Genomic DNA, 132,032 nt, shown 5'->3' with positions numbered 1-132,032 from the left:
CGGCATGGTGGCGTAGTGTTTAACAATGTGACCTTGCCCCTTTAGGGTCGAGGGTTTCGGTTCTCATTTCTCCCTGTGCTTGGTGGTTTCTTCCAGGTACTCTGGTTTCCTCCCACAGTGCAAAGACATGCAGATTTGCTTAACTGCCTGCCCATTTTGTGGGTGGCCTTGGCACCCTGTATAGGGTGTACCCCTACTCGTGCCCTAAGTCTGCTGGAATAGGCTCCACCCCTACAACCTTGTACCCATGATAAAGCCCTATAGATAATGAATGAATGAATAAAATTACTTCCAAAACAAGATAAGGAGCCCTGGAATAATCATAAGACATCACATGTGTGCGATTTAGAAAAACAAGTGAATGAATTTGGAAATAATAGATAATGCAGCCACTCCGGGGCTCCGTATTAAGTAGAGTAAAAGTGCCAGTCCTTAAAAACTACTTAAGCAAATATGAAAGAACAGCTTGTTTAAAAGTACCCAGTGTAGTGTAAGCACTTTTCCTGCTAGCAACATCATTTACAAATGTAAATTACATTCTTGTTTTTCTAATCCATGTTTCTCTAAAAGGATAAACATAGGGATTATTCCGGCCTCTCCATTTTGACTGGCGACTCACCTAGTTTGCATTAAACCAAATCTTACTTCTGTGTGATTCCTCAAGTCGGAATGGTGATATCTAAATAGGCTTTAGAAGTCAAAGCTGACATAACATGATTTACACTGTTTCCCTTCTTGGTTTGACTTTAAAACAGTTGTGCCGGCACAGACGCGGGTGTTCTCCTGCTGTGATGAAAATACTGCATCATCTACATCTCTCTCATCGACCTCTAGGATTATAACCAGTTGTAATGTTTTTAGTGTAATTTAAAGTGATTGACTGGAGAGATTAAACAATCTGAATGATTGAATCTGTTGCAGTCAATGAGTCAGTGTTTTAATCTATATAATAAGGGTTATGATGACTATCGATTCTCTAGAGAACCATTGGAAGATTCTCCATTAAGAGTGTTGTAACATTTTATCTTAAAGGCATATTTTCTATTTAAAGTTGCTATGAAGTCTTTTCTTTTAAACGCCTTAGACAATTGTGTATGCAAAAATGTGTATTAAACAGTTAATACTAAGCAAAAAAAATTTTTTTCCAGCCATTAAACAATACTCCCTCAGACTGGAAGCCTAATCGCAGATAAATGTTTTGCATAGCATGGGGTGTTATGTTCTCTCAGGGGGATAGATATGCAAGAGATCAAAACAGTCTCTTACACTCTGGTGCTATATAACCCTATTTATATCTTTTATTTCCATCATAACTAGATATTTTGAGAATTTTTCATCTTGTCTTCAAATGAATCTCTTGTTCCTTAACCCAGACCTCTGCTGTGTAGGATTGGATCAGAGGGGTGACGTCTGGCCTGTTGGAGCTACCTAAGGAGCATGAACAAGCTGTTGCTGTGGTGTTGAAGGGTGCTGTAGTCCTTGAGTGCCTGGGTGACTATGCCGGAGGTTTAAGAGTGATGGTTGATCATGTCTGTGTTCTGAACATTGAATTCCGAAACGTACATACCGGACGTACACGTACTGTCAATCCATCCAAACCATTTTTATTGGACCTGAAGAGACACGCCACGCTCCCCTCAGATTTATATGGTGAGAAATAAACTCTTGTTGCCTTTTTTGTGTCTGATACATTGGGGGAAAGATGGTGTAGTGTCAAAATGGTTATGATACTATAACATAAAAGAGTCAGTAAGATACTGACAAGCATCTGGTGATTTCCTGATATTTTACTTTAAACAAAATAAAGCCCAAATCTGTTTCATGCAGATCATTGTTTTAACTTTGACTAGCTTTGGAAGAATAATTTTTTTTAAGTAATATTTGTGTGTTTTAATTGTTTAATTGAAAACAATAACTTGAACCAACAACATCAATGGGCTACAATGGGAGACAATTTACATTTTTGAGTAGATAAAAAGTTGGGCTAAGTCAACCCTGGAGAAAAATAATTAATTAAGCCCATAACCAATAGTATTTGAACTGACTTCAATAGTTGAGTTGAGTCAACTTAAGTTTTTATACAGGGTACACGTTGTGTCACATTGAACAGCAATGTAAAATATTTTGTTTGGTCACCAAATTAAGCTAAAAGTTAAATAAAGCTGTGCAACTTGCAACTGAATGTATTTTTTACATTGAGGCAGCTTATTATTATTTTTTGCCATTGATATATATTTTCGACATTGTACAGAGAATGCCATAGCTACAGCTGTCCACACGATTTAGACCGAAAAGGGGAGGTATGCCAAGCTCCTTTTCATGGATTCCAGCTCTGCTTTAAAAACTATCATCCTGCAGAGATTGGTATCTAAATTGAATGAGCCGTAACTGTCGCATTCCATCTGCCTCTGGATAAAAAATATCCTGTTAGATCGCTCACAGGGAGTCAGAGTAGGTCGACGTTTTTCCTCAGCCCTTAGCCTCAGTACTGGCCCCCCACAAGTGTATAATAAACCCCCTGCTCTATTCGATTAGATTGGATTTTATTTATATAGAGCTCTTGACAGTGGTCATTACCACAAAGCAGCTTTACAGAATCAACAACTTTCTACTTTTATGATTGCACCTCCACCCTCCCAAGAAACCCTATCATGAAATTCATCAACTGTATCATCTTCGGGTAAGATGAGACCGCATGCAGAGATGATGTGGAAAGGTTATCAGTGTGGTGTATCAACAAGAACCTGATCCTCAACACCACAAGAACCAAAGAGCTCATTATTAGTTACAGAAGGAACTAATCTGACCTTCAGCTTATATATCAACAGGGAGTGTATATACTGTGGAGGGTGTTAGAATAGTTTGGCTGAAAAACTGCTGGTGTTCTCCTACCCCCTGCTCCATGCAGAACTTGCTGACCTATTGCAACTCAAGCAGAAAAGAAAGCACTCTAGAGGGTTGCTAACCTCAAAAAAAAAAAAAAGAAAGAAAAACTTTGGCTGCCCTCTCCCCTCCATGGAGGATCCCTATTGCTTCTGCTGCCTTAGGAAAGCTAGCAGCATCCTTAAAGACTCACACCACACAGGACATCACCTGTTCAAACTGCTGACCTCGAGCAAACGCTACGGGACTTTTAAATCAAGGACACACAGGGAAAAAAAACAGTTTCTATACTAGAGCTCTTGTTGAAGTTATTACTGTTATATCTGAGCACTGTTAAAATAGTATCTTTAGGGGGTGCAGTAGTTATGTGCAAACTAATAAATGCAATATTCCCAGTGTAATGATCATCACAATGGATTAATGTATTTTTATCCCTTTTTCTGTTTTTTTTTTTTTTAATAGTTGACTTTTTGCCTTTTGCTTTTGTGTGAGCTTTTATTTAGTTGTTTACACCATATAAAGTGCTTCCAATTTTGTTGTACTTGTACTTTCTACAATGAATCTTTATAAATTCAATTCAATTTAATTCAAGTCAAGAAAAAAATTAAATGGCAGATACTGAGTTACTGACAGGTTCTATAACAGTGACAGGACTGATAACCCTTAGCAAATATTCATTTATTGTCTTACAGCAGTTTGCATGTTCTCCCCGTGCTTGGTGGGTTTCCTCTGGGTACTCTGGTTTCCTCCCACCGTCCAAAGACATGCAGGTTAGGCTCATTGGTGTTCCCTAACTGCCCGTCCTGTGTGAATGAGTGTGTGAATGTGTGTGTGTGCCCTGTGATGGATTGGCACATGGTTCAGGGTGTACCCTGCCTCGTGCCCTGGGTCTTCTGGGATAGGCTCCAGGCCCCCCGCGACCCTAAATACAGGATAAAATAGTATAGACGATGAGTGAGTGTGTAAGTGGGTGAGTGAGTGAGACAGAGGCTTAAAGTACAAGGTACCCCTAGGACCGGTGCCAATCCATTACATACACAAATGCTCATTTACTGTACACACCACCGGCAATTTGGAAACGGCAATTAGCCTTATTTGTTAATTAGTTTATAAGTTTTTGGACTAAGGAAACCGGAGTACCCGGAGGAAACCCACCAAGCACGTGGAGAACATGTGAACTCCATGCACACAGACCCTGTGACTAGTTTTTCTTTCTTGGCTTAAAAAATTTAATTACTAAAGTAACGTCAGAGATTTTGCTCTTTGCTGTAGGCTAATTCAATTCAAATCAATTGCTTCACTTAAAAGTCACTTCCCACTAGCTAGGCATTAGGCATGCATGCATGGTAATAATGGGCTTAAATATCATTTTAATAAAGTTCAATCAGAAATTGTGCTGTAATTTTATTTATCAGACATTTTGTCCAATGGAGAACAATAAACATTTAATGTCATTATCTCTTAGCAATAAGACCAGATTCTTAAAGTGCTCTGATATAATCAAGTCATCTATTTAGCCTGACTTTCCAATATTCAAGCTATCTAATTTCAGACAGTGCTTGTGTGGCACGTCAGAATGGTGTTTACAGTTCAGGTCTTAGATATTTACCTTGTAAAAGTAATACCTTGTCTATTTAAAATAACTGACACACACGTACCAAGCATGGAACATTTTTACTCATGCTCACTCATGCAGTTATCCAATCATGTAAAGGCAGTTGGATGCATAAAGTTATGGAACTACATCATGTATGGGATTACATCAATGGACAGAATAGGGAAATTATGACCACAGTGCATTTTTAAAATCTAAAGGCGTACCTAAAATGGTGTATGAAATGTGAGACAATGTGTATCAATCAAAATGATCAAAATGATCTAAAATTATCTACATTTCCTGGGATAAGCTATAGGCCCCCGTGACCTTTGTACAATGCACAATATGCAATACAAAATGTATGAGTTGTGAAAACAATAATGTGTTTCACATATGGGGATGAAGTGACGTGTGGATGTTCTTTCAATACAGTATTTGTTGATGTGAAGTAGGGTGTAACAGGTTTGTAACGATCATGTTAGTGCTTTTTTAAAGCAAATTACACATGATGAAGTTCAGCTCTTTATAAGGCAGGAGGTGTTTCCATGGTGTGAAGAATCTAAAATGATTGTTCCATTCCATTTTCTGGTTCTTGTAGGATGATCATGGGAGCACCAATGATTATTTTTTGCTTTTTTTTATAGTCTGTTCCTGTCCTGTATTGTGCCTGCTCCAAACCACGCAGTGATGAAGGTGCAAATCCACTAATTCGATGGCTTCAGTGTAGTACTGCATCAACAGTTTCTGTGGCAGACCATACGTCCTTATGTTACTTGACAAAAGATTAATACTAGGAACTGTTTAAGAACTGTGGCCCCAATCAAAAACAAAAATCTGTTAGTGATCTGTTAAAGATATGAGTGAAGATTGGACCTATGTGGTCAGCAGCTCAAAGGAGGAGACACCATCAGGGCTGTGTGCTTTCCTGATCTTTTAAGTTTGGGGAACTAGACGAGCAGTTTTACATCTTTTCACGAATTGCAAGTGCAGCTTGAGTGTGGGGAGATTTTTGTCAGAGGTGTGATGAATGCAGTCAGTGAGCTGGGTTGGACGAGAGGTGTGAAGATGTTCTTTTCAAACCTGAAGTAGAAGGTATTGAGCTCATCAGCAAAGTCTTTCTTTGCCTCAGTGGGGAGTGATGGTCTCCCGTAGTTTGTGATGTCTAGCAGGCCTCTCCACAGTGATGCAGGATCGTTAGCTGAAAGCTGTTTTTGAGCTTGAATGAATAGCATAGAATGACGTTTCTGTGACCTTTTAGGAGGAAACAAATGGTGGAATAGAATATTTTTGGATTAGCAAGTTTGGTTTAGCATTCACATTTGCAATAGCAAGCTCAAGCCAGAGCATGAATGCTCGTTAGAGTGTCCTGTAAAGAGGTTGAGACTGATCAGTGTATGTGACACTAACAGCCGGCCAAATTGTCGGTTGACAAAGCAGCGGATGCCATAAAGACAGAGAAAGTCAAAGGCATTGGGTGGCATGTGAGCATGAATTTGTAAGACCTGATTATTTTGCATGCTCTGAGGGTACAACATACTGGTGTCAAAGATGGGGTCTAATTAGTTATGACCTCCCAACATGAGGATGCACCACATACAGTACTGCACAGCTGAGAAAGTACAACTGTAGTCTTTTATTTATGTGCTATCTTGATTACAGAGTTGAGTGGCTAAAGGTACATAAAGGAAGACGTTTACCTGTTTTTATGTTATTACAATTTTAGATTCTAGGTACAATTCCTTCTAGTTTTTGTTCTTTCTTGATTTTTTAAAATCCTATTTAGCATCATATAAAATTTTAATAACTACTTAATAAAACATATTTTAACTTTCTGGAGGGAACTGTTGAAGTTCTCTTGAAAGCTGTTAAAGCTGGAACACAGGAGAGGGCAATGGGGCTTAGTGGTTAGCACGGTCGAATTTGCAACACCAGGGTTGGGTTCTATTCTTTCGGGTCTGAATGTGTAGGTTCACCCCACGCATGGTGGGTTTCCTTCAGGTACTTAGTTTCCTCCCGTAGTCTAAAGACATGCAGTCTAGATTGACTGAAGTTTCCAAATTGCCCATAGTGTGTATGAGGTTGTGCAGAGCAATGGCACCACATGTTGGGCGAAGCCCACCTTGAGCTTTAGCTCTCATGAATAGGCCAAATGTGACCTGCACGGGATAAGTGGTGTAATCCTACACAATGAAATGATGAATGAATGAAAACTGAAGGAAATCAGTGTAGTAAGGTGAAAGTGTCTAATACATGCAATGACAATAATTACTGTACATGTCTCTAATACTGCAGAAATTTGTCAATGATTACAATTTCCAATATATTATTAAAATAAACCTCCGAAACGCACATTTCATATCAAGCTGTGTCGGTAGAAACTTTTTCCATAAATGTAAAATAATTGCTTTCTTAGAGAGCACTTAAACCGATCAATGATTATACATTTCCGTTCTTTAATAGCATATTTTGAATACTTTTATTATAGACCTTTAATCATGTGCCGCGTTCAAGTGCCTGTGAAGCTGTTACTATAGAAACCCTAAAGTATTAAAATTATGTCTTAATAATGTGATTTGAATTACAGCTGGAACTCTTGTCCTAGCTGCTGCTACAGAAATTAATTCAGTACCTTCTTACCGAGGAGAATTCGACCATGTTGTGCTCTGACAAGCACGTCTCTACTTTTGTGACTGTCATGTATCTGGGTCAGCCATAAGGGAGAACTTGTAAAAATCCTGGAACAAAGGCGCAGACACACGCTCACTTTGAGTCTTACGCAGAAGCCTGCTTGGTCATGGAGATAAATCGATAAAGGCATTTTGTAGAGGCAGGAGACTGAGTGTCGGCGAGTGTGTTGGGGTGGCTGATGAGGTGATGAAGAGATATGGCAAATCTTTTTTTTTTTCTCCATCTAGCTGTTGAAACGAAGCTTTTTATGTAGTAATCCAGCCAGCATGAGTGCTAGAAACACACACAAGCATTTTGATCCCAGAGCAGAAATGAAAACACTAAACACAATATTGTCTACATGGGTATAAGATTTGTTGTGTCTATCAAATACCAACTCTTGACATTTTCTTATATAGTGTTGCTTGTACATAGTGTTATAGCGTAAGCGTAATACATACATGTATGTCTCTAGGGCTTAAAAAGAAACAACATCAGTTCTAGCCCGACCGATGGCATCAGCTTAGCCCACACACTGCTGCGCTTCATTTTCAAAATCACTTTTTGGAACGGCTTGATGCTTTCGGAAATTCAAAATGGGCAAGAAGAGCAAATTCTAAAGGTTTTCATCTTTGCCAAAGCTGATTTTAATATAAAACCTTGTTGTAAGTAACAAGGTTATCGCTCACTTTTTGTTTTTTTGTTTTGTGTTTGAGCAAATTTTAACCTGTGATTGTTCATTTAAGCTGAAAGCACTGTAATTAAAAATACTCTCTTCAACTCTCCTAATACATGGTTTGTTTTAGAGAATTTGTCTTCCTGACTGGCCATGTGTGTCATCGCATCGTTTATGCACAAAAGAGCATCCACATCTTAAAACATGGGCCAACACCATGAAAGTAAAATTGTTTTAGTTTTATAATTGTTTAGTAGGCCATTTTATGAAGTGTGAACATTCTGGTGGGCTAAATATTATCATTCATGTGAAGGGCTGAATCGTGATTTTCATCTCCATTTCAACAATGTCAACCCTGTAACACAATAGTGTTATGTGTATCTTTATAGAGTTTAAAATATGCATAACTATATAGTTTATGGATTCAGAATTCTAGGCTTTCTGCAAAGTAAATTAATTGTGGCCCTCAAATTTGTATATGTATGTATGTCAAATTATCTGTTAAATCTAAATAAAGTCTTATACTGTAGTTATATCCACATATCCATATACTGTAGTTATATCCACATGGATATCCATGAATTCCTTTTTATTATCATTTGTTCATTTTGATAAATTACCTCTATATCTAATAGCAGGATGTTAGTTCCTCAACATTCTCAAACTTTATATGAACTATAAAATAAAAATGAATATAATACAAGTGATTTGTTACTCACTGTTAGGTTTATTGTTCTTTCCTTCACTTAGGGCAATATGATAACATTCTTGTATAATGGCTATTGACAGAAAACATAACTAGAATTCTTTATATTGACTATAGCTGTCATTAGAGTGGCAGATTTATGGTAATAACACAACAAAAATGGGAAGCAAACGCACACTTTATTATAAATAAATTTCATATTCAGAATCAGCTTTTCCACAGTGCCACAATAACAGCACAGTCTTTTCAATATTTCATTACTATGCTTCAAAAATGCATTGACTTTTAAGATAAGAATTTTAGTTACCATTAATATAGTATAAAAATAAATCTAATCCTACAGACTGTGTACCTGCATATGCATGTATGCATATTTGTATTTGTGTACTGTATCTACTCTATGCGTGTGTTTGAGCATGTAGAGTAGATATGTAAGAATATAATAAATTAATTTGTTGTAGAGGGTCCAGCAACTGTCCAGGATATACTGTGTGCAAGGACATAGTACCAGTCATAAATCTGGACACAAGTTTAAATTATTTTCTACATTCTAGAACAATACTGGATTTTGTCTACACATATGGAATTAATTAATTAAAGTACAACAACAAGAACAACAATCAGTTGTTATTGTAAGACATGAAGGTCAGCTGTTCTACTTGCAAGAACAGTATTGTCAAGTGCAAAACCCACCAAGCACCATGACGAAACTGGCACATGTATGTATATTATCGACGCCGTTAGAGTTATTTTACAATGTAGAAAGAAATAAAAATCAGGAAAGACCATGGAATTAAAAGGTCCGTACAAACTTTTGGCTGGTAGTGTAAACTATAGGGTCACTCGACCAATTTTTCTCTTTAGCTTGTTGAACATTCCATTCGATTCTCCCTTCTCTACTGTTATAAAAAGCTCCACACCTCTGGGAAGTAGTGATGGGAAGGTGTTTGAATTATTTTACTGACTCGGTTCTTTCAATCTCAAAATCAAGGAATCTTTTTTGGAGTCATTTAGTTTATTTAGTTTTTTTAGAAATAAAATAAAATGTTACATTCACAATAAACAGACCCCTAACACGTCTACATATACAAATTTTGCAATAGTTTCATTAATGAAAATATTACAATGCAGCTAAGGACATATTATTATAAACAGAATGAGCAGCTCTCCTCTCATATCTTCTAGTCTGAGTCGTTCGTTATTTTGAATCTATTGCACTGAATGACGTCTATAGGAGTCACCTGACAAAAAAACGAACGACTTGGACTAGAAGAGTCATTGAGAAACGTTCAATTCTGGTTCCTGTGTACTACTCTCTTGTATGTGTGCTAGCACATAACATAAAGCTGTTTTGTTCGTTGCTAATGCTAACGTTTTCTTTTGTTTGCTTTTTCTCTGGCTTAAGCACACAGGTTTTGCATCTTAAAGTCTAACTTTTATGTGTAGTGTGATTGTTTTAAAGCTGTGGTGCTTATATACAAACTCCACCTCAACTCCAATGTAAGGAAAGTAGGAAACATTTTTTTCCATGGGTAAGAAAAATCTTTTTTAACAGAAAACTTTCACTAAGGCTATGTAATGTGTTAACAACTGTCTTGCCGAATCTGTCTATGACTGTTAAAACTGTATATATAGTGAATTAACCACCCAAAAGGATGAAACAATTTAAGCTCCTTTTTTTTCTACTTCGTACATTAGTTTATATAATCAAAAGCACATTTGTAGTCTTTCCCTTATTAATGTGGAATATGTCTTATGTGTGGACGGCTATGTACTGTATGAAAAGGGCTGACATTTTGTATTACATTTTCATCATTTCCTCTCAAATTCAATGTATTGGACCACTGAGCCAACAAAATGTGTCACTCTCCATTTACTTTGACATTATGCTGTAATGGATCATAATATTTTGGCAGCAGCAGCAGCAGCAGCAAATAGGACAAAATGCATCAAAATGTATTTTCAGTCCCTGCAAAAAAATAGATCACATACAGTATGAGAGATATGGAGCTTATCCATTAGCCGCCCCATATGCATGTCATCTCCATTTGATAGGAACCTCCAAGGACACGTCTCAGAATTTCCCTTGTACATATAAAAAACGATTTAAATGTAATGAGCACGTATGTATCAAAATACAGTTTGTAATTCAATAATGTTCAAATTATTTCGTTTTTTCAAAAGAGCCTTTAATTGAATAATTACTGCGATGATAATACGTTTCAGCTCTCACAAATTATTTTAACCCTAATTGTGTCTTCTCAATTCTTAAACAAACATGTCAGAAAACATATTGCACGGTTGTAGAAAAGATGTTTCTGTGTATCAGAAAGAGCACATTATTACCTTGAATAAATCAAAGACAACAACCAAGCCAAAATTGCTGGATTGGGACTAAACAGCTGTGTGTGGCCATAAAAAAAAACATTTGTTAGTAAGACTTCAGTTCAGTTCAAAAGATGCTTCAGTTTGCTAGGGAGCCTGTGGTTATGTGATCTGATGAGACCCGATTGATGAGTCTGTTCCAGAGCATTGATAAGATGGAAAGTGTATGAAACGATGCACCCATGGTGCTCTGTGCCCACTGTTTAAGCCTCTGGAGGCCATGTTATGATCTGGGGCTGCTTTAGTTGGTCAGGTCCTGGCTTAACAACGTACTGTATGTGGCATAAAATTCATGACCTAAATGTACTGAATGATCAGGTTATCACATGGATGGATCACATTTTCTCCCTGATGGCACAGGGATTTTCCAGTTGTGAAAGAGTGGTTTTAGGAGCGTAATGAATCATTATCACACATGAACTGGCCAGTCTGGATCTTAGCTCCATTTATTGTCTTTTGGATGTGTTGAAATTAAAAATCAAAATCTACATATAATAAAATATTTATTCTTGAAACACTGATATATAAAACTGAATAGTTTTCTACAGTTTCTGACACTAGTGAGTTAAAAGGCACTAGTATATCTCTTCAAATACAAATAAATAGAATTGTATATAAAACAGTGGCACGGTGCATAAGAAAAATGTAGATATAATAGGCTATATGATATGATATGATATTTTATTATATTTCAATGGGATTCCACACTCTTACAAATACTGTCTGACTTCAGTATCGGGTGTAACGACAGTGACGTCGGGGCAAAAAGGACAAAAAAAAAAAAAGAAGAGGAGAGGAAAAGAGAAGAGAAGAGCTTATTGTATACCCAGGACATCAAGTTTATCTGCAGCAGTTATAGACAGGCCACTCCAATATCATCAAATAAGAGGCTGGATATTTCTGACATGTATTCAGTGTTGTTGAGAAGCCCACAAAATCGAAGCTGCTCTTGCTACCACATCTGTCGTGGAGTGCTTGTTATAAAGTTAGAAGGAGACAGATAATAACTGTTGACATTTTCAAGGTCACGTACACACTCATCCACACCTACACACAAAAATATCTCAAAAGTTTGAAGCTTGTTTCAAGATAATCTTGAATCAAGGACATTTTAGTCATTACAGCTTTTTGCACCATAAAAATTAATAAATAAAAATCCTACACAGCATAGGAGCATGTGCGTGTTGGGCAAATTACTCATTCGTTTGTTGCCATATGATAGGTACAGTATGGTTTGAGGCATGCAAATAAGTATTATTCTCTTTGATTTGTAGGTCTCAAAGGTCTCAAATGTCCCAGCAGTTACAATGAGATCCTTGAGAGAAAAGTGACCCTATGACAGCATTTTTATGGAAATTCAGACAGTTAAATAGTCGACACTGGATTCATCATATGTCATCAGGTTCACTTATCGTTCTGCTAAATGACTAATCACGGGGCAAAGAACATTATTATAACTATATAAAATGTCTATCAAAATGAGAATTTCTGTGATCAAGCTGAAGCTGTGCTGGTCTCTGCAAGGCTGTAAATCTAAATCTATACTGCCAGCCAGAAAGCCACTGTTCATCAGTGTCCCCAGAGCAAGGCCATTAACTACGAGCTACTCAGCCACTCCATATGCTTGATTGCATGCTGCCTAGAGCAATCTGGTGGTGCAGCAGGTTTTGTAGGTGATATACATATTTAAAGTTATCCTAACATGTGTACAGTTATTCTTTTTCTGCAAAAGCATACTGCATTACAGAAAACAGGTTTATTAGGGTTTTTAGGTTATTCAAGTCAAACCATGCTTCCTTGCACAGTAATCTTCATGGAATCCACGTGACACTACCCATAGCGACCTCAAAGCAGCCTTCAGGCTATCCACATGCTGCTGTCTTTAGCAGCAGCAGCAATGAGTAAAATTAATATTCAAAGGGAAGTGGAGCATTACAATGGAACAAGCATGTCTAGAGGCAAGAGGGAGTCAGGATTGTGCACCATCATCCCATCAGGCAGTGTTGAGAGAAAGAGAAAAGTTTAGGAGCTGTGTTCTAATCCTGTAGTGGTTGAAAATTCATTCATTTAGGCATTTGGCAGATTCCCCTTATCCAGAACGACTTACATTTTTATCTCATTATACATCTGAGGGTTAGGGGTCTTGCTCAAGAGCCCAACAGAGGTAACTTGGTGGTTGTGGGGTTTGAACCTGGGGACCTTTCAAGATGTAGTCCAATGCCTTAACCACTGAGCTACCCCTGACCCCTGGAAATGTTGTACATTGTGTTCAAAGTAAAATCTGGGACTCTGGGAGGGCTAGTCCATACATTTTGGAACATAGATAAGTTTTCCAGCATTTGGCCTCTTAACCAATATGTTGAATTTGAAATGAAACACTCAAAATGAGGCAATTCAAGACTTTTACCTTTAATTTAAAGGTTTTGACAAAAGTGTGGCATTAACCATTCAGGAATTACAACCATTCACCCAAACATAAACACCCAATTTTGGGGGCTAAAATAATAATATAAAACAACAATAAATAATAGAACAAACTAACAAATTACAAAGATAGGGATTGCCTTTAATACTTGAATTAAAACTATTTACAGTCAATGATCACCTGAACCTACAGTATACTGTGGACATGACAAAATGACGAGTTTCCTTCACTGAGGTGCTTTGCCAGGCCTTTACTCCAGCTTGCTTTAACTTCTGCTTGCTTTTGGATCTTCCTGCCTTCAGTCTTGTCTTGTCTTGAGAGCAGGTAACTGACTTGCCCAGTGAAAAACATCCCATTTATTTGCCTTTGGTAGCTTTTACTGTATGGTTTCGGTTATTATCCATCTGCAGCTTTTGGCTAAATCTGAGCAGAGAGTATACTGTAGCCTTATACATTTCAGATTTCATCCTGTTACTTGTATCAGCAGTCATGTCATCAATAAACACCACACCAGTGACCCGTTTCCATTAGCAGTCATATGTGCTTCCATCTAAGAGTCCAAAGTTTTTTATCCAAAGTCTAATCTGATCTTTTTGTTCTTAAGCGTTACCAGTGGCTTACCTTGTTGTGAAGCATCTGACAAGGTGAGCAATAGACTTTGACAATGATACGCCTAGCTCCTCAAGAATGTTCTTCACTTGGCCAGATGTTATGAAAGGGTTCTTTTTCACCATGTGTTATTCTATGGGTGTCCAGGTCCTTGCTTTCTCTCTGTAGATTTTTTTGGTGTTTTTTTTTGTTTTAGTCTAATGACAGCCTCCTTAGACATGAACAGCTACAAATGCAAATGAAACACTCAACACCTGGAAATGCAACTGCTTCTCAGCCATTTGTTCCATTATTTATGAGCCCTCCAAAATGGGAAGTGTGTGTATAAAATGGCTATAATTTCTGAATGGTTAATGCCATACATTTGTCAAAACCGCTGAATTAAAGCTGAAGGGCTTGATTTCACTCACATTTTAAGTGTTTCATTTCATCTTCAGTGTGGTGGTGTACAGAGACCAAAAGCCAATCTTTTGTTTCATAATTTATAGAACTGACTACAGGTATGAGGGCACCTTGGGGCATAAAGTGTCTTGCCCGAGAACAAACCACTAAAAGATCTACCTTTTACATAAGCGCAAAAAATAAAAAAATAAATAAAATAAAATAAAAATTTTAGGAAGAAAAAGCCTTTATAAATATGTTTTAATTATCCCAACTTGATTTTTAATCGGCTTATCCATTGCTAATCTACATTTGTTCTCTAAGTGAGATTGGATTTGATGAGAGATTGTTATATTGTATACAATATATACAGTATTAATTATGCCATATTTCATCCTTGCAGAACCATTTCCCGAACCCTGCACACTGTTTGTGTCCTATTTTAATGGCCTCCTTGTACACAACATAAGTGGCTTGAGATCAGCATCATTGGAGCCAGACTTTCTGCTGGGTCGGAACCAATTTTGCTGGCGGGAAACCAGAGGAAATCAAGCAGAGTGGTTCCAGATTCATTTACTAAACAAACACCTGCATCTTGTTGGAAGTAAAGTGCTGTCTAAGGAAGGACCTGCTCATCTCCATCTGCTCCCTTCTTCGTCTCATTCAGCCTAAGGAGCCATTCATATGGTGATCCTTCTGTTCCAGACATATTAATCATTTAGTTGACAATCTGTTCAAGCTTAATAATGTTTAGTTTTGTATATAGTTACTTATACACCATAGTGTATGTACATGGAGCCCTGTGATGGACTGGTTTCTCATCTAGGCTGTTAAGTTGTTTAGAAGTCTGTTTAGATCCAGGTGTGACCAAGACCAAGAACACGGGAAGAACATGCAAACTCCATGCACACAGAACCGAGGTGGGAACCAAAATCCTCCATCATGAAGGTGCAAGACTACAGTGCTAACCACAATGCTAATGTCCTGCCACATTTTGTGCTTTAACAGGAGAATACAATGAAAAATTTGTCCTATTTTTTAATGTGTTTTGCTTAAGTGGAATGATTACATTCAGTTTACTCTCTCTTAAAGATTTATCATGTCTCATTAAGCAAGGTCCTAACATGTGCATCGACCCAACAAAATTGTGCTTCAGCATCTTTTAACATGGTGAAATTGCCTGTGATTACCCTAGGACAACAAAGCTCTTTAGAGCAGAGAAAGAACGTGATCCCAAGGCAATTTAGTCCCATAATGAAAGCTTTTGACTCAGTGCTGCATACAACCATATCATCTATCTGTGACAGGTTTTAAATTTGTGGATATAAATATATATGGCCTCGTGAACCGAGTACGCTGGGATAGGCTCAACGCCTCCTTGTGGCCTTGAACGGGATAAGTGGTAGAGAACATGTGTGAGAGAGTAGGTAATATAATTATATGACCACTAGTGTGAATCTTTTAAATTATCCGCATGCCTATGTGGTTAATGCCACACCTTAACTATGCAAAGGACAGAAACTAATCATCCAAAGATGGAAATTATTAAATATTTAATTTTATTCGTACATACTTAGTTAGTCTTACTGCTTCCATCGAGGGGTGGCTTTAACGGATTATCTGATCCACACACAACTTGGCACAGGATTTATGTCGGATTCCTTTCCTGACACAACCCTCCTAATTCATCCTGGCTTGGGACCGGCACTGAATCCAGTGGATGGAGTTTGGGAATTGGGTGGAAATCGAACCCAGGCCTTCCGTAAAAACCTGATGATCCATTTTTAATCAGCAACATCAGTGTGAACACATGGAAGTCAAAAAAGAGTCATGGAAAATCTGAACTTTAATAAAAAAGGAGGTAACAAGGCCAGCAGAAAAACATAGCTACCTCTAAAGAAATGTTGCATTATTTATAATCTTTCTGTTTACGTGTTTAGTAAATCTCTCTCTCTCTATCTCCCTCCTCACAGCACAAATCAGCTAAATATGCTGAACACAGGAATGATGAAAATTGATATTGCTACATGCAGAGACAATTTCCTCTTCAGTGGAATGATTGATCCAGGGTCATTCCAGTAGACTACTGATTTTGATTCTATTGTTAGTTTTGAGGTGACACAATGGCGAAGTGGTTAGCACTTGGTCCTGTGTGAGTGGAGTTTGCATGTTCTCCCCATGCTTCCTTCCCATAGTCCAAAGACATGTGGATACGGTTAATCTGTGTTTCCAAATTGTCCAATGTGTGTGTCCTAAAATGGATTGGTACCCTGTCCAGGGTGTCCCATGCCTTGTGCTCAACTTTTCCTGGGATTGGCTACAGGCCTCCCAAGACCCTGTACAGGATAAGCAGAATATCCTGACTAAATGTTTTAAGAATGCAAAAAAACATTTATTGTTATATTTTCCTAATTGTGCCTAATTGTTTTAGATATTTTTCTTAGATATGACTATGGTATACTAAAGTATAATTACAAACATTTTATAAGTGGCAAAGCTTTTAATGACAATTACATTAAGTTTATGCAAAGAGTCAAAATTTGCTATGTCGACCCTTCTCTTTCAAGACCTCTGCAATTCACCCTGACAAGGTGTCAACTTCTGGGCCAAATCCTGCCTGATGCCAGCCCATTCTTGCATTATCAATGCTTGGAGTTTGTCAGAATTTGTGGGTTTTTGTTTGTCCACCATCCTCTTAAGGATTGACGTCTTGAGGATTGGTAAAGTCATTTTATCTAATGTATCCCCTTTCCTATTGTTTGGGGCATCCGGGGAAAAAGCTCATTTGGGGAAGAAAAGGTGAGCGTTACCATTAGTCCTGTGTCATGCCAACAGTAAAGCATTCTGAGACATTTATGTGTGGGGATATTTCTCACATTTCAACATAAACCGTGCTCCATAATTCTGGAAAAGGCATTGTTCATCACCAATCTGTTTTTGAATGGTTGGGAGAAGTTGCTCCCAGAATGTTTTTGTGCCATTCTTCATTCTGTGTTCTTAGGCAAATCAAATTGTGATTGAGCCCATTCCCTTGACTAAGAAGCAACCCCAACTATTTTCTGGAAAGAGAACTCATCAAAGAAAATGACTTCGCTGCAGTCCTCTGAAGTCCAATCCCTGTTCCTTTTGCAAAATATCGGTCTGTCCTTGATGTTTTTCCTGGAGAGAAGTGACTTCTTTTGCAGGCCTTCTTAAAATGTAAAGCTGAGTGGTGGGTTTCCTTCCCATAGTCCATCAGTCCTGCATCTCCTGGGAAAACTTGGGTCCTGTCATTCATGTGGAGATTACTTTGTCACATACCAGCTACTATGGCAACAGTATTCCCTAATGGCAGTGGCCCCTTTCAGCGAGATAATGTGCCCTTCATAAATAGTTCAGGAATTGTTTGATCATGATGATAAAGGTTTCAAGGTGTTGGCTTGACCTTCAAATCCCCTAGATCTCAATTTGATTGAGCATCTCTTTAATGTCATGGATAAACAAGCCGACCCATGAAGGACCTACCTGACAATTTGCAGAACTTGAAGCATTTGCTACTAATGTCTTGGGGCCAAATACCACTGCACACCTGTAGAGGTATTGTGGAGTCGAATCAGAGATGTGGAATCAGGGATGTTTTAGAAGCAATGCGGAAGTGGAAGTGGAACCTATGCAATATTAAGCAAGTGGCTTTAATGTTATAGCTGATTTATAATACTCTCTTACTCATTCTCTAACCCACTTATGCTGGACAGGGTCACCAGAGGCCTGCAGTTTATCCCTACGGACTTGGGATGGGATACTCCACAGACGGGGTGACAGTCCATCAAAGGTCACAAAAGCATGCACAAATTCACAAATTACAGCCCATTAGGAAACTTAAATTAGACTGCCCTGCAGGACTGTGGGAGGAAACTGAAATACCTGTAAGAAACCCACTAAGGACAGGGAGAACAGGCAAACTCCACCCAAACAGAACCGAGATCCAAATCAAACCCTCGACCCTAGAGGTGCAAGGCCACAGTGCTAACCACTATGCTCCCTGATAATAATTAGCATTTTAATTATAACCTCCAATTATAATCCAGTTAATTTTGTTTCTGGTCACTGCACACAATATGTTTGCAGATTTATTGAAAATTTACAATGAAACATTAGCCAAATTACACAGACACCACACATAATCATCACTGCAGAAGGACTGGCTATTATTAATGAAGAGTTTGCACAAATTAAATTGAATGTAGGTGGAGTGGTTTGCATCACAAATTGTCAAATTGTCAAAATATTTTGACTTTAAGTAGAAAAGTCTTTAAAAAATGCGATAAATAAAATAATCTATGGCTTTAGAAAATTTCATCCAGTGTACAGTGTTTATATCAGAATATACTGGAGGATATTGTCAAGCTACACTGAACATTGCACCTATACTATAGGTCTGTACTCAAATGTTTTTTTATGCGAAGTATTCATAAGCAGTGTCACATAGTGAGACACTTAAATCCCAATCCAAAGACCATTTCCCAATTCCCATCCGTTATTAGCATATAGAGGCATTTTCGTATCTAACAACATAAAAGACATTAATCTTCAGATTAAAAAGAACCAGGCACTACCTTGGGGAGTACCATCAATAAAAGCATACAGTAGTCTGCTGAAATTGAACTAACAGGCCCTGGAGTCCTGATTTAGAGCTGAATACTGCAAAATGTAACACATCTATTCTCAAATAAATTCAATTTGATTCAGTATGACTTTATTCCTTTATTATATATTCTATGGCCCAACGTATTTGGACACTCACAACACAGTCCAAAGACATGTCCAAAGTCCAAAGACATGTGGATAAGGTTAATTTGTGCTCCCAAATTGTCCAGTATGTGTGTCCTGAAATGGATCAGTACCTTGTCCCGGGTGAACCCAGCCTTGTGCCCAACTTCTCCTGGGATTGTCTACAGACCCCCAAAGACCCTGTATACAGGATTAAGCGGTAGAGACAATGAGTGAGTGAGAGTGAGTATTCATTCTTTGAAACCGACTGGATCTGTCTGAGTCAAGAAGATGTTTGCATTAGCAACTCTGGTGTCACTTGCTTAATGCATGCTTGATTGCTTTACTTACAACTTATTAGCCAGATAGACTAGAAGTAATTAATGACATCACCTCTTTTGTGCACAGGCAGAACTATAATACAATGCTGTATGTTGTTGTAATACTTTTAGCCACCACTAAAAATTAAGACTAATAATGAATGAATTAAAAAGTTAATCTAAGTTTAATATAATGACATTTTGTTGTATGTTGGAACAACTATAGTTTAATCTATCCTGTTTCTTCTTCCATGACATGTAGCCATGTATTTTTATTTTCTTGGCAAATTACAGAATTATGCAAGACGTGATATGAAAACAATTAGAAGTTTGGAGGTAAGACACAGATAACAAGCTTGAAAAAAAAAATGGTGAATAACTGGAAATAGTTCCAAAACTGTTCATCAGACAGGCTACTTTTTTGAGAGGTGAATTAGTACTAACTTTAAGGCTTTTCTATACCTCCAATGGTTAAAACACACTTTTGCATAACTTCCTTTATAAGGACCGTAAGATGGTCCTCTGTAATGACATTATTGAGTTAATTCCCAGCCATTATTCAGACATAATATACTCATGTTTTTTTTTATGTTGAACACAACTCATTAACACTTTGTTCCAGCTTTGATACAAATTCCACAGCCCTAATGTCTTTCTTTATTGCTTCGCTTAGATTGACAGGGTACATGCTGAACAATCTTCATTATGTTTCTGTAAACTCTCAGCAGCAGCGTTTAAAGGGAGAATGAATCAGACTAAGAGTTATCACAAAGACAATTCCCTTTCCCCTGCTTATTTAGTCTGAGCAATCTGACGTTTTACTATTCCTACATCCAAACCATTAAATCTATCCAAGCTCTTAGAGACGATGAATCACAGTGGCAGAAATGATTTAGTGCACTCAAGATTGAAACTCTTTAGAAAAAGACGCCTCATTGAAACCCTTTTCTTTATACCGCAGAACTTCGTTGTGAATATGATTTTTTCTTTTGGCAATTTTACTTCACATAGGACACGCTTTACTATGTAATATACTTTTTTAGAAGTTATGGAAAAGTTGTTAAATAATTAATCAGTGCTCGGGAACAGTACTTGCATTTTCATATTTTAATTGGGTTGTATATGGAGTAAGATGGAAACATGTTGTAGATCGCTTGTGACTTTTGAACTCGTGATTATGGAGATATGTGAGGATGTGAATAACCTGCAAATGAAAATTTCACCATTCAGTCGGATCATTCAGATGAGAAGGTCATAGAATTCCTTTGTAAGGGCCATGTTATCAGCTATTATACCCCAGCAATGATGAATTGTGTAATCAGAAGATGTAAATGACTTTTTAAATAGCAGCAGCAGCTCTGACCGTATAGTGCCAGCTGTAATTTAAATTAAATCATAAAGATTTATTCTAATACATTAGCATTAACTCATTTATTCCTAATTTCCACATATTGCACACACACCTGAATAAATATTAAAGGGATTCAAATATTTTTTTTACAACAAAAAAGAAAATGTATCCTATATTTATATATATGTGATTGTAAGTGTAACAGGTATAGAAATTAACCTGTTAAATTGTTAGAATTTACACAAAATTGTTCATTTCATATACCTGATGTAGATGCCTGTTCGAGGTAGGCCCTTTCCCCTTTAAATCCTGTGATGTCATCCAAAGCCAATACAATTTCCTGTTTTGTCCCCTCCTCTTCCCTTTTCCTGATGGAACTGTATGGAAGAGGTATGTTGTTTCTGACTCCCTGTAATCCAATTAAATCTTTATTTTTATTATTCTTTTTATTTTTATATCTTTACTCCAATTTGTGTGTATAATGTTATAAAATGTATTTGCATGATTATTTTATGGCATTTTTCATTTTTTTGGGTTATATTACCAATTTTGGTTTAAACATTTGGAAATCAAGCACATGATGTACATCATATTTATTTTATAGAGAATAAGGGCTATTCTCACTCGAAGGCTGTTTGTTCCTTTATGTGTCAGGTATGTTTCTTAATATTTAATTTTTAAGTTTATTTACATATGTTCAATTATTTATGCTGTAATTCTTCCCCTTTTCCTGATGGAACTGTATGGAAGAGAGAACAAGGGCTATTCTCACTCGAAGGCTGTTTGTTCCTTTATGTGTCAGATTAAATGCTTCCAGTGAACCGCCATCTGTGTCCCGTGTCTGATTCACACAACGCAGAATAAAGTCTAACTGGAGTGACCGGTTACATAAGGTCTTGTGTAAGGAGACATATTTAACATTTGAGATAGATATAATATAATATTGTACACTACCAGTCAAAAGTTTGTTCTTACTTTCTCCTTCTCTTTCATTGCTTTAATAATTTTTAACATTGTACATGAATACTCAAGACATCTCTACTATGAAAGAACACATGGAATTATGTAGTGAACAAAAATGTGTCCCAGAACATGTTCTTAGTTAGATTCTGTAAATAACTACATTTGAGTAACATTTCATTGAGTAAAGAGAAAAGACAGTCCATCATTACTTTAAGAAGAACTTGAATTTGTCCTCAAGTGCTATTGGCAAAACCATCAAACTCTATGATGAAACTGGCTCTCATGAGGACCGTCTCAGGAAAGGAGGATCAAGAGCTACCTCTGCTGCAGAGGATAAGTTTATTAGAATGACCAGACTTGGAAATCATGATTTACAGCACCTCAGATTAGAAATCATGGAATGTGCATCACACTACAGTAGCGCTAATTAACGGAGCAACAATAATATGATGAGTTGCAATTGGTTCTGTAAGCCAGTGCAAAAACTTGCAAAAACCTAACATTTTATATCCAAAAAGCTTATTCTTGGAATAGACTCTAGTGGACAATAATGTTCCAGCACAGCAAAGAACTTTTGAAGCTAACCATTGTTTGTAAGAAAGTTTAGAAAGTGTTTGTTTTTTCAAAAAGATTTGCAAACTCATAAAACTGGAGAAAGAATGTGTAAAGGCCACTGACTCACACGCACAAACACAGAATATGAAAAAAATGTGCATATCACCCTTTAATAATAATTCACAAATATTTTATTTGACAGTGGATATTAGATTTTCCTCTAGAACTCCCTTTGCACATGACATTTTCCCTTTTTTTGTACCATGCCTTGTATAGTTCTTTTCAAATCTAGCAAAGGATGCTGTTAAAAAGGGCACTTTTTAAAAAGTTGGTAGTTTTATTTCCCATACTCATAAAAAATAAGTAAATTAAGATTTGTTTACCTAAAAAACAACAACTTTTCATTGTCTTAGAACAAACTTTCATCATTTCTAAGAAACAGGGATCTGTTTTCTTTCATTACCATGAGAGGCCCTGAGCCGATCCTTATATTCGTGCTGGGATTTTTATTTGAATCAGTCTGACATTTTCAGTCCAATTTTTTCTGTGGCACCTGGAGTAGCACTTAATTACTCGAGCTTAATTACTTAAAACTTAGTCTGTGTAGTGCAGCATTACAAGCTACAAAGTAACGCGTTATAGTACTTGGATTACTATTATGATGTAACGAGTAATTTAACGCGTTAGGTCCGCCATTTAGTTATTTAGTTATATTTCCAAAAATGTAATCCGTTATTTAGACAATTTACGCAATCCATAAACCAGACAGCAGTCATTTTGTTATTGTGTGTGTGGGTGAAAGTTGTCCTACAACCCCCGTCCCCGATAACCTGCCCCCTTCTGTAATTCCTGCTGTGATACTCCTATCTCACCTACGCGGTTTTGCGCGGTGGCCGTAAGTACGATTCATTATCATGATTCACCGTGAGTTTTGGCGCTATGAGTACGTTTCCATCTTTCTGCGTGAAAAATTTAACATGTTTTACCTTTCCAACCAACGTTCTTTGAAGTTCTGCAAGGTCTATGAGGACCGACACATGGAAAGATGGACACGTAACTATACTGAACCGTACTTGCGGCCACCGGGCAAAACGGCGTTGGTGAAAAGCATGAAAAAGTACTAGTTATTTTTTATCAGAACGTAACGTTGTAATGTAACTGATTACTTTTTAATGACAGTAATTTTGTAATGTAATTAATTACTTAGTAACACCCCCAACACTGGTGTAGTGTAATAAAAAAACATGTGGTTCACTTGTTCTGTCTCGTTGCATGCAAACACAAGTTATGCAATGTATTCTAGATATTCTGAGGCACCAATAGGTAATTAACATAAAAACTTTAGTATTATGGTTCTCTGCAAAAAAATACAAACGAGTCTCTAGGGTAAATATTACAATTACTGAAACTGCAAAGACCTAAATTGCATCATTTGTCGGTGCTAACTTATTGCCAGGTAACAAAGACGTGCAGCAGACAATAAATAGAATGAGCGACAGAGTCATGCAGAGCACAGCACTGGAGTCCTCGGTTCAATCTTAAGCCTGGTTTTGTATTTGTGAAGAGATCTCTACTGGGTTTTCCAGTTTCCTCCCACTGTGCATTACAAATGCATGACTGCCTATACTAAACTGAGGAATTAGCAACATATAATGAAAATGACCTGTTCTTATATACTGTGTGATTCACCTGCTGAAGTTCTGCCACTAAGGGTAAATTAACATTATCTAAGGTTATACACAGTTTTTTTCCTGTGCAAAAAAATCCTAATATACATACTCCCTTAGTGATTCTCAAATCAACTAGTTTGAGGCTGAGCCTGAGAACCTCCAATCTTCACCTGTTGATTTTTGTTTTTTTTTATTAGGATTCATTTTATGCCGTGAAAGAGAAGAGCCAAAAAGAGATGGCATACTGTACGATCTGTCCCCCTGGCAATCTCAGTACCCCACCCCAGATTGTTAGGTGTCATATGCTTCAAATCAATTCAATTCAATTCAATTTTATTTATATAGCGCTTTTAACAATAGTCATTGTCTCAAAGCAGCTTTTCAAAAATGAAAAAAAAAAACATTCTACGTTTTTGGAAGTGTGTATGTGTGAGAAAAATGTGTCTAGATAATAATGAGATGAATGAATGATTAATGAATGAAATGTCTTTGATGAGCAAGCCAAGGGTGACGGCGACAGTGACAAGGAAAAACTCCCTGAGATGGCAATAGGAAGAAACCTTGAGAGGAACCAGACTCAACAGGGAACCCATCCTCATTGAAAGTTCAATATAACAAAAATGCTTTAAATCAACATAAAGTCCAGTTCAGCATAGGGACGAGTCAGTAGGTGCAGAAGGCAGATGGGATCTGGATCTCTTGGAGCACAGGAGCAGGATGTGTAGTTTCAACCATCATAAAGCAGAATCCAGCTGGAGCTGGTCCTTCTCTGGATGCCTCAGGAACCTTGCAGGGTTGGCCTTTGTCTACTGAAGCTTTGTCTCCAGATGCCTCAGCATGGGTAGAAAAATACAGAAGAGATGGAGAGAATAAGCGTAGTTGCCAGTCAGGATAGATGTACTGGAGTATGAGGTTATGGGATGAGTTACGTGTATGCCAGATTAAAGAGATGCGTCTTGAGTCTACTTTTTACCCCGAATACTGTCTGGAAGGCTATTCCAAAGCTTTGGAGCTAAATATGAAAAAGCCGTACCCCCTTTTGTAGATTTAAAAATTCTGGGAACTACTAGAAGTCCGGAGTTTTGTGATCTTAAGGAACGTGGTGGATTATAGCGTATCAGAAGACTGGTTAGGTATGTTGCAGCTAAACCATTTAAAGCCTTTTATGTAAGTAATACTATTTTTTTTATTAATTCCAGACTGAACAGGTAGCCAGTGCAGGGATGATAATATTGGCGTTATATGATTATATTTTCTCGATCTAGTGAGAACCCTGGTGGCTTCATAAATAATAATAAAAAAAAAATCTGGTGCGACAAAAAAATCCAATTATGTTTTTATTTTTATTTTTTAACTCTAGTGTAATGAATTCAGTAAATCCATTATATGTATTTGTAGAATTAGAACGTTTGAATGTCAGACTATGAATCAGCATTATTATCGGACAGAAATCTATCAGTCTGTTAAACAAACAAAAGCCAGTGAGTGTAAACACGATGGCTTTATTTCTCCAAACTCTCTGAAATCTGAGAATAGTCTATTTTTAAACCTGTCACCTATAACTATAATGTATAAATAATATAATGATTTTAGACAATCATACCAAGAATAAAATGCCCACCAAGGTATCAATTAATAATGATTCATTATTAACAACCATTATTTAACAAATCTATAGGCAGGTGATGTATTTATATTCTGTTTATGCTTTTTTTCATTCCTGTCTTGTCTGATAAAAGCTTTTTTCAAATAAATAAATAAATAAATAAATAAATAATAAGAATAATTTAAAAAGTTTAGTTTTTAGTGGTATTACTGCCAAGCCGTTTTTTATTATTAAAGTCAGTCCTTTTATTCAACAAAAACGTTTCATGAAAATTAATACTTTTACAGACTATAAATGAAAATATTTATCTCAGTACAAAACTTTTAAATACACATGGTCCATCTGTGATCAGTGTTATTTGTCCAATATGGGTTCTGCTTTTATCTTACATCTTTAACTCTCAGTGGAGCTTATTATCACCAAGACCACATATACTGTACACTTATGTAACTATCATTCTTTAAAATTCAGACAAATCATTAGTGTTGCAATTCAAGTCCCTATTTTGTACTTTTATAAATTTATTTATATGTATATAAAGTATATATAAAAAAAGTTATACACATTTATCATTTCTTCTTTATCTACTTCATAACCATGCATTATATTTAAACGGCAACAACAATGATAACAATAACACTGTTTAAAATTGTATAATAATGTAAATGTGTTTCTGGAATTTATCTCTGTTCTTGAGTCTGATATTAGTAACATGATATATGGCACAAAGATATTATTTCAGGCCTAAAGTGGGGACATTATAACATTGTGCCATTATTAAAAAGGCTTTGAATAGAGAGAGATATTAAAAGAAGAATCCAGAAATTAAGTTAAGGATGAGAAGGTGACTGCGGCTATACCCACAGGAAGATGCTATACTGGGTGACCAGTTGTTGACGACACTGTCTATTGCAACATGCTGATACTATGATGTAGATGATGAGGCTGTCTACTGCCTTCTGTACAAACATCAACTGTTTCCACATAATCGATAAATAATTACATCATTGCCTTATTTGGTGGCACAATTACATTATACAGTAATTTAGCAACTAATAAATAGTTTATATATATATTTTATTTGTTATGTATTAATGTTGCATTTTTTTGTATACAAGCCTCCTGTATATCATAGATTTTGTCTGTACATGAGTGAGAAATCTTTCTATGATATCTTTACCTCTTATACACTGGAGAACCCAAAACCAGTCCCAGAACCATTTTCTGTCTGTCTGTCTGTCTGTCTAGCCAGATTATGTCACAGCATCACACAAAACTGTCTGGCTTGCAGTATTTACATATTTGCATGTGAAGTTTAATCTGCACCATCAGTAAAAACAAAAGATTGAATAAAAGCAATGTTATGAACAATTATGTCCTGGATTTAATAATCTACTATAAAATACGCTATTAATAAGTTACTTGCTCAATGTAAACAAAAACCTGCCCCAATAGATATTAGTTATAAAAGCTAAACTGAAATTTTTTTTCTGGGATCAGTTAATATTTTTACCAAAGAAATAACAGCGCTGAAGTGGTATAAGTGAATTTTAATGTGCTGGAGTCGTTTTAAGACAAAACTTAATTTTTATTCGTTCTACTGTTACGATTTCAACTGTGATTTGGCTGACTACGAAAAAAGTACAACTTAGCATTATAAAGATGCAAACATAAACTTTTTTACATCCTTCCTTTCCCGTTAATAGTAAAAAGACAAAATGCCAGATTAGTCATTCGAATAATCAGGAAGATTCAAAATCTTAACATAAACTAGGTACATTGTGTACAATATCCTAATATTAATATAAATGTTGTCACACCAAAGCAAATTAGTTTTTTGAAATAATAGTTTAAAAAAATTAAGGAGTTCATCTTTGTGCAGACAGACATGTATGTAGACTTCAACCTGAAACAATAACATTAATGATTACATTAAAGCTGGTCAGCCTAATTTTAGCTTTAACTTTTTAAACTATTGTATTTCTACAAACTCTTTAACCGACAATGACGCGTCCTAACGCTGGTGGTGTAGACAGTTGAGGCTTTTATTATTGCCTTGGCTAGACTTCCTGTATGAACGTTTTACGTCATAAAACAGCGACACGGAGATGGGTTAAATCCTAAATGTATCATTATTCCCTGTGTAGGCGCACTACATGTGTTATGATCCAACGGCTTCTTAGTGAAAATGTAGGGCACTTGGTTGCAATTTGGAATTCGATCAGCGATACATGTGACAAGTTATTGGTCTTTGCGTGAAAACGGAATTTAGTTGTTTATGAAACAGCGCTCGTTGCACAAAATTTTATTTTTAGTTGTGAAATGCTAGGTTCATTGTTTTTAGCTAGCCGAGTTGAATTTAAACGACTTGCATGGTGAAAATGCACACGGTGAAAGTCGGGTGGTTTGGCTTGCTCGCTCCGCGGCAGCTGTTAAGCCGATCTGATTCGGTTTACAGTAAAGTCCGCGCTGCAGTTTGTGTGCCGGACTTATTAGATAGTGTTGTTGGACGCACAGCAGCGACGTCGACGCGTGAGCCGGTGATAATCCGCGTGCCGAGGCGCATGCAGGAGCGCGTGGACAGTGTGAAGCAGGTGAAGCGAACAAACGTGGGAAAAGTCGCCACAGTGAAAGCTGGGAGACTGCTGATCAAGAGCAAGAACCCAGTACTGAACCAGTCTGTCGCTTACACACTGGGGAAGTTTGAAGAACCGGTCCTAACCTCCAAGGGATGGAAGAGTAACAAGTCATTCGGGGACTATTTCACCATCAACAGCACTCAGAACGCGCCTCCGTTCCTCCCTGATCCCAATCAGGACAGTAAACAAGGTGGACAAGATGGTCCCAGAAGGACATTCGATCATTTCCGTCTTTCGTCAGAGCTGGTCGAGACCCTACAGAGTCACGACGTTACTCATCCCACCATCGTGCAGTTACAGACCATTCCCAAGCTGCTCCGCGGGCACAACGTCCTGTGTGCCGCCGAGACAGGCAGCGGCAAAACGCTCGCCTACCTCCTGCCCATGATCCACAAACTCCATAAAGAGACGACGGAGATGGAGATGGGATCAGAGCAGAAGACGCAAGCGGTGGTCCTCGTGCCGTCCAGAGAGCTGGCCGAGCAAGTCACCTCAGTTGCAAGATCTCTGAGCAAGCCGTTTGGATTCAGGGTTAAAGTCATAGGTGGAGGAAGCGGAGTCGGGAGCATCAAAGCGGCTTTCAGTTACGGTCAGCCTCACGTTCTGGTTGCGACTCCCGGTGCGTTGCTCAAGGCCCTGCAGAGACGCTTTGTGGATCTCAACGAACTGCGTTTTATGATAATAGATGAAGCCGATACGATGTTCGATCCCAGCTTTGTAGACATGCTCGAGAAGATCCTCCGGCAAACCCAGATCGCTGAAAACCTCTCAGAGATAACCGGGCCGGCCAGAAAAGCACAGCTTGTCATAGTGGGCGCTACTTTCCCCGGAGGAGTCGGCGAACTCTTGGGTAAAGTGACCGACCTGTGCAGCTTGGTGACGGTTAAGAGTCGGATGTTGCACTACCTGATGCCGCATGTCAAGCAGACCTTTGTTAAAGTGAGAGGCTCTGAGAAAGTTCTGGAGCTTCACCAAGCCTTGAAGGAGGTAGAGCCAGACCGGAAGGGCGTTCTGGTTTTCTGCAATTCGGCCGCCACCGTCAACTGGCTCGGCTACACTCTGGAAGAGATGGGCCTGCGTCATGCACGTCTTCAGGGAGAAATGCCTGCTGCGATGAGGGAAGGAATCTTTCAGAGCTTCCAAAAAGGCCATGTCGACGTTTTGCTTTGTACTGATATCGCTTCCCGGGGACTGGACACTCAAAGAGTGGGCTTGGTGGTTAACTACGACTTCCCAGAATCCCATACGGACTACATCCATCGAGCAGGTCGTGTAGGCAGGGCGGGATCCTCAGGTGGAGGACACGTCCTCAGTTTTGTCACTCATCTGTGGGATGTGGAACTGGTGCAGAGCATCGAGACGGCAGCCAGGAGGAGAATGTGTTTACCAGGAATGGAGACTGAGATCCAGAAACCCGTTAAGACCGCGTCATTATCACAGGAGAGCAAATGATCTCTTGCCACCTTTTTTTTTTTCTTATGCGGTGTAGAATAACTTTTAAAATACTGTATGTTAGACAATATCTAATATATATAGTTGAGTGCAAAGTTTGCACACCCCATAATTGTTGGGTTAAATAAGAAATGTGCCTCTGTTTTATACTGGAAAAATAACTAAATATTCTAAGATGTTGAAAAAAAATGAAATGTCAGTCTATTTAAAATAGTCAACAATTTAAGGCTGCAGAACTTATTTGCCAAATTGTGTAAAAATGCTCACCTACAGTTTTTGATTCATAGAGTTTCCAATACATATTTACATCCTGTTCGTAACATTCAACTATCTCATGTTTATATTTGTTACATGTAATATTAAATATCGATGAAACCTCACATACTGAATTTAGGTAGGCAGGTGGATCAGTAGTTAAGGTGTTAGACTACTGCTCGGAAGGTCCCAGGTTCAAACCCCATTATTGCCACCAAGTTGCCTGTATTGGGCCCTTGAACAAGGCCCTTAACCCCTTACCTGATCAAATGTACAGTATTATGAGATAAATGTAAGTCGCTCTGGATAAGGCCATCTGCCAAATACTGTAATTGCAAAGATTCCATCATCTTTCATTTGTTATAAGGGTGTGCAAACTTTTGCACACAACTCTATTAACAGTAAAAATATAGTTGTAATTTTTGATTTATGACAAATCTACTGATTCTTCCACATGTGAACTTACTGAGTTGAATAAAGGAGTGAAACGGTACAGAAATCCTTCACAGTAGTGTTTAATTGAGAATGCTGACTCGGACTTGAACTCGTATCCATGTGCGTTAGTACGCTGAACTTATCAGATAAAGGTTTATGAATGCATGGTTAGCGCTGATGCTTGTCTGGGTGCTATAGGGCATCTCAGGAATAACAGCACTCGTAAAGAAAATATTTGAGCATCATGTACAAAAATATGGTTTTATAGATGCAGAAACATGATGACTTGCTTTGTTTTCCTTGTTATCTGTACTGTATTTCTGCATTACTTCAGAAATTCTGTTGATATAAGACTCTAAATTGTGTGTGTGAACATGTGTGTGCATGGTGCTCTGAAAAGGACACCCTTATTTCCAGGGTGTGTTCCTGCTTAAGACCCAGTGTTCCCAGACTCTGAATATACCATGATAAAGAGAATTCTAAAAATTAAGTTTTAAAATCTGAAATATAAGGGGAAAATATTAATGATAACAACTTTACATTATTACATTATTGCTGGTTTATTATCATTATTTTTTTTATAAACAATTATAGTGGTTTTCAACCGCAAGCGATTAGTGTATATACAAGAGGTGTTCAAGTCAAACCGGGATATATATATATATTTTTTATTACAGAACACTGATATAACCTACTGTACACTAATGCACTCATCCCAGTGTTTCAATAGTGCTTGAATAATCCAGAGAGTTTTGTGTCACAACGTTCCTTTGAGCCACTCAGATTAGCCAACTTCTGTGCTGCTTAAACGCAGACCGCTCTCTCCGTACCCAGTGCGCACACATCTTCCGGAAATGCAGGTGTTGGTGAATGATTGTGTGCACGGTTCCCACAGATGCGTCTCTTCATCAGGGTGGATCATGTTCAAAGATCAGGAGTTCCACTCATATGCAGTGCATCTCAAAAAAGTTAAATATCATGGGAAAAGATGATTTTGTTTTTCAAATTTCATTTAAAAAGTGAAACTCATGCATTTTCAATTTATTACACATAAAGTGAATTTTTTTTTAATGAAAATAAAAAAACATCAATATATCTGTAATATATCAAAATACTAGAATATTTCCTAAGGTCAATCAAAAAAAGATTAACAATACAGAAATGTCCCACTTTTGAAAAGTTATTATGCACTCAATAATATATGCATTGTAACCTGTATATACAGAGGGACTCAAAAAATGTATACACACTTCAACATGGAAAATATTTGCCGCTCTTCTGGCGGTCACACGATAGCATCAACGATGATGCGACTACTTACGTCTGTAGAGGAAACATACCACACATTGCTCATCCAATTCGAGTTTTACTGATAACTGTTGAAGTGTATACATTTTTTGGGCCCCCTCACAATATATACAGCGATCAGCCTAATATTCAGTACATCAAGTACCGGTTTGACTTAAACACCCCTCATTTATTAATATTTTTCTTTCTTCTTTTATTAGTTAGCTTAAAAAAACATTAAAAAAAATGATGTATGAAATAACCCTTTAAAGTGTCCCATTTCAGGCTGGTGTCTGACCAGCAACTCTTCATGTACATCGTTTATTCCTAAACAAGAGTCATAACCAGATGTTCCGATAGTCGACTGTAAAGTCCGTTGGGACTGTACACCATCTAAACAGTCCTGGTTTAAATGCTGCCTGGAGTGAAAGAGGAGGGATGACGGATGAGTGCGCAGTCTGCCAGCCACTGTTTATTATCCCAGAACAACAGCAGGGTTACCATGGTTCGAGTCTATATTTAAAGTGATGACGAGCGAGTTTTTTGTAAACATGCACCTGAAGCACGATGAACGGACGAACTCTGGTGGACCTCCATCCAAACATGCACCATGCTCAGACAAATCCGATCTGGACGTTTTCCTTTGAGGAAGCGGTGTTGTAGTTTCATTTTGTTAAATATTAAAATACTGTTTTTATAGTGTAGCTCTGCTCGCTGTCAGCCTTCTGTTTCTTTGCTACCAGATCTGTTTTGTATCTGTTCCACATCAAAGCAGGAAATACAGAGGACCGGGGCGAGAAAAAAAAAAAGCGTTAGGTGATGGGATCTGCTTTATATGAGCACTCTAGTGTTCCTGTCTCACTGAAAAGCCTCCCAGCTCAACTTTGACATCCTTCAAATGCTTAAATATTATACAAAAGATGATGTGACGCTTTGCCGTACAAGTTTATGGTTATTGTTGTTGTAGGTAAACGGCCTGTTTTTTTAAAGGTCAGGTCCACACTAAGACAGATACATTTTTATAACATCATTATAAAAATAAACACCTATCCATCCATCCATCCATCCATTTACCCATATCACTTATCCTGTCTAGGGGCCTGGAGCTTATCCCAGGAATCTCAGGCCACCAGGCACGATGCATCCTGGCCATGGTACCAAACACATCGCAGACACAAGCACCCACACACACACACACACACACCTTATTATACACCACGGGCAATTTGGAAACACCAATTAGCCTAAAAGACAAGTCCTTGGACTGTAGGAGGAAAGGAACCAAGAAACATGAAACCTCTACGCAGACCGGACATGTGATTCAAACCCCCAGCCCGGGAGGTGCTAACTACTAAACCACTGTGCTGCCACAAATATCTTGAAATGATAAATTATTTCAAAATAACAAATCTTTTAAATCAAGTACATTAAACCGATAACATTACATCATTACACATCAAGACATATCTTAAAAGAGTGATTCATGTTAAAAATAAGGACATTTTATATTAAAAGTCAAAAGAATGACACACATCATGATATAATGATATTAAATAAAAAAAAACCCACACCTTGAAATAACGAGTTATAAAAGAAGATATTAATTTATAATAAGGACATAGTGTTTGTCTGTCAGTACTTCTATACTTCTACGTATTATAAGAATGTATACAAATTTTCAGTCTAGGTCTTTCTTTTCTAGGATGGTGCTCATGAAAACCAGTTTCATCATAAAGTTTGTTTATCGTTCATCGTGCTTCAGGTGATGGTTTGTATGACTGCATTGGAAGACACCATACGCTCAGGTTTTTTTTTTCGGATAGACTGACCTTCATGTCTTAAAGTAAAGTAAAGATGGTGTTTAAGTGTCGTTAATAAATTCCATAATTGGATATGTACTGTATTATTTTGTACTGAGTTGTGGACAATATACAAAATAATACTGGATCTGCAACATTCCATGATTTGATGTGATTTACCCCAGGATAAATCAAGATCTCATAAAAATACTCTTTATACATTAGACAGTAGTATTTTTATGTTATATAAATAAATATATGTTAATTAATATATGTTATATAAATAAATATAATACGTTAATTATATAGGCATCACAGTGATATAGTGGTTAGCACTGTCGCCTGGCACCTTTAGGTTCCCGGGTCTCTGTGTGCAGGGAGTTAACATGCTCTTCCCGTGCTTGGTAGGTTACCTCTGGGTACTCCAGTTTCCTCCCAAAAACAGAGACATGTACATTAGGCTAATTGGAGTTCCCAAATTGCCTGTAGTGTGTGAATGAGTGTGTGTTCCCTGCTATAGGCTAATTGGTGTTGCCCCGTGCCCTAAAGTCTCCTGGGATAGGCTCCCGGTCCCCTACGACTCTAAATACAGGATGAGGCGGTAGAGACGATGAAAAAGAGTGAGTGTCCATACATAAACAATATATTTTTGTGTACACACACACACACACACATACTTACACACCCCTGCCCCTATATCCTTTCCCTGTTGTTCCAGGTGCGAGACATGTATGGAACCATCCACCCATATGTATATACAGTTTTGTGTGTGTATATATATATATATATATATATTTATTTTTCATTTTTTTAAGAACTCAAATTTATGTCAGAAGTCTCAATGAAGTGTGCATAACTCTGTATATATAAGTTTAAGTTCTATAGACTAGCTAGGGACCGTAGAGGCAAGTGGTGACCATTGTATTTATTCCCATTTTTTACAACCATGATTGGACCTCCGGTCAACATTCACTTGTGCATTCACACACACACTACAGGAAATTTGGGAATGGAAGTTAGCCTAATTTCCATGTTTTTGGACTGTTGGAGGAAACTGGAGTACCTGAAGGAAAACCCTCCAGGCACGGGGAGAACATGCAAACTCCATGCACACAGACCCCCAGAACGGAAATCGAACCCAGACCCTGGAGGTGCGAGGCGACAGCACTAACCCCTACCAAACCACACTGTGCCGCCATATACAAGAAAACTCTTATACAACTTTAAATGCATCTATATTAGTGTGTGGATCTGTAGAAAACATTTCTAAAGGTCTTGTGTTAACGTCGTTGTCAATTTCTTTATTGTGATGATGGATGCAGGCTGCACATTACACATTACATTTAACCATGTAAACAAGTCAATTAGCAAATTATGCCATACAAATATCACAGATTAGCATACGCAAATTAAGTTTCACTAAAAAAAAAACAAAAAAAAAACGTTAACACTGCACTATTCACTGAGCAACACCAACATGGATGTTTTTTAATTCTATAATCAGAGCGTCGACTTCTGTGGACCACTCTGGACAAAGTAAAGTGTTTTCGTCTCTCAAGGCTACCTGTGAATAGGTAACTATTCAGAAAATGTTTCTTTTCCAAAAGCTATCTGCTCTGGTGGTTTACAGCCTGGGTTCAAGCAATCTGTAGATGCACTGCTGTGTTTAAAGTCTAAATAGCAGCGAGGGCTTTAGCTTCAATCGAATAAGAGCTGTAGACTTCTTTCCGGTGAAATTGTTGCTCAGTTTCATCTTGACGCGTTTCAGAGCTCGTCAGTCGTTCCTCTTACACGGTGGTGGTGGAGTGTGTGGTGGAGAAATTTTCCATCCGGATCCGTGCTATTTTCTTCACAGGTGGCGGCGAGTAGAAGAGATGGCAGGTGAAGACCTGCCGGCAAGCCTTCCGAAAGTTCTCAGAGAGGAAGGCGTAGAGAATGGGGTTGACGCAGGAGTTTCCATAGGACAAGCAGTGCGCCATGATACGGAATGCAAAGGAGGCTTCGGTCAGGGGGAAGTCTCCAAATTCCACCCACATGGCTATGATATGGTGCGGCATCCAGCAGAAGAGGAACGCTGCGATGACCAACAGAACCGTCTGCGCTGTCTAAAAAAGGAGAGAGATACACACAGAGTTAACACAAAGTCACGTACAGTATACACATAGAGGCATGTCTGGGTTTTACATATTGTGTGGCATTATGTATAAGGGGAGTACAAGTCAAACTGAGACTTTTCATGGTGCGTAATAACAGAACATAGTTGCATGAGTGTAAAAATCCCTTATATAATCTGATACACTAATGCACTTTTTCCAGCGTTTTACTATTGCTTGGATACCATCAAGGTAGAAAGTTTTTTTCGGTACGCCAGAGCCATGATCAAACTTCCTGCTTCATATCTGAAATGCTGGCCTCCTAGGAACACATTTAATGACTCAAAAATTTGGAAATGGCTTCGAGCGAGGTCAGGACTATCTGTCAATTTTCAAGGATCACATAATCCTTAATGGCGCTAGATGAATGCATTCACATAATTACATAACACTGTTGGGCAGTATTATACATTATAATAGTCACTTGAGTGTGCATGATGATTAATGGTTCTAGTAGAAAATTAACTCTACCACACCTCTAGGGTTTTAAATATGACCTCTAAGGTTTCCCAGAGAACCTTTAATTAATAAACACAATTACATTCCCTGCTGTATTCTATGCACTCATACAAAAAGTTCCCTCATGGTTATTTGGTTTCCTATCATCTCAAGAAGTTTTTTTTTTTCCTAGGCTGGAACATCATTTCTTACATCTATTGTACGATTCTACAAGTAACCTTTGAACCTTTGAAGTAAGGTTTAAAGAAAACCTACAGTAAGGTTGCTAAATGAAAGCACACAAATGCACTACTGAACTGAATTTGTAGTTATAGTATACGCTTGTAGCTGTGGTCTCAAGAGTTCTTTGGATGACTCAGGATTCTAACTTTCTAATGGGATCACTGAACTTTTCCTCTCTTATTAGTTTTTATGTATGGCCCCTACGAGTTCCCTTAGAGACATAAACTACAAGAACCTTAACCGCACTACAGTAGATGCATACACTCACTCACTCATAATCTATACCGCTTATTCCTGTATACAGCCTTGTGGAGGGCCTATCCCAGGAGACTTAGGGCACGGGGTGGGGTACACCCTGGACAGGGTGCCAATCCATCACAGAGCTCAGTGTAGCTCAGTGGTTAAGGCATTGGACTACGGTTCGGAAGATCCTAGGTTCAAACCCCACAACCACCAAGTTGCCACTGTTGGGCCCTTGAGCAAGGCCCTTAACCCTCAACTGCTTCGATGTGTAATGAGATAAAAAAAAAAGTCGCTCTGGATAATTGAAATGAGGGAGGAAACCCACCGAGCAGTGCTAATCACTAAGGCACTGTTATACTGACCACAATATAAGGCGGGTGGTCTTATGGCTAATCGGTATAATTATGTTACTGTTATTTCTCTAAAAGGTGCCTCAGAGGGTATTTGGATGATCAAAGGTGGTTCAAGCTTTTTAACCATGTGTGAAGGTCGATAGGGAAAACTGGACATTGATGTTTATCTCTTTTGCACGACTATACATATAATTGTTTCTTCCATAATTCCATCACATTGCTGGATTTGTATCGTCTCTAGACACTCCTAGCAAAAAGGGGTCTTTGGATGATGAAGGGTTTTTAGCTTCCTAACAGGATCATTGACCTTTATCTCTGTCATCAGCTTTTTACATATGACTTTTAAAGGGTCTCTCAGAGAACTATCAGGGGCACCAGATGAATGGACGTACGGTATTTATTTACATTTTAGGTCTGGACAGTATATTTTCCTGTGAACGGTTCCTCTGTGGTTCTTTGGATAAGCATTTAAACTTAGAAGGAGTTATTTATCTTAAGACAACTATTGTCAATATTTGGAAATGGAAATTACTAATACACAGGATTTTCCCACAATGCTACATGTGATGTATTTGGTCACTATGGAAACAACGTAAATTCCCCCATATAGCCACGCCCCTTTATGGACATAATTTACCACGAACAAAATGCAAATTCCTTCTCATGTCAAGTCATTCTTCATTCTCAAGCCAAGTGCATACCATGGTGAGAACCGAAATTGCGACAAACTTATTCACAGAAAGATTTATGCTTAACAATGACAAATGACTCACTGGAAACAAACATTGTATTAGCCTAATTAGTGAAATAAATCAGCACTGGAGATGAAAGCTGTAATAGATTGCTGGCTTGTTTGTGAGCACACTGTCACTTCAACATGTACTCCAAGCTCATTCTCATGCAAAAGTAAATGTGTAGGGATTAATAAGTGTGAGCATATAACAAACAGGATTGGAGAGAGAGAGAGAGAGAGAGAGAGATTGCATAAATGGCAAACACAGTTAAAGCTTGGGATTGTCATAGAAAAAGTTGATTTGCCACTGAATAATGGTTAGAATTCAATTGACCGGTTGAAAAGTGAGAACGTCTTAAACAATAACAAGTCTTAAACATCTAGAACTTAAGTGACTTATTTTATGACATTTTGCCCATAAGAAAATTAAATTCACAATTTATTAATGTTTGAGTTTCTGAGTCATATTGACTTAAAAAAAAGCTATGTAAATCTCACCAATCCAAATATAAATAGCACTTAAAAACAAATGATCAGCAAAGGAAAAAAGACCCTCAGAGATGATTAATGCACAACGCGAAGCAATATGTCCAGGAATACATTGTAGGATCCAACCACCGACACCACACAATCAATCTAATCCTACCGTTTTACTAAAGAATTCAAACTGTATTTAAAAAATTTGTAAAGAAAAACAATATTTTGCTTTTATTACTTGCACAACATTTATTTCTATGATAAGCAATAATGTTTTTTATTTTAATAATAGTGACATTGATGGATTAAAGACTTCGCTGCTTGTTTGGTATCTGATTTGTGCTTGTTGAAAGGTAACAACATATTTGGGTGTCAGGCTGGGATAGGAGTGGATTTATGAATATTCTGGAGATTTACATTACTGAAGTCAGTCTTGGATTATTTCTGATATGAACAACAATTTTGAAAATGAATTACATTTTGGAAGAAATCTGAAGATAATATACCTGACAGCAACCATAAATCAGGTTTGTAGCTGTTGGTTTAAATATGCAATCATTGAGTAGAGAACCTCAAGAAATGTCTAATAATAATGAGGTGGGACCACATTAACTGACTACGGATATTTTATATACTGTATACTCATGAAGAAAAGAAACATGGCACCATAAATTATTGGTATATATATATATATATAAAATTACCGTAATGCTCAGTAAAGCGTTACTACTAACCCACCTCATAACTTTTTAAGTGGTGCCGTACACGTACATGGAATTTGCCATGTGATTATGTCCACCTGGCATGTCCTGATATGAAAAGTAACAACCAAACTGATTATGCATTTTGTCTTCACACTATCCCGCCCCGTTTAGACCCTGCGGGCGATTGGAATGGTTAACTTTTGTGCAACGCAAGCAGATGTCTCCAGACGATTTGGACTTGCGTCTGGAGCCAGAAATTCATTTCCAGGCTATGGAACACATTTGGAACAACTGTTCAACCACTGCTGATTGCCTTAGCTCTGGAAGTCCAAGAGAGCCGGCACCAAGACAAGACAGAGTAATTAAGACAAGACAGGCTAATCCGTTGGCATTATTTGAGAATTCGGAGAGAAAATCCGCCTGCGTTGTCAAGCTGTGATTAAAAAAATATTGTGAATTTCTGTTTCTGAAGGACACTCGGATTTTTTTTATAAAATCAAACTTTGACAGAATAACGTTATACTGTATGCGCAATGTTTCTTTTGTCCATAAGCATACGAGTCCTCTTTTGTTTAAAGATTCTAAAAAAAATTTTTTTCCTCTTTTTATCTCAGTCTACAAAGGATTCACTGTACAAACATCAGAAAAATCTGTTTTAATAAAGAAGCATATTGAAGCATTCTTCTTAAAGAGATATAATTTTGAATAGCTTGTTCAAGGAGAGCCAGACCTCTTTTACATTATGTACAAGGACTACAAGGTCTCTCAGAATGCTGTGGGTTAAAAGAGAATCCTGTCTCTCACATTCACCACCCATGATTCCCTGTGCAATCAACAATCGAAATGAGGGGGAAAAAACATACTTCCTAAAAAAAAAAGAAAAAAATTGCAGACACTGACTTACACCACAAGGCCATGGATATGGGGTTAGTGTATCCTGTAGTGCATACCTGTTCACCTGCTAGCGGTACCAAATTATACTGCGTGGTAGGAAAGGTAACTGTGTGTAAATATCTTGACCAAGGTGGTTACCCGGTACCCAGGCTAAGGCTCAAACTTGCAACCTTACAGCCACAAGCCAAGCACTCTAACCACTAAACTTCTCATAACAATACTTTGTAGAAGCTGATTGACAGTCTATCTACAATTCACAACATGCACAAAGAGAACAGATGCAAGACATTGATGCACCTGAAAGCTGGAACTTAAATAGACAAACAGTCAGTGATAAACACATCAGGTGCACACGATAACAGACGCGTGTTAGTGACTTGCACTGGCTGATGGGAGCTGTAGTCCAGTTCCTCTATGGTGCATTCTGGATATTAACAGCTGCCGTGATGTATGCAACTGTAATTTCTTGAATGTGCTACTTTGTTGTTAATTAAAAGGCTTTAGCAATTTAGCACACTTTAACAATGACTACATTATATGTAATGGTCGAAACATTACTTTACAATACTTTACTGATGGTTGTGCTGATGGTTTTTTAACAAAGCATCAACAAAGTGGAACCAAGAACCATTTCTATCTATCTATCTATCTATCTATCTATCTATCTATATATATATATATATATATATATATATATATATATATATATATATATATATATATATAAAAACACTGCTTAATAGCTGTAAAAGAACTACCATTGCCAGCACATACTATTTTTCATACTGTATAGTATCATATTCCAGACTTCTGACAAAAACTTCTGAAGACATTTATGGGTATTTGCGAAATTTTAGGATTTTTCATGTTGGTTTTCCTTGATGGCTGCCCCCTAGTGTGAGTGCCTTTCATATATTAAAGTGTGTCTGAGATGACGATGATGATGATGGGTGCTTCCTTTGTTCTCAGACCACAGGATGAAAACCACTCACTCCATTCTCCCTTCTGTAGGAAAAGCATTCGATACTGTATGAAATAATAATAATAATAATAATAATAATAATAATAATAATAAAATACAGGCTTTAAGAATTTTATTCTACCATAAATCACATAAGAGTTATAATATAATCATATATTATGGTGGTGTCTCTTATAGTATTTCTAGTGTATAAAGAGTTGCTTAGTCATTTATTGTTAAATCTGTGTAATGCAAAAAAAAAATAATAATAATAAAACATCCTAGTGCATCCTAGTCATTTAGGAAAAACATTTCATAGAAAGAATGACAGCCAAAAACATTGTTCTATTTCTACCGATAATTCTATTTTAATGTGTCTTGGCAAGAGATGTGAAAATACTTTTGGTGCAGCCATCTATGTTTGTGCAGCCGTTACAACAACATGGCAAGTCCCAAAGTCAATAATTACTGTCAGCCTTTTCTAAATAGGAATGCAAGGTTTATTACAATAATCCTCACTTAATCAGGGCTGTCAGCACCAATTTTGGACCCCCCTGACTGCTGTAAGTGCACTGGATCCCCATCCGCAGACAATTTCCTGTCCCCTGGAGAGTTCCAACTCTGTGTCTATTTTTAAGGCCAGTTGAAGCATTTATATCTTTTTCTTATTTACAGTACACTATTCATGCTCCTAGTATGCTAAGCTTAAAGAGGAGAACTTTTGCATTTACAAACAGGTAACTGCTCAAAACACTTTTATTTCCATCTTACTATACACTGATCAGTCATCACATAACACTGCAAAACATTATGCCCAATATTATGTAGGATTGAATATTCTATGCCACTTGGGCAGCTCTAGCTCCTTGAGGCATCATTCCACAAGACATCTTGGGATGTACTATACTGTGGTGTCTGGCACAAGGAGGTTGGAAGCAGATCCTTTGGGTGCTGTGGGTTTTCTTAGTGGGGCCTCTATGGATCATATACATCCCATTGGCGCTGAATCAGATTGGGCTCTCTGGAGTTTGGAGAGCAGTTTGATGGCCTTGGACACTTTGCCTGCTGGACCCTATCCAAGGTGGGTTGTGATGTGCTGGGTGTTTTGGTGCCTTTCTATCCTGGCCAGCACTGACGCTTTTACAGTGATTTGTGCTACAGTGGATTTTTTTTTTCGTGAGATTGTCCTAAATGGGTTGGCCTTTAGTCCCCACGGGCATAACTGAGCGTTAGGTGAAAATGATCCTATCTCCAGTATACTAATATATACTGTATTGATAATCATGTTAATGTGTTAATGTAATATGGTGTTAATGTTTGGCTGATCGGTGTATTTAATTTCCACAAAGTTGAACACTACAAAAAGTAAACTCATTTTTGAGAAATGAACACCATTTCCTATTAGTAACCCGTCTGACATTGCCAGATGTCTGTGAGTACAAGAAAATCAATATTTTATGATTATGGGACCCGTGGGACAAGAACAGGATTAATGTGACCCGGGGTCGGATTTACTAAGCGTCTTAGAATCACTCCTAGCAATCGTGCTCAAAGTTAATTTAGGACTAAAATATTCCTAGGTCAGAGTAGGGCAAAACAATTTATTAAGTTTCTGACTTTTTCCCTTCGGAGAGGGGTAGGACTGCATCAAGAAAAGCGTATGACATCATTTTTTTCAACACTAAGAACCACAAAGTACTGTAAGTTACATTATACTGTATAGTGGGTGTTGAAGTTCAAACAGGTGTTTTTTTGTAGCTTTAAAATGTGAAAAAGTGTAATAAATCAGCACCAGTAGTGTGAAAGCTTTATGCGCATAATCAAAACCTTTAGATGTATGAAGTAGCTCTAAACTGGCCGTACCAGCGATGCGGGTAACCAGAAAAATGGAGGCGTCTGCTTTTTTCTTAATTACTGCTGGTGTTCAGATGTTCAGCAGCTTTCATGGTTCTGCTCTCCAGTACTTGAGACAAAATTTCACTTATGCCCGCATCCTCCAGCATAGGTTTAAGCAATTTCCCTCTGGGATTAATAAAGTTCTTTGAATCTTGAATCTTGAGATATTATGCTTAAGCTGTAGACCGTATGTAGGAGTGTACACTCCATCTCAAGCACTGGCCTCTGCTTCCTTACAACTTCTTGGCAAACTAATTTAAATAACTAAGAATTTGTATTCGGATTGTATTTCTAGGAGATTTAGACCATGTTGTCTTAAACCATGTGCTTCCTACATGCATTCCACAAAAAGACAAAAAAAACAAAAGAGGGAAAGATTCTGGGTCAGTGCTACTGTAACATTCACAGGGCTTATCATGCAGTCTCACATGCAACACTCGGTCACGCAGATTATAATGTGATTTACAGAATCTAGTGCCAAAGTCTATAGAGAGAGAGACTTAAGTTAGTTAAACTGCGCAATGAAATATTAGATTATGGACTCCTGCAGCAGTTGACAGTTTAAAGGAATGTCTGGATTGCACATTGTGGGATGATGTTTTTATATACACTTGTTCTTTTTTGAACGAATTGCAAGAAACATTCTTTATTAGTTATTGTGAAGATGTCTGTATCCCATCCAAATTGGTGACTTTGAAAAGCCTCGATGTTCAATAAGGAGCTTAAAGCACTCTGTGTAAGAAGAATACTAAAGTAATGAATGAGTCTGCCAAGCTTGAGCTGAGAAGAGCAGTGCAACAAGCACTCACTTATTATCTCTACCACTTTATAGGGTCATGGGGGGCCTGGAGACACGAGGCGGGGTACACTCTGGACGGGGTGCCAGTCCATCACAGTGCAGATGATTACAGATTGTAAAAAGAAAAGTGTTGCGTTGGAAGATGATCTAGATTTAGCTAATAAATTGATTAAGTTTTTACTTTCATTTTTAAAGAATGAGTAAAAAGTTTTTTGCTGTACAAGTATTACATAAAGTTTCCAAACGACGATAGAGCAGTGACCCTTATGTTAATTATGATAAAGATTTGTGAAAAATTGGTGCAGTGATTTTTGTCTTGTATTCTAGTTGAGTAAAATCAATTTGCGTATAGGGAGAATAGATCGGTGGAGGATGCAGTGTCCCTGGGTCTGTTTAGTTTATTGATTATAGTTCTGCTTTTAATTTCATAAATCCAGAGAAACTTTTTCAAAAACCGAGTGCAATAAGAGTCCGTGAATCCATGTGCTTCTGGATTTCAATTTTATTTATTTATTTATTTATTTATTTATGCTGGATATGAAGCAGGTGGTTAAAATGAAAATTAAAAATTAAAAAGACATTTTCTAAGGCCCTTCAGGTTGATGCACAAACACCTCAGGACAGCTATTTTTTTTTCTACTGCTACATTCCCTGTATGCAAATGACTGTCCCACTTTTTTTTTTCAGTAAAAAAAAAAAATTGCTGACAACACTACAGTGTTTGGGCTCATAACAAATTTAGATGAATCAGCATATACAGTAGGAGTGTGGGAGATTTTTTATCTTCCACTTGTTACCTTAATTAAAAATATTAAACGTATGCTGTATCTCTAGTCAAAAGAAGTAAAGAAGGCCATCAAAAAGAAAGCAGAAAGTTTGGGAGTGGTCAAATCAACTGAGAATGGTTTGTCACAGTCAAACTGGATTTCTCTTTGCTCTCTGCTCAATGTGCAAATGTCAGGTATACAGTATATGTGGAATGATAAGTATAATTCTAAGCTTACTGTCCAAATTACCCTTTAAATAAATCAAAGTTTAATTAATTCATAGGCAGTATCAACTTTTGATACTTATAATTTATATGAATGGAAAAAAGGCAAAATTTTGGCACTTTAATATGATGAAAAAGTCAGTTCTAATCTAATCGTTTACAAAGATAAATCAGACACTCCTTGGAAAGCTACACCTCTGTCTCTTCCCATCTCACCCCTCATCTAATATCCCTTGATCATTCACGTCTTTGACGTCTTTTTTTATTGTGGTGTTGCATATTTTTAAGCTATGGTTCCTTTTTTTCTGCGGAAGAGTGTGATGTAACCCATTTGCAATACTTTCTGTTGCTTGCTGGCAGGCTGCTGCAAATTTAAATTTAAAAAAGCACCCATACAACCTATCTATGAGGAGCATTCAAGTCAAACTGCGGCTTGGGATTAAATTTCTTGTGAATGATGGCATGAATCTGAGTGACATTTACAGAAGACCTCAAGCGCAGTATGGTGAGGAGCAAACATTTTAGCATGGTGCAAACTTTTTAAAGAAGACCGTAGGTCTGTAAATGATGATTTCCACCGAGGTGGCTCGGAGCACATCTTCTTGCAATCATTCAGCGAGGGCAACACATGATTCATGAAAATCGATGGATAACTTATCACCGACTTGCACAAGAGACGCATCTGTCAGTGGGAACTGTACACACAATCATTCACCAACACCACTTACACATTACAGGAAATCAGCTGGGAGTTATAGTCACATCCCCCACATGGTTCTGACCTCACTCCAAGCCATTTCCACATGTTTAGGCCATTATAGGAGTTCCTGGGAGGCCAGTGCTTTGAATGTGAAGCAGGCAGTCTGATCATGAGTCCAGCATACTGAGAAAACATTCTACCTTGATGGTATCCAAGCACTAATGAAACGCTGGGATTATACAGAGTAATAAAAGTAGATTTTACTTTTATAACTGTGTTCTACTATTCTGCACATAAAAAAAAATCCCGGTTTGAACCTTTATAGTAATCTGAACGGTTATATACTGTAACAGTGTAGATTAGATTTTCTAATGAGACCCTTGCAAGTAAATGCAAGCTGTAAATGGCCAGAAACTATTTTCAAAAGAGGTACGAAAAACTAGTGTTCTTGTTAAAATCTGTACTGTATCATAGATCTCTGTAAGAAAATCTAATATAGGAAACTAAAGTTGTTGGTAGGTAAAATACTGTAAAATAGAGATATTAAAAAGTTCTATTAAGGAATGCATAAAAAACATATAGAGTGACTTGGGAGAACGGCTGACACCTAGCTCTTCCAGCTTCTGAATTCCTTTAATGAAGGAATCCAATTAATAAAGAATCAACATAGCAGCTTCAGCTGTACAATTTATATTCGTTCCCTGCTAACAAAAAAACAAAATTCCTTTCTGAAGGAAAAAAAAAATCATATTTCATATCAACTTAGAATGTTGAGGGAACATTTAAAAACATTATATAAAATGTTCTCAGAATACCCAATATACCTTTTGATGTCCCTAAAGTTTTGGTGAAATGGATAACGTTGCAATTAAAAAAGAAAAAAGAAAAAAAAAAAAAAAAATATATATATATATATATATATATATATATATATATATGTTATATTATAATTATATCATATATATTTTATATTATAATATATATTATATTATATTATATTATATTATATTATATTTTATTATATTATATATATTTTATATTATAATATATATTATTATATATTTGAATCTCTTGAAAATGGATGCAAATAGAGTAGTGATGACTCAATCAGTTAAGGCTTTGGGTTTCTAATCGGAAGGTTGGAGGTTCAAACCCCAGCACTGTTAAGCCCCTAATCAAGACCTTTGACCCCAGCTCCCTAACTGGGATATGCAAGAAAATCATGTGATAAATAATTGGTATTTAATTTAGATACAGCTCTATGAACAACAGATCATTGACAGCTAGCCTACAAAACTTGATCATAATCATTTATACCTTCTGTATTTTTCACTATTTAGCAAACAAACACAAAACTTAACTTTATAATCTGAAGTGTCTTCTGGACACAATACAGACCAAACAACAATGACAACATGTCTGGGTGGCGACAACAGTTACTATATCACGGCCCGGAGTTTATAATGGAAAATATGCAACGCATTTTTTCACACAACAATGTGAAAAGATATAACAATGGACTTTGGACATACTCCAGTGACTTTATGTACAGTCTCAGGGACACAGAGTCTTGTACCCTGGTTTTTGTCATCTGTCCCAAACAATGCGCCTAGCTCAGCAGAGACAAAGCACTTTCTCTCTGCAAGAGAGCCTTTAAGTTAAAGAAGCTTAAATTTTTCACTGCAATCAGGATGCAGAGAGCGGAAAAGAGAGAGAGAGAGAGACAGAGAGAGAGTTGCCACTTTTAGAGTAGCTGAAATACAGATTGGGATCCAATGCACTTCCATAAGCGTAATACTTACTGTGTCGTATTGTCTTTATATCACTCATGCTCCCTTTTTCTGTCAATCTGCACACCCACACTTTCATACAAAATTCCACACAATCGTTCTGGTTGTCTAGCAAGATGTCAACTACAATCTTTTGATTTTTTTTAGTTTAAAGAAGAGCAGAATACAAAACTTGTACTTTCTCACCATCTAAACAGTATTTCTATATTTCAGGACGCTGGTTATCTGTGAATGTCTAAGGAAATAAAAAGCACAGTTTGAAAGAACTCCCTATTTTAATTTGAAAATGAAGCAGCTGTGGAGCTGCTGATAAACTTATCTGCTGAAGCAAATCATTTGAGCTGGAGCTCTCTATCTGTTCGGACTTTCATTCTTATTTCATCAAATTAATGCCCTTTGCACCACACTGCACCATACCCACTGTGCCAATACCCTCATAACACACATTTGTCTGGCTGATGGTTTCCCTACATACGAACATTCGAGTTACGAACTTTTCAGAACGAACATGCATTTGCACATGTTCCATTGCAGAGCATGTCCTGGGATGTCAAGCATAAAAGCAACAATGATAAAGCTGGTACTGCTAAGAAGCGCCGAGCAGTAACGATCAAGACAAAGTGAAAATAATTGAGGGAATAGAGTGAGGTGAAAAGATGGCAGACGTTGCTCGTTCGTTTAACATGAATCGTTCAACCATCGGCAAGATTCTAAAGGAACATTTCATTGTAATATACAGTACTGTGTATAGCCAATTGTGGTATTGGTATCCTAGTACCAAGACAATGTTAGTTGGATTACGAACAAATTTGACTTACGAACGAGCTCTCGGAACAGAACTCGTTTGTATGTAGGGGACTTACTTTATCAAGTTATATTAAAAAGGTGTATCATGGAGAGCTTTGTTATTTGGGAATACGTCATTGAAAATGCTTTCCAGACAATGTTTGGATAATAAATTGAAGCTAATACTATTAAATAAAAAAAGGTTGTTTCCTTTTGTTTCCTTTTACAAGCCATTCTGCGTCATCCTCTCAGATCATTCTTTGTATCAGTCCCACTTCCTTCTTCAGTTTCAGAAATTCAACTGCAATTCTCCAAAACAGCAACCCAGAGCCTTAACTGCCGGGGCCACCACTACCTTGCTTCCTAAGCTTGTGTGTGAGTAATGAAGAGACCTGATCGTTACGAAACTTTAATGTCTGGCTTAATATCATCAACTTCTCAACAACATGAAATACAAACAGTAAGAGTAAATAGAAGAACAAAAAACAGTAACTTAAACATCGTTCACTTCCTGACAGCCTGCATGAGGAAGAAAATCAATGAGCACTTTACAAAATAAATCCTTTAAGAAGCCCTTTAACATTACTTTAAGAAACAAATTCTAAGTAAGTTTACCCCGGTAACTTTTTATCGTTTTAACGCTAACGTTTAGCCGGATTAAGGGCGGGATGTCTAGTTTAGAGAAAATAGAAATGTTTAAAAAAAAAAAAGATTTCTCATAAAAATAACTGCTGGCAGGTAGATCGACCTAGATAAGATTCAAACATCTGAACTAAAGCTTTTACCATGGCCCGAAACAGTATTCACACAAGTACGTAAAGCCAGATATTGTAATCCTCAGTACATAAAATTGACCTGAATTTAATTAAAAATTTATATTTCAACATAAAATAGCTGATAATATCAAAGTGGAGTGAAAAAAAAACCATACAAATTTTAAAATGTGCCAATTGTAATTGTATAACCCTGTTTTAAAACCCGTTGCTTTGAATCATCTACAGTAAATAAGTTCTGGTGCAACCTGTTTCCATGAGAAGTCATACACAATTAGTTGAAATGAGTTCACTATAAAGAACATATTTTAACAAAAGAGCATCATAAAGACAAGGGAATCTCAGAAAATCCCAAACTTTGAACTGCCCCACATATTATGTGCATTATTACCAAATGTAATAACCCTTTCTTTTTATGTTAAACCACTAAATAGACTCAAATTGTCAGAAGTCATCTAAGGAAAGGTAATTCAACAAATACAAGCCTACAGAAAAGGTCAAACGATTCTGCATGATGTAATAGATATCTAGAGGAGTAGCAGAATAGAAACACTTGTTTCCTGCGATATTATGAACTCTTAATATGAGCCAACTTAAGTCAAACTAAAGAGTCCAATCAGACGGCTGGCATAAAGAGCTGCTTTATTTTGCCAACTCAATAAGTTGTTTCAAAAAGCTTATTTAAAGTGTTTACAAAAAATGCTGACTCACACAGTTGATTCAATGAGCTGATTCAAACGGTAATCTGCAAAAATCTGCTTTTTGTTCTATTTAAAGTTATACACACGATGTTACCATTATATAGTTATGTATATCATGTAGTGATGATAGTAGTCAGAATCTATTGGAAATAGAAAATATTAAAGCTGTCAATTTATTACTTTTTAATATAGTTAATCACAGTTATAGTCTGCGATTAATCACGATTAATCACAATTTCTAAATACTTGAATTTGCTTATATAAGGAACGTGCCATGTTGGACCAACGAAAGACATGACATTTCTGGTAAGAGAAAACAAATGATGAAGTTTTATAATATCACAAACATTAACATTTAACAAATGTTAAATTAAAATCTCTCGAATGTATGGGGTGTGACTCACAGATAGTGGGGCTTGAACCTGGATCCTCAGAACCAAAAATTAACAACCTATAACCTTAGTCACCTGAACCACCAATAAAACATCCTGTTGTTAATGCATTCTTGTAAAAATAGTTTCCCTTGAAGGTAGCTTCAGCACACAACTTTGGTATTATCCAATGTTCTATCCAAAAGCTTTTTATTATGAAACTCAGCACACCTGAGCCCGTATTCACAAAGCTTCTTAAAATTCTCTCAGAGAGATCCTATCTTAACCTAAAAAGTCTTAGCTGGGAGTCCTAGACTAAAAGTGATTTAGGAAACTTCTCAGAGCAACTCTGAGTAAGGAAAGTTCAAAAACCTTTATCTTAGTGAGGAGGTGTGGTTGACCCCGGTGCTAGGGATGATGCAGCAATTCAAGGACTTTGATTGGTTGAATCTGTAAAGGTCTTAAAATGGGCTCTTTGTGAAAATAAAATCGATGATAATAGAATAGACATATCTTAAAGTTAATTCAAACAGCCAGATGTTGAAAATGTGTCTACTTTTGAAGCAACCAATTTCCACTTGAATACATTTAAGTTTTTACATTCTTTTACCATAATGATTTTATTACTTGTAAACCACTTTAGATTAATGGGAGCAGTGGAAAGAAGAGCAGTGTTTACTTTTAGCTTAATGTTTAGTGTTTGGAGAATATTTCTTCATTTCGAAATTTTTTCCTCTGCTATAGAAACTCTTAAGCCTCTTAAAAGTCCTTCTCTCTACTCTTGAGCTGTTTTTAGGGCTAAGATGTTTCTTAGTGATCTAAGATTTAGTCCTAAATTTAAGCGGAAATTCTAAGAAAATGTCATAATTCAAATTTCGTCACGAGAAAGAAAGAAGCTTTGTAAATATGGGCCCTGGTGTTTTTCCTTCAGTCATTTTATTAAATGTGCCATTATTACACACAGCCAAGTAACTGCGCTGCGGTTATTGGAAGCCATCAGGGTCAAATTTGGCTATGTATTTTAATTGGCAAAAAAAAATCGTAACGTGTTTAAACTTACTAGATTAATCGCATGTGTTAACGCATTATAATTCACAGCCTTAGAAAATAACCAAGGCTATGCCAGAGTCTATAATCTTTGCTTTGCCAGGAAACACCTCTTAACGTTGGGTATTTCCTGACACGTCTTTCAGCAAGCCAAGAGTTGATAAAAGCTTTGAAGCACTGTAAACAGAAGTGTGGTGAAGCTGTACTTATTGTAAACTACTGCTTAAATTAGCAACGGTGGTGAATCATAGCTACTAAAACAGGATAAAAAAACAAGAACATATCCACCTACAGTGATCATGGCAAGCTGTTAGGACTGCAATTTAAAATGTCAAATACATAAAACACATTAATGCAGGCTTTAGATGTAAAAATAAGCGAAACGCATACTCATAGTGATTCACACTGACTGGACGAGGGTTGTTTCAGTCAAAATACTACAGTGTAAATGTGATTAGTAATTCCCAGAGGACCAACATGAATCAGATGATTTTATTGTTCTTTCGCAGTAAGAAAAAATTTAGAATTCATGGCAACTAAAACTGGTTGAAGTTTGGGGGCTCAAGTATAAAAGAGCCCAAAATCTCTAGTGGCATCCATGCACTGCAACTTTCTCTGAGTTGAATTAAAACCCAGAATGTTTAATTAACATCCAACGGACCAGCTGAAATCATACACTATACAGACAAAAGTATTTGTCCAAATCTGTGTTAATTATTGATTTTAGGTGTTTCAATCAATCAGGCCACTTATCCCCAGAGAAGGATGCTGAAGCATCTTAATGCTTCAGCATACTGTACCAAGACATCTCGGACAATGCTATGCCTCCAACCTTGTCTCAACAGTTTGGGGAAGACCGTTTTCCATTCCAACAAAATCGTGCCCCAGTGCACAAAGCAAGGACTATAAAGACACGGTTTAGTTTGATGAGTTTGGTGTGTAAGTATTTGACTGGCCCGCAGCGCACAGAGCTCTGACCTCAACCCCATCAAGCACCTTTGGGATGAACTGGAACGGAGATTTCGAGCCAGGCCTTCCCATCCAATATCAGTGCCTGAACTCAAAAAGAGTGGAATCTGTTATATCTGCAAAAGGGGGACCGACTCCATATTAAAGTATATGTATTTGGATACAATGTCATTCCAGGTTTGACCAAATACTATTTTTCATATAGTGTAGCGTATGAACGTAATTTGTAAAATCAACAATAGGGATTTTAAAATGGGGGCAACAGTCATTAAGACATTAGTAAAAAATACTGTAATGGTTTCAATATTCGAAATTTTGTGTCTTTATTTATACACAACATTGTACTAATACTTTTTTATTATTCGGATAACGTTGTGTGCATGCATTCACATTAAATACAACTGAGCAAACACCTTCTGCCAGGGAGATTTATTTCACACACGCTTGTATTTAACTTTTCATTAATTAAATAAGCATTAAACAAGGAGTACAGAATAATTTTTTTTTTAGGTGTGCGATTACAAGAAAATAATCAACATTGAGACACATTATCACAGTTAAGTTGAGTCTCTTTCCATAACGGCATGCAAATTATTCCTCTTATGCTAAAACATTTTGCCGACGATTAATAAACAACAAATGAATTCACACACACATATAATGTTGTGGAACATTTAGAAGACAATTTATTTCCTCTTATCACTTACATCATAACAGCTATGAATCATTACCTCAATAACCTATTTTATCTCTTGTAGTTAATATTATAAACAATTTGAGCTTATCATGTTCCCGAGAAACATGTGAGTCAATTGAAAATCTAAAAAAAAAAAAGTGACAACCAGCCTTGAAGGAATGTTTGGATGTCAAGACAGTGTGTTGATGTTAACTTGGACTTGGGGCAATGTTTTTATTAGGTTGTTTTTTAAAATTACTTTGATGAAATGATGTCTGAACAATGTAGAGAACATAATGACAGGATAATGAATGCCCCTAATTCAGTGTTGGCAAAATGACTTCACAAAAATATTAATACCAAACTGAGGGCTTGAGCAGAATTTGAAGAACCCATTTAAAGTCCGAGATCTGTTCTGTGAAACCAGACATGAAGCAGTTGGTATATTAAAGCATATTAAAGTACAGTAATTTGGGAAATAAAATGCAACTAATGGTTATACAGAATTTCCAAAAGAACATTAAACTGAGTGGAGTATGTGGTGCAAAATTTGAGTCAACCCAGTGACCTCTAAAAGCTTATGTATGTTAATTTCTTCATTTTAATATCAGGAAAGGAGGGGAAAGTGTTTTGCTAATTAATTCAGGAACATTTCGAGTCACAATATTTAAGAGAGTGAAGTAGGAGCAGCAAAATTGCTTTCTGAAGTACTGAACATAAGGACAGGTCACTGAATACTTAACTTTTTATTTTTCTCCCAAGAAACTTACTGTGACCAAAATATTTCAAAGTTTTAAACTTTTTTTTAAAACTAATTTCTTGTTTACTAAGCCTGAATTTTTTTTGAACATTAAAACACCTAGAGCTGAAAAAGTTCTTATACACTTTTGTCACCAAATTTAACATCATTTGGTTGTTTATATTGATTATAAAGCATTGGATCAACACTGTTAAGTGTTAAGTCTGTATTACAGTCAGACTCTCCCCCAACATATGAACGAGTTCCTCGTTTGTAAGTCCATTTTGTTCGTAAGTCCAACAAGCATTTTGCAGATTCAAGGATTCTAACACAATTGGTTATACACCAAAGATTATTACCAATTATAATTACCAGTTATTAGTATATGTGTCGATGGTTGAACGATTCATGTTAAAAGAACGAGCAATGTCTGATACCTTTTTCCTTGTTTCGTTCTCTCAATTATTTTTTTACTTTTATAAATTTTTTTTTACCAGGTTCATCGCCACTGCTTTTAGGCCAATTGCCTCGTCAGTGCCTCTATTTTGGCCAATCCAAAACAACTGAAATTTGAAGTCGGATCTAATTGCTAATGTGCATTTGATTTGGATGGTCATTATCCTATACATGCAGATACAGTATGTATGCATATGTTGATCCTTTGGTGGGGATCTGGACCCAATACAAAAAATATTACTTTTATTATCATTTATTACTATCATTTTACTTTAGAGGCCATACAGAGCTGAAGGCACATCATTACATCTTCCTAAATAATTAGTACAGAGGAAAAGTGCACTGCCAAGAATGTGACAACAAGGGCATGAGGTTTCCTGTGAGTTTAATCAATACAGTTTCACTTCGCCAATTAATTTCCCAGACTGTTATTAAACAAAGGAATCAGCGAAGTATAACAGTATTGACTGAACTCGCTTGACAACCAGAACGAATACAAGCACATCAGCTCATCTCGTTATCCATAAATAAACACAGATTTACTTTGTCTTTCTTTTACAAACTTATACTTATCTCTACTATCTCTAGTTTTATGGCAAAAAAAAAATTCCTTAACATTCATTAAATGCAACTATGCTAACAAATTTGTTAAATTGGTTAATATTGTTGGTTTGTAGTATAATTTCCTGAACCGTTCTTCGTGACATGAACTACATGAACTACCTCTGAATGGGATCATGTAGTGGGTGGGATGGATTTACCACGATTGACAAGAGTATGTTCAGTCATTTGTTGTCCCTCATTGTCTCCGACCTGTCCAGTTTGTTTTCCGATTACGCCTTCAGCCTTTGTTCATGTTTTTATTTATCTTGCCTGCATCCTTGGCACTGATGCTGTTCCCCAGCAGACTCCCTCAGCACTATTAAGGCTGCTTGCCAGACTGATAAAAGATTTCCAGCATCCTGCTGCGTACATTAAAGCATCTAAGCTTCCCTTAGGAAATAAAGTCAGCTCGAGTCCTTCTGATACACAGCGTCAGTGTTGGTTCTTCAGTCCAACCTGTTGTTCAAGTGAACATCCAAGTGCTTGTAGTTGTCCATAACCCCAACCTCCTCAACCATGAGGGTAACTAGTATCATAAGTTCACAATGTTTTTCCATAAGTTTTCTTTAAGAACTGATTGTTTATCAGAGATTAGCCAACTCAACGTGATTAGCTTAGCCTTTTAGCTTACTTTATAATTATAGGTTAATAAGCCCACAACAATTTTTACAGGTATAGTGAAACAGCATATTCTGTTTTCTTTTCTTTTTTTTCTTTCTTCTTGGCTATACTGTAACTGAGACTTGGAGCATTTTAAATATTCACACAGGTCTTTTACTCCTGGCTAGTTTGCTGATTTATTGGACACCATAAAGTGCATTGTTTACTTACGGCATTTCATTAACACACTTTACTGTTGGCCGCCAACTCTTTATAGTTCTTAATATCCTGAGGTGAACTCATTTATACACATTTATTAAATGCTATTAAGGACATAAGGCCAGAGTTCAACTCCTTTGTACACATTGGCCTCATTAAAGAGCCTCATTATTTGGTTGGTGGGCAAAGTACACAAATGCTATACTTAAAAGAAAAAGAAAGAGATTTCATAGATTTCGTAGGGCAAATGTTACTCAAGTAAATAAGAACTTCTCCATTTACATGTCTACACGAGTAAAAGTACATGGACGCAGGGGCCCAGAGCCTATTCCAGGAGACTTAGGGAAACAATGGAAAAACTATGGTCAGGGTGCCAGCACGCTGCAAGGCACACACACCAATTAACCTAATCTGCATGTCTTTGGAGGAAACCCATCAAGCACGCGGAGAACATGTGAACTCCACGCACACAAACCAAAGGGCGGGATTCGAATTCTTGACCCTGGTGGTGCAAGGCCACAGTGCCTACCACTACTCCACCGTGCCACCAGTAAAAGAACAATAGTTAAAATGTACTTAATTATCAAAACTACAGGGCTTGTTTTAGCACAAATAGCTGTTTTCATAGTAAAAAAAATCTCTCTCTTTCTCCCTCTTCTTCTGAAATGTGACCTTGCTGTCTGCAAACCAGCTCCGCTTCTGATTTCAAACACCTGTTGCCTTATTAGGCATGCCTCGAAGGAACGGAAAGTCACGCTGTTACGCCTAACAGTCAGCAGGTGATGAAGTTTCTGCTTCAAATACTACATACAGTATCAGTATGGTTAAGTAATGCAACACCATGCAGAAATGTACATAGAGAAGTAAAAGTACTGATAATTGCCGGCCTTTTTTAGTGGAGTAAAAGTTAAAAGGTATGCTTTAATAAACTCAAATAAATTACTCAAGTGTGTTTAATATCTAGTTAAGTACAGTAATTAAGTAAATGTATTTTGTTACCTCCCTCCTCCGAATTAATTACTGTAATGATTAAATTTTGTTTCCTAGTAGAGCACAAAGTCTGCAGGAAAAAATTAACTATTTTCCTCTAGCACAAACATGCAATGAATAAGTACAGTATAGCATATAATTTGGATATTTTATCATCAAACTAAATATCCTAGGACAAACATTTTATTTGTGTTACACCTATGACTGGAATAGCTACATTTTTTTAAATAGTGAGAATAAGAATAAATAACTGTTAAGAAAGATCTCGGACAAACCCTTTATCACTAAATTACCACATTTGTCAGTGAGTATTTTTAAATCTGTACTGTAGGTGTAGCTGAATAATGCACTTTCCTTCCAGCATGCTGTAACCTAACAGTCCAAAAACAGATCGATTTGTAACTGGCCCGGCTAACTCTCTAAATGATGGTTTACAAGGGTTTTGTTTATACCATAGCTTAGATCCTTATGGAAAAAAAGAACATATTGTAAACACAATGTAAGAGCTAAATAAAAAAAATACCAAAAACTAAATATGACCACTCTTTAACAGAGACAGACAAAAAATATACACACTTCAGCAAAATAAAAATAGTATGATGCATATTATATTAATATTTTATGAATAATATTATCATGTAAAATATTTTTCCTTTTTTGTGCGTATAAACTTTTTTGGACGACTCTGTATATGGATAATATTTAATATACATATTTATTAATTCATCCATCTGGGAACCTCATGTTGTGCAACTAGGGACCATGGAGGCCAATGGTGACCATTGTATTTATTCCCATTTTTACAGGACCTCTGGTCAACATTCACACGCGCCTTCACACACAATGTAAGGATGGCAGTTAGTCTCATCTGCATGTCCTTTTACTGTGGAAGGAAACCGGAAAATCTGAGTTCCAATGAACTATAACGGTTTGCCCCACTTAGTTTACACATCTTTTCCTTACATGAAATATTAATTACAATACATTTCCTGGCTTTTTCAATTTTAACATGCTAAAAATCCCAACATTCATAACATCTATTCAATTTAAAACACAAATATATAAAACATTTGCAAACTTGTGACCTTGCTCACTTTGTTGTGAGCTTGTTGGCCTCTTACTATGCTACTTAGCTTTGTGCTTTACATGTGTAAATGTATGCAAAAAAAAGGTATTATACTATACTAATATTAATAGTTACCTACAGCAGCAAAATAAATAGATACTGTACGTATTACCTTAACAAGCCTAATAACAACAAATAACACGAACACCATGGAACATATTAGAGGTAATTTACACTCCCACCAGTCATGAATGATTTTCAGGGCAGTATGAGATGTAAAGCATGAATAATTTATAACTTAATAATGACCTCTATTCCAAGCTAAAGCTTACCAGATACCATGTACGACTATTAATTTTTCATACGGTTAAAATATTGCCTCGGAGTGAAAAGAAAAAAAGAAAAAATGTTACAGTCTCTTGGAGCAGAGACTCTCTATTCTTATCTTCTGTAGTGGAAAACTCATTTTTACAACTTTGGCCAATCTCGACTTGTTTTAAAAACCAGTTGTTTGGACCTTCATTCAGCTCATTTTTTGTCTGTAGCATAATTTGCTACCCTGGTCACACTTTATCCGCAGTAATGCTCCTCTTATGGCAATCAAACAACCAATAATGAAAGCATCTGTTGATATTTCATCTAACATTTCAATGTGTACAGTATAGCTTAACGGCAACTACAGTACATGCAAAAAGGGGTCCATATCACTTGTGAATTTCGCAACCTTCCTTAATAAGGAATGGACAAAACCAATCCATTCTACAATAAGTGAATAATTGTTCTGGATCTACAAGAAACCACTGTCCAGTTTTCAGCATTTAACCCACTGATGTAAATAAGCTGCAATAGCTCTATTGATTCTAGGGATCCAATATCTGTTTGTCCTGGTTTTATTAACAGTGAGCCCCCTTCCAGAATGTCAGATGTACCCATGATAATCCATTATCAGCTTAGTAAGGTGATGATCCTTTGGCATGATCACTGCTATAGGGAGAGTTGCATTATTCAGTCTACTCTCCCACCCTGAGGATGCCATCTTGATCAAGAAAGGCATCTATGTAACATAGCTCTCTCTATCATAAAAGATGAGTACCCTTAAGAACAATTGAATCACCTCAAAGTACACTTGCTACTGCAGGATGATGTGCTGTGAGTTTTCTCGCTCTTATACAGTGCTGTGAACTGTTGACTTGTCACCCTGAGCACTTTGGAGAAGGTGTGTGACTTTGTGCCATGAGGAAAACTTTGATAAGCAGTCTGAGAAATTTTATTGCTCTGCAGTTTGAGCATCTAGTGTCTGAACCCTTTTGACTTCAGGGTCACCATTCTGTATTTCAGTGATGGGCCTTGCTGCTGCAGGTATCACCTTCTCCCACAGAAACTGAGGTGTGTAAACTAGTCTGATGTGAGACACTTACACTTACACAATCCTGATGGGGTTTTATCAGTGGGAATATTACGCCACTGCTGACATGTTCTACTAAAGTGGATTTTCTGCATCCTAGAAGATGTGCCTTCTTATTAATATAACCCAAGATGACCTTGGAGTGTGTGCAGAAATTATTTGCTTGGCCTTCAAAATGGAATTCTTCATTTAGGGGGTTGTTTGCTGTGACAGAGACAAAGCAGCGGTTTATTCTAGCCCGGGAATAGTTATAACCTTTATTGGAGCTACTCTGGACTCATAACTAGATCACAATGAACATTGACCGTAACCAAATGTGCTTGCATCAAAGAAGTGGTGTGACTCTCTTCTCAAGATGTGTCCAAAGTTAGGACTACGCAACGCCATACTGTTGATCCTTTAGGCAGATACGAGATCTGAAGTTGTCACATTCAATGTGCTAGTTAATCCCATCCTAGAGTCATTAAAAGCTAGATCAAGAACTTTTACTTCATGTTTAGATGGTGATACACTTTCTAGCACTAGACTATTATTAAGCACAAACTGCATACACAAATTACACACTAATTGCATGGATGAAGCAAGTTGAACAGCATGGTGGCAACAGTGTGTCATTAGAAGGTGATGAACAATCTACTGTATAACAGACCACCCTAGGTCTGTGCAAACTCCATAGGCTTTATTACATTATCTTCTCCCAATATTACCTGTCATGATGCTGGTGCTATTGCGCAATTAAAATATTGCCCTATAAGAAAAAGCCTTCATACTTCATGTGGTGCAATGTAGCCCTTAAAGCCCAGAGCATTTTAGCCAGTATTTGTTTTGCTTTTTTTTTTTTTTTTTTTAATAAACATATATAGAGCTCAGGATTGTGCAGTATGAAGTGACATATCATTTTTTTCAGCACAAAATAGGCAATATAATAACCTTGCCCAAACACAACGGAGCAAAAAGTTAGAAAACCGGTCACAAAGGCAAAGAAATACTACAAATACACATGATCAGATGTTTTCGGTTAAAAATAATAATATTAACAATAACAATATGCTTATTTTATGAGGTCTAAATTTTTGCAACGTCATTCACATATTCTGATAGTGGAGAATATAAAAGTAATGATAACCTTAGTTCTACCTGACATACCTGAAAACCCAAGTACACAATTTGAAGTCTGAAGCCTTATCGTTAAGACACTCCACAAAGGCTCCTATAAGAGCACATATGCAGTATATCTGTGAGTTACAGTACTTATCTGAGCCGCCCGTTTTAAGGGTTTTAATTTGCAATGATGCTAATTTGACTCCGTTGATTTGTTGATTCACAGGTAGGAATGCTGACATGCAGTATTTGGTGTGGTCAGAAGGGGGATCAGTGAAAATATTAGAGGTGTAACCCCTCACACTTCAGTTACGTATTGACGCTTTAATCTTTACCAATCATGGTAGTTAGCTTCATTCTTTCAGACCATGATTTGATTTGCCAGATACCAATAACTACTTGATCGAGAAGGTTCACCTGGATTGCTGATGGAGTATACACATACTGGCACAATCATGCAAGTGCAGGCAGATGGCACTTCAGACTTGTGGTAGCTGTATTGCTCTGATTTGAATCCAGTACTAAGTTCTTGTTACTAGAGCTGTCATCCTGGAGGCAGGTGGGATTTCTTTCTTTGCAGGTGTGTCATGAGTGTCTGTGATGCCAGTCCCTAACACTATGACCATAACAAAGTTTCTCATTTTTCGTTCAAGGACTTCCTTTTAAAATCAATGTGTATAGGTGATGTCTGCTGTCTCCAAAAAGTGCACATCATAGTCCTATAGCCGTCCTTGATTGCGCTCGGCAACTATCTGTGTATAAAAGACGCTGAATTTAGCCTCGCTTTCTCTGTGACTGCTTTTTCTCAGAGTGTGACTCTAATGACTGAAAGGCGGTTATAAGATTGCAGGCATTCTCTGCTTCCATTAACACGAATGTGGCAAAATCTTTAAAGGTAGGAAATTCTTGTGTGTTTTTCATAACTTGAGTGACAGGTCAATTCCACCGGGATGCTGCCCAGTCAGGTAACCTTTAAACCAGTTCTGATTATCGTCGCAATCATATAAGATGTCAAAACTCTTATTATGAGGCATTGCTTTCAGACGTGCTTGTAGACAATCTTAAGTTATTAATCCTTCAGCATGCTTAGACTGTATATATAGTTTTTTTATTTTTTGAAAGGATGTCCATGCATGTTGTTCCCACACATCTATACAGGCCTTATCGTAATAACTATAAAAAAATACCACCGAGTGCTGGGTCGTTCAAGTCTTTAACGTGACTCAGGTGAACAAATAGTGACTCGGAGAGTGATTCGTTCATTTCCTATTTTGCAGGCGCAAAGCAGCACAAGACCTCCGTAGGCTGTATACAGTAAAACAGAAATGAGTAGTTACCGCTCAAGTCTTTTTGTCTGAATCATTCATTGTTTTGTCACGTGACTTCCATAGACGCTATGCAGTGCGGTACATTCATTTCATTTAATGAGTCTCCTAGTCCAAGTTGTTCGTTCTTTTGTCATGTGGCTTCCATAGACGCTATGCAATAGATTCAAAAGAACGAACGACTCGGACTAGAAGGCTCATGAGAAGAACCGCTCAATTCGGTTGTGTAATTTTGTTCTCATAGTGTCTATGAGAGTCACATTGTAATATTTTCGTTACTAGAACTATAGCCAAAAAGTGTATATGTAGACATGTTGGGGGTCTGTTAATCGAAAGTTTTACATTTTATTTAAATTTTGAATAAAATTTAAAGTTACTAAAATGATTCAAACTTCTCATCACTAGGCATCAGCCCCTACATAGTGTCTTCTCAAGTGATTGAGTTTATCTGCTGATGGAATATTCTTTCTTTAACACCTTTTTAAATTTAGTGGACTGATTACTGATACTGTCTATGATTAAACATCCACATCTTTGAACCATCACCTCAACTGATAAGTATCGTCATGTGGCATTTACTAAACACACTCTCCATAAGGTCGACCAAGAGCTTGAATAGATCACATACAGAGTTCTTTTCATTAAACAGCATAAACAACGGTTCATGAAAAATATATAACAATTTGCCTGAATAGTGTGGTTAACTTCTGCTGTTATATCACAAAGACTGAAGCTAAAGAGTTCCTATACCCATATACTATATTCTTTAGTACTGTATATGAATACACTATACTGTATATGCACTGTATTTAAAATGGAAGACTATGCTGTATTACCTGTGATAAATAATAGTGCTGATGAGCTTTGCTCATAATCAATGTCAGAAGAGGCATTGTTCTGGTATAAAGAGCTCTTCTAAACACACTTTTCAGGACAGGATAAGTACTGTATATAAGTGAACGAGGTACTTAGAGATGAAAATAATTATGACCTTTTACACAATTTGCTACAGTTTCTTTTATTTATTTATTGCTAAAACCATGCAGTGCACCTGAAAGATATTGTCTATTGTCCATATGTTCTGGCTGATAAACTTTAAATAGTGTACAGTACCTTATCTGCTGGGAACAGGTCTGAAGACATTCCCCCTCATTTTATTTTGTTGCAGGTAAACTGACCCCCAAATTCTCTGTGCATTCTAGTCATGTAGAAGTATGCCGAAATAGCTCAGAAGCTCTAACCTTGGTGCATTTGGAATATATTTGTCTTTTTGCTTATTGTTTTTTTTAAGTGTCCTTGGGGATTTTGGGATTTACAATATACGAATCAGTACACTTTCTGGACATTTCACCAAACCATTTTCTTTTTCACAGCATGCTTACATTAGAACTCAGACCCTTACTGTACTTATAGATAATTTCATTTAAAACGCTTGAAGCATGACGGAAAATTCTATGTGGAAGAGCACAGGCTTTGCTTTGAAGTGCAAGAACTGGAAAAATATTTTTTGTAACAGAATCATCAAAAACAACCACGTTTTAAAGGCCTACCTGTAAGCTGTTGACCAAGAAGGAATTCAAGCATATACTTTTTCTACTCTTCCACTCTATTAGGAACATGTCTACATTCATGCAAATAAACAAACAGCTAATCAAGTAATCAAGTAATAGCAAGTAATCAGCTAATCAAGATGGACTGGTTTAAGTTTTTCAAAACTGATTTCCTGGGACTCAACAAAATGGCTGAACCACTGAATACTTGCCAATGTTTTTATGATCTTTAACTGATGTTTGATGTCAATATCTTTAGGCGTGTCAGGAATCTTTAAGTAATGATCAAAGACCTATCAGTTTCTAAAATATTTGGGTTAAAAGACTCTGATAAATAAGTTCTCCTACCAGCATGTGTGAATTTGAACAACCTGTGTCAGTTAGATAAAACGTTATGCCCACTTTTGCACTCGTTTCCGCACAGCACCAATAATTGCATGATTTATTTATTGTGTAATAACATATAGTATAAGTAACTTATTGTATATATGTATTACAATTACTCAGATACTGTAAGCCCAGCCCGTGCTGATTAGTGCCAGAGCTCTAAGTGTGAAAATTTATTTCACTCATTAATAAGACATCACATACTATGAAAGAACAAGCATGGAGCCATGTACAGAAGTAAACTAAAAAGGCTCGAGGGCTCAGCAAGAAATCCCATGAACTTTGTATGTATCCCCAAGTGCAGTTGCCAAAACCATTAAACGCTATAACATAACTGGCTTTCATAAGAACCATACTAGAAAAGTAAGACCATGTACTACCTCTGCAGAAAACAAGTTAAATTAGAATGATCAGCCTGAGAGACCAACATTTTACAGTGCCTCAGATTAGAGCCCACATAAATGCTTCTCAAAGTTCAAACAGCAGACATATTTCAACATCCACTGTACAGAGGAGACTGCGTGAGTCAGGACTTCATGATTGAATGGTTGCAAAGAAACCATCATTTCAGAAGAAGAACAAGCAGAAGAGACTTGATTGGGTCGAGAAACACAAGGAAGGAACAACAGATCAGTGGAAAAACTGTCCTTTGGTCTGGTGACTTTGGTCTGGTGATCTTTGTTAGACATAGAGAGGGGAAACAGATGGTTTCTGAATGTGTGGCTCCTACTGTGAAAAACTGAGGGCACACTTACCCAGCATGACTAGCACAGCATTTCGCAGCGTCATGCCATCCCATCTGGTTTGCACTTAGAGGGACTATCATTTATTTTCGACCAGGATAATGAGCCCAAACACACCTCTAGGTTATGTAAGAGCTATTTATCTATTAACGGGCTGCATCAGATGACCTAGCCTTCATAATCATCTCGATCTAAATCTTTTTGATGAGGTTTTTGATGAGTAGAACCAAAGAAAGAAGAAACAGCACCAAGTATTTAAAAACCCTGGGAATTCTTTCAAAATTGATGGAAAACCTTTCCACTTGACTACTTCATAAGGCTGAGCGAGGGAATGCCAGGAGAGTACAAAAGATGTCATCAAAGCAAAAGGTGGCTACTTTGAATAATTTAAACATATTTGGGTTATTCAAGACATCTCTTTTAGTTGTGCTGACATGACTAGTCCTGCCAGAGTCCCTGCTTGCACTCTGCACTAAATATACATTCACATTATATATTGTACAATTGAATTGAACATATTTGTTGACTTCATAATTCCATATTTGTTCTGTCTAATAAAATGTACTAATAAAAATTTTAGGCAATAAAATATCAACCAAAAATATGTAATAGGTTTTATCCCAATTTAGTCCAATATATAGAACTAGTACATGGTTACATAGGTAAATGAGTACATTAACTAGTACATGGAGTGTATAAAAAGTAGTTGGCATCATGTATACTTTCAGTATAGTATGCCCTTTTTTAAAAATTGAATTATATATTTAATACTGTATATATTTCCTATATCATTTCTCTTTTTATAAGTGTCCCTGCTATCCTACAGTCTAAGCTCCATGTTTGGATCAGCTGTGGCCTTGAACACTGACCCACCATCCCCCTTTCACTTTGTAGTGAATAACACAGCATTGCAATGCGGCTATAATTGGCACCTGTTGAACTTCAGACCCTGTTTTCCACTCAGGACAATATAATAAGTTCACTTTTTGGACGTTCAAACATTCGGCACGTAACGTTAGAGGTTTTCCTTTGCACAAACCCATCGACTCAAAAGAACAAAAAATTTTTTTGGCTTTGGCGCACAAATGCAATGAGAATATGTTGAGCCTATAACACTCAGTGATTACTGTCAGAGAATGCAACCTTTACTGAAATGATCCAAGGCTGGTTATGTGTTGCTATAGATACGGACCTCTGTACTAACATTACTGCTCTAAAAGCTAGCTTTTCTCTGAGACATTAAATGTCAATTTTACCTGATTATAATAATTACGGTCCACTCCGAATCAGTTGTTTCTGAGCGACAAGTAATATATTGCATAAAGGTACGAGATATCCCACTCGCACCAACTGTTAAAAGCATTTTTAACCCCACCCCCTTTCCTACGGTAAACAAGGTGATCTCACTGCGAATGGTAACAGATGCCACTCTTAAACATTCTCTATTAAGGCTCATTAGCTACAGTAGGGGCCTGAGGCCACAGATGGAAGTGTGTTCTATGGCCTCAAAGATGCATAGTTTAATTAGAAATATAGCTGGTGTGCATTTTAAGCATCTGGTTTGAATGTGTTTAGATGGAGTGGGAAAAATGGAGTGATCGGGTAAAACTGAAGTACACAGTGCTCTTGTGTGAGAAGAATGCTGATAGGCTGATTTCTGCTTCTCTGCGTAGTGACCATTTTTTTGATTTATGAACTTTATCCACTCTGACACTACATACATCATTTTAGGCCAATTAAACTAACAGCATAAATAAGGAAACTTGATGGATTTTTAAGCAGCGAATGTGAATTGAATTTCTTATAGGCAAAGTGTTGAATAATGTGATATGCTAAAATAATCTTAACCAACTCTATGACATGACTTAGATATTGCAAAGAATATATCACTGTTTGCCTCTGGTTTATGAAAAAGCCAAACTACACTTTCTCTTGATGCGTATGAACTGAAAGAAAAAAAATTATATAGTAAATATGTATATTTAAATAAATAGATTAATATTCTACAAATTAAATGAATTTCTTACCTTTCTCTTTGAGCGTTCGGATTTCTTGGACATGTTCTTTATTTTTTTATGAAGGTGATATAATACCTACATGAGAAAAAAAAAAATCAGCATTAAGTCTTTTTTACATTTTAGTACATTTAACAATGGACATTATCGTCAATGAATACAAATTCTGTATTAATAAAACAACATCTATTTATATAAAAATATATATGTGAAACAAGATTTATAAAGTTTGAAATTATAGTGAAATTGTTCATTGAAAAAAAACTTTATGAGCTGGTGTTAAGTTAAGATTAATTAATTTTGTTCATTCATTGAAAAAGGATTGCAACAGCTCTGTTTTTACAATTGAACAGTTACTACTAAGGAAATTGCATTTAAGCTGACAAATTATAGTACTTTTTAAAACAAGTTAATCTACTGTAAGTCTTAGAGGTTTCCAACATGCATCAGTTAATTTTCCAGCTGAAAATTTTAACCCACTCATTTTCCAAACCTTTTCAGACACTTCCCAAAGATTTTCAGGCTTTTTCCACTCATCTGAGAAACAAAAATGTGACCCAGGCTGTAAACACCCAGCTAAAATATATATTTTTTATGGGTTACAACATATGGTTCATCTTACATATGATATTATACATAAAGTGGACCGTAAAAGAATTACTTTTTCACAGATGATTTATTGTGTGTACATGGGAAAGTGTTCATTCACAGGGACATTCTTAATATATCTAAAAGTTAAAATGCAACTAAGAGTTGAAGAAGGCAAGGTTAACTTTACCTAGTATTATTTACTGAAGGTTAAGAATGCTGCCCAAAGAACTGCATGGCTGGGTAGACCTGGGTGGAGCTGAGCACCAAGTTGGTATATGAGTTTATGAAAATGATATCACAAAAAAACAGTAGGTAGTTTCTTTCTTTATTTTTTTTACATAATGTACTGTATAGTGTGCTCATTTGCAAAACACAATGAGCATCTGTCTTCAACTCCAGCATTTGTCTCCTGTCATATTTTCCATATTACTCAAATTACACTTTATTAGGGACATCTGCACTCCTGTTCATTTGTGTAATTATCCAATTATCCAATCACGTGCTAGCAGCATAATGCATAAATTCATGCAGATACAGGTCAAGAGCTCCTGTTAATGTTCGCATCAATCATCGGAATAGGGAAAAGCGTGATCCCAATGGTTCGACTATGGCATTTTTCCCAGAAGCCGCTGCTCTCCTGGGATTTTTAAGCATAACAGACTCTAGGGTTTACGCAGAATGGTGCAAACAACACCAACAACAAAATTTAGTGAGCTGTAGATGAAAAATCACCTCATGGAAAAAAATCATGAAAAAAGTCAGAGGCGAATAGCCAAACAAACATAAATTATGTACTGTATTAACTCAAATAATGACTCTTTAAGGAACAACAGAAAAATGCAAAAAGAATCAATCCTCAATGTAGACATGCTATAAAATTAGGAATCCACATCAGACTGCACTGCTGTAACCAAAGAACAGGAGTCTATAATGTGCACAGACTCACCATATCGGGAAGGAGAAAACTGGAAACAGACAAGACTGACTAGACAGTTGGCATCATTAGGTGGAGTACGGATGTCCTTTGTTCTAAACCTTTTGAATAAGACTGTATATCTTTATAATAGATCATGGATGGAGGTTGTAGTGTATCCCAGGAGACTTAGAGCACAAGGTGGGGTACAACCTGGATGGGTTGCCAATCAATCGCAGGGCACTCACATGTACACACACACTCACACACACTCATTTACACACTATGGACAATTTGGGAATGCCAGTTAGCTCAAACTGCAGGTCTTTGGACTGTGGGAGGAAACTGAAGAACCCGGAGGAAACCTACCAAGCTCGGGTAGAACAAGCTAACTCTATGCACACATACTCGAGGCGTTAATCGAACCCGGACCCTGGATAATTTATAATAAATTCTTAATAATAATAGTATTTATTTATTTCATTAATTAATTTATTTATTATTAAAATACACGTTTTCAAACCTGGTAGACATGTTGGAGAAGCATTAAGTAAATCAGAGCAAAATCCTTTATGTATGTAATTTTCCATGAATTTATTAAACACAATAAAAAGGGTCACCAGTTATTTCCGAAACACATATGGTAGGTTTATAAAAGACAGATGTCTTGTCTCAAATATTGGCATACTGTCTAAAAATGTGTGGGATTGTTGTGCTAATAAACACACCTCCAAGGTCCAACATAAGTATGCACTTACAGTAAGTGCTAAACTGTCGTTCGATAGTGTGGAGGAGGAGGACTTTGTCGCTTCAGCTCCATCGCAGGTTAATAACTGCTTAATCACGTTTTTACCTCCATGTGGGTGGACGAGGGGGCTGGTTGTCTGTACACACTCAGTCATCAGGACCTCCATTAGGCTAAGAGTCACGATGTTGGACACATAACGAGGACTGAAGATCTGGTCACACTGTGCTTTCCGTGCGTAACGTGCGCTGTTTGGTTAAACAGGATTTTCCCGACTTGTACTCTCTTTCAATCACTAACAATTTTGTTGTAGCTTATGAGGTGCCATCTCCAGTACCTTTATAATATAATAACTGTAACAGTTACAGTAACTAACAAATGCCTTTAAAATAAAAATAACTAACAGTTATAACAGTAACAATACATTTATAATAAAATAATTGAACGTATGTTAACTGGAACCTTAAGGAGCGCATTTAAATATTTCCTCTAAAGCCTAATTATAGACAGAGCGTTAAATAATTTGCATGATGCGTAATAAAGGCTTTAAGATGTACTCTTACTGCTCCACAGTTATGTCTGAGAATGTCTTCTGCTTGTGCAGAGCCTGATAACTCAAAGCTAAGCTCTTAGGCCAAGATCAATTTGTGTCAATTCATTTTAGTAAATTAAAAAAAATATATAATAATAATAATAATCAAGAAAATTAAATACAGATGAGGGTGTTTGGCAAGATATAGTCTCTTCACTTGCATGAAAGCATGGCTGGAATTACCCCACTGCTTAGATAATGTCAAACCCAAACATATCCAGCTAATCATATAGTAGAACTTAAATATAAGCAATAAGGTTATGCAGCCTAATAAAAAGTTAACATAAACTCCCGACATTGTGCTTCGAATAAGGTAACTCACCTTGGTGTAGCAGCACGTGATCAAAAGCAGCGGTAACAGATACCCAGTGATAAGAATGGTCACTTTGTACGTGCGCCTGGGCACCTGCTCGGGCCAGATCTCCCAGCAGAAGGAGCTGTTCGGGGCGTCCTGGTAATTAGTCACGATCTGATGCTGCGCCACGGGCACGGCGAAGACGATCGACAGCGCCCAGGTCACACACACGCCGGCGAGCGCGTTCCTGCGGTTGCGTATGCACGGCGACTTCTTGGAGAGCACCACGGCCACGTACCGGTCCACGGACATGGCGACGAGCGTGAAGATGCTCACGAGCATGCTCAGCGTGAAGACGTAGTGCACGAACTTGCACAGGAAGGCGCCGAAAACCCACTCGGGGAGCGAGTAAATGGTGGCCTGGAAGGGCACGCAGAAGAGCAGGAAGGAGAGGTCCGCTATGCTGAGGTTGAGGATGAAAATGTTGGTGGTGCTTCTCGAGCGCTTCGACTTGATCCTCCCGATGACCACCATCACCAAAGTGTTCCCGACAATCCCTAAGAAAAAGATGCACCCGAATATCACCGGGACGATCACCACCTCCGGACCGGGCGGCTCATTTTCCATCTCATCCTCAGACCTCAGCGTTTCGTTTCTGGATAAACCCATGGTGTAGTTTATTCCACTTTTTTTTCTTTTCTTTTTTTAAACGTACGTCCTTAATAGAAAGTCAAGAAAATACTTGCGGTTTCCTTTTTTCTTGTGAACAACTCCAGAACTGGCACACACACACACACACACACACACTAAAGGATCGAGTAGATGCCGAAATGATCCAGGTCTAATGCGCGTCCTAAAGACGGACCAAGGTGTGCTAGATGTTGTGCATTATGTATCGATAAGCATGACATATCCGTGCGCGTGTGAGTGTGCGCGTGTGAGTGTGCGCTGCCGCGTAAAATGCAGCCGTACCTGTCTCCAAGACACGCAGAGCAGAGCGCGCGCACGGTCTTGCCTGGGCTTCTTCCTTCACATTACACATGGAGTGAACTTGTGGTGTGCCATCCCTCAGAATGACGAAAGTTGTTGTGCAGCCTGTTTTTTTTTTTTTTTTTTTTACAATCTTATGTTGAACTTTGACAAACGCCTTCAACAGCGTCTCACGCCTTCTGGTCCATAAAACAAGGAGGAGCTTTAAGATTTAAGGGACAAGGTACAGGCTACAGTAGACAAGGTGCAAACAATTCATAAAGGCAGAAATGCTGTAGTTAATAACAAAAGCTGGCACACTGGCCAGGACAGTATGGATGTCATGTGAGAGCAATGAGACACACACACACAAACACACTCTCACACACATAAACACCTCATACACATATTTCTCACAAAGTTGCCAACAATGCCAAGGACTTTCCTTACTTATCCAACCTATAATTATGTTTTGCTCAGGTTTTCTTTGAGCTTCCTGAGTCTGTATGATTAAAGACAATTTAAAAGGGTATTTTCTCATTAACAAACTCACTCACTCACAGTCTATACCACTTTATCCTCTAACCCTTGGACACTTTGTGAATGGGACAGGATACACCAATCCATTGCATGGCGCACACAAACACGCTACGGGCAATTTGGGAACACTAGCCTTATCTGCATGTCTTTGGACTGTGCGAGAAAAAGCACTGGGAGAACATACAAGCTCCATGCATACAGACCCAATTCGGGGATCGATCCCGGAACCTGGACGTGTAAGGTGACATTGCTAACCACTAAGCCACTATGTCACCTCCAGTAACTAACAAACGACTTTAACGTTAACAATACCTTAATAATAAGATAAATACTTTTATCATTAAATAACTATAACAGTAACTGTAACAATACCTCTATAATAAAATAACTATAACAGTAACAGTACCTGTACCAATACAGTACATAATGTATATAATAACCCAGTAATGCAGTGATAAATAAATTTTGCATACATTTCACAGTGTACAAACAGAATTCACTAGCACAGACTTCTACATACTACATAACCAAACTTTGTAGTTGATGTAGAATTGTTTGCTGCCATGATTTGGTTTGTAATATTGCATGCATGTACATGGCCACTCTAAATCTGGATATATTATTTCACAAAGACCCTGCTCCAGGGCACGTGTTGCTCACTATCACATAGACTAGACCACAAGCAATTAAAGGACTGAAAAAGACAGTGAATGAAGTTCCTGTTCTTCCCCCAGTGCATCAAAATGTCATACCTGAGTGAATTCATTAAATGATAAAAATAATTGCATATTTTCAGTCATACACTTGGGTACAATTTACATAAGCAGCTCATTGTTTTTTGTTTGTTTTTTTGTTTATTTTTTCAGAACAGAATGACCCTTAAAATGCTTTCATTTATCAAAGGATAATGTTTTATCAGATGTTGAAATTTCTGTTATGATGAAATAGAAAACGTAAAACAAATTTTGACATCCAGAGTTGATCTCAATTCCAGGATGTGGATAACTTAGTCACTCCCCAGCACTGTGGGGTAACAAATCACTCAAAGAGACATTCTCCTTAGTTATTTTAATTAAAAGAATGTCTATGAGAGCCAACAACAACATAGATACTGAAGCAAAAAGAATGTGAGGTGGCCCAGAAAAACCCTACATGAGGGGAGCATTTGAACATTTTGGAACCGTTTTAAAAACTACTTAAATATGTTCTTGTTTTGCATGCATCTCAACAATCTTTAAGACTGATAAGCTCAGAAATCGAAAAGCCACACGATTGCATTTAATAATTTAATTCCAAATGTGGCAGGGGAGCATCTCAGACATTTAGACAGCTTGAGTCTGAGTGCAAAATGAATTGTTTTGATTTATATCTGTTTTCATATGATGTAGAGCTCATTAATCACAATCAGCCAGTGAGGTTTTAAGGAACTTCTTTAAGCAGAATGAATGTTTTTCACCACCACATTTTTTTTTTTACAAATGTAAATGGCTACTTAGCAACAGAATGTTTGCAGGATGAGAGCTTAGGCATGATTATTGGTGAAATATACATGGCTGAAAGAATTAGCCATTTTAGATGGTTCAAATTATTGAGCTGCATCAAGCAGAGAAAACAACTAAGGATGTTTGAAATGAATGGAACAAGGCTGAGAATCCTTTAACATAATATTAAAACCTTGAAGGACAGTGCTGAACTATCAACCTTGTGAAAGAATTGTGGTTGGCGATACAATATCCATGTTTAATAGTAAAAGTAAAAGTATTTCCATATGCATAACCACTTGTTAGTGATATAATTGGAAGAAACTTGAATTTGGTACAGAGCACAAAAATTGGACTTGGAATGGAAAAAGATGATGTGGTCTGATGAGATCAGATTAAAGAGCGATCTAAGAAAGTAAGAAGGGAAGCACCTGAAGCAATGCACCCATCATCCATCAGATTTTGATTGAGTAAAATCTTAAAGTGGCAAATATTTATTTATATGGCCAGTCAGTGTATAATTGTAGTTTTAGCTGAAAACCTAAATACGTTAAACCTTTTTTTAAAAGCCATATCATTACACAATAGGCTTTCCCCACACTGCTACACATTAATCCATAGAAACAGTAATAGATCTTTTCTTTCAAGCAGGACTGTCATCTAGAATCATTCTCCCAAGCATTTAACTGTATTTTGAACTGCATAGAGATTCACTAACCATGCAACCAGCACCTGTTTATCCACTTCAAATGTACCCCAGATGCTGTTTGTCACTAGCGCTCACGTCAATTCATGCCTGTGGGTCCTGTAACGCGTCTATGGCCAACAATGCATCCAGAATACGTAAGATTTTCAGCCTCGCTTATAAACAGCAGCTAAAATTCCTCATCTTGGCTATGTGCATTGCGGATGGTTAAAACTCATTTTCAGAACGACTACCATGATAATTATCTTGCATGTGTAGCCTAATAAAGCATTTGAAAATATTGAATGGGCAGCCAATTTTAACAGTGCTGAGGAAGAAGGTACGAAGCTTTCCTAGAAGCAAAATAAGCTTCACTTCCGATACCCTACTGGGACATTTGTATGATGAGTGGTGGCAATTTGACCTTGTCAGAGGATCCTTATTGAGTGCTTTTTCCTGCTCCAAGTAGATAAGTGTTTGAATAAGATTGGTCTATACAGGTGAGGATGGATTTTTAAAAAAAAAATTTACGGAACACTAGCTCCATTTTTTTCTTAAATAAGACATTAAAAATGGTTACAAGGTTTCATCAACAGATCATATTTAACAAAGGAACAAAAGAAAATGCCCTGAGACTAAATCCTGTTGACAGCAGAAAGATTTCTTTTATTATAATTTGCTAAATCCTTTAAGACACTGTCAGGTGTTCTCTCATGCTGCCCGTGAAACCTTGTGCATTTTCTCAGAAGATTATTTGGTTTACAATGCAGTCTATACTAGGGATTTCACTGAAACACACTGACATTTAATCTAATCTTAAGGCAGTTGTGGCTAATGTTTTTTTTTTTTTTTTTGTATATAATGATGCATTGATGTAATGTCAGGATCAGTATCTGGATCTGTGATGAATTGCTGGATCTATTTCAAGTTGAATCTGACAATATATATACAATAATAAATATTGGTTTAATTAAATAACTGCGACCCTGAATACAGGATAAAGCGGTATAGACGATAAGTGAGTAAGTGAGAGTACATACATTTATAAAAAAATAGTTTTTAAATATCCAGGTACTGCATATACTGTAAGCATTAAATGCTTTTGTATATGTTCTTTTAACATAACTACAGCACCTACGTAAGCTACCTGATAGTCACATTAGTGATTAAAAGGATGACACTTTAGGGGAAACATATCAATTAATTTTCAAATTTTAGATATCCAGTGGCTTTAGGGTTAGCACCTCCAGAATTAGGGTTCGATTCCCACCTTGGGGTCTGTGTGCATGGATTTTGCATGTTCTTCCTGTGCTTGGTGGGTTTCCTCCGGGTTTCTTTCCACAGTCCAAAGACATGCAGGTTAAACTAACTGGAGTTCGCAAACTGCCCATAGTATGTGAATGACAATCAGGCATCGAGATGGCAATCCGACCCCTTAGATAACTGTCATAGAAATGACGTCTATCTTCATGGTGGGGAGTATCTGTCGCCCAATGTGCTGGATGGCAGACGTCTATTAACAATTAGACATTTTGCAAATAAGGTGTCTAATTGTCGATAGAGGTGAGCATTCAAACTTGTTCCCTTAAGGCACTACAAAAAAGTTGTCCGAGTGGGAGGCTTTTACTTTCATGGGAAATCAAGTGAGCTGGAATAAACAGTTCCCGTCACTGTTTATTAAGATGAATGGATGACACTGTGCAATGCATCTTCATCCTTGCTTGTCTGGTCAAGGTGACGGAATTTTGGGAAAAAAACACCACTTCGGGTTATAATTTGGGATACAGATAAAGATGTTTGGAAGACAACACAAATATACAGTCATATTGAAAAAGTTTGTATCCCCCATTTAATTTTATTAAAACATAAAAATCATCTTACCATAGTGGATCTTAATATTAGCCAAATACAACCCTAAATGAAGAACAACTTTGTTTCACATTGACATTATTTATGATTATTAAAGAGAAATAAAGACGATACTAAGTACCCCCCTGATTTAATAGCCTGTTGATCCACCTTTGGCAGCTACTGTATAACATGAAGTAATCATTCCCTGTCTGACTTCCTGTATGTCTCTCATATTATTTTAGTCTATTTTTCTTTACAGCATTGCTTCATTTCAATGAGGTTTTTGGGCATTTGCATATGAACAGTTCTGCCACAACTAGTTAAAACTATTTCTAGACCATTCCAAAACCTTGATTCTTTGCTTCTAGATTCACTGCTGTGCTTTAGATCATTGTCCTGTTTCATTACCGGATTTCAACCAAGCTTTAGCTGTTGGACAGATGGCCTCATATTTGCTTCTCGAAACCTCTATATGCTATGCACGACGTGCCCAGATCCTGTGCCTGCAAATCACAAAGGCCAAATTATCCACCGCCGTGCTTGACAGTGGGTATGAGGTGTTATTGCTGAAATGCGGTTTTGGTTTTTGCCAAAAAAGGCGTTGGGCATTAAGACCAAACAACTTCACTTTGGTCTCATTTGTCCCTAGGACATTGTTCCAGGAGCCTTGTGGTTTGCTCAGATACGGTTTTACAAACCAAACTCGCCTTCGTATTCTATTTTAGACCTTCTTTTTTGGAAGACCTCCTACAATTAAAACCTTAGAACTAACCTTTCCACATGACTGTAGATACATATGATGGTGTTCGGTTACTTATATAACTCCAAGGATAAGGACTATACTGTACTGTATGTATAAAAGGCATTCTAGTCAAATTCGGGAAGTTTCTCATGAATGAAGACATAAAACTGATTGACAGTTACAGAAGACCTCAAGCGCAGTATGGTGATTAGACGCGTAGCTGCAGTATTGCATCCCAATATTATTTTTGATATAAATGTGTTAGCTCCTCTCTTTCTCTCTCTCCCTTTTTCTCACTTTCTCTCTCTCCCCCTCCCTTAAACTCTTCCTTATTCCTGTTTTGTGTTTTCGGAACATTCAAACACCGTTGATGTAGGAGATTGAGGAAATAGATTAGTGCTTGTATACACCACTTTTTCTGTGATTGATCTAGAGAACCTTCTGTGTGTGCGTAACTGTGTCTCTCTTAATATCAGGAAGCATGAACAAGCACAGCGGGGAGATCTAGTGGTTGATCCAATATCAGACTTGAAGCTTGACATGCATAAAAACATTTAAATAGTTTAATCGTTTTAAAGAAAGCCTCAAGTCTGTGAATGACGTCCTAGCCGAGGTGGCTCGGAGCCCACTATACTGTAGATGTTCTTGTGACCAGTAATTGAATGAAACGCCTGAACCTTGAAAATGGATAATGGATAACTTGTGGTTAACTTGCAGGAAGAGATGCATCTGTCTGTGGGAGCTGGACACACATTCATTCATCAACACCACTTTTACATTATAGGATCTTGACTGGGAGTTATTGCAACATGTCATGCACAGTCCTTACTTCACTCAAAGCAGTTTGGGCTGTTAAAGGAGTTCCTGGGAGGCTAGGTTAAACCAGGTTCCTGTTTAAACTTTCTACCTTTCAGGCACTAGTGAAACACTGTGATAAGCGCATTAGTGTAGCAGGGAATTATGTAGAAAAACACAGACAGTTTTTACTCTTAGAACTACATTCTGCCATTCTGCACGATCAAAAGTCCCGATTTGACTCGAACGCCCCTGTAGATTCACAACAAGGCCCTAAAAGTTTGATTAAATGAAAAGGCTAGAAGGTTAATGAGCTGAGTCAAACAGTAGGAGAGAAATCTTGATGGGATCAGAAGGAAATAGAACGAAAACACAGAGGCTTTGAACTTAGCATTCAGACGTCCAAGAGTAGCCCTTAAAGGCAATAACTCACCAATCTCCAAAGTGTCTACTTTAACTCCACACCATATGGATGTGTGTGTGTGTGTGTGTGTGTGTGTGCACAGAATCTCAAAAGTCTCTGATTTTTAACCTGTTCGAAATATTACGGCAGAATTGAAGCCACCGGGGCATACCCAATATCAACCATACTATGGAGTGCATATTGACTCATCATATGTGGAAGCTGATACGAACCATCTGCCTTCCTCCATGATGCATTTATGCATGCATCACTAGCATCTTGCCATGCTAGAGGTATTCTGTCATTGCCAACAAGCTTCCTCTAGGAGCCCTTATTAGTGCATGTGCAGTAGTTAATTAATAGCTATATTTTGGCTCTGAAAAATTGAGATTTTTTTGCCTGTGTTATTATAAATATTTTAAGGTTTCTCTTCCCTGGCTCTGACTTTAAATATATAGACTCATTCAGACTCTTTGATCTCAAACTATAATTGGGTTATAGTTGGTATTAGCTTGTACCAAAAGGATGCTGGGAAATCGATCTGAATCTTACAGTGTTGGGGGACGTTACTTTTTAAAGTAACTAATTACATTACAAACTTACTGTCATTAAAAAGTAATCAGTTACATTACAGCGTTACTTTCTGATAGAAGTAACTAGTTCGAGTACTTTTCCATTGCAGAAAGTAAAAACTCCTTTGTGATTCCTCATGCATGTTGTTTTAGTCAAGACCTTTATAATTATTCTACCATCATCACATCATCACATAATCTGTTACCTATTTCACCTACGCGGTTTTACATGGTGGACGTAAGTACAGTTCAATATGATTTACCGCGGGTTTTGGCGCTGGGACGCAGAACATCGGGCGGTCACTCGTGGCGGCTCACAGTGCCGGAAAAACAGAGGGGGGCGGGTTATTGGGTGCAGGGCTTGTAGGACGACTTTCACACACACACACACACACACACACACACACACTAATGGAAGCACTGCTGTCTGGCTCACGGATTACGTAAATTGTTTGAATAACGGATTACATTTTTGAAAATAAAACTAAATAACTGAGTACTTAAATGGCGGACCTAATGCATTAGATTACTTGTTACATCAAAAAAGGTATCCAAGTACTCTAACGTGTTACTTTGTACACCCAACACTTGAATCTTACCTCTTGTAAAAGATGTTTCTTCCTTCTCAGTGAGCACAGAGGCTGCCGCTAGAGCTCGACCGGCCTCACATTGTCTCACACATACTGTAGCAGGCAGATGTGCTGATCTCTGGGGGGTTTTGTAGGCAGGTGGTTGGTATTGGTAATTTTACTTTAGAGATGAGTCTGGCCAAATGAGGAAAAAAAACTGTTCGGAAAACTGCGACGACCTCTTGCTTAGGCATCTGGGGACAAGCATCACAACACACCTTCAGTGATGCGAGAACAATTACACTATTCTCTCTCTCTCTCTCTCGCTTACACACACACACACACACACATGCACACAAACACAATTACTCACGCTATTTTTCTCCTTTCTGTCACTCTGTGTACACATTGTCTCTGTCCACAAATGCCTGGATTATCTAGAACTGGGGACTCAAAGGTCATTGTTCCAAACAGTACTTCATTTTCCTTGACAAAATATTTGAAAAAATTTCCATGCCAAACTTAGTGAGAGACCTCCCAAGAGGAAGATGGATGATGATGAACATAAACACATTTAGGTTTTAGTCCAAATAGTATCCACTTTGGGACCGAGTATATCTTTTAAAGGCAACAGGAGAGCAATTAGGGAATAATAAGGCTGTGCCTGTTTGATGTACAAGATATTTACCAATGCAATCGGATAATCTTTGGGACCGACCATAATATTTGGTGCTTAAGTGTAATAAGAGGTGGAACGGAACAAAACGTAAAAGAATTGGGGGCAAAACAACCAAGAACTTAGCAACTAAACACAAGGAAACGTGGGCTTATCCCTCCGTTGGTAGTTAATAAAAAAAAATCCTGAATGACTGAATATAAATTTATTTTTTAAAACAATTATTCAGTTAGGCATTTATTCACATGGAAATGACCCACAATAAGGCACTGTCACCCCACAGGGTTGAGGGTTCGAATCTCACTCCTTGTCTGTATGTGTTGAAGTTGTACTGTACTGTATGTGCTCCATCCTGCTTGATGAGTTTCCCCCGAGTATGCGGTTTCCTCCCACAGTTCTAAGGCTAATCGGCGTTTCCAAATTGCTTGTTGTGTGTGAGTGTGTGTGAGCCTTCAAGGCTTACCCTTCCTTATGCCTTGTACATTTTATCTCTACCTAACAAGACAGATGCCGTAGCACTTTAATTCTTTTCAGTGCTTTTCCTCAAGTTCTACATCCATGCCATCACCATTACCACTCATACCATTAATCTTCTAAATCACTAACTGGCCAAGCCGAGCGTCTTCTGTCTACTGCACAACTACATTGCATTCTGGAGCAGTAAGTGGAATATGCTGAATAAAAAAAAAACTAGTGAAACCTGACTGTTAACAGAAATCTTTAAGTTAAACTAGCAGTAAATCCCCTGGTGATGATGATGTCAGCATTGCAGACAACCTCTAATATTAAACTAACCAACATCACTAAACATATCTTAAATATTTTACTATAAACATTGATTTATTTTATATACCACTAGTACGGGTCACACAAGGCCTTGAGCATCCCGAGGGCTCAGGGCGCTGGGCAGGGCACATCCTGGGTGCGGTGCCAGTATGTCTAAGGCAATAAGCACACATACACACTATGAAATCACCAAATACTCTAATGTAATCAGCTTGCCTTTAGGCTATAGGAGGAAAGCATAGTACCCAGAGGAAACCCACCAAACATGGAAACAACAGGCAAACTCCATGAGAACAGACCTAAAGGTGGGACTCGAACCATCAACTGCATGAGAACAGAACTAAAGGTGGGACTCGAACCATCAACTGCATGAGAACATACCTAAAGATGGGACTCGAACCATCAACTGCATGAGAACAGACCTAAAGGTGGGACGCGAACCATCAACTGCATGAGAACATACCTAAAGATGGGACTCGAACCATCAACTGCATGAGAACAGACCTAAAGGTGGGACTCGAACCATCAACTGCATGAGAACATACCTAAAGATGGGACTCGAACCATCAACTGCATGAGAACAGAACTAAAGGTGGGACTCGAACCATCAACTGCATGAGAACAGACCTAAAGGTGGGACTCAAACCATCAACTGAATGAGAACAGACCTAAAGGTGGGACTCGAACCATCAACTGCATGAGAACATACCTAAAGATGGAACTCGAACCATCAACTGCATAAGAACAGACCTAAAGGTGGGACGCGAACCATCAACTGCATGAGAACAGACCTAAAGGTGGGACTCGAATCATCAACTGCATGAGAACAGACCTAAAGGTGGGACGCGAACCATCAACTGCATGAGAACGGACCTAAAGATGGGACTCGAACCATCAACTGCATGAGAACAGACCTAAAGGTGGGACACGAACCATCAACTGCATGAGAACATACCTAAAGATGGGACTCAAACCATCAACTGCATGAGAACGGACCTAAAGGTGGGACGCGAACCATCAACTGCATAAGAACATACCTAAAGATGGGACTCGAACCATCAACTGCATGAGAACAGACCTAAAGGCCATAGTGCTAACCATTACACCCCCGTACCATACACTGTCTGGAGCAAAAAAGGTCAACATTTCATAAAGCCCAATAAAATAAGGAAATTTAAAATTACCAGAATTGGGTTAAAACTGTCCAAAACATTATTAAAACGTTCAAGAATAGTGATGAACCTTCAACTTTGTGGAAGAAACGTGTTCAGAAAAAAACATGAATGGAGATCACTTAAATGCTAAGTTACGGTGCATGGTTATAAAAAATGACAGTAAAAGAAATCACAGAAATGTTTGACAGTGAAAGTAAAAGCATTTCCATATGCATGACGTGGTGAGAATTAACAGGATTGGAACTAAACAGCTGTGTGGCCATAAGAAAACCACTTGTTAGTGAGACTAATCAGGAAAAAAAAAAACATGTACATTTTAAGGCAGCAAAGTGATTGGACTTTGGAGGAATTTCTTTTTAAAAGGTCATGTGGTCTGATGAGTCCAGACTGACCCTATTCCAGAGTGTGGGGCGTATCAGGGTAGGAAGGGAAGCACATGAAGCAATGCACCCATCATGCATTGTGCCTACTTTGCAACCCTCTGGAGACAGTCTTATGATCTGGGTTTGCTTCAGTTGCTCAGGTCCAGCAACATTATGTGGCAATAAAATGAAGTCAGCTGACAACCTGAATGTATTGAATGGTTCTGGGAGGAGTGGGAATTATTTTTACTCATGAATACACCATTTCAAGTGTATTTCAGAACAAGCTTCTCCTTTAAGATCATCAAGGTAACTGCCTTCTTAGATACACATACTATCTGTCTACAGCTATTGATTGTTGCCCCCCCATTACACACTTAGGCCGACCTCGTTAACCCTATCCATCTAACAATATTATTTGGGTGATGGCTTATTCCCAGTACAGCAGTGACACTGATGTAGCAAGGCTGGAAGTTTTAATCACACCCCAGTGCTTCAACCAAAATACTCTAAAACCGACGTTGATGATGGAGGGCTACGGATCTAATGATCCAACTGAATCAGTCGATCCTCATGCTTTACTGTGAATTTTTGAAATGCACAGCAATGTCATTTTGAGTTTCTGTGCATCAAAAACAAAATCACAAGGATGATGGCTGGTAACATAGACGCAATGTTAATAATAAATGAATGATGAAAGAATAATAAATTATTTATTCAGCAATAAGGAATAAAAAGAACCCTACAATAAGTCTCATCCTCGAGCAGCAGACTTTTATTCATTTATTTATTTATTTTGAATTGAATGGGTTATTTAAATTGAAGTGGCATGCATGTGTCAGAAAGAGACATTGTGTACGTTTTAAAGATGTGCTACTGTACTGTTTGTGTGTGAAGAAGCCGTAGCACACTTGCTCTCATGATCTGTATAATTAAAAGGATGCGAACGAGTTTGATGAACAGCGATGGTAATGCATGCTGCGCCGTAATTTAATTAGGTCCCTTAAAAATATATTCACACTGATAAAAATGTGCATGATTCGCTAGATAAGTTAGATCCAAAGAAAAAAGACCTTTTTTTTAATTATTATTCTTTAAAACCAGACGGCAGAGGGATTGCAGAAATGGTTCTGTCTAGTAGTTGCGTGAGTTCACTGGTAAGATCATCAGTAGCACTTGATCAACAGGTAAGTATGACCTAATTCTCAGCAAGCAGAAAACCTAAACCGGTAGACAGATAAGCCAGGTGCTTTAGAGGTAGCATCAAAATAGACTCAGGTTGTGAGTTGAATTTGATTATACTCATTCCATCTGGAACATTCAATTTGGAGCTGGAGCCTGAGCACGAGCTTTTACACAATGACCTATATAATGAAAATGATTGAAAAAGGGTGTATGTGTGTGTTTTATTTTCATCTGTTGATCCAGACTGAACAGATTGGTTAAGCTGCTGCCAATTTTTATTTATTAGTTTGAAATGCTATAGTGGAAGAAAACACTTTCAACTACTAGCAAGATTTAAATCTCAAAATGTTCCTGTCTGTTTATGTCAGTCTTTTGGCTGCTCCTGTTGAGGGGAGATCCGCACAAAAACTTGGCACAGGTTTGGAACAGGACGCCCTTCCTGACGCAACCCTCGCATTTTATCCGGGCTTGGCACCAGGCACTGCATCCAGTGGCTGGAGTTTTGGGCATTGGCTGGGAATCGAACCCTACTATTGAGCCTCCAGTGTCCATGAATTGTCCGGTCTATACTGTATATGAAAATTTTAACTCCTCACAGCTCTTAAAGATCTCTTTGGAAAATAATTCATTGTGTCTCCTGACTAGACATATATTTGGTGTATTTATGTTTCTTTGCTAAAAATAGTCTTGTTTTACTCATCGTCTATACCTCTCCATTCTGTATTTAGAGTCGCAGGGCAAACCCTGGACAGGGTGCAAATCCATAGCAGGGCACACACACATACACACCCTCATTCACACACTACGGGCAATTTAGGAACACCAGTTAGCCTGATTTGCATGTCTTTGGACTATGGGAGGAAACCAGATTACCCGAAGGAAACCCACCAAGCACAGGGAGAACACGCAAACTTTATGCACACAGAGACGGGAATCAAGCCTGGCCGGGAATCGAACCCAGACCCTGGAGGTGCAAGGCGACAGTGCTAACCACTACATCAGCAAATATAATTATGTGTTTATGTGCTCATCTTAAGTAGGTGCTTTATCCTGATCAGTGACAGGACAGCTCAGATCTGGAGCTTTACCCAAGAACACTGAGAGCAAACATGGGACAGCCGTCCATCTTCGTAAATATAAAACATGTTGGGCAAAAAGAATAGCACATTCCAGGATTTTATTTGACCACCCTTTCCTTAAATTATGGCAAACTATATGTTGGCCCGTTCATTTGTGCAAATGATTCCCCATGCTCACACAACCAAATTCTCATTGTTAAACTGTCTACTGTCATTTTTTACAATGAAACTTCACCATGTGTATACAGTAAGTATACAAAAATCTCATGATTCCTTCTTATCACATTCCTTTTTAAAGTTGACGACTAAGCATTATCCAGTTCTAAACCCAAGTCCATGTCTCAAATTTATTTTTATGATCTGTTTACTACATGCGGCCAAAAATAATAATTTCAAAAGACAGCCATATTACTGGCAACTTGTAACCATTTAAATACCATCATCCTACAACCTATTCAACAACCTACCATAAAGTAATTCTGTAACTACTCATCATTGATTTCATATTCAGTAAATTCAGTAAATTCAGTAGAACTACACAAAAGGGTCCTAAAGTCTGAGACATCAAAGCAAGTCTGTTTTAATGATGTAAAATCTGAAATAACAGTTATAACAATATTTAAAATGAAAATGTGAATGACCTAATCCCGACTGTTTATTATTCAAGATTATGTACTACTTCTAAATCCATGTTTAAACGTAAGCGAATGTGTGATACTGACAATATTAACATCTTTGAACCAAAGGCTTAGATTTTCTCTTCTGTTGGAGCATGTGATCAAATGTCACGCCAATAGATCTGATCTAAAATAAATCACAAGCTTTTGCATAAATGTGTGGAGTCCATGCCAGAATTAGTGCACACCATCCCTAAAGCAAAGATTATTAAATACTGAAAAAAGATTCTGAAATCCATGTAAAGAGTGTAAAGATTTTACATTTCACTCAAGTTGGTCTCAATAGTATAATATGTAATAAAAATTATATATATTAAACTAGCCATTGTTAAAGGTTAAAGCTAGAAATGAACTGATCAGCTTTAATCTAATCAGTGATATCATTTTAAATAAAATAAAATAAAATAATAATAAAAATATTGAAACTTAAGTTTAATTAAATACTGTCCAGCAGTCGATTTAAGACACGCCCGCAGTACGCTGTTAAAACTTGTGGTTTATCATCTGGCACATTTGCTCTACTTATCATTAATTTCTTTTATGGTGCAGGTTTAACTTTAGGCAGATACCAAGGGACTGGCAAAGCTTCATTAAATAAAGGTGTCTTTGGACAGAGAGCGAGTTCTGACCTGAGAAAACCTTTATTTTATTTATGCAGATTAGAAAATAAAATAGCATTTTCACTGGTGCTCTCTGAACCAAACGTGCATTTTTTTTTTCTTTTGCATGAATGAAAGTTCTAACAGTTCTACTCTTTGATACATGTCTGGCACAGAGTTTAAATAGAATATCTTGATACATTTTATTTTGCTATTACTGTAAAAGAGGTTTTACACTAAAACGATTCCTAAAAGTTTGTGAGCTCCAGATTTCCACAATGTTTTGCACTTTAACTAAACAACTCCAGGGCTTTCTCCAGCACTGATGGCACACTGCCATGCACAGTTTGAAGTTTACTCCAACACACCTGATGCAACTTATGAAGGGTTTGACTAATAGCTGTTCAACTGGATCAGGTTTTGCCAGCTGCAAAGAAAATACCAAGCTCTGTTGTGTGTGCAGACAAGTGAAGAGAAAAATCCTTGTAAAAAAAAAAAACATAACAGATGTAGTTACGGCACACTTGCATCGGTCAATGGCCCTCATCCAAGCGGCACACAAACAAAAAACTGACTTTTTTTCCCCCCGTTGAGTGTTGAGAGGGTTGAACAGCAACACACGGGGAATGTAAGTGCTTCTTGTTTTGTGTGATATGTGTCAGTTCACCTCTTTTGGCCCTCAGCCTGCTTCAGACTTCATTGGGTGCAACAAGTGACCACTCAGAGCCTTACACTTTTAAATCAGAATGAGGCTGTTGTCATGGAAACGCCTGATTCAGTTTTCTATCTTATTTAGAGCTGGTGAGGACCCCAGGGTTTAGAATTACTCAAGTGAAACTGGCTGATTTAGTGCTAGTGACGCTTATGGACGCCAACGGCAGCACATTTCACACACAACCTGATAGCCTCATAACGCCAACTAAGCAGAGAGGGTCATTGTTCTCTTCTGTGTTGACAGAGTCTCGCTGGGAATGGTTTATCGGTGTCATTCACTGTTGGCCTGTAGGCAGCGATGTTTTGATTTGTTTCATGATGTGTGGGTATTAAATGCATGAGAGACCTGAGGCTGAATGTTGCATCTTGTCTGTAATAAAGTCTTACATCTTGTGTATAATGCATTGATTTAATTTAACTTCTTGCCTGAATTGATATGACCGAACAGAAATGGCAATTTACAGTTAACTACGGTTAACCAAAAAAAACATTCACATGTGCAAGATGAGAAATATTAATACTTTACCCCACCTTTAACTCATGCACCAGGGACAAGCTTATAGCGGCGTTCAATTTATCAGAAGTGATATGAACAACTAGTGCCTCCATCTGGGATAAGTGTGACATTGCAGGCTTGTTTGAGGAAATTGGAATGGAACCCATGTCCTAGGAATGCTTTGATATGGAAGATGATCTAATCCAGGATGACTCAACGATTTGATAAATGGTCATCTTGGTCGCACATTTTTCTTTCCCCGTCTGACAGAGCAGAAGACTGATGGAGCCTGGGCTGTTTCATTGAACTCAAATTCATTAGAAAAATGTTCAGGTTGTGTGTATGTATGTGTATGTAAATATACATAATAAAAATAAAAAGTGGGACTTTAGCAAAGAAATTATCCCAAAATAGGTTTAATATACTAATACTAAAGATATGGGTCAAAAATCTCAAGATTATAATGAACAAGTCAATAAAAAAATGAAAATGAAATGCAGTTATTCTGCAAAATTTAAAAAAATACAAGGAAAGATTAAGTCAAACTGGGACTTTTGAGTGTTTGAGCGCATATGCTAGCCGTGCTGGTAAGATACATGTTTCTGATATTACTACATGCAGGCGCATACAGGCCACGTGAAAGCCTGTTAGTACCACCTGTGAGTATTATGTACTATGATTCCTTCTGATCACATTCCTTTTACAAAGTTGACGACTAAGCATTATCCAGTTCTTAACCCAAGTCCATGTCTTAAATTTCTTTTTATGATCCGTTTCTAGATGCGGCCAAAAAAAAAAAAAAAAAAAAAAACATTCTCAAAAGACAGCCTTATTGTCCAGACTGTGTATTGTTATAAATATTCATTGAATTGCAACTTGTAACCATTTAAATACCATCATCCTTAATGCAACAACCTACCATAAAGTAATTCTGTAACTACTCATGATTGATTTTATATACAGTAAATTTAGTAGAACTACACAAAAAAAGGTCCTAAAGTCTGAAACATTAAAGCAAGTCTGTGTTAATGATGTAAAATCTGAAATAACAGGAAGATTTAATAATACAATATTTAAAACGAAAATGTAAATGATCTAAATCTCGACTGTTTATTATTCAAGATTATGTACTACTTCTAAATCCATGTTAAAACGTAAGCGGATGTGTGATGCTGACAATATTACAGTAACATTTTTGAACCAAAGGCTTGGATTTTCTCTTCTGTTGGAGCATGTGATCAAATGTTACGCCAATAGATCACAAGCTTTTGCATAAATGTGTCGAATCCATTCCAGAATTAGTCCATGATGAGACTCTTAGCCTTTTAAACTTTTAAAGAAGGCCATATGTCTGTTAATTACAATCTGGAGTCATTGCAGTCATTCCCGTGAACTTGCAGTCATTCCCATGAAATGATCATAGCAAAAACAAACAAACAAACAAACAAACAAACAAACAAACAAACAAACAAACAAACAAACAAACAAAAAGGCCTGGATTAATCACCAAAGGTGTTTTGTTTTTACAACCTCATTTTGCCCACTTGCACATTACAGGAACTTGACTGGAAGTTATTGCCACATCCCCGTACAGTCCTGGCCTCACTCCAAGCCATTTCCACATGTTTGGGTTATTTAAGGGAGTTCCTGGGAGGCCGGTGTTTAAGATTTTAGTTTTTATGGCTCTGGTGTACTAAGAAAAATTTCTACCTTAATGGTGTATTAGTAAGTTTTTACTCTCATAATTGTGCTCTATTATTCCGCACAATCAAAAGTCCCCTTATACTTATAAATCACAGGGTGGTCTGGAAAAACCTTAATTACTCTCCAAATACAGTAAAATCAAAAAGAAAACGTTGATCATTTTGGTTGATGTTTCTAAATGCCAGAAACAAGTGACCATTCAAATAAAATTAAAGTAAAAAAAGTCAATAATAGATAGACATTACTTTTTAAAATGTACAGCATTGGAGTAACATTTGATATTTCATTAAAAAGTAAATCTAAAACTATTAGACATAAATAACAGTGATGGTTTTGGTCTTATTTACATGAGGCGCTAATTAACATCATATGCAAAAAAGTCAGAAAGTGTATTGAAACATGCAGTTGGTTGTGGGAAGGTGAGTAAGGTGGTGTTATGTACAGTACAGTAAATATAAATGTCTGTATAAAGAGTGAAGATTAAAAGTCTACACACCTGTTTGCTAAATGGTGTGTTTTCATGATGAAATCCAAAAACCTGAAAATGACACTAAGATTTGTTATCACAGATATTTTTTTTACCTTTAATGTAATATAGCAATTAAAAATATTTAAGAGACAAAAAAGGAAAATGTAAAAAGCAGACAATAACATGTGCGCACATCCCAAGATTAATATTTTGTTAAGACACATATTGCTTCTTATACAGCATTTTTTTTAATGTAAGAGTCTACCATTTTGATTTGGTGATTTTAATTTTAATTCCAGTGGGCTCTGACTGGGCCGAGATCTAAACCCTTCCATATATCCACTGTATTTCCTATAATTCCTTTAATTACCAAAACAAATCTAGATGTAATACAAAGCAAACATACATAAATAACTAAATGTATGAGATTTGTTTAAAAAAATCCCAGTAGCAGATTATTATTATTTTACATAAAAAATTGTATCATATCTAAAACTATATCCATAATGAAATTATTTTATTTATTTATAATTTCTTTAATGCTTTGATTTTGTGTCTGTGAGTCACATTTAATATGTCAGACTCACACTTTGCCACAGGCTGATGTTGGCTCTTTTTGCTAATTAATCTCTTTTGTTTGCCATCAAAAGAAGGAATTGATACTGGTCATACTGCACATTGCTGATCAGCACAAACTCATTCGTGATCTTTTACCGCTGTGTTTATCTTGAATTCCAAGGTACATTAAACTGAGAGATTGTAAATATTTGACATATTTTGAAAGCCGTTCTCATAGACAGACAGATCTGTCTTTAGCACTCCAGCCTCTTCAAAAGTGTCTACAGTAAAACAACTCTTTGCTTTTTTTTTATTAGTAAAAAAGAGATTTAAAAAATGTTAGTAAGCTTATAACTTCTGAAGTGTGTTCATATGAGATGGCACCCATGATATCAGGGCTAATAACAGGAACAAAAAATTGTGGATTGGATTTAAAACTGTGATTGAATGCGCTTTAAGATGCGTAGATCCATCGTAAAGCTCACAAGACAAGAGTAAATCATAACAGAAAATTATATAGATGGGACAGTATTTTATCAAGAAAAGAAACTTCTGGTAATTGTTGGGAGGAAAGAAACCGTGTTACAAAGTTACAGATTTACCTAAAGAGATTCAACTGAGTCAACAGAAATGTATGATAATATAATATATATATTTTTTTTATAAAATCATCAAAAGAAGCAAAGGACCCATCAGGGAAAAAAAAATCTGAAAAATTTATATTTTATTTCTACAGGATGTACAGTACTGTATGTTGAAACACACACTGCAAAAAAAACATCTGGCTGATGGTTTAAAATATATATATATTTTTATTTATAATGTAACTAAATTGTTTGCAGATTTTAAAAGAGGCCAAGACTATACTGTAGGATTGGAAGAATATCTGGTTGGGCAAGAGTAATCACATGACCTGCAACCATTACTCGATTATGTTCCCTAACAAATTGAAGTCTTGTCTCACTAGTGGTTTTCTTATAGCCCATGCACGGCCATTGAGTCTCAATCTTGTGAGTTCTTATTAAACTCATTGAGCATTATACTTTCAGATTTTTATAGTTGGTCAGATCTTAATTCATTTGCAGTAATTATAATGTTCTCTTCGCTTGATCTAAGGCAAAAGTTTGACCCTTCTGAAATGGCAACTTTTTCTGTTTGACAATGCAGTTTATTTTATTCATTGCAGCTATGCAACTTCAGTCATATAACAGAAAAACAATACACACAATCATGCAGATTCAGGTCAGGAGCTTTAACCGTTCTAGATGGGCTGGAGTGAGTATTTCAGAAACATGATGATCTCCAGGGATTTTAAACCATGTCAGTCATAATGGATTTTATTTATGGACATCGCTTGGTAAAAGAGGTCAAAGGAAAGGTTTGTAGGATCACGCTTTTTGACTGTGATGAGAAGAAAAGCATCTCAACATGCACAAAACGCACAGCCTATTTGGATATTGCCATTGACCATGTGCTTTTTGTGACCCATTGTCATATGGCTATCTACCTACTCTGTATTATATATAAATATTAAATACATCATAGTTGAAGCTTTTCAATTCCAAATAGAAGCATTATTCTAGTGCTAAGAATAGTGAAACAGCATTTGTGATGTTTGCGGCTGATTGATCATGAAGCACTGATTTATTAATATCATGATATGATTTTAATATTTATATATCTGTCTGTGAAAATACCAATTTCTTCCTTTCAATACTTTTGAAATGGTGAAAGGTACTACATATGTGATGTGTATATCTCCATAGAGTTCCTGCTATCGCCGCATTCACCACTGGCTATTCCAGGATTGTGAATGGTGGGAATGCATTGCAACTGTCATGGCCATTGTACAGATGAGATCATTGGTGCTAATTAAAGATCAAACGTTGATAACTATGATTTAAAACCTTAATCTGCCTTTTGCACATTAAATGTTCTACTGAGGTTTTAGAGATAAAGTGGATATCATTTGTGCTGAAGGCACATCAATACAGTACAACTAATTTGAAGCCCTAAATTGATTCATGTCAGCGCCTATACATCACTGAGCTGATCAGCTTGTTGGCTGTCGTATATTTTGTCTTAAAGAAGTATAACACAATCTGGCTTGATGGCCTCAGCTAATGGAGAAAGAACATAAATCCATATTAGAAGGGGGTTATTAGAAAATGCTCAAAGTCAAACAAGTGTCAAACAAACCACTACCAGAAAACACTATAAGTATTTGATCAAACGTGCAATGACATTAGATCTAAATATGTACTGTACACTTCAATATGCAGTCAGTCCCCTTTTGCAGTTATAACAGCTTCCACTCTTCTTGGAAAGCTCTCCACAACATTTGTTAGTGTTTCTGTGGAAATTTGAGCCCAATTATTCTGTAGAGCATTTATGAGGTCAGGCACTGGTGTTGGACACCTGGCTCGCAATTTCCGTTCCAGTTCGTCCCAAAGGTGCTCGATGGGGTTGAGGTCAGGGCTCTGTGCGTTTAAGCCAGTCAAGTTCTAGCTTCTACACCATCAAATCAAACCATGTCTTTATAGTCCTTGCTTTGTGCACTGGAGCACAGTCATGTTGGAATAGAAAAGGGTCTTTACCAAACTATTGCCAGAAAGTTGGAAGCATATTGTAGGGTTGTCCAAGATGTATTGGTTTTCCGAAGCATTAAGATTGTCCTTTACTGGGAGTAAGGGGCCTAGTTTGTCCACATAGTGTAGGTGAATTGCTTTGGATTAGTTTGTTAAAAATGTGGCCACGAGACAAAAGCGAAATCAACAAACTACACAACTCAGAACTTACAGGCTTAGTAGACAAACTGTAAGGCTTTGCAAAGGTTCACATACTTTATATAGCAGTTCAAGAAAAACACGTTTTATATTTCGAGTGAGGGTGTCCTCTGGTGGTCTGAAGGAGGTAAGTCAGGACAGGATGTGACTTATTCTAAAATGTTTTAAATGTTGAGAGGGACGCTTTAGACCAAGGCACCAAAAATGGACAATCATACTCACTTCATCACTTGGATTTTAAGCTGCATAAGAAATAGTTTGTTTGGTTCTTTAGTAAAGTAATATTTTAGATAAAGATAATATTTTATAAAGAGGTGCTCTAATCCAGAGCGCCTTACAAAAGTGCTTGAAGCTTTCATCATTGGATAGGTTTTTTCACTGAGTTATTATATTCCATAGGTCTATACCTATAACGCCTATAGCCTTTACCTAGAGTTATGTAACTCTTGACATGGCACATTTAAAAAAAATAATAAATTTAAAGGTCTTTAAAGGTAATTTGAATAATTAATGTTTCTATTTGGATAATTAATTTTTCTTTGTCTCTTTGTTACCTTTCTGTTGTTTGCAAAGAAACAAAGAAACATTAATTATCCAAATTACCCTTAAAGGCAGAGACAGACATTGTTAGTGCAGAAAAGGAAGTGCAATTAAATGCTGAAAATAGTAAACAACTAATTCGGTCGACCAGCTTTTCCAAGTAGACTATGCAAACTATATAAAATCTTATTTAATACAATATGAATTAGAATATGAATTTACTTCACCCAATGTAGCTTAAAAATAACTTTAGTGCTAAATGATCACTTTATTTTATTGGTGTTCATTTACATTAAATAGAAAAATCTATTTAAATATTTGTGTGTGAATGTTGACCATGGAGGCCAATGATGACCAATGTGTTTATTCCCATTTTGTACAACCATGGTAGAACCTCCGGTCAACATTCACACACAGACATTACAGATAATTTGAGAAAGTCTTGAACCCAGATGAAATCCACCAAGCACAGGGAGAACATACAAATTCCATGTACACAGACCCGACATGAGAATCGACTAGGAATTATTATATATTATATATACATATTATATTATAATGCAATACCATTCAAGTACAAAATCTTCTGTTATAGTGGATAGATAAATGTCCAGAAACAAATTAAAATGGTCCACAATCATTTAAAATGAAAAATTTTTTTATAGAAAAGTGGGCCAAAATTCCACCCCTGTAATGCGAAAGACTCATTGCAAGTTATCGCAAAAGCTTGATTTGCAGAACCAGGTAGGTTTGGACAGCTTTTTTCCCTTATTAAATGAAATCATCATTTAAAAACTGCATTTTTGTATTTACTAGTTATTTTTGTGTAATATGAAAATTAGTTTGATGATCTAAAAATAAATAAAACAGGAAGGGGCAAAAACTTTTTCACGGCACTGCGTCATATATTAAGTTTGCTTCATTATTATTATTTTTTTAAGTCTATATACAGTATACACATACATACTCATGTCTACTTTATTAGAAGCACCTTTACACTTATCTAACCAGTAGCACTGCAGGACCTTTGTAAGACTCATTGTGTGAGAAATATGCAGATGGTTATTATCAAAAACAAATACCTACAAAATCAAGAATATTGTAATTCTTTATTTGAATAGCGCAAAGTCAACACACAGCGAATTATGTATGAACTGTTTTAAAGCAGCCTGTTTACTGATTCTCAGCAGCATGTTGACTTAAACAGCTTATTCATCCATGTTTTCAATGTATTTGTTTAATGTAATTGTATACATGCGTATACACGATTTACTAAACAGTGTATATAAAGACCTACACATTTACAACATTTGGCCCTTCTCAAAAAACAAATTGTACATTTATCCAATTTATATATGTTGAAGGTTGGGGGTTGAGTGTCAGCCTGGGATCTGAACGTACTACCTTGCACACAGCAGTCTTACCTATTAAGCTACCACTGTCCTATAAATAGGACCATCTAAATAAAGTGTCATTACCTTTTTTTTTTTTTACCTGAAATGTTAAAACACTGATACCAAATGACTCCAAACTATTAATCTACAGTATTCTTTACCACATAGAATATTGTAATAAAAAGAATAGTGTAAAATCACTTTTTACTGTGTGACAATAATGAGATTACGCTCACTGTGATATTAATTTGATAATAGTACTTTGATAACAAGAAAAGTAATCCCATGCTTTCTGCTGTGTCTATGAATAATTTTTCACAGATAAATTCCAAAAGCATTTTTCCTTTCCTTTTAATTTTGCCATTATCTCGCAAGTCTGAGATAACATATCAAGCTTATGAACTACTCTAAGTACATAATTCCCCCAGAGTGAACCACACAATGAAACTGAGACCATGGCTCTCCTTTGGGTCCTCTTCTACCTTGTCTTTCTCAGAGCAGCCTCCGGTAAGGTCTGGGATGAATTATTTCAAAGTATAAAGTAATAATTAAATTTTCATATTCTGCTCTGTTTCAGGCTGCGGAGTTTCTGCTATTCCTCCAGTCATTACTGGTTATTCCAGGATTGTGGATGGTGAGGAGGCAGCGCCTCATTCCTGGCCCTGGCAAGTGTCTATACAGGTACGGGTTTCCAGTACACCTTTTTTCATCTCCATAATTTGAAAATTGCATAAAAAATTCCATATGCTTTCTTTTTTGTAGAAGTTAATGCTGGAGGTCTACTGAATGATGTTTAAGCTGATTGTGGTTATAACTGGTTTCCATTTCTGCGCCGGCTCCCTGATCAACAAATGGTGGCTTGTTTCTGCTGCTCACTGCAATGTCAGGTACGTTCATGTTCAAGACTTATTAGGGATCTATGGATGTAAAATACAGAATAGAATTTCAAATGTTACTACTATTTATATCAGGACCTCCCATCGTGTAGCCCTGGGAGTGCATGATCATTCTTCCTTTGCTGGGTCTTTTCAGATCATAAGGATTTCCAAGGTGTATTCTGAGCGACAAAAAAACAAACAGAACCCACAACAACAATATAAATTATTCAATGTAGTAATTGGACACATGTTTAACTCAATACACTGCTGTGTCCTGTTTTGCATTAACCACTTGGCTTCTGACTTTTGTGATTAAATGGCCAGGTTTATACACATCCTCTATTCAGCCTCTTCACCAACAATTACGATATTGTTCTGATCCAGCTTACCTTTCCCGCCCAGCACAATTTCCCTGGTGGCATGATGTGTGTGACCTCTGGATGGGTTCTGACCCAGTTCAATGGTAACTGCACTATATCATTAATCACCACCGTGACATGATAAATAATAAATGAATAACTATTTTAACCTCTTGAGACCCGAATGGCCTTATAGCGGTATAAGACATTATGTTCCACGTTTATTGTGTACATGTATGATCCTTATTTGAGGACTGTTTAATTCTTTTGCCAAACATTTTCCTGTTCGAGGACATCGATTAAGTTAATCAATCAAGTGCCAATAAATATTAAGTGTAAGGAGAAAATAAAACAGTACAGAGGTTAATACAGGAAATGTTTAACGCTTACATGAGTCTAGAGTATAATATAATCTCATGTATTCATGGTATCAGTAGGGTAAGATTGCATTCTAAAGTTTTATTTTTTAAATGAAAATGATCTATATTAGGAATGTAACCAATATATACAGAGTCAGCTAAAAAAAACTTTTCCTGAAGTGTGTGTAATATTTTTGGCTGACTCTGTGTACAGTATATATATCCACCATATACAGTATATATAAATATATATAGTGGCATTGTGGTGTAGTGGTTAGCACTGTCATCTTGCACCTTCAGGGTCCGGGTTCGATTCCCGGCCAGGCTCGATTCCGTCTCGGTTGCATGGAGTTTGCATGTTCTATGCATGCTTGGTGGGTTTCCTCCCACAGTCCAAAGATATGCAGGTTAGGTTAATTGGCATTCCCAAATTGTGTGTGTGCCCTGCGATGGATTAGCACCCTGTCCAGGGTGTACCCCTCCTCGTGCCCTAAGCCTCCTGGAATAGGCTCCACTTCCCTGAGACCCTGAATACACGATAAAGTGGTATAGAAGATGAGATGATATATATATATATATATATATATATATATATATATATATATATATATATATATATATATACACACACACATTAAGAGGATAAAGAGACACAATTTGTTATTTTTCTGTACATTTCTGGTATATAATATTCTATTGTGAAATATTTTGGTTTCATAAATATATTTTAGTATTAAAGTATTAAATATATACAGTACATTTTTTTGTTGCCCGTACCTTTTTATCCTCACAATTGTCTTACAGCTGCTTCCACCCCTGCTGTTCTTCAGCAGGCATCTCTTCCTCTTCTGACTAATGATGAGTGCAAGCGCCACTGGGGCAGTAAAATCACTGATTTAATGATTTGTGCTAAAGCTAATGGTGTCTCTTCCTGCATGGTAGGGCAAAGTATTATGTTACGCACCCCATAAAATTTGCTCTAATGTTCTGATTGACTATAAATCCCTACATGTGTTTCAGGGTGACTCTGGTGGACCTCTCGTCTGTCAAAAGGGCAATGCTTGGACTCTAGTTAGTATCGTGTCCTGGGGCAGCAGTGTGTGTACCACGTCCATGCCTGCAGTCTACGCCCGTGTCACGGCACTCCACCCTTGGATGGATGGGATCATAGCAGATAACTAAAGACTCATTGTTAATCATGATAATGATTTGATATTCTAGTCTGCCCTTTGTACAATCAACTTTCTACTGATGTTCCACATACAAGGTGGAATAGCTCTTTAGATTAACATTGCTAATTTTTATGTTGTAGCTCTAAAAAAGAAAAGGTTGTTTAAATTGTAACCCTACTCCACAATACTATGTCATCTTATTTTAACTCTTCTTCTAAAAATAAATAAATAAATAAATAATTCAACACTTAAAAAAAGGCTCTTTGCACCAAAAACATCAAATTTTACAGCCTTACTATCTCAAACAACCTTTTGATTTGGGTCTTTGTGAAGGTTTGGAAATGAAAAAAAAAAGTATTATTTATTTAATTAGTTACTTGGCAGAATTATTGCAGATGTAATACTAAATTGTTGGCATGGCTTATCAAGGTGAAATGGTGCTTCAATGACTAAAAATCTTAAATAATAAATCTGATAACACATCTGAAAACATTACATCATCTTAAACGACACATTGTGTTAGGAATTTTTTAATTGCCTCTCAATGATCTGTGTTGTTATTAACGTGATTTTACAAGTAAGTGGAAATATAAAGTAAATCTCATAAGTTTCTCAGGACTGACCACCACCTCTATGGTTTATTGTCCTTACCTTTTGGCTGCATAGTACCGATAAGAATTTAAAACTACTTTAATCCTTGTTAATTACACTAACTGTCAGTTGCCAGCTGTGCCAGTTGCAGATAGTTAGTTCCGCCAGTCGCAGAAGGGATATGTGTCAGCAGAGAGAAATCACTGTTTAAATAAACAAACAAATTGTAATCTGTTGATAATAAATAGTGTTTGTGGAACTGTTGTATAAAAGCACTAACAAACTTCAGGTGGTGCTGTTGTACTGAATATCAGCATGACTGTGATATATTCAACACTAAGGCCACACCCTCGTGCCTACAGCTACATTCCAGCCGTGCTGATATTCAGTAAAAAAGCACTTCCTTTCATGTGATATTGCTTAAATAACCACTATGTTTTATTAGTGGTCACTTTATTTTAAAAGAGTGATTTAATCACATAATTGCATGGGAGGTTTTCAGGAGGAACCTGGGAGAACATGCAAAACTCCATAGAAATAGTAACCAGAGCTTAGGATCAAATCATAGACTTTTGCATTATGAGCGATTAACATCACTGCTCTACTAAACAGCATATGTCTAACAGTCTAACAGTATTGCTCTTAATGATTTTATATTAGAAATTTGTGAAAGTAATTGTGTGTGTGTGTGTATTTGCATGCCTACAAGCTCTGACTCTACAACCATCCAGACCAGTATAAAGCAGTATTAATTGTGACAGAAACATCAACTATTTCAAACGAATTCATAATCTGTAATTAATGTTAAATTCAACTTCAATTTCACAGCAAAGCAGGTCAAACTGTCATGATCTCATTAAATTCATCAACGATCTCAAGGGTCTAGAGACATGGTAGAAAAACTTAATTTATATATGTAAATAACATCAACAAAAACAAACCGGTGTGCTTTGCTTATTATTTATTAATGACACACGATTATCATTGGTAAATGGTTTTATAATCTAAAATTACAAATAATATAATGCAATTCCACATACTGATTTGCTATCGATTCAATAACGTAAAAAATACACAATTTTTCTAATGTATATTTGTACACGTATTAACAATTACAACAATACACGGTCATTGCCTATTTATCACACTGAGCATCTCTAAGTTGATGCCTGTGAGTTTTTTTTTTTTTTTTTTTACATTTTTTTTAAATATAATATTAACTGCATTAATTAACACAAACAAATCATAAGCTACTGCATTAATTATCTATAAGAAAGTTTGACAAATAAACTAATTAACACAATACAGTAACCAATGTAACTAAACATAGAGTGTGTTTTTTAAATGTGGATAATCACCTGACCTTTGGGTTCCAGATGTACATATTCAAATCCACTATTTGGCATCGTTTGTCAAGACATTTGCCAGTTAATTGGTAATTAATTTATTATTTTTTTGGACACTTAATTACATTATCGTTATAATGTAGGCACTGGTTCATCAAGTTAATGGTTTGTTCAATGTTCCCATAGTTTAGGGCACTTTAATGTAAAGCGCTACCATCATAGATTCTAGTGCATTTTAACAAATGTGTATTGGCACATGGTTTTATATTCACAGCCACATATCATGTTCAACCCAACCTCCTACAGGGCCAGGCTTTTGAGTGCTAGGCACGCCTGTGTTTGCAGGAGTGGTCCATACTGCGGCAGTAACAGAAGGCCTTAAAGAAGCGGCAGTAGCAGGTATCGCACGAGTCGCAGCAGGGCAGCTGGTGGCCCAGACACGACTGTTGATGTGGAATACAGCGACCTGGTGAACGTGTGCCCCTCCTCTGGAGCTGTACTGCATCCGCCGTGTCCTGCGGGTACTAAAAGGTCAGTTTTTCAACCAGTTTTCCAAACCCTCATTACACATCAAAAGTCGTATGACTCGCCTTACATGTATTTTAACCTGCGTAAATAATTAATTATTAAAAAAAGATAATGTTTATACTGTATAACTAGAAAAACTAGACTTGAACTTAAAATACACAGATTAAGCAACAAATAAGATATACATTCATGGAAAGAACAGACTGAATAATTAAATACTTTCTGCAATAAAATACAGTACATTGCTTTGAGCAGACATGCTAGCTAGAGTTAGTGGTCTGGGTCATGTCTACGTATATCAGTGTCACATACTGTATGCACAAACTCATCTCTGATGCAGTTAGACAGGTTTACAACTTGATGTCTATTACTGTACGTAGCTTGGGATGCAGCCATGAGATAAAAACAGAAAGCAGCACATCTTTTGCAAAATTTACAAAATTTTATATTCAGTTGCTATAGTAATAAATAAAACCAAGCAAGTAAAGTAAAAAAAGTAAACAAAAGTTAGTTTCTTAATTTATTCTATTTTAATTTTTTTCCCTTTGAAAAACTATGGTTCAAGTTATTAATAAATTCTTTTAGCCACCAGGGAAGAAAACTCAATTGATGTGATAACATGCTTATTTAGTATTTTCAGGTTGTCGGCTGACTTCATTATATTGCCACATAACACTGCTGAGCCTAGACCTTATCAACTTAAGCAACCTCAGGTGTACACTGCCTCCACAGGCGCAATAAGACTTTTTCATGTAAAAAACGTATATATATATATATATATATATATATGTTTTTTTACATGAAAAAAGTCTTATTTATTTATCACCATTGTCTTATTGTCTATACCGCTCAATTCTGTATACAGGGTCGCAGGAGGTCTGGAGTCTATCCTAGGAAATTTAGGGCTTGAGCCAATTCATCGCAGGGCACACACACTCATACACTCATTCATACACTACGTGCAATTTGGAAGTGCCAAATAGCCTAATCTGCATGTCTTTGGACTGTGGGAGGAAACTGGAGTACCCGAAGGAAACTTACCAAGCACAGAGAAAACATGCAAACTCCATGCACACAGAGGTGGGAGTCGAAAACCTGGACCCTGGAGGTGCCAGGCAACAATGCTAACAACTAAGCCACTGTGCCACCTGTTATTTATTTACTTATTTTAACTTTTAAAATTTTTTAGTTTTAGGTTTAGTTTTCAAATCTAAAGGTTTTTAGTCATTATTTTGAAACAATAATGAAACCGCCAATTGCAAACCTGGCCGTGGTAGAAATGGTCGCTCTGGCAACAATTCTCAAGCTAAATAAAACACAGGATGTACATAATGTTTGTGTGATATGATAACATGCTTTACCTTAATGGGAAAAATATGATGTTTTTAAAGAAAATTAAGAGTAAATATACTTATCGTTAATAGACAAGGAATGTACCCCAAATTATAGAATGACTTTTAATGAGCTGCTTAAACAAATAAAACCTGCATTAAATACCAGTTAACGGTCATAATTTCCAAAAGATGATAATGATTATGATAATGATGATGAATATAATAATAATAATAATAATTATTATTATTATTATTATTATAGCTAAAGGCAAAAGACATAGAATAGCTCTGTAGTTACAGTTTATGTAAGACAGCTTTGTTATTACTCTTAACCCATCTTACCACATGACAACAACAAGCTCCTTTCTTTTTAGTATTCATTATGCCATTATTAACTAAAAACACACACATACACTCTCTCTCTCTCTCTCTCTCTCTCTCTCTCACACACACACACACACACACACACACACACACACACACACACAAACACACTAAAAATGCTTTTTTTTTTTTTTTTTTTTTTAGAAATGTGTAAAAAAATCTTTAGGGTCTTTTTCTTGCCTAAAATAATAAGATATGGTTTAAAATGATTTTTATGAGAGTGTTATTTGAGGGAGGGGCACAAGTCTCTTTTTACTATGTAACTATGAGCTATTAAGTACCAATATATAGATAAATATGAAGCCAGGACTTTAACCATGACTAGTCTTTGCTGATATAAAGCATCAGAACAAACATATTATAGATTATTTGTGGCTATTTGCATAAATATAAATAAAACCTAAACATACTATAAAATTAGCAAGATGAACCGGTTTGGCATACATTAACAATAACATTAATTTTATGCTACAGCTTTAATCTGTTTATTGTTAAGCAGTGAAAATAATTTGATATCTAAGTAAAAGTCAAACCTACTTCATCATAGGACACAGGATCGACCATCAGCTGTTCCTCGACTGAATCGATTCGAAGTTGTACTGCGTCCACTGCAGGACCTGAATCTTGCACGGCTATAAAATAACGATCATGAGTTTCAATCTGAAGTATCACTTCAGGCTGTTACATCACTTTGATCCAAGGGATACATGGGCAGATTTTTAAAAGAATTCATATTGACTTGAAGATAATTCCTTATGTCACAAGAATTAATAGCAATAACTACTTACGTAGAAGCACAAGTATACACATAATTTTTTTGTGTAGAAAACATATTGAAATGTATGTCACTTACTGATGTCAGGGAAAAACAAGGCATCTGTCCTCCTCAGACTGGGATGCGAAACCTCCATACGGTTAGTGCGGACCAGACCCGATGCCACCCGGAGGGCGCTGAGACTCAACCAGCAGAAGATCACGATACTCAACATGACCACTGAGTCAGAAATGTTTCCTCTGTCAGCAAGCTGGCTATTAACTGGATTGAGATATGTTACTGAAAAAAAAGTTCAGTAATCAGAAATTAGAATCAATACCACCTGTACAGTTGGTCAAGGCCAATCAGTACAAATTGAAAAAAAAATGATGAAGAAGTGAAATTATTTAAAGTAATAAATATACTCCGATGTCTTATCCTAAAGCCAAGCACTAACTGTAAGTTGGCATTCAAGTTCCAGCTTATAAGAGCTATATACTATAAGCCATGTGCTTAAACCAAGAAGCCTTTGCTGTAAAGGTGTAAATATGAACCAGGTAACCGAAGTCGATATTAATTCTAATCCAGAGACATGTAGCATTATAATATATGTCAGTGTGTGTGTGTGTGTGGTATATGTTAGTGTGTATGTGTTCAAGTTTCCTACCTGCAGTGCTCCTCACCCCTGGTTAAGGGTGTGTACCCAACTCTTGTTTTTAAGCCTCCATGAAGTAGGAGGAGTGGGCCACATGATCCTAATCAGTGAGTGGGGGTGCAATCTCTTGCGTCAAGCTCTTTGCAGCCACACACATACATATGCTTGTGATGGGAATTCCCGCACTTTTCAGTGAATCTGTGCACTCAGATATCGGCTCAGCAATATAACATGACTCGTTCATTTTTAAATGCCATAATGTTTTTTTTTTCCATTTCTATGTGCAGTTATCACTCTGACATATATAAACAAATAAATAAAATGTTAAATAAAATAAACATTTTAATTTAATTAAATTTTTATTTTTAACATTGTCCCAAAGCAGCTTTACACAGTCAAAAGAAAATTACGAAAATTTATGTAAAATGTGAATGTGCGAAATATGAATTTTACTAATAAATGATGCATGTCATTTCCATATAATAATTGATTTTAAAGGAGATTCCTGTCCAATTCTCCTGATGTTTACCTCTCCAATACATTACATTATATTATCAATATATAATCAATAATAATACAGGTAGTTATGGTCAGCATATAGATTTTCCATTATGGTTCTTTCCTAATGCCACTTTGTGGGTACTTGTGTTAGACAGCATGTCGAAATAAAGCGGAGTACACAGTGACCATTTAATTTTTTCTTCTTCCATTAGATGTTCATTACAGCTTGGTAAACAGTACATTTCATTCATGAAAGCAACAAAATCAATCCTCCATGAACCAGTGACGTTTGGTCTCTTTAATGAGTGACGCAATAAAGAAGGCAGAGGAATAGGCAATAAAATTGTTAAAGGGTCCACACATCAACTTCAATCAGTTCAGCCCCACCAGTTCTTGCTTTTTGTCAGAATTTTAGCGACTGACAGAAAATCTGCGGAAATTGACATTAATGTGGTAGCAATCTTTATAGGATGTTGATCCTGAACATCAAGTAAAATTAAATTACTTGTCAAAACAAAACATGTGTCTTGATAAACATGGAATTACACTAACTGTCTTCCCCTCAAAAAACAACCTCACCATTTGACTTTGTCTGACACATTTAAGAGCCTTTCATTGGTTAATTACTGCAGTGATTAATATGTTTCATTTGACAAACAATTTTTTAAACCCTAAGTGATGCAGTGAATAGCTTAAACACCATGTCGGTAACATGGTTGTGGAATATACTCTGTTTTGGAAGGGTAAAATTATTGACCTGCATCAAAGAAACGTAGTAGAGATTGCTGAAAATACTGGAATTGGGTTAATTGATAGAGCTGAATTAGCAACTTCACATAAAAAATGTTATCAGAAAAAGATTGCAATCAGAAATCACTTAAACACTTCATGCAATTGCATGGTAAAAAGGTTTTAAAAAAATCTGAGCTATGTTTAATAGTGAAAATACTGTAAGTAAGAAAATTAATTGTTAGTGAGACTAATCAGAAAAGGGAATACATTTGCTAGGAAACTTAAAGATTTTAGGACTTTGGAGCAATTGAAAATGTGGTCTGATGAGGCTAGATTGACCCTATTCCTGAGCGATTGGTGTGTCATGGTTAGAAGGAAAGCACAGTGTTATGATCTGGGGTTGCTTCAGTTGCTTAGGTCTAGGTTCAGTAACATTACATGGCAATAAAATTAAGTCAGCTGACTACCTTAAATGTACTAAATGACCAGGTTATCACATATTTTTTTCCTTCCTTGATGGCACAGCAACATTTCAGGATTCCAAGACTAAAAGAGAGGTCATCCGAGCATAAGGAATCCTTTTTATATAGGAATAACCCACACTAAAAGTCTTTGGGATGTGCTGAAAAAGAGTAGTTTAACTCTTCCACAATCAATACAAGATCTTGGTTTAAAGTTAGTGCATGTGTGGATGGATATAAATGCAATCGTGTTATATAGAGTTGTTGAAACAATGCCATACTGGTCATCTTTGAGTGTTTCTGTCAGTATCAATGATAATTTATTTGCACCAAAACATCTATGTGGAGAATATTTTGAAGGGTGTGTGTATATTATCTACAATATTTTGAAGTTAAAATAATCTAAACTTGTCACTATAAGATAAAATAATTAGTTGCCTTTAAATTAATAATTATTAGGAAAGGCACTTGTATTTCCCCTTTGCTTTTTTTTTAACAACATGGATTGGCTTTGGTGCCTTATAAATTACTCAATACAAATGATTATTTACTGTTTAAAAAAGCAAAGTGTAATGGTAAAAGAGAAAGGCATGGCAGTAATTTCACTTAAAATGTATCTCTGCATTACTTGTTTTGTTTATCTTTTATGAAAATAAAATTATTTCCAAAAAGATCACATATCAATTAAAATAAGCAAAACACAAGATTTGCCTGTAAAATAGTGTGTTTTTACTTCCAAGGGCTGTTCATGCTAAAATGTACTATAGTTTGCATTTTTTTTATTTGGATTGTTGAATCTTTTATTTCCTAGACATCAAGTAATACAACAAATAAATACAGACCACTCACTCACTCACTCACTCACTCACCATCTAAACCACTTTATCCTATATACAGGGTTGTGCTGGTCCTGGAGCATATCCCCAAGACTTAGGGCACAAGGCAGGGTGCACACTGGACAGGGTGCCAATCCATTTCAGGGCACACATACTGTACACACACAGTCACATGCTCACTCACTTGCTACAGGCAATTTGCTAAAAAAGCCTAATCTGCATGTTTTTGGACTGTGGGAGCGAACCAGAGTACCCAGAGGAAACACACCAAGCACAGGGAGGACACGCAAACTCCATCCACCCAGACCCTATGCAGGAATCGAACCTGGAATTGAACCCTAATATTCTATTTTAACTTGTTCCAGGAAAAGCAAAATCTTTATTCCCTCCGTTTTTATTTTCAACGAAACATATAACCCAATGCAATGTGCATGACACATGAAAGATAGCAATCTATTAAACTGACCAAATTACAAAAACCTGCATTCTGTTATACTGAACAAACTGCACTTTGAATCTAATTTTCCCCGTACAATGTATTTCTTCCTAAAATTGGATGAAAGCTTGACAACCATCTTAAGGCAATCATAAGTCATAAGCTGGGTGAAATATTTAACCCTAGTAGGCTTTTAGTGGAACTATATTAATGTGATTTGATTAAATTTCCTGTTTATTGTGGAAAATCACACAAAGCACTTATTACCTGCAATGTACATCAGCTCACTTTATTACGGCAAGAGGGAAAGAAAAACATGCTGATGATGTAATCCACATTTTCTTGTGTTGAGATTCATCCTAACACATGAATCTCAACACAAGACACACACACACACACTCACACACACACACACACACACACCTACACACACACACACACACACACACACACACACACACACATTAACATATAAGCCTTGAAGTCAAACTGTAGATATTAATTTCATTTAAAAGAAATTATATTAATGTCAACATATCATCACAAGAGAAGAGTGTGACACCATAAGGGCTCACCAACAATCTAAGCTATAATTCTCCATCATATTGACTAAGTATTATATGCCTTTACAGGGTACAACTTTAAAATTTTAAATTCCAATTTAAAATTGTTTCTAAAATACTCTCACTATAATGATCCATCGTGCATTCTGAGGTGCTTTACTGCTTAACACTATTGTTAAAAATGGTTATTTATGTTATGGTCTTCTTGTCTGCTCAAACCAATCTGTACATTTTCCCTTGCAGACTTTTCTCATTAACAAGACGTTTCCACCTACAGAACTGTGCTTGCTTGATGTTTGCTCTTTTATTTTTACACCATCCTGTGAAAACTCTATAAACAGCAATGTGTGAAAATCTCAAGAGATCAACAGTTTCTGAAATTCTTGACTTAACCTGTTTAAAACCAACATCTATTCCAGGGATAAAGTCCCTCAGATCACATTTACCTTTAATCTGGTGTTTGATGTGAACATTAACTGAAGCTCTTGATCTGTACATCTGAATGCTTCAATGCACCTACCTGCTGACACAGAAATGGATAAATGTGCTATTGCATAAATCAGTATGTTCTAATATTACTGTTGAAGGCCACGAAATAGACGCCCATAATTTCATGGTAAAATTTACACTCCAAAACCCAAGGTAATAAGTAATAATGTGTTAGTGGATAAACCTTATTTTATTGAAAATTTAACAGTTTTTTTGTGTGCATAAATTTTTTAATAAAACTATGCTTGTCTATTTAATTCTTGCATGTCTGTGTACAATTGCATACTGTATTCCGCAGTATATCCAAAAATGTCATTATAAATATACAGTACCAAAAGTCAGGTTTCTACACACCGTCTAATTCAAATTCAAATTTAAATTTTATTTGTCACATACACAGTCATACACAGTACGCAGAATTTATTATAGAATTTATTATAGAATTTAGTAATAGCAGAAGGATTCATTTTCTTCATTTTAGAACAATCCTAGAGATTTTAAAACTATAAAATAATGCATGGAATTAGGAAATAAGTAACAACAGCAGTCAGGTGTTATTTTAAGGTCAGCTGTTTTGAAACTGTTCTTACAAGAACAGTATTGTCAAGTGCATTTGCAAAACCCATCAAGCACCATGATGAAACTATGAAGACTATGAAGACCTTCCCAGGAAAGCAGGACCAAAACTTACCTCTGCTGCAGAGGAGAAGTTCATTCATTCATCATCATCATCTTCTATACCACTTATCCTGTTACAGGGCTGCGGGGGCCTGGAGCCTATCCTAGGAAACTTCGTACACCCTGGACAGGGCACATGCAAGCACACACTGCGGGCAATTTGGTAACACCAATTTGCCAGTCTTTGGATACACACTCACAATTATACACATAACTGGAGTACAAAGAGGAAACCCACCAAGCCGGAGAAGGTGCAAAGTCCATGCACACAGACCCAAAGCAGGAATGGGCAAGACCACAGTGATAACCACCATGCCACCTCATTTAGAAATACCAGCCTCTAAATAAATAAAGGTTTTACAGAGCATGATGAGCAGACACATATTTTGGGCGCCTTCAGCATTATTCTACCAAAAATCAGGAAATTCCATACATAGAATAGATAGAAAGTGTGTTCAAACTTTTGTCTGGTAATGTATTTTAATCTTTTCGCCCATATTATTGCAATCCTGAATATTTACTAAAGCAATAAAACGCTTAAAATATCATTTTGTATTTTTCCATGTTAGTGCATGCATTATATTATGCTTAATGACGACAGCGACTAGAACGCGCACAGCGACAAGAACGCGCAGCAGCGTGATCACGTGATCTATCACATGAGCGGCTGTTCCTCTGCAGTCCGGCCCGCACTCACTTACAGTGGACACACTTACTTATCTTACTAAGGATTTAGCATCCTGTAACTAGGTAGATTTAAAAGTAATCAACATGCCTTTTTCGGAATTATATTTTAACGTGGATAATGGTTATTTGGAAGGGCTGGTGAGGGGGTTTAAGGCTGGAATCCTCACACAGGGAGATTACCTCAACCTGGTTCAGTGTGAAACGCTGGAAGGTGAGTCTGGATAGTTATCATTTATAATATTCATATCTTAAAATACATGTTTTTTTTTATTTAGCAGTATTACATGTTTACTGCGCGATGTTAAAATGCTTGGGGAACCGGTTTAAACTAGTCAGTCGTTACCTAGTTACCTACACTGCGATTTGACAAGCTAGCATAAATCCCTTTAAAAGCTAGCTAATGCTAAGTAATTCTGCTGTCAGTTATATTGTACTTTTAGTGTTTATGTTTGTGTATATATGTAATATTTATAAAACTAAGCAAGAAAAAAAAGCAAAGAAAAAAAAGAATATGTCTGCGTTTAGTTTTACATCGTCGTTAACTTAGCTAGCTTGCTAGCCGCTAGATCAGGCTAGTCATTATGCTAGCGCGTCCTCGTTTACCCCTTCGTAAATAAATTTAAAGCCGACTATTTTTTGACACCTAAACAAACATAGGTGTAAAATATTTCACTTTGTCCTGTGATGTATTAAATACAAATACAAACATGACACGTTACATACAGCTTTATTATCTGGTCATGTGATGTAGCTATGCTAAATGGTGCAAGTTAGCTTATTTAAAATAACATTGTGGCCTGACATCCTCATGATCTCTTTTATTATCTGCTAACTGCTCAAATATGTCTCGAGGGCGAGATTGTTATACATATATTTTTTACATTTATATATTATAGCCATCGTGATGCATTAGAGACAGGATGTATGCTTCACCAGGAGTGATATTGTCTGTATTTGGGTCACATGAGTCAGGTTTTAGTTTTGAGGAACTGGAAACAGGTCTGTCACAATCCTGGAAAAAATAAAGTAACGTCTGACCCTTTCTTGTCAGAGTGGAAATAGGTTTTATGCACTGAAGAGTTGCCTAAATGTCCAATATAAGGCTGCATCAATTCAGTAATCAGTAAGCTACTGGTATCGGTCCAGCACATGTAATACAGCGTAATGTAAACCTGATGTAAATTGTTGCACTAATAAAACTATTTACATGAAATTTTTAAGAGCTGAAGGTATTTTCAGTGGCGTAGTGGCCTCGCATCTCCATGGTCGAGGGATCGATTTCCACCTCGGGGTCTTTGCACACGGAATTCTTTCCGTCCTTGGTGGGTTTTCTCCGGGTTCTCCGGTTTTCTCTCACAGTGTGAGGACATGAATTAGACTAATTGTCGTTTCCAAATTGCCAGCTCTACCAGGTTAAGCAAGGCCCTTAATTCTGTCTGCTCCAGGGGCGCATCATTGCTTACATTGCGCTCTGACCTGAGGTACACTGGGGTATTTGAAGAAGGAATTTCATTGTTCAGTAATATACAGTATGTGTGACAAAGGCTTTAATCATCACCTGTAATTTAAACATTGTCTTTACTAGACAGAACGAAGTCAGGCACCTGAAGCATTCAAAGCAATAAATGAAGAAAGCAAAATGCCTAAAGTATGCACACACAAAACGTTTGTGAGGGTGGAGCACAGAAGTATCAACTCAAATGAGTATAGGTTCCCCTTTTGGGTCTGGGTCCTCTAAACGTTTTCTCTGTGACACTTTGACCTCTGGCTTGCTCAGCAGGGACAACTTGATAAAGCTAACATGTTTTACGTTTTATGCAGATTTTCTTAATACCTTAATGCTGCTTCATGACATTGTTAAAAGCACTATACCAATAAAATTAAATTTAATACAGAGAACCTATTGCATGTGGGGGGACTTAGATTTTGTGAGCACCGAGGCCCTGTTTACACCTCGTAATGTCTGCCTCGAACACAACCTAACAAGCCGAGGCGCATTTCTTGCAGGACAAACCTAGCTTTCTGCTGCAAATGGTACAATTTTTTAGTTGTATAGCACTTTGGCCTGATTTCCACTCAGACTCACAATGACTTCCATCTAGGGCATTGTCAAACAGGCAGTGTTTGGACCACCTAAATTTATGGTAATGTCTTTAAGATGTCTTTGATACTTTTCATACTTGCACTTATGGATGTCCAATAACAGTGAGCAACCCAGATATGCTTCTTAACAAAAGGTGAGACTGAGATCTGCGTAGGATGAGTTTCCTTTCCTCTCACTCGTGAATCAAAGTTAAGTTTATGACACATAACCATGCTCAATGATACAGTTTATTAAGTTTGGAAATCACCAGGGACTGCGTGATTTAGTATTATCACAATACCTAGGTGCCAATTCGATTTGCATTGTGATTTGTATCACGGTTTTAAAAATCTCCCAATGCTGCTTTAATTTTTGACTTTTGGCTTTTTCTCAGATCTGAAGCTTCACCTACAGAGCACAGATTATGGAAGTTTTCTGGCCAACGAAGCGTCTCCCCTCACCGTATCGGTCATCGATGACAAGCTGAAGGAGAAAATGGTGGTGGAGTTCCGTCACATGAGGAACCAGTCTTATGAGCCTTTGGCCAGCTTCATGGATTTTATCACGTAAATAATTCACAACATAATTTTTTTCAAGTTGGCCGAGTAAAAGTCACAAATTAATTATTTAATCAGGTTAATTAACTTTTATTAGCTCCTGTTTATCGCACACATTCTTCAGAATATTGTCAAGGCAAATTTAATTTTTTAGAGCACAATTTTAACACAATCGTAGTTTTATATTTTATTGTAAAAGTGATTTACAATAATATATAAAAATTATGAACTAAAAAAAAAGTAAAAAACAAAATCAACAACAATTAAAAGGCAAATACATAAAACACCAAATACATAAAACAGCATTTGACAGAGTATGGACACATCAGTCAAATGCTAGAGAGTAAAAATAAGTGTTTAAGCTAGATTTAAAAACATCCAGTGATGGAGAAACTCTGTCCAAATGTAGACTGTTCCACAGCTTTGGTAAAACTACTGAGAAAGCTTGATCACCTTTTGTTTTGCACATGAATGGAAGATAGATAAAAGTGACTGACCACTGAATCTTAATGGCCTAGAGGCTGAATATAGACTAATGCAGTCACAAATGCACTCATTTCACTTAAATACATACGTTTTTTACAGTAAAGCAATATATTTGTATATTTTAACATTTAAATGCTTGTTCATCACCAGTGTGACATCACTACTCATGAACTTTTTTACTGTCCTTCATCGTCATGTTAAATATTTCTTCTTGTGGCAAATTTTGCATTGATGTCTTTTTGATTTAATGGTTCTATTGTCAGTGAGCTATAAGGAAGAACTGACAAGCCTGTGTAAAAAGCTGTGTTGTGCTGTTCTGATTGCAGATACAGCTACATGATTGATAACGTCATCCTCCTGATTACCGGCACGCTGCACCAGAGGGCTATTTCAGAGCTGGTGCCTAAATGCCACCCTCTGGGCAGCTTTGAGCAGATGGAGGCCGTCAACATTGCACAGACTCCTGCTGAGCTCTACAATGCCATTTTGGTTGACACACCGCTGGGTGAGACATTAGGGTTGGGCAAGTGGCTCAGAAATTTATTTATTTATTTTTTTTTTTAGTGGCTTCAATTTGCCTTTGTTTTTTTTAATGTAGTTTGTTTTTGAAATATTCTTTTCAGTAACAACAAGCAAACTCATTTAGCTTTTTTTACGTGTTAAAATTAAACGTGTTTTAGAACTTTATGGGTATTGGAAATTCCCTTGAAAAGCTGTGATAAATTAAATAAATCTTTTTGTGCAGTCTCTAACAGTTAAATTATGTTAAATGTATTATTCATTTATTATAATAACAAAGTGACACACATGGAAAAATAAATTATAGTTAAAACCCTTCAGATTAGTTTGTTGATTTGGCCATTTGACCTTGTTTTTGACATTTTCAAAATTTATTAAAAATCTTTGCTCGGCTTGCAAAACACTTGCAAACCGCCTTACTCTCAATCCGAGGTTTTACTGTATATATATGTATGTGTATATATGTAGACGTGTGTGTGTGTGTAATAAGTTTTGAGGCTTGTGGCTAATTTACAACCAAGATTAAATTTAAATTAAATATTTACACTATTTAAATGAGATCTATTAACTTTTTTATATATAATTTTTTTAATTGCTTTATTATTTCTATTTGAAGAACTGCACTATATTACCTTCTCATCTGTCTCGTTTCAGCTGCTTTCTTTCAGGATTGCATCTCAGAGCAGGATCTTGATGAGATGAACATAGAGATCATCCGTAATACCCTGTACAAGGTAACAACCACAGTTCATTTCTCTAGGACATTTTTTTAAATGTCATAAATCAGCATGAAACAAAGAGACCTTTTACAGTCAATAGCTCTTTTTTTTTTCTCATCCAGGCTTATCTTGAGGCCTTTTATAAGTTCTGCACCAACCTAGGTGGGACCACAGCGGACACCATGTGCCCTATTTTGGAAGTGAGTAATCCTTTGCTACAGTGCATTTTCAAACCAGTCAGAAGGTGTTGATTCATTCTCTTTGCCAGCTGCAAGGCAAATCTCTGGGTTAATGCATGTCTTTGTTTTAATATGTTATTTATACAGTGGGGCAAAAAAAGCCAACAATTGTGCAAGTTTTCCCACTAAAAAAGATAAGAGAGGCCTGTAATTTTCATCATAGGTATACCTCAACCATACGAAAAAAAATCCTGAAAATCACATTGTAGGATTTTTAAAGAATTTATTTGCAAATTATGGTGGAAAATAAGTATTTGGTCAATAACAAAATTTTATTTCAATACTTTGTTATATACCCTTTGTTGGCAATAAGATGTCAAATGTTTACTGTAAGTCTTCACAAGGTTTTCACACACTGTTGCTGGTATTTTGGCCCATTCCTCCATTCATATCTTCTCTAGAGCAGTGATATTTTAGGGCAGTCGCTGGGCAACACAGACTTTCAATTCCCTCCAAAGATTTTCTATGGGGTTGAGATCTGGAGACTGGCTAGGCCACTTCAGGACATTGAAATGCTTCTTACGAAGCCACTCCTTCGTTGCCTGGGCTGTGTTTTTGGGATCATTGTCATGCTGAACGACCCAGCCACATTTCATCTTCAATGCCCTTGCTGATGGAAGGAGGTTTTCACTCAAAGTCTCACGATACATGGCCCTATTCATTATTATTTTTACATGAATTAGTCGGCCTGGTCCCTTTGCCGAAAAACAGCCCCAAACCATGATGTTTCCACCCGCATGCTTCACAGTAGGTATGGTGTTCTTTAGATGCAACTCAGCATTCTTTCTCCTCCAAACACAAAGTTCTATTTTGGTTTCATCTGACCATATGACATTCTTCCAATCCTCTTCTGGATCATCCAAATACTTTCTAGCCACCTTCACCCCCCCCCAGAGGACAGAGGAGCCTCTAAAGATGTTACAGGTCTGTGAGAGCCAGAAATCTTGCTTGTTTGTAGGTGACCAAATACTTATTTTACCATGGAATTTACCAATTAATTCATTTTTTTCTTATTTTGTCTCTCACAGTTGAGGTATACCTATGATGAAAATTACAGGCCTCTCTCATCTTTTTAAGTGGGAGAACTTGCGTAATTGTTGGCTGACTAAACACTTCTTTGCCCCACTGTATATATTTATTAATGATGTACATAGGGATGTGTGTAAGGGACTTTGCAAAAAGGTGTTTTTTTTTCATCTTTTAAAGGTTGTTTTTATTTAAAGTAGTCTTTACTGTCAGCTTTACCAAAGCATCCTTATTACTGTTTCTGAGTAAAATGATTAGCTGCAGAAAAAAACCCAAAGCTCATTCCCTCACTCCCTTTTTTCCCTTAGGAATAAGTGTTTATTCCTGACAGCAATAACAATAATTAATTTGTGTAAAAGACATTGCACAATAATAAAAAAAAGAATGTATTATGTTTGATGACATAAATAATACATTGGTATAAAAAAGGGGAAAAATAATGTTCACAATGTTCACCCTTCAATCCATTTAATTGATTGAGAATGATGCTGCTTTACCCCGTATGTATTCTAAGTGAGTTTTTCCATGCAGTTTGAGGCGGACCGGAGGGCCTTCATAATTACCATCAACTCATTTGGGACAGAGCTGTCTAAAGAAGATCGGGCTAAACTCTTCCCTCACTGTGGAAAGCTTTACCCAGAAGGTCTAGCACAGCTGGCACGGGCTGATGACTATGAGCAAGTCAAAGCTGTTGCAGACTACTACCCTGTAAGTTCTAACAGACCAATGCCGCACATGTAGATTATATAGGAGTAATTAGTTTTAATTCTTCAGTTTACACCAATGGGTAAGAATGCCCTGAAGTGAACTGCTTTAGTATTTTAATAATGAATTTGTTGCATAGCTTTTAAGGCTCCATTCTGCAGTCCTTTATGTGGAATATAGAAAATGTAGTAGTCATTTTGATGGAAATTTGCTGGGAAAATTTTTGAGTATTGTTTTATTCAAGGATAATGTGCCTTTAATAAATAGCATAAAAAGACTGGATGCCTTTTAAATACCATTAATGACTCCACACTTTCGCTGCAAGGTATACTTTGATCTCTTTAAAGAAATATGTGACATGGCCACATTATACCAACCGCATTCTTTGTTTTTTTTATGATGATTTTATTTTTTCAAGGAATACAAGCTTCTGTTTGAGGGTGCCGGTAGTAACCCAGGAGATAAAACGCTGGAGGACCGCTTCTTCGAGCACGAGGTGAGTATGATCATGTGGAGAGAACAGAGGAGACAGTGAGCTTAATGATGTTGGAGAGAATCAAAAGGACCACATTGTTTGCTTCTGGCACAGAGTCGCTTTACTCAGTTGACCTCAGTATTACGAGTTGATCTAATCTATATGATTTTTTTTTTTCCAGGCCCAATACTGATTATTAGTTATGAAGGAGATTGATATGCATTTGCAGCAAAAATGGAAATCTTTGCGTCAAACACAAAACTTTGTTAAAATGTCATGAAGCATGTGTTTAATTAAAGAACCTTTTAACATTAAAATAAAAAGTGAAGGGAGGTCCCAGCATTATTTCTGATAAAGTTAACAGATTTAAAATAAATAAATAAATGAACAAAATAGCTTTCTCAAGGTTTATAAATTAAAGAAAAAAAAAGAAAAACTAGCAAGATTAAGACTGAACTAGTAGAACTTGTATGTAAATTTAAATCTTAGTTAGTAACCCCTAATTCAGCCCCACCAAATTGTGGTGCAGAACGCACAGTTGCTCTGCATGCTCTCCAGCGAGATGGCTTCTGTTTGTCGGATGATTTGCACTAAAGACATGCTCCCCCAGAGTAAAAATTGCTGATGCTGGTAAAATTTACCGACATAGATCATTGTTAAAATTCTGTATGACCCCTATAATTGATTAACCCCCACTCAGGAAATGGAATTTGCACTATTATGTAACAGAATTGCAACTGCCTAAAAAAAAAAAAAATTTCCCATTATTAAATAAATTTTTTTTTGCAGGTGAAGCTAAACAAACTGGCTTTCCTTAACCAGTTCCACTTTAGTGTGTTCTACGCTTATGTGAAGCTGAAGGAGCAGGAATGCCGTAACATTGTGTGGATCGCAGAGTGCATCGCTCAGAGGCACCGCGCCAAGATCGACAACTATATCCCCATTTTCTAATGTTAGACCCTCTCGTTAACTCTTGTCTAAAATTTGTTCATGACACCTTGTTATTTATAAGTTCTGTATATTTGGAATAATGTCTATAATCTAATGATGTATGTTTGTCTAGAAATCGGGCTTACAGGCAACAGCTTTCTCCGGTTCATATTTGACATGTTTACAGCCTGCCTAGGAAAGAATCGTCCTTGGTGGTGCTTGGTTCATTTAAAGTGTTGAACACTTTAAAGTGGTACTTAGGGGTCAAAAATAGCATTAATCAAGTTACACCTCAGCATTGTGTTGTAGCTCCCATAAATAATGTCTGACTAGACAAACGCTGACTTTGACATCCTGTTTTTTCTCGTACAAGCAGCTTTTTTTTTTGTAAACCCACCTATAGACATTAGTCTTACTTTAATCCATTACTATAGAAATGAACTAAAGGGATCTTTAGTCCTGAGATGCGTGTTAGAAAAAAATCAGTGGAACATCCCAATGGATAAAGTGAAAGTTTAATTAGATGTTCTATAGATGTTCTATAGTTAGGGCTGCATGATTGATTTAAACATTCCATTATGTTAACATGTCTGTACATCCATAGCTTATTGCACCGAATAATTTTCTTTTCTGAACGCTTCCAAATTAAACCTCACTGTGTAGGCATGTCACTTTTTCTTTGAAAAGAAAATTCCATTAGTCATTTCTCTCGTTCAAACTTATCCAGTTGCATTGAGTATTACAAAAATGTTGGTGGAAACAACATAAACCTGAAATTTCTTGATAAAAACATGTACAAGTGGATTTGTATCGCTTTTACTTGTGTTAAAAATGCATTACACTGTGTTGAAGCTGATGTGAATTGTGATCATCTCTTTTTGTAAATTAGTGTCGACTAACTTATGGTGTAGATCAAATTTTATCCACGAGAGCCAAATGTGAAAGGTCGGGCCTATAAAAGAAAGAATTCTATGGAAATATGACCTCTCGTTCAGGTATCCCGTGCTGTAAAAACTATATTGTTTTTCTGTAATCTTACTTGTGTTTTGTGTTAAAGAGAATTATATGGAGTATGTATCTAAACCTGAGTGGGTTTCGTTATTTATAAGCATTTTTGTAGGTGTCCAGCAGATGGCGCTAATTGTCCAGTCATATGCAGTTTTGCAGAAACAGATGAAACTGCAGGTACAATATGTGGTGACTGCATTATTATTTTTTTTTAAATGATTTTCTGTTTTATATATTTTTGACAGACAATTTTATCAAAACCAACTTTCAGATAAGTAAATGATGAAGATTATGCACCATGTTGAAGGCCAGCAGTGGTGAATCTTATCATTCTAGTCTGTAGCCACACAGCCTTAAGCTCCGAGCCACCTCTGTGGTAGATCTAAACTGATCATTAGGGATGGCCAATATAATGTTTACAAGAATATATGTGTAACCTGATTTTCATCTTGCAGCACACCACAAAGGTATGCATTCGCCAACAAACTATTTCCCCAACCTGCCTTTATCTCTGTGCTTCATGAAAGGTAAAAACTCCTGCAGACAGATCAAAGCAATCAAGTAGAACGTAATTATTAATATGGTTACGTTGTAGAGCTGGCTGAATAAATCCTTTATAACATAACATTATGATATGACCACTGATAGGTGAAGTAAATAAAATTGATTATCTAATGACTGTGATACTTGAATGTGGGTGGGATATATGAGGCAGCAAGGGAACATTTTTGTCCCTGAGGTTAGTATGTTAGGAATCAGCAAAGTTGGGCAAGAATAAGCATTAGAGCAACTTTAAGGGCCAAACTGTGATTACTAAATGATTGTGTCAGAGCAACTCCAAAACTGCAGCTCTTGTGCGATGTTCCTCATCTTCAGTGGTCAGGACATACCAAAAGTGATCCAAGGAAGGAAAAGTGGTGAAGTGGGGATTAGGCAGATGGTCAAAATGTTGTTGCTGATCTGTGTATTTTCTAATAATTTTCCCCATATTGTTAAAGCATTTTATTGCAAATAATATTCCCTTTTTAACTGTTATTTGAGGGCAGTAAGCTATTGCCCACCACTACTGATCACAGTGTATACAAAAGTACAGATTTTCTACTGAGATGTTAACTGTTTTAGGTGGACCTTTATCCCGATTTCCCACCAAAACAAATCAGATTAATATCCAGAAAAAACCTAATGTTCTTTTCTAGAAGTCTTTTTTAAAAGACTTCTAAAACATCAAATGTTGAGAAACAATGATGTTCTGGAAACTTGGTACCCTTTGCCAAAAACTTTTAAGCATTACCCAGGGTTTATAAGTTACTGGAAGGCTGAATTCTGCATGTAACACCACCAAAACCAACTAGTAATAACTAATCTCAAACCTCCAGGGCATGAACCCACACACAACTGAAATTTCCTCGAAAGTGTTTTTACTTTTTTTCTCTGTTTAACCTTTATAATTTTTGACATTCATTTCATGATAACATGACAAGAAAACTTTAACCATGTCTCTTAAATTATAGTACATTCTCCTATCAAAGAAAAGCACATGCACAATAATAATAATAATAATATATATGTTGGTTGGATAACTTTGTATACGCGTGAGAGTACTATTTTATTGCAGTGTTGTGGAAAAAAGCGATATGTAGAGAATATGACTTAAGTCACATTGCACTGGATGTTACTTAGAAAAAAAAACCTGTAGGTCAACAAGGAATAACAATGAAACTCAATTATGTGAGTGACAGAATGGCAGCTGAATGACGTTAAAGGTGACACGTTCTCTTTAAATTGGGTGGTGTTAAAATGGGAAAGAACATCTTGTACTAGTGTGGGATCAAAGGCATATTGAGCAAGTCGGCAAAACCAAAGTCTGCGTCATTCGTGACATTTTCCATACCTTTTCATTTTAGTTAAAACAAAATGAATACTCAGTCTTAACACTGGAATATTTGTAGGTTTACATTTCCTCTGCTAAACATCAAAGAGCCGGTCTTTAATTAGAACCTTTTTTTTTTTTTCCAGCACAATAGCTTTCCTTTTCTCCTGGATTACAAATCCCCATAATTACTGTCGGGAGAAAAATGTGAAGATGACTCAAAGAGCCTTTAGGTTTTTTTTTTTTTTTTTTTGCTAATGTGGGGAAACATTGTTCTTAACCTCCCATCAAAGGATCCAAATCCCCAGAGCCATTTGTAGTACAGTACATTAGAGAAGCTCTAATTAGGCATGTGTGTAAAGTATAAATGGCAGAGACAATAAATATTATTAAATATTTACTATTCAAAAGTAGGCAAGTAAGCATGTGCATGAGAAGCAAATCTAATAACTGTGTACGGCGTGCTGATGAAGATATTAAGACTGAACAAGGCTTAATATAATGAGGTGGGTCATCTCCACTTAAAGGCAGCTACATTCATGATTTCAAATTTGTAATACTCTACTGTGTTCATGCCGTGTTTCCTTAGAATAGAAAATGTGGTACTTACAGCTTTGTCATTTGTCTTTTTCTGTATTTTATACTTTGTTTGGAGGGTGTGTGATTAATGTCACTAATAAATAATCTATTTCCAGTTTCTAAAAAAAAACATATAAACGGATGACATGGTAAATGATCCGCATGGCTTACAATAATTACGATGACTGTTTTATATGTTCTTTTCAACAAGTGCTTTTAATGTGATTGCTGTGTCAGCAAAGCCTGAATTTCGGCACGTGTCACCTGACAGATCACTGATTAGAAAGCGTCAGCTTCACTTCTTTATATAATTCTATGTAGTTTTCTTTAGATGGTTGTTGTAGTCATGTGCTCGTTTCCATAAAAATAAATCCAAAAATAAATTGCTTTAAAAGCAATTTATTGCTTTTAAATACAAATGGAATATTGGCTAGCACTGTGGCCTTACACGTTGAGGGGTCAAGTCCCGCCTTTTGGTCTGTGTGTGTGGAGTTTGCATGTTCTCCCTAAAACTGTGGGTTTCATCCTACATTCCAAAGACATGCAGATTATGCTAATTGGCATTCTCAAATTGCCTGTAGTGTGTGAACAAAGACTGTAGGTTCTACCATGTCGTACAAAATGGGAATAAATACACTGGTCACCGTAGGCCTTCATGGTCCCTAGTTTGACTACAGAGGTTCCTAGATGGATGGATGGAGTAAGTAAATAATCGGGTATACATAAATACCAGAAACAAAACCTTACATACAGTAGAAATCTTTGCAAGGTAGAGCAGTTTAGGCCTGGTAGCACATTTACACTAGCCCTTTTTGCACATCTGTAGGACTACTCTAACGAGACCTTAGAGATTTAACTGGTATTTACAGAAAGCACTGAAGGGCAAGGTAATTTATACTTCACCAGATATTAAGTTGTAAAATAGGAACACACTGTACAGACCAATTGGAGACAAGCTAATCTTGTCTTTATAAAAAAAAAGTGTGTTTGGCAGACAGGCCATTAATAAATGTGAGGCCCATGAAAGAACATCGGCTGTGCTTCGAGCATACTACAGTATATTCCTCGTATTCAGTTCACTTTACCTTAGAACCATGTTGTACAGCTGTATTTATAATCGGAGCTGCCAACTCTCACGAGTATAAGACTCAGGCAATCACTCATCTTCACACAAACTTACGCCACATTTGCAACTTCTCATGCTTTCCATTCAAAACAATTGTCTGTGGAAGACGAAATCATTGAGATTCAGCCTTTTTCCTGACGAGTCAGCTAAAAGCGACTTTTGTTTGAAGTAAAATGTTGCACTTTGGTGGATTTTCTATCTTTATATCTTTATAACATCTTGGTTTTCCTCTATTTCATTTGTTTCTTTATTGTCCAAGTTTTTTCGTTGCCCTCATACTGTACATTCTCTTAATTCCATTGCTCCTGCATGACTGTTGTATTTCACATAACATGGTGCTATTGGAGATCATGTACATACAGTAGATTATTTGGCCAGTGGGTAATGTACGCCCTAGTAAATTTTTTTGTTTAAACATTTCAATTGTCAGTTGTACCAACTGGAATAAATACTTTCAGAGTATTAGGGAGACTTAGGGCACAAGACATGGTGCCAATCCATCCCAGGGCACACACACACAATACGGACACTCTGGGAACAAAAATTAAACAACCTGCATGTCTTTGGAAAAACACTAAGCATTGAGAGAAGATGCAAACTTCATGCATACAAACCGAAGGCGGGAATCGGACCTAGAACCTGGGGTGCAAGGTAATTACTAAGCCACCGTGCTGCTAATACAGTACCATCACATTCATTTACTATTTTAAGTTAACACTGCAATGCTAAATTTTACATGGACCTGAGCCATGCAAGGTAAGGTGTATGGTTAGTGTTAGACCAAATGGCTGAGCGTGTGCAATGGAGGTGTCAAGTCCAGAACAATCGCCATTATTTTCAGAATCTCCCTCCAAGCTTTTCTGCAAAGTTGCAAGTTCTGGTTTATATTATTGTTTTATTAACAGTATCTGTTTGTTCAAACCCCTAAATATTGTGCATAGAGCGCTGGAAAAAGCCCTAAAGCATGTTCCACTTATTTTGGGATAGACATGTTAGCAATGGAAGTATGATAATGAAACAAGTTGCTAACTATTAAACCTATGAACTTTCAGGTTCACATTGTTTTCACAAATGGATTACTAAACCACTCTGGAGGGTTAAGAATTAAACCTTGGAAAAATAAAACTATTGATACTTAACTTTTTAATTTGTTAATAAACATGAATAAATTGTGAATTAGCTTCAGTCAGTTCACAAAAGCAATATATTAGCAAAGGAGAAATTTTGTGTGGTAAAAGCCTGGGGCAATGTGGAGTGTAGTAAGTGCTTTAAAACAAGTGTGTGTTGGTCTAGTTTTGGCTTTGCAGGAAAGCATCCGAGTTTTAAATCTGATGTGGACTGTTACAGGAAGTCAGTGGAGGGAGAATAGCAATGGGGTGATGCGGCAGAAGAATGAGTGAAAACAAGTCGTGCAGCTGCATTCAGGATCTGTTGCAGAGATCGAATTGCACTCAGAGGCAAACCTGCCAGTAGCAAGTTACAGTAGTCAAGTCTTGAAATGACCAGGGGCTGAACAAGCATATAAATGCCCAATTCTGTAAATCAAAATTCAACATGACCATGTCAGATTAGCCAGACAGGTTTTTGTCCCTAGTCGCCCCATGGGGACCAAAGATGAGATCCGAGAGTTGTTCAGGAAGATCACAAGATCCCAATGCAGAGATTAATTAATCATCTGGGATAAACAGCAGTTCAATATTTTTTTGCTAGATTGATTTTCAGTTAATGAGCTGATGATGAGATGTTTACAAGAAATGTAGAGATCTGAGTAGAAATATGGGTGGGAAGGAGATAGTGGTATGAGAGCCCATGTCAGGATATGACCTAGAGATTGACTATATATGGAGAACAGCCATGGAGTGGGCCAAGTACTGAGCCTTGTGGGACACATGTGGAGAGTCTGTGTGAAGCAGATGTGATTCCCCTCCATCTCACCTAATATGACCAATCTTTCTGGTACTGTAGGAAGCGGATCATTGCAATTCTGTCTCATGAATTTCAAGACTCATGTGGGTGGACAATGTTTCTGTGGAACATGTTACTTTATAGCCAAATAGGTAAGGATCTTGATGGCTCAGGGAGCTAGAGTGGATTTCCTTAGGATGGGAAGAAAACATACTCACTTGATTAGGTGGTAGGATTGTAGGACAAGAGGATTTGCAGAACCTTTTCTGTTGCTAGACTGCAAAAAAATGTGTCATCGATTTTGTAGTGTAGGACTTTTGGTAGGAATTTCACAGTGCCAATGTCCTCTTCTGTGGCCTCCTCCAAATCCGATGGTAGGGAGGAAAAGAAGGTAGTGTCTGTAAGGGATGATAGAGAGCAGAAGGTTACAAAGGAATGGGAGATAGAGTGGAGGTTTGGACAAGTGGGAGAGAAATATAGAGGTGGTTTTAGAAAGGATGGGAAGGACAAGTATGGAAGACCAGGTTCAGGGCATTTTCTATACTGTGTGAGAAATAAGCAGATACCTATTTTCCCAATGCACTAAATACTGAGCTGAGCTGAATACACCTTCTGTATATCTTTTATTAAGACCTGTGCATAATTCACACCTTAATAAAGTAAACTGAAACTACTCTTGACTAGCATGGAATGAGGCACTTACTGTACAAACAAAACAAAATCAACAATGCTACTTGTGAGAATCTATATCCAGACCAGTCAGTCAAGTAGATATAGTCAAGTAAAAATAACTGAATATTAGGGTAAATCATTTCAAAGTATGACATGAACATGCTATATAGCTAAATATGTGTAAACACATTACTATCATATACATATCCGTATGAGTATGTTGGTAACTCTAACCCTAACTCTAACCCTACTAAACTTTTACCACTGCAATACCCCATCCTTTTCAAATTGGATGTTAAATTGTAAAATGTATTTACAGTATGCTGTAGCCTTAAAAGCCAAAACTTGTTTTAGCTTGACAATGTTTGATGTGAAAGAACTTGGGTGGCCTGCAAAAAGCCTTGACCCTAACCACAATAACTTACTTATCACTGCATTTTCATGAGATTTAGCATGAGTAGTGTGCAGAGTATGCCATTTCAAAATATCTCATTCCTAAACTTTGAGTAGTCGGAATGGATATGGATGAAGATATATTTCTGGGAACACTGGGAGTGGGGTGGGAATGCTCAGTCGATGTCATGCTAGTTCACAGGGAAGAAAAGGTAAAAGCAAACAAGAGTCATTGACGTACATCTTAGTCTTAGCCTATAAAGGATAGCAATACCAATCTTTAACTACACTCCTCATCAGTTGATGTTTCACCCAATCATAAGGATGAGGACGAAGATAGATATACCATTTGGTCAGTAATTTGGCATAGCTTATCAGTTATTTTGTTGGCTTAAATAATTTCTTCTATTTACATTTCCAATGGATAAAATTTTACGAAACACTTTTGCTGATTTCATTGTTAAAATGTCGTCTTAACATCCAATTTTGATACAAACATCCAAAGTTTGACAAATTCCCCATTAGTTTCACTTACCTTACATACTGTAAAATATCATTTAGTGGTCTGACTTTCCCCAAGCCTATGTACGGTGGGGAACTGTAAGTCAAATATGGGATAGGGACAAATTAACCAAACGTAGCCAAATAAGCAAATGAAGAGAACACAGTGTTTTCAAAACATGTGTCTGCATGTTAATCAGAGAGGGAAATTTTCCATCGATCAGAAATACTTGGCTTCAGCACCACAATCCCTGCTGATGCCATAAACAAAGCAGTCTCCACAGTCTCTTGCCAAGTACACAATACTGAAGTGGTGAAAAAAAACAAAGAGGACCAGAATAATCAAACTGACCACAAGATATTCAGCTTAGATTTTCTAAGCTGCTAGGTCTGAAGATGATCACAACTAACTGGCAATTTTCCATAAACTTGATATCTAAATTTGTTCTACACTGAACAGAATTTTCCCTCAGGTTATACTGTAGATCAGACGTTACAACTCATAGGCTAAAAGGGAAGCCCAGCCTTCTTTAAAATTATATTTAAATCTGTGTTAATAAAATGTGATGCCACATTTAAATCCAGACATTCTCGTTTCCCTGCTTTGTGGTAAGGGCCATTATTAAAAGCGCTTAATAAATAAACTTTTATAGAATTTTTGTAGAGCTCATTACATCTTGATTGTGGCAATGCACAGATATATTTGCACAAAATGCATAAAATTTTTGCATTATTATCTACAGTAGCATGCAAAAAGCACCGATTCAAAAAGTTGGGAAACTGCTTGGGTATTTTATTTTTGTCTACCCTTTACACTGTTCCTTGATCACAGAACAAAAGCTCTCAAATCACTATATGGAAATATACAACCTGACAGTGCTCGGTTTTCCTGGAAAGACATCCTGTTGTGGTCTTGTATCTATCTCACTAAAGTGAGCGTGACAGGTGGTCGAATAAGTTTCCATGAGCTCAGCTTTTTGAATTGGTTCGAGAAGTCACAGGTTTATATTACTCCAAGTGTCTTGGTGTAGCAAAAAGCCTTGTACAAGATTTCCAGCATCTGTCGGGCCGTGATGATGTGCAGTCATGCTGTGTGTAACCTCAGATAAAGTGTGCTTGCATGTGTCTGGCAGTGAGAAACGCTAATCTGACTTTATTTTTAGTGAGTTTTCAACTAACCTGCAAGGACAGGTGATATTGATTTTCTTGTTAATGCAATACCAAAACATATTCTGATATGCGTATTGATAGTTTAAATGCTCTTAAAAATTGCAATATCAGCTGCAAGAATTTCTATAAATTAATTTTAAGTATTCTGAAAAAAAAAGCATTGTTTCATTTCTCTCAAGGTTAGATGTATTGTATTAGTCTGGCTCTCTGATTTCTCTTATTAGCCAATCTTTTTTCACATGCTTATTGTTTTTTTAGTATTTTAAGATCCAATCTGGGTAAACCCTTGAGACTGTTGTGTCTAAAACCCCCAACCGATTAGCAGTTACTGAAATACTCAAACCACGACATTTCATCATCGATGTTATGCCATATCATGCCATAATGTTAATGTTAGGCCACAAATTCTCTTTTAATCTTTCCATGCAATATGATCATACTGTTTAACATTTAAAAAATAATTTGGTTTAAAGATATAATTTAAGTTATGTCTGGAACCAGAAACTCATAGCTTTTCAACAGTCTTGGCTACCAGATGATCAATGCTTTAATTGGTTTAATTTGAAAGTTAGATATTACAGTACACATTGATTTCTAAGAATTTAAGTTGATAAGGCTGGAGATGGTGGGTCTGATAACATCATGAAGTAATAAACTAAAAAAAAAAAAAAAACACTTGCAGATGGCTCATTTTCAGCTGTGTGAACCCTGCTTTGAGGTGAACTTGGAACACATCACAATGTTTCATTAGTTTATTTTTACAGCAAATTTCCTGTTTTTTCCCGTTTCTTCCTGATTTCTACAGTTCAGCAACAAAGCTGATATGACATTAAACAGACTGATTATCTGGTGTATCAGATTAGGCTCAGAGGTGAATTTTATATATGGAGGAGTTCGAGTCAAACAGGGACTTATGATAAATGTCTTGTGAATGTAAGCATAAAACTGACTGACATTTATAGAGGAATTCAGATAACAGTAAATCACTTGAATGGTGCAAATAAGGCAATATATCAGTGAATGACATAGGTGACTTAGAGCCTACTACAAGCATTCTAGTGAACACCTATACAGTGCTAACCTTGCTTGAAGCCTTTTCCAGATGGTTGGGCCATTACAGGCAGTCTGATCATGGATCTGGTGTACTGAGAAAACTTTCTACGTTGTTGGTATCCAATGACTAGTGAAACCCAGGGGGTAAGTGCATTAGTGTAGCACCGGATTATATAGGGAAATAGATGTTTTTTTTTTTTACTTTCAAAAACATGTTTGACTTGAACAGCCCTTGTAAAGGTACATTTTCCATAAAAAGGACAGCCCACAGTACTTCTGCATGGTGCAATCTCTTGCTTTTTGCTTGCCTTTTTTGTGCCTCTTTTACTTGCTACATCTTATGGTTCCTCTTTTTCCTTTTCTTAACCTCTGTGGTTTTGTTTAAGATTGGCTAAAGCTTTGAATGTACATCATTACGTCCGACTGTTTGCCCCAGTTTGTTAGCATGTGTGACACAGTCACATGCTTATAAACAGTTTTTTATACTTTGCTTACACCATACAGAGGTGCTGGGGTACAGATGTGGCCTGCTGTTGATTGGACGGAAACTAGCGTGGGATTGATTAAAGAAACAGGCTTCATAGGGGTGCATGAAATCAGAAAAAAACATGGTTCGAAGACTTATATAAAATAAAATCCTGATATAATTTTTTTTTTCTAATTGAATAAGATGAAATGTAACAGAAAAACTTTGATCTAAAAAAATACTGAATTAGGCCAAGACATGCGTCACTTGAACTGCAAATTTGTTAACAGTGTTACTGATTTTTGATGGCTAGGTTTTATCATTTATTGTTTTTCTGAAATTAGATCGGAGCTAGCATTCTTATTTTTTCTTCTCTTAAGAACAAAATGAACAGTAAACTAGTGGGTTTTTAAAACTGATCTCAAGTTTCCAAGCATCAGTCTCTCTCTTTTTTATTTTTTTTTCCTGTACAACAGGAAACAGCTTAGATTAATTATAGTCCTACAGCACTGTTTAGGTTATCCAAGCACTGTTCACCCTTTCACCGTTTACAAATTGCCCTTGTTCATCAGCAGAACGCTCATCAAATATGTGCCGAAATCTTCAAATGATGCGTAACATCTCCCTTCTTTTATGAACAACACAGACTCTGCTCTAAAAAAAAAAAAAACTTAACCACTGTCCAAAACCAATGAGGTAAGCATGCATGACAGCAGCAAAATGTCTGGCACCATAACCCCCCTCCGGTGGCCAAAGTTCCCATTTGAGATGAAAACTCGCGGTCCCCTTGTTCTCCTATGGGTCTGTTCTCTTCCTCGTTTCCAGATAATTTAAGGTCATTTCCAAGAATCATGGACACTGTGACTAGTCCTGCCAAGCACAGGAACGGAACAGGATGCTATTTCCTTAATGGATAAGGAAACGTATCTAAATCAGTGCTATTTCTCTATTTCTGAGCATGCACGGCCAGGTTTCAAATCACTGACATGTTCCAAAAATGCACATTAAAAATAACTTTACACAACAATTGGATTTAAACAATTGAAGAAATTACATTTATTTTTTTCAAAGTCGGGTCATGTGATTCAAATTATATTTCAATGTCATTTAATTTTTTATAGTTATTAACTTGCTCTACAGGTCACTTCTCATTAACTGGGCTTATCCAAGGGGCAACCTTTCATTCTAAGCCAATAGAAGTTCCATCGGTATCGGTACTGTAGCTACAGTACATTCTCCATTTAAGACATGTTCGGCAGATGTGCAATTACAACCCTACCCAATAGTTTTAATTATTATAAAACATCTGTTTATTGTACTTATGATGCCCTTGTATACATCCACCCCACATGCATATAATGTTTTTATTTTTGTTTCTATTTCTTGTCCTGACACTTGTACCTTTCTCTTGCACCTTTGTGGCCTTGCTGGCTAATTTTGTTGTTCAGGCAACTGTACAATGACAATAAAAAGTCTAAGTCTATTAATTGTACTTATATAAGCCACTACTTACAGTATATAAGCCATACATGTTTGCATAATTATTTTTGCTGCTTTTTATTTTTTTTATAAACATAATGTGTATTTATTAGGATTGTGCAGTATAGAGTGACATATCCTTTTTTTCAGCACAACCTAGATAATATAATGAACTAAATTTTATTTCATTCTAACCAGCTATTGAGTAAAAAACAAACAAACTGTCAAATATGCAATAAAACAGATTATACATATGATTACATGTTTTTCTGGTTATTTTTGGTTGTTTCTAACCATAACAACAACAACAACAATAGTAATAATAATAATAATAATAATAATAATAATAATAATAATGTGCTCATTTGGGGAGTTCTACATTTTTGCTATGTCATTCCAATAATTCTGTATTGGTGAAATCTGTGTCGGTTAGGTTTTAAGGGATTTATTAATTATAGAGTTGACTGTAACTGATGACACATTTGTGGGCCGTTAATATGATTTATTTTAACAAGGAATGCATGACACTGCAAATGGAATTATTTAAAAAGTCAAATTTAATATGATCCAAGAATAAACAAGTGGACGATTTATATTTTTCATTCTTTTAATTTTTCTTGTATAAAAATTCACAGTTTAAGTGATTAATAAAGAAACAGGAATAAATATTGTAATCTTTAGTAATAATGGTGGCATGGAAAATAAGAAACCATACAAACAGAGAAATAAAACTGGTAGAAAATTTGCAGGCTCTGCTTGATTTACCTAACAAAAATTGACTTATTTACAAGAGATTTACAGTGACTTGTGATTGCAGGTGGACGTTATATATTGCTTGCAGCTGACAAAGTAGGCTGAAAGTGAAGTTTCAGCTTAGAATAGATGAAGTATATGAATGTACTGTATGTGCTGAATTGGAAATAGAGCCTTGAGTGGACTTTGCACTAAGTAGCAGCAAATGGTGGGAGCATTCTGAACGTGAGGTGAAGAATGTGGCTCAGTGATGTGGACTTCTGATTCAAAGACATCTGAAGGACATTTGTAAGCAAAGTAAAAATATGTGATCTGTGGTGTAACTAAGGCTATTAACAAAAAAAGGAAGGTGTATGAACTATACACATCTAATCTCATCACATAGTGAAATTTAATGTTATCTAAAAAAAAAAAAGTTTTTTGGGGGGAATAGATAAGCTGATATAAGGAGAAAGCCAAATTAAAATTTGTGTTAAAAAGGTTGTTAATAGTTACTTAAAAAGCAAATCCAGTCAACAATCATTTAAAAAATAGTAACAAAAAAACAGAACACGTTATACATTACATAAAACGGCACAAAAACAAATAGACATATTGGCATTGGGTCACTATGAATGGATTACATCAGTGGTCCTCTAGCATCTTTTATATACATGAAGCTATAAAAGATTTACTCCATCAGGGTGATGTTATTGTTGTTGCTGATGATGTCGTTGTTGTTGTCCTTGTAGAGGCTCAGCTCGTCCTGTTTTCTGAGTGCACGTGGGATCAGCTTCTTCTTCAGAAAGAGTTTTTGCAGGAACTTGTCGCTGAGGTACAGGGGCAAGTAGCTGTGGATGAAGTACATGAGGCCGACGCCAGGCCCGGCGTAGTAGCGTACCTGCGGCTGCGGCGAGAGCAGTGCCTCCACGATGGTGTTAACGACAGGGCTTAGGTCCTCGTTGGCCGATTTGACATGATTCTGAAAGAGGTTCTTGGTCTCAATGACGTAGTCTTCGCCGTACTCTTCTAAAAGGCTTGGTGACAGGTTCTGAATTAGGAGCTGGTACTGTTTCTCCCAGTACTCTGTGTTACTGCTTTGTCCTAGGAACAGAGTAAGAGATGTGCTTTTAAAAGAGGCTGTCTCTTGTTCCGGGAAAGAGAATCCTAAATCTGTCTAAGAAACCTGACAACATAAACCTTTGTGGTTTTCCAGTCGCACATTAAACACTCCTTTATTACTATTTTTTTGAACCACACTTTTGTTCCAGGAAAACAGAACAACTTTTGACGCACAGAAACATTACTTGATGATACAATAATGGTAGGGCTCCAAGATTAGTGTGAGCACCAACATAAAGGGAAGAAGCTTGACTGAGAGAATAGAGAGGAATTCTTTGAGAGTAATGTAAACATGGATCTGGAGACACTTTATCCTGTTGTTTTTTTTAGTAATCCCCTTTAACTGATTTTGATTGTGCAGCTTTTAAATGAACAACTTAGAGAAGTTTTCAATCTAGAAGTTATTTCAATTAGAGAACTGGAATGGCGAGTTTGTTTTAAAGTTGCACAATCTATCAGAGGTTTATATACAGTATATATATATATATATATATATATATATATATATATATATATATATATATATATGATGGTACCAACTTTAGGTTGTGCGAATATTTTTACAAAAACCTTCTTAGTCTGTTGGTTGTTCTAGATATCATGTGAATTCCCTTAATGATAAATATTTTTGAAAAAAAAATGCTTTATTCAAAAGGAGAAAAATCCTATTTAAAAGCTAATAATAATGAAAAAAAACAGAGTGCATGATATAAAGTAGAAAACTACTTCTTTTGAAAGATACTGTATATTGCAAAGATTGTGTAAAGGATTGATTTATTGTGAGGTGGATAATGTAGTCGGGATGGACATTTTTGTTGAAACCTGGCAACCCTGATCAATGTTACAGCATTAGCTTTTGTGTGTGTGTTTGTGTCATTTCTGACGGAAACCACACCTGATGTACTACACACTGTTGAATAAAGGTATGTCCTGTGTACTGGGTGACTGTACAATATGTCATCAGATCTCGAATGCCTATGACAGGTGGCTCTAAAAATTAACTAGATAGTAGTAAGGCATAAAAATTGTTGTGGTTGTCTCTTGACGTACAGTAATGCATATTAAAAAATCTTCCGAGCTCAGGAAATGAGTGCAATTTCTCACCTGTTTTGAAGGAAGAAGGTAATATAGTGGACACTTTGACCCCCCACGGCTCCAACTCATGACGGAGAGTGTTAACGAAAAGGTTCAGAGCCGCCTTTGAGGCCCCATAGGAAGCCAGACATGGGAATGGCTGTTCACCTGCAGAGAGAGAGAGAGAGAAAGATAGAGATAGAGAAAGAGAGAGAATATACCCAAGAAGTCAGCATGATTTATGTGCCTGGGCATTAAAGCCATTATTAAAGCCATTCACTTATCTTCCCCTTATAAGTACCATATGCATGCGATTTCATAAAACACACAATAAAGCCACTTTCATCCTTTGATTTAATGTCCAGCATTTCATGGTGTACTTTTATTAGTGCACTTTTCTCTAGATGAATGTGGAGGAGTTGTAATAAAACACACACACACACACACACTACAATACATGTGAAGAAGTGATTCAGCTTACTCTCCAGGCCTAATAGAGGGAATGCCTGTGTTTTTAGATACACGGTGACAGCTGCTGATCCAGACACATATTTGCGCCATTGTGCAGTGGAGCGTTTGCCACTGACAGCAAGAACGAATCAGCGAGACGGCACTGTGCCAGGAGCAAACTATTCATAAGTACGGGACGAGTGCAGAGTTGCTGGGGGTTAATTGCACACTGCACCGCTTTATATAAACGTGTGGTTTTGCCTAGGGTGATGAGGAAGAAAGTGGTGAGGGGGGGGACAGAAAGTGCGATGAGAAGTAAAGAAAACTGCTGACTACATCTGAAGAACCTTTGAAAACACAGCCCACCTGTGAGGAGGCTTACTGGAACATGGCAGGGAGACGTTCGCATGGTAGCGTCTGTTGTTCATAAGTGCCAAAAAACGCTCCTACTCTGCCCCCATCGCATAGTGAGATCCCTCTGATGGAGACATCTTTGTTTAACAGGGCCGGATGCCAGTACTTTAGCCGGGATTCAGATAGCAGCGTGCCAGGCCGAAGCTTGAATTGGCATGACGGCAGTAAACAAGCGGTGATAAAAATCGCTAGTGTGGAGGAAAGGAAAGAAATGTACCGCGCTCGTGTTATCGGGTACATCTGAGAGCAAGACAAGAGCTGTTCTCAGAGGAGGTAATCACCAAGCCCACATGAATCAGAGACACATCATGGAGATAAGAATCTAGAATTGAATGTCAACTACTGCATCTATTTTTTACTATGTTTAGAATTTTTTTTCCGACATTTGGAATAACTCCAGGTGTTTAAATGGGATAAGATAAAGTCACATGCTAATTTAAGAATCCGGGTGTGAATGTGTACGTGAGTATGCGTGTGTGTATGTATGTGTGTATGTATGTGTGTGTCCATTACAAGTTTATTTATCCTCCTTGTGATTTTGCAAGGGTTTATACAGTACAAGATTTAAAATGTGCATTTTATTTGTAAATGGCCTTTAAAGATTTAACAGGTGTACCAAGAGTACTTCCAGATGCACTTATAATAGGTTCCGAATGTGATAAAGTGTGTGCTGGGTGGTGTCTGACCAGAACCTTGTAAAAATCATAAGTTGTGATTACATTAACCTGATGGACCTAGTGATATTCACATCTGTTCGGTACACATCTGCACTACAGGCTTTTTGTAGGAAACCAAGAAATCACTGATGTATAGACATGCCCAGTTATTTAAATGGAACTCTATGAAGTGGATTTAGTTTCAGCCCAGGATTGTGTGGGTTCCCCTTGTTGCCACCTGGGTAGCTCTATGGGTGTGCTGTGAGGTCCGGCACCAGGATTCTTTTGGGCTTCCATAGATCAGATTCAACAGGTGAAGAGACTTGTTTGTCTGGTGCCATTCCATGGGTGCTTGATTGTATTGGGATCTGGGAAGTTCAGAGGTCAGGTTGGCGGGTTGCATGCCGGGCTCTATGTGGGTGCACTAGGCGTTCTGATGCCTTTCTATTGTGGCCAGCATTGACAATTTGAATATGTTGTGCAGCATTGGCTTTTCTGTATGATTATAGTATGTGGGCTTGCCTTTGCTCCTTTCAGGCATAAATGAGCCTTGGTAATATTAATTAAAGGTAATAAAAGGACTAAAATAATATAAAGGGACAAATATAGCTAAGCACCGCCCCCTTTCCCCAGAAATATATATATATATATATATATATATATATATATATATATATATATATATATATATATTTTTTTTTTTTTTAATTAATTAATTTTTTTTTAAAGAGTCTAACAATTTCCAGTGTATGAGTGACAGTGATGTCGAGACATGGCGTGATTAGGAATCCAAAACACTCACAAAACGACATAAATTCCCCTCAGTTTTAACAAGCATGTTCCTACATGTAGGAGTAATATTTATATGTCTATCATGAGAGACCAGGTGCTTCCCAATTTACTCATAGATGATAGATTTATTTTAAACCACCCCCCCCCCCCTTCCCCCCCACCCGGTCAGGCTATTACTGCATCCTTTATAACTTCACATGAACCTTTAACTGGTGCTTGTTTAACAGGTGAAGTGAAAATAAAACCAGAAGCTGTGCAATACTGTGTAATATAAAATGTCGTTAAAGCCGGCATTTTATGTCCGGACGGGGAGTTTCAGCTGTTTGTTTTCGTCGAAAATGGTATGAAACATAGGCTTGGCATCACTGTAGGGGCATTTCCCTTCAAAAAATGTAAGTGTCCCTTTTATAATGGAATAATACATAAGTGAAATTATAGTAAGAAAAGAGATAAAGTGTCATTTGGTTATGGTTTAGATAGAGGGAAGTAAAGTCTGATTTGTCTGTACCTGACGGACTGGAGATGGTCACGATTCGACCTTTGTTTTGTCTCAGCAGAGGGAGAAGGGTCTTAGTGACGGAGATTGTCCCGAAGAAGTTCACCTCCATGCAGCCTCTGTAGTTTGACATGAGCGAGAGTTCAGCGTCTCCAAAGTTCACACACACTCCTGCGTTGTTCACCAGAGCCCACAGTCCTAGATTATGACACCAAAGTACATAAAAAAATAGTAAGGATGAATTGAAGCATTTTAACATCTGGCTTATTAATCAGCTATTGTTTAAAGAAATTAAGTCACGATTATGAGAAGTGCAAGGGAGTGTGTTAGGAGGTCAAAGCT

The 132,032-nt window shown here is 36.8% G+C and overlaps 6 protein-coding genes across 7 annotated transcripts in view; 3 read left to right on the top strand and 3 right to left on the bottom strand.

Moving 5' to 3' along the window:
* Positions 1–27,775: 27,775 nt before the first annotated feature.
* ddx28 (DEAD (Asp-Glu-Ala-Asp) box polypeptide 28) lies at positions 27,776–29,634 on the top strand. The gene has a single exon (XM_053491525.1). It carries the CDS (start codon positions 27,916–27,918, stop codon positions 29,632–29,634), a length of 1,719 nt encoding a protein of 572 aa, XP_053347500.1. The 5' UTR covers positions 27,776–27,915.
* A 4,964-nt stretch (positions 29,635–34,598) lies between these two features.
* galr1b (galanin receptor 1b) lies at positions 34,599–69,726 on the bottom strand. Its single transcript, XM_053492812.1, has 3 exons — positions 68,471–69,726; positions 65,320–65,385; positions 34,599–35,515 (listed from the first exon to the last, which is right to left on the bottom strand). The coding sequence occupies exons 1-3, from the start codon at positions 69,110–69,112 to the stop codon at positions 35,198–35,200; spliced, it is 1,026 nt and encodes a 341-aa protein (XP_053348787.1). The 5' UTR covers positions 69,113–69,726; the 3' UTR covers positions 34,599–35,197.
* A 22,979-nt stretch (positions 69,727–92,705) lies between these two features.
* LOC128519140 (chymotrypsin A-like) lies at positions 92,706–95,028 on the top strand. Its single transcript, XM_053492736.1, has 7 exons — positions 92,706–92,757; positions 92,828–92,931; positions 93,049–93,137; positions 93,222–93,300; positions 93,453–93,591; positions 94,651–94,784; positions 94,867–95,028. Exons 1-7 carry the CDS (start codon positions 92,706–92,708, stop codon positions 95,026–95,028), a joined length of 759 nt encoding a protein of 252 aa, XP_053348711.1.
* Positions 95,029–96,645: 1,617 nt separating this feature from the next.
* On the bottom strand, positions 96,646–100,643 carry agrp (agouti related neuropeptide). Of its 2 annotated transcripts, none has more exons than XM_053493047.1 (4): positions 100,623–100,643; positions 100,055–100,255; positions 99,739–99,833; positions 96,646–97,479 (listed from the first exon to the last, which is right to left on the bottom strand). In XM_053493047.1, the coding sequence occupies exons 2-4, from the start codon at positions 100,188–100,190 to the stop codon at positions 97,279–97,281; spliced, it is 432 nt and encodes a 143-aa protein (XP_053349022.1). In that variant the 5' UTR covers positions 100,191–100,255; positions 100,623–100,643; the 3' UTR covers positions 96,646–97,278. The 2 variants fall into 2 exon arrangements, with proteins under 2 accessions (XP_053349022.1, XP_053349023.1); XM_053493048.1 differs by having other exon boundaries at positions 96,646–97,470.
* A 5,312-nt stretch (positions 100,644–105,955) lies between these two features.
* Positions 105,956–114,815, top strand: atp6v0d1 (ATPase H+ transporting V0 subunit d1). The gene is made up of 8 exons (XM_053493204.1): positions 105,956–106,204; positions 108,471–108,642; positions 109,446–109,624; positions 110,293–110,372; positions 110,480–110,557; positions 112,154–112,330; positions 112,746–112,823; positions 113,592–114,815. The coding sequence occupies exons 1-8, from the start codon at positions 106,078–106,080 to the stop codon at positions 113,751–113,753; spliced, it is 1,053 nt and encodes a 350-aa protein (XP_053349179.1). The 5' UTR covers positions 105,956–106,077; the 3' UTR covers positions 113,754–114,815.
* Positions 114,816–126,493: 11,678 nt separating this feature from the next.
* Positions 126,494–132,032, bottom strand: part of hsd11b2 (hydroxysteroid (11-beta) dehydrogenase 2) — a 15,582-nt gene continuing 10,043 nt past the window's right edge. The window contains exons 3-5 of the mRNA XM_053492487.1: positions 131,703–131,888; positions 128,913–129,050; positions 126,494–127,790 (exon numbers count right to left, since the gene is read on the bottom strand). Of these exons, the coding sequence (XP_053348462.1) occupies positions 127,378–127,790; positions 128,913–129,050; positions 131,703–131,888 (737 nt within the window). The 3' untranslated portion in view covers positions 126,494–127,377. The remainder of the gene's footprint in view (positions 127,791–128,912; positions 129,051–131,702; positions 131,889–132,032) is intronic.

The sequence above is a fragment of the Clarias gariepinus genome, chromosome 3, assembly GCF_024256425.1.
Source record: "Clarias gariepinus isolate MV-2021 ecotype Netherlands chromosome 3, CGAR_prim_01v2, whole genome shotgun sequence".
Taxonomy (NCBI): Eukaryota; Metazoa; Chordata; class Actinopteri; order Siluriformes; family Clariidae; genus Clarias; species Clarias gariepinus.
The sequence above is the reverse complement of the archived record's forward strand: the minus strand, read 5'-3'. Positions and strand labels throughout refer to the sequence as shown.

Coding starts and splice junctions, on each gene's coding strand:
- ddx28 (XM_053491525.1), top strand. CDS start 27,916: ATGGTGAAAATGCACACGGTGAAAGTCGGGTGGTTTGGCTTGCTCGCT.
- galr1b (XM_053492812.1), bottom strand. CDS start 69,112: ATGGGTTTATCCAGAAACGAAACGCTGAGGTCTGAGGATGAGATGGAA. Junction 65,386..68,470: donor TCACGTGCTGCTACACCAAG/GTGAGTTACCTT, acceptor TTTCTCATGTAG/GTATTATATCACCTTCATAA. Junction 35,516..65,319: donor CCGAACGCTCAAAGAGAAAG/GTAAGAAATTCA, acceptor CTCCTTTTTTAG/ACAGCGCAGACGGTTCTGTT.
- LOC128519140 (XM_053492736.1), top strand. CDS start 92,706: ATGGCTCTCCTTTGGGTCCTCTTCTACCTTGTCTTTCTCAGAGCAGCC. Junction 92,932..93,048: donor CCTGGCAAGTGTCTATACAG/GTACGGGTTTCC, acceptor ATGATGTTTAAG/CTGATTGTGGTTATAACTGG. Junction 93,301..93,452: donor AGATCATAAGGATTTCCAAG/GTGTATTCTGAG, acceptor TTAAATGGCCAG/GTTTATACACATCCTCTATT.
- agrp (XM_053493047.1), bottom strand. CDS start 100,190: ATGTTGAGTATCGTGATCTTCTGCTGGTTGAGTCTCAGCGCCCTCCGG. Junction 99,834..100,054: donor CTTGTTTTTCCCTGACATCA/GTAAGTGACATA, acceptor GTTATTTTATAG/CCGTGCAAGATTCAGGTCCT. Junction 97,480..99,738: donor ATCCTGTGTCCTATGATGAA/GTAGGTTTGACT, acceptor CTGACCTTTTAG/TACCCGCAGGACACGGCGGA.
- atp6v0d1 (XM_053493204.1), top strand. CDS start 106,078: ATGCCTTTTTCGGAATTATATTTTAACGTGGATAATGGTTATTTGGAA. Junction 109,625..110,292: donor TTTGGTTGACACACCGCTGG/GTGAGACATTAG, acceptor GTCTCGTTTCAG/CTGCTTTCTTTCAGGATTGC. Junction 112,331..112,745: donor CTGTTGCAGACTACTACCCT/GTAAGTTCTAAC, acceptor TATTTTTTCAAG/GAATACAAGCTTCTGTTTGA.